The sequence below is a fragment of the Mastigoproctus giganteus genome, chromosome 10, assembly GCF_048544385.1.
Source record: "Mastigoproctus giganteus isolate SK-2022 chromosome 10, ASM4854438v1, whole genome shotgun sequence".
Classification (NCBI taxonomy): domain Eukaryota; kingdom Metazoa; phylum Arthropoda; class Arachnida; order Uropygi; family Thelyphonidae; genus Mastigoproctus; species Mastigoproctus giganteus.
In genome coordinates, this window is record NC_143584.1 from 155338227 (window position 1) to 155482405 (window position 144179).

The 144179-nt window shown below is 35.8% G+C and overlaps 1 protein-coding gene across 1 annotated transcript; it reads left to right on the plus strand.

The window, feature by feature from the left end:
* The first annotated feature begins 28431 nt into the window (after positions 1-28431).
* Positions 28432-98818, plus strand: LOC150079400 (SH3 domain-binding protein 5 homolog). Its single transcript, XM_090383406.1, has 9 exons — positions 28432-28546; positions 62613-62675; positions 69595-69723; positions 73216-73383; positions 79359-79489; positions 81642-81684; positions 84467-84647; positions 91052-91150; positions 98533-98818. Exons 1-9 carry the CDS (start codon positions 28472-28474, stop codon positions 98805-98807), a joined length of 1164 nt encoding a protein of 387 aa, XP_090239532.1. The 5' UTR covers positions 28432-28471; the 3' UTR covers positions 98808-98818.
* The last annotated feature ends 45361 nt before the right edge of the window (positions 98819-144179 follow it).

The window sequence follows — 144179 nt, forward strand, 5'->3', positions numbered from 1 at the left end:
TCGAAATATACTGTATTGCAAGAACAGTAATGCTGTACTTGCTTAACTTTTAGCTCAATAAACAAAATAAACAATTCAAACAGTAATGATATCTTTGTACAGAATCCAGTTATCTATCTATATCTACCTTAAAACTGAGACGAGATAGGAAATTTTTATGATTGATTTTAAAATCAATACATAAAACTTGACCAGAAACAACTATTGATTTGCTGCAGGTAAAAATCATGTTGGGTAGTGTTATTAGAGTTTTAAAAAAAAATCTTATTATGGGTGCACCTTTAGTAGAACCACGATTCAAGAAACAAAAGAAATAACTGGTTCTTCAAAGTATCCATCTGAAAGGTTTCTAATGACTGGAAAGCAAGTGGTTCTCAAAGGCAGAAATGTGGCAGAAAAACATTACTTAAAGACCGAAGAAGCCGTCATACTCTGAGGTGGACTGTACGGAAAAATAGGACATCCAGTGTGTAGCAAATAACATCTGAATTCAACCAAGTTCTCTACCCTATTTCAACTGTACCATGAGAATTGAAGAAATTTGGTATTGGCAGTCGCCTACCTATTTGGAAGCCACTTGTTTCAGAGAAAAACAGAAAAATCGCTAGCAGTGGTCCCGAAAATGTCGTGATTGGACAGTGGAACAATGGAAGAAAGTCATATAGTCCAATGAATCACGATACACTTAGTTTTGCATAGATGGTAGACAGAGCATGTGGTGAGAACTTCACAAAACCATGGACTCTGCTTACCTCATTCAGACAACCCAAGCATCTGTTATTGGTATCATGGTATGGGAAATGTTTTATTGGCAAGGACTGGGTACGTTGATACCGAAGGAAGGTCGAATGTAATCTAGGGAGTACCTGAATTTTGTATCAGATCTACTGCACCTTGCAATGTTACTTTTATTCTGAAGGCGATGGCTACTGTTGCATTGTCATCCATAAATATTTCCTGCCCACCCATTCACCTGATCTCAATGTTATTGACAATGTGTGGGAGATGCTGGAGAGAGCTATTAGGGAACGAAGTCCGCCTCCTCCTTCTCCTTCAAAACTATCGCAGTTGCGTGATATTTTGAAAGAATTGTTATAAATAAACAAAAACGCGCTGAAGCACCTTATAGAAACCGTGCCGTGCCCCATACTTGCTGTTATTCGAAAAACAAAGGCGGCGCGATTCGATACAGAAAAAAAAAAAAAAAAAAAAACTGTTTATTAGGTTCACTCGAAAAGTTATTTCATCTACCCATGTGTATTGTGTCTGTAAATTTTTAGGTCAATTTGCCTACTTTGCTGGAAGAAAAACCTTGCTGTCTCCGCCTGAGACCGACAAACTCAACCACGTAGTGAAAAATGCCCATAAAATACCCGATTTGATACAACAAAAAAAATTATTATATTAGGGTTACCCGTAATTTAATACATAAACCCGTTTTTGTGTCTGTAACTTGCATGTGGTCTCTGTTGATTTGCCTGTTTTACTGGACGTAAAAACCCCTGCGGAAAAAACCTTGCTATCTACGGCTGAGACCGACTAACTCAGCTACGGAGTGAAAAAAAAGCCCATTAAAGTTCCTCGCCTTTTCCACCCGGGGTGGGTAGAACGGTGATGATACCACTGTGCTATCTCGCAGACACCCGATTCGATACAGGATAAAGGTTCGTATTATTGGCAAAAGTGTGTAATATGTCTGTAAATTGCATGTGTTCTGTGGTTGATTTGCTGGGCCCTCGCATTTTGCACAGTTAATAGAATCGTCGTCGTCTCTACATCAAGTGGAAATGACCTGAGTGTGAATCCTGTGAATGATGCAAGGAACGCTTATAGGCCTCTTTCACGACATGGCTGAATTAATCAGGCGAAGGTAGCATGCCTTTTATTTCCGGTAAATCGGGTTTTTCGTCCATCAAACAGCAAATTGACTAGAGAACCACACAATTTACAGACATATTATACTGGTGTGCAAAATTTAAGGACCAGTCAGGTTTTCACCTGTAGCTTCTCATAGGAGTGGCCTGATATGGGGATAGCATACCAACGGAACCTCATGAGGTAAAGAAATGATGAAGGAAACAACACCGACACAACAACGGAAACAAAACGGTACAGAGGGACTTTATTCAAAAATAGCAACATAGCACTGGCTGCCATGATACAGATGCATCACTGCCAAAGATGGAACAAAGGAAAGAGGTGGTCCTCAGTAGGAGATATGGCCACCCCTAATGTCGATGCAGGCGTTGCAACCCCTGTCCATACTTAGAACAATGTTGTTGATAAGTTCTTGCGGTAACATTGTCCATTCCTCTGTCAGCGCCATCTTCAGCTGGTGAACATTTTCTGGTGGGTGTGGACATGCCGCTAGGCGTCTCCCCAGAGCGTCCCATATGTGTTCGATGGAATTTAAATCGGTAGAAATAGCAGGCCAATCCATACGAACAATGTCCTCACTTTTGCAAAAGCATATCACAACAGCAGTTCGATGGGATGTGGGGTTATCATCCATAAACACGAACTCGGGGCCAATGGCACCTCGGAACAGACACGCATGGGGAAGGATTAGCTCAGTACAATAGCATGCACCGGTTAGAGTACCGCCTTCCAGTATCTGGAGTTGTGTACGTCCATCCAAGATAACGCCTCTCCAGACGAGAACATCTCAACCGCCATATCGATCCATTTCAGTGATGTTTGCGGGGTAATACCGTGTGCCAACCTCTCGCCAGATTAGCTGACGTCCAGAATCGCTGCTGAGACTGAATCTACTCTCATCAGTAAAGAGTACCTTAAGTAAAGATTTTGTGGTTGTGACCTTTAGAAATAGTGTTGGTCCTGAAGTTTTGCACACCAGTGTATATACGGTGCAATATGGCTTAAGTTACTGAATACTCTAAACCCTACAACAACAGCTGTTTGCCTGACGAAAAATGCGAGTTATATATATGTTTGTTATAAAGAATCCTACAGATACATATGTTACTGGCAAAGTGTAGAATCCAGGCATTGTATAGAATTCCTAGGCAACGTATGAAATAAACTTTTCTTTATTATGTTTTGATACCATTATTAAGTGAATCACGGTTCCGACTTTCATACAAAGGCATACTGGGGGAAATACTGCTCATATCTTGCTGTTAAAATTAATATTTACCTGTCATAAGTACTAATTATAATATAAAAAAGTTTATAACATGAAAACTTTGGGGACTTTTCATCTGCTTTAAGTTTAAATGTATTTCCCACTGCTAACATTACATATAGAATTTTTCGGAACTTTTTCTTTTTATCTGTTTGCATATTTATACTGTATATTAATTTTGTGCTTTATTGTATTTTGTATAAAAATATTACAATAAATACTGTATATGTAATAAAGATAAGTTTATTTCATACGTTGCCTAGGCATTCTATACAATGCCTGGATTCTACACTTTGCCGGTAACATATGTATATATATATATATTTTTGGTCGGTACCGCAAAAGCCTATGGCTTCCTTGAACTGCATCGCTAATACAAACGTTAATGCTATACTGATTTTTCATCAAGAATATCCTCCTCTAAATTTTATCACTGCCATACACAGACGTGGTATTCTGACAATTAATTTTATAATAGTGTCTTGACTAATATTATTCCGAGCGATCTGCAAGGTTTCCCATAAATTTTGCGAAGATGGAAAGACTTCACGGATATGACAGTTTAAATGATCCCATAAAAGATCTACTGAAGTCAGGCGATTGGGGCGGCCGCACCCTCCTGTTGTTTAGTTGTTAGAAAGTCAGAAAGTCCCCTCCACAGCGTAGAACTGTGCTTCAGGTCATTCTCTTGTAATATAAAAATTCTTCTACAAAGTCTAAGTCCAGAGGACATTACATTATGTTGAATGCTTTTTATAGCCTTATTTCCTCAAAATTCCTTCAAATCTGACGGCGTCACCCACTCCAGAAAAAATGGAAGAAACTCCAGATCATGATGGAATCACCATCGCGTTTGACTGTAGGCAGTATTAGTATTTAGTATTAGTATTAGTAACGGCCGTATGGTGCAAGAAAGCCTATGGCTTATGCTGCACCAGCCAAAAAAAAAAAAAAAAAATCCGAACAAAACAATGATAAAAACAAAAATTAAATAAATAATAATAATTAATAAATAAATAAAAATAATAAAATGAAATTAAAAATTAAATAAAAAGGAAATTAATCCTATCATCCTATGCGCTTCCCTTACCCGAAAGTACTATCCAGATGACCTTTGAATTTCCCCAAACTGTCGGCCTCTACCACCCATGGAGGCAACTTATTCCAGTAATTTATAACTCGCTGGCTAAAATAAAACTTCCTGCAGTCCAATCTAAACATTTCCCCGCGTAACTTGAATTTATGTCCCCTAGTTCTAGCATCATTTATAATCTTGAAAATTTTGTCCTCATTCATTTTACTGATGCCTCTCAGAGCCTTAAACACCTCAATCAAATCTCCTCTACGGTGTCTAGTTTCCAAACTCTGCAACCCACATATTCGAAGTCTTTCTTCATACGGACGCCCTTTTGCCGATCTCACCAGGCGAGTTACCCTTCTTTACACCCTTTCAAGAAGCTCGATGTCTTTCTTTAGGTGCGGTCTCCATACTTGAACACAGTATTCCAAGTGTGGTCTAACATAGGCCTTATATAATGGGATTATCACGTCCCTATCTCTACTTGCAAAAGTTCGATAGATCATCGATAGGACACCATGGGCCTTCCTTGCAACCTGTTTACAATGCTCAGAGAATTTCATGTCTGACCGTATCGTAACACCCAAGTCCGTTTCCTCCAGTACTGGGTTTAGTTGAACTCCACCAAGTGAATAAGTTATTTTGGGATTACTGTTTCCCAGGTGTAATACCTTACACTTTGTTGGATTAAAGCACAGCTGCCATTTTTCTGACCATTCTTGAAGTCTATCTAGGTCTCGCTGAAGAAGCTCAGCTTGACAGTGATCATTAACTACTCTACCAATTTTAACATCATCTGCAAATTTAGACATCACGCCCTCTATCCCTTCATCAATGTCGTTTATGAAAATTAAAAACAACAGTGGTCCTAATACTGATCCTTGGAAAACTCCACTGCTTACATCAACCCAATCTGAGGAATAGCCATTTATCACAACCCTCTGCCCTGAAGCCATCCTTCTATCCATCTAAGGATTTTTCCAGTGATTCCAACCTGTTCCCGCTTATAAAGCAACCGCTCATGTGGGACTGAGTCAAAAGCTTTGCTGAAATCTAAATAAACAATGTCGAAATTATTCCCTAAATCCAGCTCGTGAGTGACCCTTTCGAAATAGCGAACCAGATTTGTTAAACATGATTTTCCCTTTACAAAACCATGCTGAGTATCCTTGAGAATTTCAATTCGATCCAAATGATCCTGAATTCCACCCTTGATCAATGCCTCCATGATTTTCCCTACTACTGAAGTCAGACTGACAGGTCGATAATTTCCCACTTCACTTTTAGAGCCACCCTTATGTATGGGAGATACATTTGCACTTTTCCAATCCAAGGGAATCTCCCCAGAGTCTAGTGATGCTCGCATAACCAGCCTCAGTGGTTCAATGCACTCGCTTGCCGCCTCTCTCAAGATTATAGGGTATATTCCATCAACTCCAGGAGCCTTACTAGTCTGTAGGCTTGAAAGTTTTTTCATTAAATAATCTTGCGAAATTTCAATATCATTAATTACATATTTTTTAACTTCGCTCCCACAATTTCCCATTGCCACAAAAGGCTTTTCATTTGTAAATATCGATGCAAAATAACTGTTGAGTTCATCTGCAACGGCAGCTGGTGTATTTATTACTATCCCCTTTCCCTTACGTAAAGGTCCGATCTGGTTTGTCCTGCTCTTCTTGGCATTTATATATGTGAAGAATTCTTTATCCCCCCTCTTTGCTCTGTAAACAATGTGGTACCTTTTTTTTTTTTTTTTTTTTTTTCTGTTGGTCGTCCCGCATAAACTCTATGCTTGCATTAAAAATATTCAAATTTGGATTCATCCAACCACAATACGTTTTTCCACTCTTCAATTGTCCAATGTTGACGGCTCTTAGCGCAAGCCAACAATTTCTTTCGATTTTCCGGCTTTAATAAAGGTTTTTGGAGAGCTGCACGACAATCAAGTCCTGCTTATTTAAGAGGAAATTTCACACTAGATGTAGATACTGCAGCTCTCTGTTCCTATTGAATCGAGCTCAGATTTCAGGTGCAATAAGTCGTCGATACCAGCCACCTTGCCTCATATCTGCGTTACTCTGTGAACTTACTATCTCTTTAGCATCAGTAGAGGCATACGATGCAAGAAAGCAAGCTTATACAGCATCAGCCAAAAAAAATAAACCTTCCCATTTCACCTATCCATTCATTCATTCGAAATGCTTGTCTAGTTCTGCCTTGAATTTATATAAGCTATCAACTTCCACAACGACAGATGGAAGTTTGTAGGTTTGTAATCTGAGCAAAACGAATAATCCTATCAGCATTGAGCCTGCTCAATCCATTCAAGCCCTTATACAACTCGATCAGATCGCCTCGCAGGTGCTTAGTCTCCAGACACTGCAATTTGGAAAACGTAAGCCTTTCTTCGTAAGAGCACCCCATTATTCCCATCACCAGTCTTGTTACCCTTCTCTGTACTCGTTCTAGCAACTCTCCATCCTTCCTAAAATGAGGCTTCTAGACCCGTACGCAATACTCAAGGTGCAGCCTGACAATTCCCTTATACAAGGGTATATCACCTCCTTATCCCTCCTCGCAAAATTCCTGTATATAATTGACAAAAACCCCATGACCTACTCTGACAGACAGGCTGCCAGAGTAGGTCATGGGGGTTTTGTCATTTATGCACTGCTCAGAAAACTTCTTATCTGACTGCACAATTACCCTCAGGTCTCTTTCATTCTCCACTACCCTGAGTGTAACACCACACAGTTGTTATGTTACTCTGGGGTTACTGCTACCCATATGCAGTACTTTGCATTTGTTAATGTTAAACTTCAGTTGCCACTTCTCAGCCCAACTGCCCAACTTTTCCCGATCATGTTGCAGCAGCATACTGCCATTACTGTTATTAACAACTTTGCCAACCTTTGTACCATCTGCAAACTTTGACATTAAACTAGATATACCTTCATCAATATCATTGATGAAGGTATATGCAAAACAAAAATGGGCCCAAAACTGAATCCTGGGGCACTCCATAATAACATTAGTCCACAAAGAGCTGTGTCCATTGATTACCATTCTCTGTCTTCTCCCACTCAACCATCCTTTTATCCATTATAGCAACTTGCCTTTAATGTCATACTGTTCCAATTTCTACATCAGTATTCCATATCCAATAGTATCAAAAGTTTTCCTGAAACCCAAGTATATGATATCAAAATTATTTTTTGCATCAGCTCATTTGTGACCACGTCATAATATTCAATCAAATTGATGAAACAAGACTTCTCCTTAACAAACCCATGCTGTGTCTGAATGGTTACTGTAGTCTTGTCTAGATGATCCTGTAATGCTTCTTTTACCAATGATTCAATTGTTTATCCTGGAACAGAAAGTCAAACTAACTGATCTGTAATTACTCGTGTCACCCTTTGACTCCCTTTGTGAATTGGAGATACATTTGTCCATCTCCAGTCCCAGTAAACTTCTCCTGAGTCCAAGGATGTTCTCATAATTATGGCTAAGGGTTTTCTTACTTCTTTTGCCACCTCCTTTAATATAACTAGATAGATCCTATCCACCCCAGATTCCTTTCTTATGTTTAAGTTCAACAATTTCTCCCCCACTTTGCTCTCAGTTATTACAAAATCATTTAACTTCCTGTAGAGTTTGATAAACATCTGACCCCTCTCCTCCTTGAACAACTCCTCGTGTGTGAATGTAGATACAAAATACTAATTTAGTTTGGCAGCTATCTGAGAATGATCATCTACAGTCCAACCATTGATATCAAGTGGACCAATCTGATTCGTCCCTTTCCTTTTATTGTTTATATAAGTAAAGAAATCCTTGCTGTTTTTCTTTGCATCCTTGGCTAAGGAGTTCTCATAATTTGCCTTCGCTTGTCTAACCTCCTTTGTGACTTGATTACAGACTAGCTTATATCTACCAAAGGCGTTTGTGTCACCTGATAATTTATATGCATCCCATGCATTTTGCTTTTCTGCCACAAGTCTCATTAGTTCATCTGACATCCATTTGGGTGTAAACCTAGAACGGTATTTCTTAGTTGGAACAAAAAGCCTAATAGTTTCCAAGGTTACTTCCTTGAATATTTCCCATTTAGAATTTGGTGTTGGTAACATCATCAGTTGGTCTCACTGTGTATGTCTTTTGTATTCATTGTTCGTGTACACGTTTAAAATGAAACGGGGTTGATTGCTGTTCACTCTTTTAGATTAAAATAATTGCATATTTCCTAGTCATCCTCAGTTCCTACAATGTGTGGTTTCCCATTCCTTTTGGTAGGATATATATATATATATATATTTTTTTTTTTTTTATATTGTGAAAAATACTACTGATTCAGAGAAAAGTTAATGAAATGAATTTTGCATTATATCAGGTTCAACTCAGAGTAACCACATTTGAATGAAATGTTGGCCAGGTGGCGGTGATGTAGCTAATTTTGGATATTGATCTTGTACTTGCATTAGTAAATAACATTTCGATGATGGGTTTAATTTATCAAGGCGAATATGTTACTTAATGTAAACAGCCTATTTAGTTTGCTTCTCTGTATTTGGAACACAAAATTTATAGAGTGTGCATTTGCGGACAAAAGTAACAATTCAGGAACGAAGGTCATAAAGAGCGTGCACTGCTTTTCATGTGTTTTCCTTCACTGAGAAACCGGTTTCTGTTTTATAGTACATGTATTTATTAACCTCTGGAACGGTAGGGTCACCTCATACTGGTGTATTGCAATCATCATCACGGTCTTCATTCAAGAAGAGAAATACTATGAGACATCATCGATAAGTATTTTGTCACTGGTTAGTTCTCCGTACCGTTTAGAAATTGTATTGTGAATAACCTTAATACTTATTTCTTTATTAATATTTAATGTTTTATTAAAAAAAAAAAAAAAACAAATTCCTCATTATTAATGATTGGCCACTTTATTAACGCATATTTCTACTTAACCATCGTTATTTATGTCATCAGACTAGCGGAGCGGATGAGCAGTTCGATGCTGATTCCCTTCCAGACATTGTTGAATCCAGAGAGTTTACACTGGGGGGACGGAGAATGTAAACTTAGGGGGTACGTGTAGTATATGTGTATATATTTTTATTATTTAATATTTACAACATATGTATATGTTACAGACAAATCTGTATATTTAAGAATGTTATAAGAGAATATGAGAAAAGAAAATACAAAACAAAAGGAAATATTTATTATTTAACATCTGAATACTAATAGTCAGTTCACAAAAGCCACATTAATGACAATAATCACAGTTTGGTAATATGAAAATCACAGATTAAATTTGCAAAAAAAATCATACAAATTATAATCAAACATGCATGTATTATAATAATCTTATTCTTCTTTGCATATGTATCAATCACTTCATTTATTAATTTTTATAACTCATTCCTACCTTCTATGCTTATCTTCATGCAATCTTGCAATGTTTTCTGTCCCTTTTGGTTTCTTAATTTTGTCATCAGTTGATTCATTGTGCTGAAAGAATGTTGAGCACCAGCAGTTGAAACAAGAATACAGCATAACTTGATATATAATGTTATTATTATCTGTTTATTGCTCTGCTCAAGTGCCACCCCCCCTGGACAGCATTAAGACCAGGGGGGTGATATTTACATTCAAAAGTTAAGGCAGGGACATGTCCTGGGTTACGCAGAGCAACATGTGCTTAACCAGAAAGCTACAGTATTTACAGAGTTTTTATTTACATATTTGAAATTCCATTTTGTGGGATTCCAAAGTATCCCAAATTAAGAGAGAGATTATTTTATCAAAAATGTGCTGTACAATAATATGAAATATATGTAAAATAATATAGAGGATTTCATTGGTTGTGGCAGTTCATCACCAGTTGTCCATAATATCTCTTCTTTCCTGACTATCTCAGCATTCACAGCCAGGCCATCTTTTGTGTAATAGATACCAAGAGAAGAGATCAGTAATGTCTTTACTTTTATTTAATTTTATATTAATCTTATCATGGGAAGCATTATCATGGCATGTTGTTTTCCTTCTGGTGTTGTTCTTGAAAGTCATAATGATAGATTTGTGTAGGCATCCATTAGCTTTTGGTGTCTACGTATTCTGCTGGCAGAATTTATCATGATCGATGGCCAGATTATTGTTGATCAAATCCACAGTGTTTCCTGGAAACATGCATCTCAGGTCATTGAGGTTGTTGAAACTGAATCTGAGTGGAAGCCTTGGGTCTACTTGACTTCTTCCAGCAATTCAGGGAGTTTTATCAGGTCTGTGATATCAGGTGCATCAAGGCATCCTGTGATTAGTCTGACAAGTGCAAGCAGGTTCACTGCCACAATCTGTTGTTTCCATGGGGTGACTTTAAGATTGATGTAGAGTTGAGGCCTGGAAATAGTGTACTGGTTTCCAGTCTGCTAGTTTAGCCATTTCAGGAGCCAATATTCCAGGCTGAGGAACTTGTTGAAATGTGTTGTAGGGGCAGAGGACCAAATAGTTGCTGCATAAAAAGATATGGGATAGAGACATCGAAGGACATAATTCTTTACCAATTCAGTGTCATGAATCCCCGTTAGCTCCTGGTGGATGGCCCACTTAGCAAAGTACAATTTTGTTTTTGTGTTCAGGAGGTGAGCCTGGAATGTCAGCCCTTCATCCTGTACTAACTCGAGATCCTTGTGTGCTTTAACTTTTTGAATGGGTGATCTATTGATGATAACATTGATATCATTGCATGACTTCTTCCAGGCGAAAGACATTTGAGCTGTCTTTGCTTGATTAATCTGTAATCCAGTTGAGGTCAGATATTGTTCAAGTTGATGGATCTTTTTATTTGTGTGCAAGATCAGAGCGCTAAGAACCTGATTTTGGTCGGAAGACGTAGTGTAAAGTTTCAGGTCATCAGCATACGACTGGATGTCAATTTGGGATGCCAGGAAGGGCCCTTTTCCTGGCTTTTGCTCAAAGTATCCAATATTTGATTCCAAAACTGAATGTATAAGATTGTTATTGAATTGGTTTTCTGTTTTTGTCATATTTAAATGAGCAAAATCATTCCAAAGGATCAAAGTTCATGTTTAGACAAGGTGAGATTATCTTTATGTCATCATCTGTTAGTTTGCAGAAAGATTTTGATTAAAATTTTACAGTAACATTGGTGATTGACATTGCTTTGCCATTAAAACAATTCTTCCTTTGACTGACCATGGTATCAACAATTTTTTTTGCCATTTTGTGACTGGTACTGTACTGATATCTTCATTTAGAACAACTGGTCAAATATAATAAATAGTTTGAATCATTTTATGATAATTTTTACAAATTGTACTTTCTGGGTTTTGTTCAATACAGTCTGATGATATATTTTCTAAACAATGTATTGTTGAATTATTATTATTGTTGTTAGTCATATGGTGCAAGGAAGCCTGAGGTTTATGCTGCACCAGCCAAAAAAATATATTTGAGTACCCTGAGAGATGAGAGAGAGAGAGAGAGAGAATCACCAAAAGAGAGAAGAATTATGATATCCAGCTCAGGACGCTGGGTGTGCCAAGCCCATACTCACAAGACGTGAGCCCCTGGGGTAGTTGATAAGCATCGGCAGTTAAGACAAATGAAGCTCTTCCTTTTGTAAAACTGTATTCGAATTTGAAACAGTGAATAAAGCTTTATGCAATATGCAGAGATTAATTAAAAAGTTTTAATTAATTAATTTTTATTTAAATTTTAATTAATTAATTAAAATTACTATTTTTGCTTGGGGGGATTTTATTCTACCAGTGCAACCCCCCACCCCCAATTCAACACTGCTTCCAGAACACAAAGTATTGCATCAGGCAGAATGACTTATATCTGAGAAAATGAATATATGATGAGGTTAAGACCTTTGATTTATTTTCATCAAAATGACTAAAGCATCATCATCATCATCAGCCATTTTCAATCCACTGCAGGATGAAGGCCTCTCCAGCAACTTTCCAGTTCCTTCTGTTTTGAGCACTGGCCATCCATTTACTACCAACAAACTCATGAATTTCATCTATCCATCTCTGCCTTTGTCTTCCAGATTTTCTTCTAGCTCCTCTTGGATACCATTCTGTTATTTTCTTAGTCCATCTGTCATCACGTCTTCGAGCTATATGTCCTGCCCAAGACCATTTTAGTTCTTTAGTTTTGATAAGAATGTCCTTTACTTGAGTTTGTGTTTCTCTTCTTATCTAACAGTCTGATTCCCAATATGATTTGTTCCATTCTTGGCTGTGTAGTTCTCAGCTTCTCTTCCATTCTTTTGGTGAGTGCCCAAGTTTCACTTCCATAAGTCATAGTGGGGAGTATACATTGGTTCATTATTTTACGTTTCAGACAAACTGGGATATTGCTCTTCAGTATGTGACTATATTTCCTGAATGCTATCCATCCAAAATTTATTCTTCTCTTGACTTCCAGCCATTTATCATTATTACAGCTAATAACTTGTACCAGATAAGTATATGACTCCACCTTTTCAATTACTGCTCCTTCAATCATTATTTCCCTTTCTGTGGCATACTTGTTCATCATTACTTTTGTTTTAGCCATATTCATCTTTAGTCCAAAATCCTTACTAGCTGTGCATAACTGATTAAGATTTTCCTCTAATTCTTTGGGATCGTGGCTTATGACCACAATGTCATCTGCAAATAGTAAATGGTTTAGGTATTCTCCATTCACATTGACTCCTTTCTGCGACCAGTCTAATCTTCTGAAAGCTTCCTCAAGGGCAGCAGTAAACAGCTTCGGAGATATTGTATTTCCTTGTCAAACTCCTTTCCCAATTTTAAATTTCCTACTGTCTTTGTCTAGTCTAATAAAGGAGGTAACACTCGCATATATTTTCTTCAAAATCATAATATATGGGGTATCAGTGCCTTGTCTTTCCAGTGCCCGAAATATTGCCTTATGCTGTATGGAGTCAAATGCCTTTTCATAATCCACAAATGCCAGGCATAATGGTGTTTTATATTCATTTGCTTTCTCCATTAGCTGTGATATTACGTGAAGGTGATCCATAGTTGAGAATCCTGTCCTAAAGCCAGCTTGCTCTTTCGGTTGATTCTCATCAAGTATTCTTTCTAATCTGTTAGTAATAACCCTTGTGAACAACTTGTAGATGTGGGATAACAAGCTAATTGGTCTATAATTTCCAATTTCTGATTTATCTCCTTTCTTATGCAGCAAAACTATGATGACTAAAGCAACTACTACTAACATCAATAAACAGTGTCAAAATAAAAAATAATAATAATAAATAAATAAATGATTTACAATAAAATACTCACAGGTGCTGTGGACCATTGGTGTATATTGAAGAATAGGTAACGGTTAGGCTGCATCATTACTGCAGTTTTGGAAGCCTCATTTTATGAAAGATGTGGACTTGTTGGAAAAAGTGCAGTGAAGAACAAGATTGGTCAGGGGCACAAAAGGATACTCTCAACAAGAAAGACTTGTTCTGTAAATTGTGGCATCTGGAAATTAGGCACTTTTGAAGTGATATGATTGAAGTGTTTGAGGCTTAAATAGATTGAGTAGAATAAATACCAGTGGCATCTTGAATTCTTCTTGGACATATAAGTGGGCATAAATCTGAATTGAAACAGCATAGTTTCAGAATAGATGTGTGATAATTTTCTTTTAGTCGGAGAGTTAGTGCTTGTTGAAATAAACTTCCTTGAAATAAACCTGTTGAAATGTAGTCCTGTCTGGTGTTGTGGAAGTGAGTGGTTTGAATAAATTTAAGGGAGGGATGGACAGGTGATATCGGATTTTTTTTTTTCCCCTTTTTTTGGCTAATGGTGTATAAGCATGCTTTCTTGCATCATTTGGCCACTACTAATAAATTCATATTAATCAAATTTTTTGGGAAATATTGCACAGTAAACTCTAAGAAATTGTCATGTAACCTGTACTTTTGTGAATAAATGAATTTAGCATGCCCTTCCCATATATAAATGTCTCTGAGCATCAGGCCCATTAACCCACTGAATTCGAACATATGTACCTCAACCATAGGTTGCAAATCAATGTTATACATACTATTATGTTAATGACCTTGTTATATTTAATAAAATATTATTTACAAGTTAGTGCAAATGCAGCAGATCTGCTGCATATTGTGGAGGTATACTTTGCAACTACCTTGCCATCATTGCAACACCAGGGCGCCTGCCCTGTCACTGAAGAGGAGTGAATCGGCTCCGAAACAGTGCCATCTGGGTGGTGGCATCCGCTGAGATTAAGTAACAATAGTCTTCTCCTATGGTGAAGAGTTACTTATTCGAGGTAGTGCAATATATCATGGCAACTCATTGTGAAAGTATTCACAATATGAGATATACAGGGTGGCCACAATTAAAGTATCCCTATTCAGAGCTCTCTGTAGCTCTAAGTAATGAGCGTAATGCCACCAAAATTAGTAAGCAAACTATTCAGGGTGTGGAAAGAAGGATTCCATGAAAAAAAATTAGTTCAAAACCTGCCAATAGGAGAAAACATGGTGTTGTACAAGAGGAAAGACATGAAAAAGTACCAACAAATAAATAAGACAACCCTTAATGAAATTACAAATTTTTATTTGTGCTTTTTGCAAAAAAAACTGAAAGAAACTGAATTGCACTAAAGTTTTAAATCCAAACTAAAAAATAAGACACCCTATGAGAGCAGAAAATTTGCATAAATCCGAGTTAATTTAATTTTCTCAGCAGCAGAGAGCTATAAAGGCACAATGCGAACATTGCAAGTGTATTCTGTAAGTTTACGGTTAACAATGCGTCTCACTCTGCCTGATTGCGCTTTAATTGCAAAGTTCTATGTTAATGGACGCAATGCAGCAGCCACTCTGCGTGAATTTAGATGTAAGAACTTACATCAAGGTCCTTTATCAGCTGCGACAGTTAGAAGGATGATTAACAAAATTGATTAAACTGGGTCCTTTGTTGTTAAGCCTGGAAGAGGAAGGAAGCCTGTTTCTCCTCAGGTAGCAGAGGAACTTGCAACGGCTATCGTCGACCAATCCACGGATACAGCTGCTGGAACTAGTAGCAGCACATGGGGAGTAGCGAGGCAATTGGATGTCCCATATTCCACTGTGTAGAAAATTCTTCAGAAACTAATTCACTATTATCCATACAAGATCAATCGCCTGCACCTTGTAAGATGTAAAATCTTACAAATATAATATTTTGTGGAGGAGGGAGATTTATTTAAAGTAAAACTTATAATATGGCAATATGGGGGAGCGAACCTTACAAGCCAAGGGATTAAATTAGACGTCTATACAAGGGGAGCGGTAAGTGAAAAGCTATTAGCAACCTAGGGACACTTCGACTCTCAGCTCACACAGGCAAACCAGAACAATAGAAACCAGTAGCAACGCTATTAGTAGGTGTCAACTCTGGTAAACAATAGCGCGGTGGACCATGTGCTGTCGGGACATTTCTTTAATCGGTTACACCTGGACAGTAAAAACGGAACAAATGCTGGGAATTAGATTTAAGTCTGGCTCTGGCTGTCAGTGATGGCAAGTTTTTAGATCGTGGGAAATTAGTCTGCTACAGTATAACTATAAGCGGCTGACTTCAAAGGTACTGACAGCCTGAGAAAGTTTACTAAATTTCTTAAAATAAGAAGTTAGATCGAGCAACAAGGAATCAGCTTGAGAAAATAAAATGGGCAAATAAGAAGAGAGAGAGAAAGTTGCTAAAATGAGTAAGATTGGTTAAACAGAAAACTAGGGCGGATTTGACATATGTAGGCGGTACAGAAATTGAGATGAACAAAAAGTGAGTGAACGGGGAGAGAGGGGACACACAGTTGAGAATTTGGGAAGATGAGTTAGAGACAGATCCCCGAGTTGAGTTATGTGGGTGTTTATGGAAATGAGTTAGGGGAGACACAGTTGAAGTTTTAATTTTTTTGTGTTAGAAAATGGGAGAAGGACACAGAGTTGAGAATTTGGGAGTGTTTTGCGAAGATGAGTTAGACACAGATCCCCGAGTTGAGTTATGTGGGTGTTTAGGAAAATAAGTTAGTGGGATTCTAAGTTGAGTTTTTGTTGGTGCTAGGGAAAATGAAATAGTCAGTGGACACAGCAGTCGAGATTTTCGTCGAGATAGGTAAAATGAGTTAGTAACATGGACAGTTGAGGGTTCTGTTGTGGTAGGAAATATGTGTCAGTTAACAGTTGAGTGTTTGGTCGTAGTGGGAAAAGAGAAGGGTAGCGCCCTGGGAAGTTTTCTTCTTAAAAAAGTTCTTAATAGGTGGAGCGGAAAAACGAGGGTAGCACCCTATGAGTTTTTCCTTGTGATAAGTTTTAATAAAGTGGAGTGGAGAAGGAGTTAGAGTGAGATGACCTATGAGTTTTCCTTGTGATAGGTTTTAATAAGGTGGAGAGAAAGGGAGCGAAATCCGCAGAATCAGTAGCTCGAGAGAAAGGAGTGAAAATGCGAAATTAGTAGCTCAACGAGAAGGAAGGAAGCAGTGAACGGATGGTAACCCGAATAAGGTGGAGAAAGAACGCCAGTCCCATGCAGCCAAGAGTTCCTAAAAAAACTATCTGTAGCAAATTCAGGTGAAAGCAGATGAAGGAGATCCTCAGTGAGCCAAAAATGGAAGTTTGAAACTGCCCCGGAAAGCAAAGGAAAGAAAAAAGATAATAGTAAGTACTGTAAGTTAACAAGGACTGTGAGTGAAACAGTATAGTGATTAATTAATGAAAAACAGAGATAGCACTAGAAGTAAATTGATAGCTAAATTATCTCTTAAGTAAATTATATATATACTAACAGAGTTTAATTAATTCAAAAAGGTTATTGTAAAATGCAAGAGAAACGAAAGATAAGTAATAGATTAAATTGTTCTTCAGATGATTATAATATGTTAGAAGGATAATTAAATATAGTGAAAAACTTTGAATGTTTTAAGGACAGATAATTGAACCCTATGAGAAGTTTTGATTATGTTTTAAGGATAGGTAATTGAATATAGTGTTTGTATTAATGAAGAATTGTTGGTCCAACTGAAAGACTAATAACAAATAGAGACTTTAGGAAAGTTAAGATTGGTCTTCAGTGTATTGTAACAGAATGGCGAGAACACAGAGCATAATAATGATGAAAATAGCATTTGATTGTTAATATAAGAATAATATATGCAAGGTATCCTTGACTTAACCTTGTATGCATATTACATGTTTTTTTTTATTCAATTGTATGTTTTGTTGAATATACATATGTAAATAAACTTTGTTGTTTATTAATTTGTGAGTTTGTTATTCCTGAACACTCAGCCTTTCCGAAGGGAATTATACACAATTGAGAAGTTCCCACGAATCTGGAATTCTCCTGTAAAGCAAAGTCAGATGTGTACGTGGGGGTGTAAGAAATAGAAGTCTATAGTTATGAGGGAACAGAACAAATAAGGAATATTTAATAAAGCATAATTATTATAATACATATTCAAAATAAAATTTAAAGAAGAGTAAAGACGTGTGTATATAATGTAAAGACTTCATTTCCACCCCCCACAACCTGCTGCAAAGAGATGATCCTGAAAAATGAATGGCATTTGCTCTAACGTTTTTGGCAAGAATGGAAGTGGACGATGCCTGGCCATGGAACATTCTCTGGGAAGATGGGGCCCATTTTTATCTCGATGGGACTGTCAACACTCAAAACTGCCGAATATGGGCTTCAGAAGCACCGCATATTATTCAGCAAATCCCATTGCACTCGCAAAAAATCGCTGTCTGGTGTGGTGTGACTTCAAATTTCATCCTAGAGCCATAATTTTTCGAGGAATTGCACTCAGTAGGAGCAGCTACTTGTTACAGCACAAAAATATCATCACATGCTGAGTAGTTTCATTATTCCTCAACTGCAGCAAAGAGGATGGCTGGATGACACAATTTTTATGCAAGACTGGGTGCCTCTTCATATCGCATGACCAGTACAACAGCTTCTCTGGCATAACTTTACTGCAGAAAGAGTCATTAGACGTTTGTTTCCCATTGCATGGCCACCACATTCGCCTGACCTTACCCCATGATATTTCTGGGTGTGGGGTCACCTCAAAGCCAATGTCTATCGAGGAAAGTGTCCCTAACCTGGCTGTCTTAAAGGATATTGTAATGCAGTATGTGTGGAACATTACTCCAGAGATGTTGCATTCTGCAGTCAAGCACACTGTGCATCGAATGCAATTTCTGGTCCAGAACAATGGTAATCACATTGAAAACCAACTCCACCATCAGCAACATCATCAACCATCTGGAGTAAACTGTGAGTCAGTTTGGAACTGTGAAACCATTTCCACTGAACAAAGCATTTCCTTTGTTCAGTTTCTTTCTGGTTTTTTGCTTTAACAAAGAGCACAAATAAAAATTTGTAATTTCATTAAGGTTTGTCTTAGTTATTTATTTGTTGGTACTTTGTCATGTCTTTCCTCTTGTACAGCACCATATTATCCCCTATCGGCAGATTTTGGAATTTTTTTTTTTTCATGGGATCCTTCTCCTTGCCTTGAATAGATTACTTACTAATTTTGGTGGCATTCCGCTCATTACTTAGAGCTACAGAGAGCTCTGAATAGGGATACTTTAATTATGGCCACCTTGTACATAATGATGGCAATCTTATAACTATTTAGTAGTTAGCTGCAAGCAGATCTGATGCATTTGCACTAACTTGTAAGCATGTTAACTCATTATGCAACTTGAGGCATTTTGCCCTAAAATGCGACTTAATTAAAATATTACTTTTAATATACCCTGCACCAAACCTTTGTTACTTATTGCCACTCACATGTCCAACTTTCCTTTTTGTTAGCTAAATTATGTTTTGTATTGCACAATTGTAATTATGAGTGTTTCTTTGTGCAGTCTTACTTATATGTGTTTTTGTTTGTACAGCAATAAATTGTAAATTTTATTTTGCCCTTTGTTTTAAAATTACTTTCAACAGAAAGGTGTATTGACAAATACATCAAGTACAGATTTACTTCAATAATTACACTAGGAGGAGTGGAAAAGCCATAATGCATTGTATTTATAAAGTTATTTCCCTGTAATATTGAAACAAAATAAATTGCATTTAAAAATTGCTGTACTAAATGCTGTCAAAGAAGAACAATGTGCATTTTTTCTTTGGTGTAACATTAAAATATTGGTTTCATTTCATGTCATAATTTTCAATAACTTTTCTGTTGGAGGAACAAGGGGGTTCCTCCAACAGAAACATATCTGGTGAGTATGGGCTTGGCAGACCTAGGGTCCTGAGCTGGATATTATCATTCTTCTCTTTCTTGGTGATTCCCTTCTACTTTTGACTTGCTCTCTCTCTCTCTCTCTCTCTCTCTCTCTCAGGGCAACGTGGGAAATTTTTTTTTGGTTGGTGCAGCATATATGGTCCTTAAGGTTATCTCAGATATGCCAGACAAGCTGTACTTGCTGATATTCGGGTGACACTCAAGTCAAGTGGACCCAATTTCGGCGAAGTCCGGACAGTCTGTGACATCCAAATCCTTTGCTTGCACCTACATGATGGTGGGACTGGTAGCAATCCTGGGTATAACCTCCATGCACAAGTATATGGTGGGTGACCACCCAGGTGTGAACCAACATAAGCAGGGGTCAAGATGTGGTGCCCACACCACATGGAGGAATGCTGCCCCTCTATGTTACCAGGCAGGACTAGGTGGTAGATGACTCGCATCAACCGGTGCAATACCACCACTTTGCTTATTGGAGGCTTGAAGTGGTGAACCATGTTCAGTCTCTAGACCTAAGTTCCGGTCAACCCTTCCCTATCTCTTCCATCATGCAGTATGATTGATGACTTTTGAGGTTATGATGAACATCGCGGCGAGATCCAATATTACTTACATTTCGAGGGTACAGCTCTAAAACGGTGTTTGCAGGCCGGCCGCTAGTTAGAACACCAGACCGAACCTATTGGTAACTCTCTAGGAGGCTTCCGGATCAGCTAGTGTATAATCTTGCTACCTCTACTCTGCCAGATAGTGACTGCGGGAGGCATTGTCGAGGCCACGTTATGTCAAGGATCTGGGTATATTATTACAATGTGTACGCCATAACCAAAAATTTCATTACTTCATACAGCATGTCCCACCCACTTTTTCTTACTATTAAATACACCATGAATTGTCAAACTAATAGAGCAAGCTTATCTGCAAAAAGATCTAAACCTCCCAAGCACTTCCTAATTCATTTCACAAATATGCGTGGTCTCAATTATAATTTTTAACAATGTCCATTTCCACTTGCAGTCTGCCAAACCCCATGTACTTTTTCTGACAGAATCTCAGTTATCGGTTGATTCAACTACTGCTCATCTCAGATTCCCAAATTATTCGCTTTTTGATTCCTTTCGCTTCAAAGGTGGTACTTGTGCATATGTCCGTTCTGATATTCCCTGTCAGACTTGGCAATTTGGAATCTCCTCTCTTTGATCTTCTCTGACTTAAAATCTCTCTACCTCATTGTGTCAAATTCATCTGTTGTCTCTACCGTTCTCCCAACTCCACTAATCACTTGGAGCTCTTTGACTTCCTCTCTTTGCAACTTGACTTTCTCCAGTCCAACTTTCCTAACAGTGAGGTAATTTTCCTTGGTGATTTTAATGTTCACAACTCCAGCTGGCTTCCGTTTTCTAGTCACACTGACACAGCAGGTCAAGATGCTGAGGCTTATGCAATTACTAATGACCTAGCAGAGATTGTTCATTTACCTACAAGAATACCGGACAATCCTAATCATACAGCCAATACGCTTGATCTTTTTCTCACAAACAACCCTTCTAAGTACACGGTCGAAGTGACAGGTCCTTTAGGCACTTCAGATCACAACTTGGTGATTGTCTCTTCTCTAATGGAGCCTTCTTCTCATGGCTATTCCCAACCTCGTGTTGTTTGACATTACAAGAATGCAAAATGGGATGACCTGCGAGATTTCTTTTTCATGGTCGGATTACTGTTTCAAAACTTCCGATGCTCAGATCGTGTCAGTGAAATTATTCTTGCAGGAATGGAATCCTTTATCTCACACTCCACCTTAAAATCTCTTCCTTTATCTAAACCTTGGTTTTCCAATAAATGTGCTAAGGCTGTTCAAGAGAAGAATGTTGCATATTGTAATTGGCTTGTTTCTAATTCTTCAGTTTCATTTTCCACCTACACCAAAGCTCGCAACAATTGTAAAGCAGTCATTAATCAGTCCAAACTAGAGTTTGAACAGGTTAAGAGTAGAAAACTTGCTTCTTGCCGTAATGGTAGCTGAGTATTTTGGTCTCTTGCCAAAGCTATTGGCCGCAACTTTTTTCCCATCTCTGCTCCCACCTCTGTCCAAACCAGATGGATGTTTTTCACTTCATCCAAGGATGAAGCTGATCTACTAGCATCCCATTTTTCTTCCAACTCCTGTATTAATGATCTTGGTAAAACACCTCCCACTATTCCCAACACAGTCCATTCAATGCCTCATGTGGTCTTCAGTCAAAAGGATGTCAGAAGGATTTTGAAGAATCTTGATGCTAAGAAAGCTCCAGGTCCTAATGATATTTCTCCACTTGTTCTCAAAACCTGTGCTCCTGAACTTACTCCTATTTTTGCCCCCTTTTTTTCAATTTCTTATTCCAAAGGTGTTTTTCCTTCTGCTTGGAAATTTACTCATATCCGCCAGTTCCTAAAAAGGGCAACAAATCCTTCCCATCCAATTATCGTCCCATTGCAATTACTTCTACTCTTTCTAAAGTAATGGAGAAATCGATTAACCGCCAACTCTTAAACTACCTAGAAACCTTCCGTCTGATCAGCAATCTCCAGAATGGATTCCGTCAGTGTCGATACACTGGTGATATTCTGGCTTATGTTACCCATTTATGGACTAATTCAATGGAAAGGTTCAGTGAAACACAAGTAGTTGCTCTTGACATCTCAAAGGCTTTTGATTGTGTTTGACATAAAGGTCTTCTAAACAAGCTTCCATCTTATGGTTTGCCAACTGCTTTTAGTAATTGGTTATCCAGTTTTCTCTCTGATCGCTCACTGAGGGTGATGGTAGATGGCTCTCTGTCTTCTAACTTTCCCACTAATGCCGGCGTCCCCCAAGGTTCAGTTCTTTCCCCCACTCTTTTCCTCTTGTATATTAATGACCTTCTTCCATTGACTGGAAATCCTATCCCTAGTTTTGCTGATGATAGCACATTGCATTCTACTTTCCATTTTGAGAAACCTTGCCCTGCTCAATCAACTTCAACTTCTCGAAAATCTGCTACCAATTCCTTAAATGCCGATCTTCAGGTAATTCTCCAGTGGGGCAAATACAACTTAGTTGATTTCAACCCTTCTAAAACTCAATCTTGTCTTATATCTCACAAAAAGGATTCTTCTGCTCCTATGCTTATCTTCAGTGACACTCCGATTTCTAGGCAAAATGATATATCTCTTTTGGGGATTACCCTGACTTCTAATCTCTCTTGGCACAAGCACATTACAAATATTGCTTCCTCTGCATCTAAAGAACTTGATTTTCTCTTTCGCTCTTGGCGTTACTTTTCTTCCAAACAGCTGCTCACTCTGTATAAATCACAAATCTGCCCTGCCTTGGAATATTGTTCCCACATCTGAGGTGGTGCCCCCAAAACCTCTCTCAGGCTTCTTGATTCCATTCAGAAGAGGGCAGTTAGGTTAACTAATGATTTATCTCTAACAGAGTCTCTCCACTCGCTGTCTCATAGATGTACTGTTTCTGCTGCATGCTTCTTCTACAGATACTTCTATGGGCACTGTTCTTCTGAATTGGCTTCTATAATTCCCGCTCTCTCTTTCAAAACAGTTCGAACACATGCCGCCACCAGCCAAGGTCCATTTACTGTCCAACTTCAAACTCACAGAACCAACTTTTCATCTTCCTCGTTTATTCATTCAACTGCCGTTTTCTGGAACAACCTTCCTTCATACGTATTTGCTGAAAATTACAGTCTACAGAAGTTCTAGTCCAATGTCAACAAATATCTTCTTTCGTCTTCTCAACCTCCAACCCAAGCACGGTACTATGTGCTATAGGTTCTAATACCTCTCATGTTTGGGGTTTACATAAAAAATAAATAAATAAATAAAAAATAAGCCTCAGGCTTCCTTGCACCATATAGCTAATTATAATAATAATAATAATAATAATAATAACCTTTTCCGGAATGCATTTTCCAATATTGTGGCCCTCTCCCTCCCAGTGTTTTTGTTTTTTTAAGAATTTATAAGTTTTGCAAAAAATGCTTTTATATGTTAATTTATTATAAAGAATTTAGGGCATAAGCGTCAAGCTATGGTCTAGACTATGAATAAGTATAGTGCGAAGGCATCAATAATACATAACCAAATCTGAATGAACAGAATATTAGCAAAGCGGCATCGTTTTAAGTTATATCTCATATTGTGAATACCTTCACAATATGAGATATAACTGTGTGGTGGTGCTGGTATCCATCTGAGAATAAGTAACATTAGTCTTCTCCTCGGGTGAAGCGTTACTTGTTCGAAGTAGTGCAATATCATGGCAACTCATTGTGAAGGTATTCACAATATGAGGTATAACTTAAAACGATGCCACTTTGCTAATATTCTGTTCATTCAGATTTGGCTATGTATTATTGATGCCTTCGCACTATACTTATACATGTTAATTTATTTTATAATTAATATGTAAATTTATAACAGTCTCTAGCTGCAGCACCATAGCATTTGTACAGCCTTTGATTTATCATGAACCTTATTCCCACTTGTTCAATTTTGAAAATACTGATTGGTTTCTGCAGATGCAAAGGTTCAAATTCCCCCTCCCCCCACACCATGCTCTTTAACAGCTATATAATATTATGACTGTCAGATTCCCTGACTCTTTGCTTCCTCCCTTGGTGGCAGGCCTATCAGTGTGGTAGTTTTGCTGCTAAGATTTTGCAGCAATACAAGCAACTTCTCATAAAATATGCTTAAAAACTTTAGTCTTTGCAGATTGACTTAATAGTCCAAAATTAGCTAGTGTCACTAAATTTATTATAATTAACAAAATGAAAAAAAAAAAAAAAAGAAATTTACATTCTTTGAATGTTGTTGCCACCCTTGTTTTTTCCTCCCTTTAATAATTTGCTATTATCTAACTTTTCACTTTTCTGATACATCTCTTTCCATATCGCTTGATTCAGTTTCAACAATTTCTGGATTTGAACTGTGGGGAAGTGTTTCAGTTTGGGCTTGCCATTCTCAAAGTCTCTGTGAGGAAAATGAGGGCATCAAGTGTGTACTTGGCTTCAACTGGAAATTTACAACAGTTCTGTTCTCTTTTAAAAAGAGAACTGTTGCAAATTTTATAAAATATTTTAAAATTTAAAAATTTGTGCATGGGCTCATGGATTTTTATCCCTATAATTTTGAAGGGCTAGAGCAGGGGTGACGAACCTTTTTAAGGGTGCATGCCAAAATTGGCTAAATATTTTAAAAAACTAACCTCGCATTTCAGAACACAAAATGCATATTGTTTTATTATCCTTCTTAATCATACCAAATCTTTCACTCCAAGATTCTTGAAATTCTCTGCTACTCCACTCTTCATTTGAATGTTTTTGTTTCTTTGCTGGTTGAGCTTGACATTCTAAACAGTCTGTAAAGGGCAAATAACAATTAAAATATTTATGGAAATTAATGAAGAATAATCTCCAATCTCCACACCACATACAAACTGTAATTGACAATGAAGGAGGCTACACTAAATACTGAACATGGATAATAAATCTCACATGACTTTACCAATAACTTATGTTCTAAATAAATGTGTGAAATATACAAATTTTTTTTCTTAATTTTGTTCCACAATTTTGTCAGTACTTCTCACCACACCAATGTCAAACAAATCACTGTATGAAGTTTGAAATTTTTTTGGAATGCTCTGAATTTCATGTGCCCAAAAAATTTGTATGTGTGCCACTTTGGGCATGCATGCCATGGGTTTGTGACCTCTGGGCTAGAGTATCTCTCTCAAAGACAGTCTGAGAATTGTATTCATTATGCCTCCTCAGACTGTTGCGATGAAAACTTTCCTTTGCATGATGCTAGACAGATAGGGATATGTTCCACACTTCTCTCCAGATAAGAACATGTTAAGAATTAGTTTCATGGCTGAATTTCTACTCATCTGCAAAGAGAATGTTGGTTTTGCTGCAGAAGATGGTGGTTGTCTGTATCGTGTCAGCACTCATACCCTGTAAGTGGCGGTCAAAGCAAAAACTATAAGCATACTTGCATGTAATCCCTTTCTTGAAACTATCTATATACAGTCTGTCTTGAAATTATCATTCCTGTAGTTACTGAGAGCTCAAGAGAGAAAGGACTGCTTGGCTGTCATCTGCGTGGCATCTCACAGCTAGGGCCAGATAGCAGCCATCTGCTCTAGCAGTGCTTTTTGCGGCACCCTAGGGTACCACAACAACATTCCAGGGATACCACATAATTTGAGTTTAAGTTACTTAAATCTGTTTTTAAATATTTATTTCATTATAAAAAGGTACATCCTTATATTATTATAATAACTATCATATAACTTTTTTTTAAATATTAGATATATATATATATATTTATATACACACACACAGAGAATCAGATCTAACAGGCAAAAAATTGAGTAGGGGGTGCCACAAAATAAAATAAATTACTTAAGGGTGCCATTATTAAAAAAAAGGTCAAAAACCACTGTTCTAGAGTGTTGTAACCAAATAATAAATCATTTCATTGTTCTTACAAGAACAAGAGGAATTTATATCTTTGTTGTAATATGAGGACAAGATTATTGCAGCTGATATACCAACAGAGTAATTAAAAGGGCTCATGTTCTTTTTTTTTGTTTCGTGTGTGACATAGCACCTACTCAGTCTTACTAGGTGTGTGTACTTACGTTCCTGTATACCATCTCAGGACCACACTTTGCCAACCTTAAATTTATCTTTGAGCCGCATCTTCGGTTTCCTGATATTGTTGCTATAAATTTGAAATTAACATTTAATTTAAGGCTCTGACTACCTCAGCTTGTAACTCTTCTGCTTGACACAATAGTGTATGTCCAATTTAAGTGGCTGTGATGTCCTATCTAAACTAGCTACACTTTTTATATATATAAAAATAGTGGCCTATTTTGGAATTTGTAGAGCCCATTTTATAATCTTCCAATAACCTAGTCCACCAATGTACCAGTAATATATATTTATTTATTTATTTATTGCCCTCGTGGGTAACGCAGTTGGAAGGCATCCTCCTCACATCGGGTGGAAAAGATCTGAGTTTGTGTCCCATTAATAATGGGAGGAATTATTATACTCCAAAGGGTTTGTGGTTTCATTAACAGTTTTTTTGCAGCTAATGTGCTGGCATCACGGTTATTAGTGGGTTGTACACTTTTTTCTGGAAGCATATAAGCTCAGTCTTGCAACATGTGAATTTGCATGTGTGTATGCTATCTCACAGCCTCAGCCAACCCCTTAGTTGCTTTCCCTCTCTTGTGTTTTTGTGGCCAGCAGAATTTAAATTGCCTATACTTCTTTCAACTAAAGATGAACTTTTCAAGGTCCGATTGTGAGAGTTTATTAGTTCTGGCTTGAACAGTGAAGGATGTGTCACCCAGCCACAGTAAGCTGTAAACAATTTTTGGATCTGAATTCTAGAATTTCTTCAATTTTAGCCTGCTGCTTTCAAAGTCTCTGTGAGTAAAATGAGGTCAGCAGGTGTGCTCACCTGTTGTTCTGGACGAGATAAATCATTTGTCACAAAAAATCTCAGAAGGTTTTTTATCATAAGAGGTATATAAGAGGAAAGAGGTAGTAAATGTAATGTACCTAATATTTTCAGCAGGACAAATTTTGTGTTATTATGAGTTGCACTACTTAAGGTTTGCTAAAGTCACTTTTGTTTCTGATTTTCTTCAAGTGATATTGATAAAGGAATAAAAGGTACAGTGTTGGAATTTGCAAAAGATGTGAAGGCCAGAGGGTGGTTAACAGTGAAAGTTGTGCAGAGCAGATTTCATGGAAGGTTGGAGAAATGGCAATTATGTTTTAAACTCAAAATGGTAAGATTCTACATTTTGGAAATAATAACCCAGGAATAAATTGTATGCTAATTAAGATAGCTAAAAAAAAAAAAAAGACAGCTTCTTGAAAGGGTCAAAATGCCGGTTGATTGTGACTTGTTTGATGAGCATAGCTTGAAAACTAGGGGGAATGAGCGATTTGGCTGAGGTGCACTAGGGAGGGGGTGTTAAAATGAATTATGCAGAATTTTCACATTGATAATAGACTGGACCCCAAGAAGTTTGTTCGGACAGCATATTGTCAACCACTAGAATGAACTGCTTTTCTGGATAATCGAGGTTGACTAAAATTTATGGGGCACCTGGATCAATACACTCTGGTGGTGATGTAGATTGTATAGACAAGGTTTTTTTTTGCTGATACAGCAAAATTCTCTTGTATCCTTTAGTTTACTAAAACAATGTAATAGAATCCTGATTTCTCTAAGCCTGCCCCCCCCCCCCCCATCTTTTGAAAACAATTTCTTGTACTATATCTGATATACTTCCAGTGAAATCACTAAGTATTATATACCATAATTAATAAATTTCACTCATGTAAAGAACAAAACTTTTACAAAAGATATTGGATAAGGAAATTACTATTCCAGAAAATGTTAATATTTTATTTAGCATGGTAAATTTATTAATAGCATTAATATTTGTGTCATTCTTTTATATAAAATCCATTTGAACATAAGATGGTATTGTGTACAATAGTTTCTTTTTATTTTGTTCTTTTATTGTATTGGATAATCACTATGTACTTTTACATGACAAAAGTGGCTGCTGCACCAAAAGCCTCCAAAACAATCAGCCTTATCTTATTGATTCTATAAGCTGTTGAATTTAATTTTTGTTGATCTTGTTATGATAAGATTTCTTTCATATTTAAAGAGTGGCTAATAGTTTATCATGTAGTCATGAGTGAATCTTACTCTTTTCTGTTAAGATGAAAAACTTGGAATTACTTATGTATTTTGATATTGACCCTATTTGTATAACTTTTGCAGGTCACCAGATGTTAAAGATTTCGTGAAGTGTGGGTGGGGTGGATAACTTTATGACTTTCAATTGCCCTAGTGATTATCTGATGGATGAGTCTCATAATGAAGAAACACTAGATCCTCGTGTTCAGGTTAGTTTTTCTCACTAATTTATTATTATCTAGAAATATATATATTATAGTTTGTAAGCATGCTTCTAGCTCACATTCTTCAGAGTGGACTAATGTAGTGAATTGCATCTGCTGAGGTGATACCGCTATTTTGGCTTCTCTTGTTTCTGATTTTCCAATGTGATATTAGTAAGGGTACAACAGGGAAAGTTGTCAAGCTTACTGATGATTTTAAGGTAGGTAGTTAGAGTGGTTCACAGTTGGGAGCTGGCCATGCTGCTTCAGATTAGATTGACTAAGCATATGGTCTGAAAGACGGCAAGAAAATTTCAGCCCTGCTAATTATAAGGTTTTGCATTTGGTGAAAAAGAAATCCAAGGGATGAAAGGAATTATCTATCCAGACTACAGGGCACAACACTAAACAACAAATTTTGGGTCATATCTTGTTACTTTATAGATTTTGTGGTACTAAACATGGAAATAGTGCTTAAAATGGCAGATTGGCTCTTGTTTTCGAAAAAAAGTAGTTTTTTATATTTATATAAGGTAATTTTTTATTTATATGGCAGTAAGAGGTAGGAACATACCTGTATCAAACACACAACTTTTTCATCTTTTGCTTTGTATTCAGCTTTGGGAGCATCCCTTTTCACCATCCAACAATAATTGGCTAACATGGTGGCACTCCATTTGCTTTTGTATCTTTGTCTTGATAGAAGTGCTCACCATGTCCATTGCTGATGGCACCACAGTTTGGCGGGAAGAAATCCAGGTGTGAGTGCAAGAAACGCATCTTCAATGACCTTGCACCCTAGTTTTTTGTAAGAAGTAATGAGATCTTCCAGAAGCTGCCTATAATTTCCAGCTTTAACGTTTCCTAGAAAACCAGTCGAAGCATTTTGAAAGTCTTTCCACGCTTATTTCTCGCTATCACTAAGAACACTTTTGAACTGTTCGTCTCTGAAAAGTTGCCTTATTTGGGGACCAATGAAAACTCTTGCCTTAATCTTCTCTGTACTAAGTCTTGGGAATGTCTCTTGTAAGTTTAGAATGAATGCAAGTAAGAATGCAAGTTTAGAATGAATCTTGTAAGTTAAATGTGAATGCAGGACTGTTCACTTCCAAGCCTTCACAAAATTTTTCATGAATCTCAGTTTGATGTGAAGTGGTGGAAGCAAAACTTTATTGGATCTACCAGAGATTCAAATGTTATGTTCTTCATTCCAAGTGTTAATGATTTTCATTGAGGCCAACTCCTCTTCTCGTAGTGCATAATCTTTGACACGATTATCCCAGTCGCAGAGAAAGCAACAATACTTAATGTAACCCTTTTGTAGTCCTAATAAAATGGTGATTTCTTTTAAATCGCCACATATCTACCACTCATACTTCTGATAATGTACACCTAAGAGGATGTTCTCCGTGTTTGCATATGTTTCTTTTTTGTGGACGGCATACGCAAGAGGTATTGAAGGCAGCATATTTCCATTGTTTAATAACACAGCCTTAAGGCTGATCTTAGGACCGTCTATAAATAGTCGCCATTCTTCCGGAACATGCCTCATGTTCATTGCTGCAATTAGGCCATCCACATCTTTACAAACAGTGTTCACTTTCTGTTTGATAGGATTTATCATTGTCTTTATTTCGAGTACAAAATGTTGTCATCTAGAAGATTCCACTGTTGTAGCCTCTAGGCCAAAAGCTCTGCCTTATTCTTTGGCAGTTTGAGATCCCTGATGAGGTCATTAAGCTCACTTTCTGTGATCTTATGTGGTTCAGAAGGATAAAGGTTTGGACAAAATGGTAGATCCCTTGACATAGATGGCTTCTGTATTTCTTTGTGTATATCAAGTTGATGTTCATCAGAGTGTACAGAAAAATGGTTGAATGTTCAGGAATAGTAGTACTTAACCGTGAGGCACGGGATGAATTGCAGATGGTATATTTGGGTATGTCACTGTCCACTTTTTCTTCATTGTCATCCCTTTTCTAATAGGAGGCATCATACAGAAGAAACAGTCTGTGACATGATTTGTTGGCTCCCTCCATATTATGGGCACTGCGAAAGGCATAAACATCCCTTTCGATTTACCCACACATTGAGTTTTGATGAACAGGTAGTGCAGCATATGTGTGGAGCCAAATTCTTGTCCTGACTGCCTACTTTATACCCAAAGTACAAGAAATAGGCCTGTTTTATGTTTCAAGTTAAGGGATGCTTTCTCGAAGCTAACGTGACTTCTCCACATACGTAACAGAAGTCATCTGGACTATTCACACAATTGTGGAGCATATTATTCTTACACAACACATACTGTGCAAAAAGTAGAAAACTCACAGAGAACAACCATTAACTGAGAAAAAATCATCCAATACGTGAAGATTGCTGCAACAGAGTTAAAGATGCATTTGAGGCAACAACAGCTTATCACGTGATGCAGAGTGAGGCAACAGTTGCCGATCATGTGATAAAAGAGTGGTAATACTGAAACTGCAGCGTTGCCATGCTTTTTGCTGAGAGTTCTAGTTGATAATGTAGATAACTCGCTAATGAGGCTCCCAACTGTAATTCAAAAACAAGAGCCAATCGACAAATTTTAATGTGATTTGAGTTTAGCAGCATGAAATTAGCCAAGATTGGGTATTTTCATTTTCGTAATATTTTACATGTCGACCAGTGTAATTAATTAAAAATGGTCCAGGATGAGAAAGATTTAAGTGTTAGGATACAGGCATGTAGCCAGGATAGTTTGGGGTGTATTATCAATGATTAATAAGACCTTTGCCAGTAGGAAGGCTGTTATTATTTCTCTTTATAAAATGATGGTGAGACCTCATATGGAATACTGTATTCAGGTCTAGTGACATCACTTAAAAAAAAGGATGTAGAACTTCTCAAGTGGGTCCAAAGAAGGATAACCAGATTGGTATCCTATGGGTGGTTCCTATGAGGAACATCTTAGAAGTAAACAGAAAGAACGAGGGAAGTATTTTCACTTTGAGTGAGGTGAGACAGGAACAAGGGAACATATATATAATTTTGGGAAGTAATAGAAGATTAGATCTCGTGGAGTACACCTTTGTGCATCACATTGTTGATCATTGGAAAAAGTTACCTCCCAAGGTAGTTGAGGTAGAAAATCTGACAGGGTTCAAGCCAAAATTGGGTCATTAATTACTTTTTAGAAATGGGTAAATAGTAATTGACACCTTTTTTTTTTTTTTTTTGGCTCCTGTAGAATGCTTGCTTTCTTGTCTTGCTGCTAAAATTGATGGCATTCTTCCTTCTGCTGAATATTTATCTGTTTATTTTAAGTGAGATGAAAAAAGTTAAAGAATAACAATTTATAGCATTGAATTGCACACTAAGTTAAAGGGGCACCTCTGTAGCCAAGTGGGTTGGAGCAGCAGTGCGTAGCACACGTTTCTTGATTAGACCAGGGTTCAAACCCGTGACCACCAAATACGGAGGACGCGGAAAGGTCAGGGAATGACCACCGCATATTCCCGGAGCAATATGGCCTTAGTTGCTAATGCTCCTAAAAATCAAATGAAAACAAACAACAACAAACTAAGTTAAAATTGCTAAAATTTATATTTCTTATGCATTTACATTAATCAGTATATTTTAGTTACATATACCACTGGTTTTTTTTTTTTTTTTTTTAAATAATTATTTTATTGGCATTGCCCATCTGATTTTTTTTAAGCTTCTAGGAAGAACAGAATCGTACAGCGATTGGGAACCTTTCAAAATAGAGGAGCTCATTTTCTTTGAATCATTTCAGCATTATGAGAGTTTTTTTTTTTTTTTTTTTTTTGGCTCCTGTAGAATGCTTGCTTTCTTGTCTTGCTGCTAAAATTGATGGCATTCTTCCTTCTGCTGAATATTTATCTGTTTATTTTAAGTGAGATGAAAAAAGTTAAAGAATAACAATTTATAGCATTGAATTGCACACTAAGTTAAAGGGGCACCTCTGTAGCCAAGTGGGTTGGAGCAGCAGTGCGTAGCACACGTTTCTTGATTAGACTAGGGTTCAAACCCGTGACCACCAAATACGGAGGACGCGGAAAGGTCAGGGAATGACCACCGCATATTCCCGGAGCAATATGGCCTTAGTTGCTAATGCTCCTAAAAATCAAATGAAAACAAACAACAACAAACTAAGTTAAAATTGCTAAAATTTATATTTCTTATGCATTTACATTAATCAGTATATTTTAGTTACATATACCACTGGTTTTTTTTTTTTTTTTTTTTTAAATAATTATTTTATTGGCATTGCCCATCTGATTTTTTTTAAGCTTCTAGGAAGAACAGAATCGTACAGCGATTGGGAACCTTTCAAAATAGAGGAGCTCATTTTCTTTGAATCATTTCAGCATTATGAGAGGTTTTTTTTTTTTTTTTTTTTTTAATTTCATTAATCTTTATACTTGCTATTGCATAGGCCTATATTGAAATCAGATTTTGTGCACTTGAAAAAATACAAACCAGGTATTTTGACCAGAAATAAAAATCAAAAATTCAGAGCTTATTATAGGTGATACAGCAAAACAGTTCAAGAATGGAACCATTTTTTCACAACTCAAGAATCTTTTTTTTTTTTTTTTCATAATAGCATTTATAAATTATAAATTCAGGTTGCTTAAGTTCCTTAGATTCACATAATAATAATAAATTTTCTGTTTATACTCCAGGACGACCAAACGGTCAGAGGAGTTTACAAGATACACAGAATACAAGAAACAGCACCGTATTCAGCAGTCACGAGCTTGAACCCCGGTCACTCAAGGCACATGCACTTATGCACCCGCGCACCTGACCACTAGGCTACGGCGGCCATTTGACATGATGATGTCGAAAGGAGATTATTCTACTTAAAAGACCTGTGTCACATTAGATTAGAGATCTTAAGAGAACCAGTGGGAATAATTTTGTTTATGAAAATATGTATCCAGAATAAAGCTATGGAAATGCTTCTTTCCGTTAAATGTGTGTTTTTCCCATAGGGTGAATGAAATGCATAGTAGGGCTAAAAAAAGTTTCAGAACTTTGAAATGGTCATCAGAAGAATACAATGCCTGTATGCATTTTCTGTCTACTCATGCAGCAATATGTGCAAATACACGTAGTTAGTCGCACTCTGTGTGTGTGTGTGTGTGTGTGTGTGTGTGTGTGTGTGTGTGTGTGTGTGTGTGTGTGTGCCACACAGTTGGTATATTACTCTGGGGTTACTGCTACCAACATGCAGTATGTTGCGTTTATCAATATTAAACTTCTCAGCCCATCTGCCTAACTTTTTTAGATCTGATTGCAGTAGTGTTGGCAGGATTGTTAATAATAATCCTGCCAACCTTCATATCGTCTGCAAACTTGGGCATTAATCCTGATATACCTTCATCAATATCATTAATAAATACAGAAAACAAGGGTCCAACACCGAACTCTGGGGGTCTCCACTAATAACATTAGTCCACGAAGAGCAGTGTCCATTGATTACCACTCGGTCTTCTCCCACTCTACCATCACTTTATCCATAACAGCAACTTGCCCTTAGTGCCACACTGCTCCAATTTGTACAGTAGATGTGCAACAGTATCAAAAGCTTTCCTAAAATCCAAGTATATTAAAACAAAATTATATTTTGCATCCAGTTACTTTGTGAGCATATCATAGTATCCAATCAAATTGGACAGACAAGACTTCCTATTAACAAACCTATGCTGTGTCTAAACTATAACTGAAGTCTTGTCTAGATGATCCTGCAGTGCTTCTTTAACCAGTGCCTCCACTAATTTCCCAGGAACAGAAGTTAAACTAATTGGTCTGTAATTGTTTGTGTCATCCTTTGATCCCACTTTGTGAATTGGGGACACATTTGCATATCTCCAGTCCATGGGGACTTCCCCTGAGTCCATGGAAGCCTTCATAATTATGGCTAAAGGTTTGCTTACTTCCTTTGCTGCCTCCTTTAATATAACTGGATAGATCCCATCCACTCCAGATGCTTTTCTTATGTTCAACTTCAACAATATCTCCTCCACTTTGCTCTCAGTTATTACAAAATCATTAGCTCCCTGCTAGAGTTTGATAAGCTTCTGGCCTCCACTTCTCTACAGACAATTCTCATGTGTGAATGTATATTCAAAATACTCATTCAGGTTGTCAACTATCTTAGTAGGATCATCAACAATCGAACCATCTATATCTAGTGGACCAATCTGATTTATCTTCCCTTCCTTCTAGAGTTTATGTAAATAAAGAAACCTTTGTTGTTTTTCTTTGCATCCTTTGCAAAAGATTTCTCATAGCGTTTGCTTGCCTAACCTCCTTTGTGACTTGATTACTGACTAGCTTATATCTACCATAGTCTTCTGTGTCATCTGATAATTTATATGTATCCCATGCATTTTTTTTCTCTGCCACGAGTCTCTTTAATTCATCTACCGTCCATTTAGTCCTAAACTTTGAAATGTATTTCTTAGTTGGGACAATTAGCACACCAGCACCGAACCGTGGGGAACTCCACTAATAACATTAGTCCACATAATAAATGGACACTGCTCTATGTGAACTAATGTTATTAGTGGAGTCCCCCAGGATTCGGTGCTGGGCCTATTGTTGTTTTGTGCATTTATGAATGATATCGATGAAGATACATATGAGGCATAATTTCCAAGTTTGCAGATGATACAAAGGTTGGCAAGGCTGTTATTGACAGTAACAGTAAAGACAGTATGCTACCGCAACAGGATCTAGAAAAGTTAAGTAGATAGGCTGAAAAGTGGCAATTAAAGGTTAACATTGACAAATGCAAAGTACTGTAACTTTCACTAGAGCCTTTGTGGGGATTCTTAAAGGTTAAAGTATTTCACAATAAACAGGTCTCCAGAGCACCAACTGTGTGGTACTACACTCGGGAAGGTGGAGAATGAAAAAGACATGGGTGGTAATTATGCAGTCAGATATGAAGTTCTCTGAGCAGTGCAGAAAGGCTGCCAGAGCACATCATGGAGTTTTGTCAATGATATATAGGAATTTTGCTAGCAGAGACATGGAAATGATTATCCTATTGTATAAGGCATATGGGTAGCAGTAACTTAAGAGAAACATACCAACTGTGTGGTACTACACTTGGGAAGGTGGAGAATGAAAAAGACATGGGTGGTAATTATGCAGTCAGATATGAAGTTCTCTGAGCAGTGCAGAAAGGCTGCCAGAGCACATCATGGAGTTTTGTCAATGATATATAGGAATTTTGCTAGCGGAGACACTGAAATGATTATCCTATTGTATAAGGCAATGTTCCAGCCACACCTTGAGTACTGCGTACAGGTCTGGAGGCCTCATTTTAGGAAAGATGTTGAGTTGCTAGAATGAGTACAGAGAAGGGCAACAAGATTGGTGAGAGGAACAAAGGGATACTCTTACCAAGAGAGGCTTAAGTTCTGCAAGTTACATCATCTGGAGACTAGGCACCTGCGAGGTGATATAATTGAGGTGTATAAGGCCTTGAATGGTTTGAGCAGGCTCAATGCTGATGGGATACTTCTGCTTGCTCAGATTACAAACCTGAGGGGGCATAGATTCAAATTGAGGAAAGACAGTCATAAAATAGATGTGCAGAAGTTTGCCTTTTGCCAGCAGGTAGTTGATTGCTGGAACAGACTCCCATCTGTTGTTGTGAAAGTTGATAGCTTAAATAAACTTAAGGCAGTAGACAAACATTTGGAGTGACCAGATGGCTGAAATGAGAAGGGTTTTTTTTTTTTTTGCTGTTGCTATATAAGCTTGTTTTCTTGCATCATATACCTCAATTAATTAATTGGTCCCATTGTATAGAATTTGAAAACTGTCTGGGACCACTGTAGTTACCTTTACGAAAGCAAAAACCCTTCTCTTTATGATGGTAGTTACATCTTTAAGTAAATCCCACATCGACACACTGTGATCAATGCCACCTAGTTCTTCCTTTATTTGCAGATACTTAATGCATGAAGAATCACTGCTGATAATCAAATCAAGACTATTACTCCCTCTAGTTGCCTCTTGAACATGCTGCCGTTGAAAACAATCATCCAATCAATCAATCCACAAAAGCCTTACTAGTGTGTGAGTGACCAATTGAAAAGTTCCAGTCAATATCTGGGAAGTTAAAATCCCTTATTATAAGACAATCTGATTTACTGGCCAAATATTTCTCTGTATAGTTGTTCATTGTACTCAGAACCCCCAGGGGCTCTCATCTGGTGAGTATGGACTTGGCACACACCCAGGGTCCCGAGCTGGATATCATCATTTTTCTCTTTCTTGGTGATTCCCTTCTACTTCTTTGTCTCTCTCTCTCAGGTTAACTCTGAAATTTTTTTTGGCTGGTGCAGCATAAGCCTCAAGCTTCCTTGAACTATGTGGCTAGTAATAATAATAATAATAAATAATAATAACGCACTCCTGCTAAAAATATTTCACTTCAACTTAAATATAATTGTATTTAGAGCACCAATTCATTATCCAGTGAAGCTGGTCAGAGAATTTTTGAACCAACTCAAAATGAATTGATTTCATAAAAAAAAAAAAAAAAAAAACTTCCATTTTAGCATCATTGAAGGCAAATTTCAGTGTAATATACAAGTGGTTCTTGGTTGGAGATTTGACAAAATACACAAGGAAGCATGAGATGTTGTTTCGAAATCATTCTTGGCACTTTAATTCCTCAGGGCAGTGTTGAATGTCAGAATATTCAACAAGGTGAAAAAAAAAATTAATGGTGATTTATTTCTGGTGCCTTTTTGGAAATGCTTTTGAGAGCCAAATCTGAACAGCAGTGCCATTGTTATAAACAAAACTTTGACACAACATTTCTGAAGAGATGAGAAGTCTGCTACACTATTTTTCTTTAAAGTGTTATGACCAGTGTATGTATAAAATACAATACAAACAGAAATCCACATAGAAAAGAATTTTAGGTAAGCTAATGTTTAAAAGCATACTATGCTGGTAAACAGTCCTGTGGCTGTATTTTAATATGAAATGTATATTTTGTCAGTGAAATTAAGTTTCCAGTGCATTGTGGCCTTAAATGTTTTAACCAAAAAATTTCCTGTTTTCCTCTTTTCTACAAATACCTAATCTTCATCTTTTCAAAAGCGAAACGTTATCAGCTATGCTTTTAAAATCATCTGCCCATGAAACGGACCCAAAGTATACAAAGGAGACACAAGAGGTGTGAGCCAGGAAAAACTCCCTAAAACCATGTTTAAGGAGTTTATCCTGGTGATAATATTTCCACAAATGCAGGAACATTGTCACCAGACAAACCCCTCTAAGATTGGTATGTTGATGAACTTCTTGGCAAAACTCTTTTACTGCCTGAATGAGGACATCAAGTGGCTATAGAGTGCAAGTGTATTTAGGAGGAAACAGTTTCACAGATTCCACTGGAACAAATTTTTTTTTAAAAATTTAAAAACAATTTTTTTTTTTTTTTTTGTTATGGATTTTATATAACATTTAACGAAAAATTAAGTGTCATTTTGCATAATTTTCATTTTTATATTAAATTACCTATCATCTGAATTTTACCTTGTATTAATAAGATAAAATACTTTATAAAATTGGTATAGAATAAATAAGGCATTCCATTGTTCTTCCCAGGACCTATTGAATGGGTGCACCGCCCAGTGAATTATAACTGACTGCCCGGCTAAAGTTTAAGCGATTCACACTGTACCGTATGATACTGCTCACTGATCTCGATCATTATTAATTCGAACATACTATGCAATTGAGGTCATTGCAACAGGAGCGCATAATGTTAAATTATGCAATTAATTTTTGCTCTGGATTGCTTAAGTCACATTTATAAATAACAGAAAATTTTATAATGTTGCAAAGTATTACACTTCCCCACCCAGCTACTTCATTATTCCACCCAACTGGCAAAATTTTCTGGGGAGAACACTGCATTCTCACTGCACTCTTATACTGTAAATAAGGACCAAAGTATTAGTTTTTATATTGTCATCAGATCTGTTTAATAAAGTTTTTAAAACATTGTTGCTGTAATTTTTAATCATTAATATTTAAAATCTGAATAAGAAATAATCTTATTGGCTGTATAAGAATGCTCATTTACTGTCCATTTGAAAAGATCTTGGTTCACTTCCCACTGTTAATTGGAGGAACTCAAACTACAGTTTATATTTTATTGAGTTCCTCCAAGGACTACAGTTTTCCATTCTCAGATAGAGGGGTTTCATATTGCAAACCAGCCTGTGAACACTTAATAAGTATAATGATATACATCAGAAATCATCACAAGCTTCATTTTTTGTCAGGGATTTCTGTAAAAATTGATGAAGGTCTAAGTGTATGCAATTTTCTTATTGTACTTATTATTAAAATGTTTGTTTTGTTACCTCACTTTCCAAAAAAAAGAAAAAAATGTAAAGGGTTATATAAGAAACATTACCATACAGGTAGTTCCCGACTTTACGAGTTAATTCGTTCCTAGTGCATGCTCATAAAGCAAACTCTTAAAGCAGGAATTTATTTCCCATACACCGATGAGCCCAAAACATTATGACCAGCAAGTCATTATGCAAATCGAAGCAACTGCAGGTGAGCTACGGCATGTGAGCAAGTAGGGACATGGTATAAAAAACACCTGATACTGAGCTCTGTTAATCAATGTTACTCTTGTTCTTCAGATGGGAAAGGCAGCAGACTTAAACGAGTTTGACAAAGGCCAAATTATAATGGCCAGGTGACCGGGTCAGAGCATATCCGAAACAGCACAGCTGGTGGGATGCTCGCAGTCAGCCATGGTTAGTGCCTTCTGAAAGTGGTCCGAGGAGGGGGAAACCCACGAACCGTCGGCGAGATGTTGGACAACCACGGCTCATCAATGCTTGAGTTGAGAAGGCTCTCCCAGATGGTATGTGGCAACTGTGGTGCAACTTGCCGGTAATTGGAATGCTGGTGACAGGAGTAATGTGTCACAACACACAATACATCGAACCCTGCTTAAAATGGAGCTGCATAGCCGCAGGCCACTCCAAGTGCTCATGCTAACCACGGTTCACCGGCGACAGCACCTACAATGGGCACACGAGCATCGAAACTGGACCTTGAGTAATTGGAAGAAGGTCGTCTGGTCCAATGAATCACGTTTCCTGTTGCATCATGTGGATGGCCGAGTACGTGTGCATCGTTTACCTGGGGAAGTGATGGCGCTTGGATGCACTGTGGAACAAAAACAAGCTGGGTCCCAGTCATCCATGTGCCAGGCACTCTGACGTCTACCACCTACCTAAACATCATTGCTAATCAGGTACACCCTTTCATGGCAACGGTTTTCTCCTCTGGCAGTGCCAGCTTTCAGCAGGATAAGGCGCCATGCCACACTGCCCAAATTGTTTGAGCCTGGTTCACAGAACATGAGGAAGATTTCCAGGTATTTCCCTGGCCTCCAAATTCCCCAGATGTCAATCCCATCGAGCATCTGTGGTTTGTGTTGGAACAGCAACTCCGATCTGCAGCATCTCAACCACGAACCTTACCGGATTTAAAGGATCTGCTGGTTACATGTTGGTACCAGATACCACAAGACACATTTAGAAATCTTGTAGCATCCATGCCTCGCCAGGTACGAGTTGTTTTGGCTGCACGTGGAGGACAAACATCATGTTAGGTAGGTGGTCATAATGTTTTGGCATCATTTAGATGTAATGTTTAAAACAGGGATTACGTTCTCAGCAATGAAATTTAACCATAGTAATGTTAAATAAAGATCAACAAAACAATAGTTTAAGCAGTGTTTTTTTTTTTTTTATCCAAAGAAATGAAAACATAGCCTTTAAAATCAAGCAAATTACAATAATAAAAAAATTATTTAAGTCATACAAATATAATTTTCATACTATATAATTTTCATTTCAGTGAACTTGTCTGAACTAATATTATTTTTATGACAATGTATGCAGTTATGCTATATTAAAGAATTTTCATTTCAGTGATCTCTACCTGAACTAAAAACTTGAATTTATGGCTCATTCGGATAAGAATAGTTTGAATGATTTTAGCCTTCATTTAGTACCATAAGGTACTGAAATTAATTTGTTTGGTTACGTTACATAACTGAATTTTCTAGTTTATACATTCCTGAGTGTTAGTAGTCAGCTTTTTTAGTAAACATTAGTAGTCGTTTCAAAAGCTTTCTGCTATAAGCTCAGTAAGGCAGTTGGGCGATAGCTTTCTGGTTTATCGCTCAATTTACCCGACTTTAAAATAGCAATGATTTTTGTCTGCTTAAAGGATCGAGGCAGCTTACCAGTCCTAAGAATATCTGAGAAAAATCTCAAAAGCCACATCTTAGCATGTTTGCCACAGTTTATCAGACAGGATGGATTCCATCAAATCCTGGCGCCTTGCCTGATTTAACACTGCCTATGGCCATCGTGATTTCTTCATTTTTAAATGGTTGAGAATATTCCGATTCAGCAAGACATGTAGTCTTCAGAGTTTTTAAGTTTTTCTTTATATGAATAGTATGCTTTTTATCTCTTGGTACTCTAGAGAGTGTAACTATGTGCTCAGCAATCTTAATTAAAGGAGTAATTAAAGAATTGTCTCGTATTAATGGATTTCCACCACTCAGTTTCCTTAACAAGGACCATGCCTGCCTGCTTGATGTTTAAAATTTAAAGTCTCAACAGTATTAATCCATTTCTCTTGATGAGCCATATCAAGGCTACGTAGTAATTCATCAGCTATTTCCTGCTTATTATTCTTCAAATATTCATTATATAAATTTTCGGTATTTTCATTCCAGCCAGGAATGTATTGTTTCCTATAACCTCTAGGGATATGTTTTTTGGCTATGGCTTTAACAATTCCTGTAAATCTATCGTAATTTTTATAGGTTGGAGGGATTCATCTGAGACATTTATCGGAAAATTCCTTCCATCTGGCTCTCTTAAAGTTCCATCGTGGTAGAGGCACAGATGTCTCTGATAGTATCTGGACATCAATTTGAAGAATCACTGGTCGATGTTGACTATGAGGGAAGTCGTCAAGAACTCTGCATGTTACCATCAAAGGTTGGTCCATCTTATCCTTGGATACAAAACAGATTTCTGGGTTATAATCGCTTTCCCAGACTGCTGATTTGAAAGTGCCTTTATCTTTTGCGTCATAGACAAGGTAGTTATTATTAGAATCGATCAGAAAATTATAGAACATGTTCCTGTTGAGCCAGCAGGATTCAGACCAGGGCGCAGCTGCACTGATCAGGTCCTCTCGATGACAACCTATATAGAAGCCGGATATCAACAAGGTTTAAAAACCTCTGCTGCCTTTATAGATTTAACATCTGCATATGATAGTCTGGAGAGAGAGGGGTTAATTTATAAACTCCTTCAGGTGATACCATGTAGGATACCCTGGGTCCAGTCATCCTGTTCACCCCTCTTCTGTTCAGTCTGTATATAGCAGATATGCCTAAAACAAGATCAAGGAAATTTGGTTATGTTGATGACTGGGTTGTGGCTACAAGACATGAAACTTTGAGAAAGACTGAACAGACACAAGTGATCTTTCGATCTTAGGAGAATATTTCCGTATATGGAGACTTCAACTAAATAATAATAAAACTGAAGTAATATGTTTCCACCTTAATAACAAAATGGGAAATCATGATATTGAAGTGTACCTTGATGGTATTTTATTACATCATAATAGATGTCCAAAATATCTGGGTGTCACTCTTGACAGAACTTTATCCTATAAATGTTGTTTTCTACATCAGCATGTTCGGGAGGCAACTAGAGGGAGTAATACTCTTGATTTGATTATCAGCAGTGATTCTTCATGCATTAAGAATCTGCAGATAAATGAACCACTAGGTGGCAGTGATCACAGTGTTCTGAAGTGGGAGTTACTCAAAGAGGTAACTACCATTAGGGGTAAAGGGAAGGGGTATTGCTTTCGTAAAGGCGACTACGATGGACTGAGACAGTATTTAAGTTCTATACAGTGGGACCAACTGATGCTGTTACCAACAGCAAATTCAAAATGGGAAGCATTCAAAGAACTTATCTTGGAAGCTACTAGGCTTTACATTACCAACTAAGAAATATTGTTCAAGGTTTAGGCCTAAATGGTTGTCAGATGAACTAATGAGGCATATGGCAGAGAAGAAAAATGCATGGGATACATACAAATTAACACGTGACACAGAAGCCTGTGATAGATACAAGTTGATCTGTAACCAAGTTACAAAGGAGGTTAGGCAGGCGAAGGCAGATTACGAGAAATCCTTGGCAAGGGATGCAAAGAAAAACAGCAAAGAGTTCTTTACTTATGTAAACTCTAGAAGGAAGGGGATGAATCAGATTGGTCCACTTGATATCGATGGGTCAACTGTTGATGGATCCTGCTCAGGTAGCTAACAAACTAAATAAATATTTTGCATCGACATTCACACACGAGGAGTTATTCAGCGAGGGGAATGCCAGAGGTGTATTCAACTCTGGCAGTAAGCTAGAGAATCTTGTAATAACTGAGAGTAAAGTGGAGGAGAAATTGTTGAAGATAAACACAAGAAAGGCACCTGGGGTGGATGGGATCTATCCAGTTATATTAAAGGAGGCAGCAAAGGAAGTAATCAAACCCTTAGCCATAATTATGAGAGCTTCCTTGGACTCAGAGGAGGTACCCATAGACTGGAAATGTGCAAATGTGGCCCCAATTCACAAAGGAGGATCAAAGGCTGACACAAGTAATTATAGACCTGTGAGTTTAACTTCTGTGCCTGGAAAATTAATGGAGGCACTGGTTAAAGAAGCACTGCAGGATCATCTAGACAAGACTTCAGTTATAGCTCGGACACAGCATGGTTTTGTTAAGGGGAAGTCTTGCCTGACCAATTTGATTGGATACTATGATGCAGTCACAAAAGAACTGGATGCAGGGAATAACTTTGATATTATATACTTGGATCTTAGAAAGGCTTTTGATACTGTTGCACATGGACGACTGCTGCACAAATTGGAGCAGTGTGGCATTGGAGGCAAATTGCTGCTATGGATAAAGGGGTGGTTGAGGGGGAGAAGACAGAGAGTGGTAATCAATGGACACTGCTCATCGTGGACTAATGTTATTAGTGGAGTCCCTCAGGGTTCAGTATTGGGTCCTTTATTGTTTTCTGTATTTATAAATGATATTGATGATGGTATATCAAGCTTAATGTCCAAGTTTGCAGACGATACGAAGGTTGGCAGGGTTGTCAAGGACACTGCTGACACTATGCTGCTGCTGCAACAGGATCTGGAAAGGTTGAGCAAATGGGCTGAGAGGTGGTAAATGAAGTTTAACATTGACAAATGTAAAGTACTACACATGGGAAACAGCAACCCCAGAGCAATGTATCCACTCTGTGGTACTACACTGGCAGTGGTAGAGAATGAAAGGGACGTGGGGGTGGTTGTGCAGGCAGATATGAAGTTCTCTGAGCAGTGCAGACAGGCTGCAAGAGTAGCTCATGGTGTATTGTCAATGATATATAGGAATTTTTCTAGCAGGGATAAGGAGGTGATTATTCCCTTGTATAAGGCAATGGTTAGGCTACACCTAGAATACTGTATACAGGCCTGGAGGCCTCATTTCAAGAAGGATGTAGAGCTGCTGGAACGAGTACAGAGAAGGGCAACAAGATTAGTGAATAGAACAAAGGGGTGCGCTTATGAAGAAAGGCTTAAGTTTTGCAAATTACAGTGTCTGGAGACTAGGCACCAGCGAGGTGATTTGATAGAGGTGTATAAAGCCTTGAATGGTTTGAGCATGCTCAGTGCCAATGGGATTCTTCCTCTTGCTCAGAACAATCACCTGAGAGGGCATAAATTCAAATTGAGGAAAGACAGATGTAGGATAGATGTGCGGAAATTTGCCTTTAGCCAGAGGGTGGTTGGTAAGTGGAACAGACTTCCATCCCTTGCCGTGGAAGTTGATAGCCTAAATAAGTTTAAGGCTCAGCTGGACAGGTATTTCGAACGAACAGAGGGGTGAAGTGGAAGTGGTTATTTTTTATTTATTTATTTTACTTTATTTATTTATTTTTTTTTTTTTGTCTGATGCTGCATAAGCTTGCTTTCTTGCATCAAATGCCTCTACTAATGCTAATGCTAATATCACTTAACTAAGACTGTAGCTAAGTTAAAATCCTGGAACAATATTTTGCAGGAACTCTTCGATGCTTAGCTATGGGTCTTGTTTATTCCATGGCTGAGTACTGTGCCTGTAAAAAAAAAAAAAAAAAAAGCTATCAATGGAAGTTTGAATTTACAGTCTCCCTAGTCGGTATAAACTAAACTGTCAGAATACCCCAACATATGCTGATCTCCCATGCAGCTCTAATAATCTTTCATCTCCTTCTATCAATTTATAGGCGCCTCCGTAGCCAGGTGGGAAGGAGCAGCAGTGCGTAGCACACGCTTCTTGATTAGACTGAGGTTCGAGCCCGTCACCACCAAATACAGAGGATGCAGAAAGGTCAGGGAATGACCACTGCATATCCTGGAGCAATATGGCCTTAGTTGCTAATGCTCCTAAAAACCAAATAACAAACAAACTATCAATTTATTACCATCTCCTAAGCCCTCACATCATACAAGGAAATCAACTTTAGATGCCTCCACACACTGAGGACATTTGTTACCCATCATCCCTGCCTACAACATCCCCGAACAATGATATCTCATTTGTTACCCTGGAACAAATGTTGCGAAAACATTTTAGAGAGAATGATGATATTAAACAGCATCTTTTTTGAATAGAAGATCAACAATGTAAATTCTACCACATGCTTCTTGACCTAAAGGCAATGGTTGAGAGCCCTCCAATACCTCGCCCTTCTTATGTTCATCAGGTTGCTGCAGATCCAGCGCTCGGTTCAGATGCTGAAGAATTGTTCCAGAAACAACATCAGCGTCATCTATAAAATCTAGTTCCATCTCTCATTCTCTTCGAGAGCAGAATCGTGAATCCTCGCAACGTATTGTTGACACAAGCATACAAATGATACCCACCACAATTAGCAATCAATAGAAACCTGGAAGTATGTACATGCACTGTAAAAATCATCCGTCTGATCCTAATTCTGAAGTGCCTACCCATAATAGCTTGCCTTCAAACTACCCAAGTTTCAAGGTTCTCCGTGGAAAAAGCAGATATGATAGCATAATAGGAACAAGAAATATTCAGTCTTGTATTAAAATTAGAAATAGAAATTGTCCGATGTTTAGAAGTAATGATATTTTTGTTAGCAGACTAGATCCCAATACTACCTCCCAGCAGATGGATCAGCTGCTATTAGAGCTGGAAATTCCAGGCAGTGCTTTCAAGATAAAAACCAAACATCCCACATATGCATCCTTCAGAATTGAGCTAAAGGATTGTAACCTTCAAAAGTATCTAAATCCTGATATCTGGCCACATTGTCTACTCGTCATGCCATTTTATGGAACTATTCTAGGTTCTGTCAACAACTCTAGTGAGAAGTTAACGTCTAACTCTCAATCTGTTGAACTGTCTGCATAGCTAGAGAATACCAGTCTGTGTTTGCATCATAGTCCATCATTTATCCTTCCTCCTAATACTTGCAAACATCCTTCTGACACCTATATTCATCTTAGCATTTTTCTTCAGAATGTAAGAAGTGTAAAAAATAAACTATGCTTATAGAACTTTTGGTTCAAGAATCTCATGACATAATTTTAGTTGAAACATGGATGCAGGATGTTTTCCTACTGCTGAAAAATCTCAACTACACACCATACATGACATCTAGGATTAATCAAAGAGGTGGAGGGTCAGCAATTCTTTTAAAATCCAAAATTGAAGTTATTAACATCTACAACTTTGAAGGAATTTCTCTTCTGATCCAAGTTAAAGATTCACTGCTTCAAATATATAATATTTATATTCCACCTGGACCTACCGATGATATTATTAATGAAGTAACCTGGATCACCACTGTTCATAAGTCAAAATCTAACATAATTATAATGGGTGATTTTAATTTCCCCCTGCCCAAATATAATTTACAAATGAAGTTGCTGTCCAACTCATTTTTAGTTCAAGCGCTAAATCAACGTCCCTGTTACAAGAGGTAATCAAGCACTTGATCTTGTTTACTATAATCTTCAACTTCAAGAAAAACGTAGCAGCAACATTACATTTAGATCTGACCACAAAAGTATAGAACTGCAAACAGTAATTTTCTGTGGGAATCCTCGCCCCCCCCCCCCCTCTGGAAATCACCAGAAGAATATCATCAATTAAATTCCTTCAAAAAGAAAAGTTTTTACGGCTCTTGAAATATTACCCATGGGATTCTCTCAAAAATATACCTATTCAGGATGCCACTTTTCTACTAATAAAATGGTTGAATCGATTAAAAACAGAGTTGGCATCAGAACTCGTAAGACTTTCTTTTCAATCCAAACCGTGGTTCAAATCCCATCTAAAACCATACTTTAAAAGGAAACAAAAATGCCACAGGCAGTGGAAAAAGTATGGCACTTCATCAACATACATAAAGTATAAAAAGAGCAGAGCATTGTTTCAGCTCAAAAACATTCAGGCGTACAAAAATCATTTAATGTTCAGGCTCAAGCATAATAAAAAGTCATGCTGCAAGGTAGTTCTTCAAAAACAAGAACTACCTTACAGCATGACCAGGCTTTGGAATGGATAAAATACAATATGGAAACATGCAATTTTGACATCTGCACTGAAGATATGCAAAACAAATTTAAAGAATTCAATTCTTATAAACACACAAATAGCATGCAACATAAAATGCTTCCTAGTCAGCCCTGCTAATCAACCAACATGTAAACAAGAATGCAGTTCAGAAAATTATTAACCAATTACGAATTGATAGTAGTGAAGGCCCTGACGGCATCCTTGTTTTATTATTAAATGTCCAGTGCATTCATCATTGATTCTTTAGTTCATATTATTTCCAGGTGCATTTCCCAGCCATTCCTTCCAAGACTATGGGAGACTTTTAGAATTACCCTGATTCCAAAACAGGCTAGTAGTAATAACCATATTAGCTATCGTCCAATTGCTGTATCATCAGTAATTGCTAAAATTATTGATAAGATCATGCTGCCATATCTTCAGGATGCGATCTTCGCTAATGGACATGTCAACATGCATTTTGGTCCTAGAGGGTGCTCCACAACAACAAGCCTAGCTGACACCATTGTACGCATCCAAACTGCGTTTCAGGATAAAGCACAATGTGATGTCTTTTATTTAGACATCAAAGGTGCTTTCGAAAACATTGATCACAAGAAAGCCATTGAAATACTAAAAAATCATTTCCTCATTGACACAAGGGCTATATCCTATCTACAGTACAGCCTAAATCACAGAAATCTCATCTTCCCGCTAATACTGATAATATTCTCGGCACAACCACAACAGGCATTCCTCAAGGAGGTGTTCTCTCCGGTACTATATTTTCAGCATCTCTACAGCCACTTCTACAAGAAAATCCAAATCTGCTGGTTTATGCCAATGATTTAAAGTTGTTTATGGATTTCCAAATCCTGTGATGACATATCCAAGGTTAGCCGTGATGCGAATTTACAGATGTGTGGAATCATCAAGTGTCTGAAGAATCTCAATCTGACTATAAATGCAAACAAATCTGCTCAATTAACTTATTCCTCACAGAAACAACCAAACCACATAGAAATTAAAATTGCAAATGTTTCAGTTCCAAATGTATATGCTCACAAAGACCTAGGAGTTGTTTTTGACAAAAATCTCTTCTCACCATGTATATGTTGCTAAAAAAATTCAAAAATCAAAATAGCTAATCAAGCAAGAGACAGAAGCGATTCAAGATAGAAAAACAGTCATAAACCATGTCCAGAGATGCATTTTTCCCATTCTATCTTATGCCTCCAAAATCTGGTCTGGTGCTCCTCAAGTTACCGTCAAGAAATTCCTTGCCCTTGAGTATTGGGTTCTTAGATGGCTCAACAGTAAACTTCGTTTTCCCCATACAATATCCAGGCAACAGCTTTATGAAAACTTAAAAACAAAGCCTCTGCAACAGATGATCAAGGAGTCTGGAGTCATGCTTCTTGCAAAGTTAATTACCTCTGTAAGCGATTCACCAAACTTAGCCAACATAATAGTTCCCACCAACAGAGAAAATTCAAGAAACCAACAACAATTCAAATCCAAACTCTCCAGACTAAAACAAATGAACAGGATGTTCCCCAGTGCATCCCTTCACCTCATAAATTATCACAACATTGATTGCAAGAGGTTGCTTAATTCTGAAGCCTGCAGGAGTCTCATTTCCAATCAAATGATGAGAAATAAAAACAGCTGCCTGCCTGCAGCCCAGTAACTGCATCCGAGAGCCAAATGTGATGTTCTCCAATATATATATATATATTTGTTTTTATATTTGTCTCCTTTGTACTGAATTTATGCCCCTAGTCTAGTGCTGTGATGGGCTTGCTGTATTTGCAATAAATGAATATTTATTTATTTAATTAATTAATTTTACTACTTTGGTAGATGGCTATGTTAAAGTGATGCTTTTGCACAACCTATATGTTAGTCATTCTACCTTCTAGCATAAGGCCTTTGCCCTTAAATATTTTATAGTATATCTTTTAGTAATTTGTATATGCTGAGTTCAAAATTGACGTACATTTTTCTTCACAGAGATTTTTCACAGAATATCATACTCTTCAAAGGAGTAGTCTTATCAAGAACCTTCTGTAAGTTATATTATTTTGAAACCAGGCATCTGCAGAGTAGCCTGATTGAAATGTTTAAGGCTTTAAAAGATTGAAAAAACTAAATGCCAAAGATGATGTCTTTATACTTAGTCTTGTGGGCATACATGGGGGACAATAAATTTAAATTAAGATGAGAATTGTTGTAATAGATTAAAATTGTGGAATAGAATAGTCGGGAAATTTTCTTTTAGAGTTAATCAACTGATGGACTAAACTACTTACTTTTGCAAAGGCTGGAAGTTTATTTAAATTGAAAGGGGATTGTAAGTTAAGTGAGGAGAAGTGAAGTTGACTTTTTTTTTCTTCTTTTTTTTTTTTTGCTAATTTTACATAATCTTGTTTCCTTACATAATTTTGCCAGTACTAAATATGAAAGGTGTGTAATAGTTGCTACCTTGTGGAGACTTGAGGGTTCTATATATGTTATTAGGTTGGCAATCATGTTTCACCAAAATTCCGTTTCAAACTATAGGGTAGTAGAGCACAAAGTTGACTTTGACAAAGAAGCATTAGCCACACAGAGAGACAGCTCTGTACTAGATTCAGGAAATGTGGAAGAAAAACTCCTGTTAATTTTACTTTACGTTGAAGCTCAAAGAAGCTCTTTACTTTATGCTGAAGCTCAAAGAAGGCATTTTTATTGGGCCATAGAAAGTTAACCTCAGATGAACAATTTGAAGGAATGATGACACAGTTGAAAAAGAAGCAATGGATGGACTTGGCTTCGGAAATGTTGTTCACAAATTCTAAGGGAACAAGAAAAATGCCATTTATGAAAGTACCATTGAAATATGTTCAGTAAATTTCAAAAATTGGATGCAAGATGAGCCAGACTATTCATTTTTTGCATTCTTAGACTGTTTTCTCGAAAATTTTGGTTCCATCAGCAGGGAACGGGGATGAGCTATTCCACCAAGATATATGGAGCGGGAAAGACGATATTGGGGAAGGTGTCTTTTCTAGTATCTTCTTTCCATCTTGATTATTATTTGGATAAATTAAATAAAATTTAATATGAAAACAAGATTTAATAAAATATAAGGAAAAATGTTTTTTTTTTTTTTTTTTTCACAGTTGCTTGATTTAAAAAAAATGGAGGCCAATTTTGAAATCAGCATAGGTTAGAATAGAAACTCCATTCAAAAAGTATAATTGCAGGCCTGTGATATTTTTTAATTTGTTATTTGTTACTCAATGCATGTACCAAATTATGAGAAAGGTAGCTTTCTGTATAGTCTGTATAGTGCTTTATAAATTAAATCATTGTGTATTATAGTATAAAATAAAACAGTATACAGTGGGGCCTCAACATCCGATGGTAATTCGTTCCACAAAACCCATTGTATGTTGAAAATATTGTAAGTTAAAACCAATAATACATTGATTTCCTGTAATTTGTTCCTTGAAAACACATAAATTAGGTATTTCTTGCATGTTATATTTCATTTTTACATTAGAAATTAGTTTATTTTTTTTATAAAGATTACTTAATAAATAGTCATAAAACATCTTAAAATAAAAAAAAACAGATTTGAAGTGCAGAGCTGAAGAAACCAATGGTGGCGTAGTGGTAGTGGGACTATATCAAGCATCACGCATCTTTTTAGTCTTATGGTTGCTACTGGCAAAGAAACTGTCCAAATGGACTGATTCCGATGACTTTTTTGTAGCTTCCTGAAGTCCAGTGTCACACTCTATAATTTTCTCCAACTCTTGTAGCTCCTCTGTTGTTAGCTCACACCCATGAGTGTCAGTGAGGTCCTCCACATCCTCTTTGCCAACCTCCAGACCCATTGATTTACCAAGAGTGACGATGTCACTTGTCAAAGCACCATCATCTTCAAATCCGTCAACATTATGAATAACTAGATCGTATGTATAGCTTAGCTTAATTTTCAGCACTCACCTCTGGTGAGTGCTGAAAATTAAGCTAAGCTATACATACGATCTAGTTATTACATTACAGCACATAAGGACTCCTTAAAAAATCAAGAGTCATTATGAATAATTAAAGGCCAAATCTTTTTCCAGGCTGAATTTAAGCATCTGGTGGAAACATCATTCCAAGAACTTACAATCAGCCTCACACAGTCCAGCATGTTGAACTTCAACCTCCAAAAATCTTTGAGGGTGAGAGCATTTTCATCAGAGGCCGCTGCAAAGCAACTTGCAAACATTTTCGTGGTGTAGATTTTCTTGAAGTTTGGAACCACTTGCTGGTTTAGTTGAAGAAGAAGAGGATTTGTGTTGGGTGGCAAAAATTTGACTTGAACAAAGTCAAACTGTACCTGAAGAGATTGAACAAGGTTGGGATCATGGCCTGGTGCATTATCCAGCAGGAGCAGTAAGCTTATTTTTCTCAAGATAACTTTTCACTGAAGGACAGAAAACTCCAATCTCCCATTCACTAAAGACATATCCTGTAACCCAGGCCTTCTTGTTACTGTGCCAAAACACTCCCAGCATGCATTTGTTGACCTTTTGTTGTTTAAATACTATGGGGGTATTAGAGTGATACGCATGCAAAGGCTTCAGCTTAAAATCTCAAGAGGCACTGGCACCCAACAGAAGAGTGAGCCTATCTTTCATAGGCTTATGCTCAGGTAAACTAGCCTCATCCTTAGTGATGTACGTGTTCCTGGGCATTCGCTTCCAGAAGAAGCCGATTTCATAAATGTTAAAAACCTGCTGGGGAAGATAACCCTCCTGATCACCTAACTCTTGGAATTCAATTTTATATAAGGTCTCAGCTGCTTTATTATCAGCACAGGATACCTCTCCCCATGCCTTTTAACACTTTTGATATTCACTCCTGTTTTTTTTTCTTTTTTTTTTTTGAAGCACTTGAACCAGCCTCTGCTGGCTTTAAAGTCTTCAAAGCACACAGCACATGAACATTGTTTCCATATTTGATATTTCCATGAATGGCAAGAGTAAGGGGCTGTGGATAAAGGGAAGTTAAATTATATGGATGATTAAGCACAAGAAGGTGCTTGCACCTTCACGATGGTGGGACTGTTAGTAACCCTGGGTATAACCTCCATGCACATGCACATTGTGGGTGTCCACACCACATGGAGGAAGGCCACCCCTCTGTGTTACCAGGCAATACTAGGTGGTAGATGACTCTCATCAACCGGTGCAATACCACCACTTTGCTTATTGGAGGCTTGAAGTAGTGGAACCCATATTTAGTCTCCAGAGCTAAGTTCCGGTCAACCCTTCCCCATCTCTTCCATCATGCAGTATGACTGATGACTTTTGAGGTTATGATGAACATCATGGTTGAGATCCAAACTTCCTTACATTAGTATTAGTAACGGCCGCATGGTGCAAGAAAGCCTATGGCTTATGCTGCACCAGCCAAAAAAATAAAAAAATAAAATAAAATAAAAAATAATAATAAATAAATAACTAAGTAATAATAATTAATAAAAAAAAAAAGGAAATTAAACCTATCATCCTATGCGCTTCCCTTACCCGAAAGTACTATCCAGATGACCTTTGAATTTCCCCAAACTGTCGGCCTCTACCATCCATGAGGGCAACTTATTCCAGTAATTTATAACTCGCTGGCTAAAATAAAACTTCCTGCAGTCAAATCTAAACATTTCCCCCCGTAACTTGAATTTATGTGCCCTAGTTCTAGCATCATTTATAATCTTGAAAATTTCGTCCTCATTCATTTTACTGATGCCTCTCAGAGCCTTAAACACCTCAATCAAATCTCCTCTACGGTGTCTAGTTTCCAAACTCTGCAACCCACATATTCGAAGTCTTTCTTCATAAGGACGCCCTTTTGCCGATCTCACCAGGCAAGTTACCCGTCTTTGTACCCTTTCAAGAAGCTCGATGTCTTTCTTTAGGTGCGGTCTCCATACTTGAACACAGTATTCCAAATGTGGTCTAACATAAGCCTTATATAATGGGATTATCACGTCCCTATCTCTACTTGCAAAAGTTCGATAGATCATCGATAGGACACCATGGGCCTTCCTTGCAACCTGTTTACAATGCTCAGAATTTCATGTCTGACCGTATCGTAACACCTAAGTCCCTTTCCTCCAGTACTGGGTTTAGTTGAACTCCACCAAGTGAATAAGTTATTTTGGGATTACTGTTTCCCAGGTGTAATACCTTACACTTTGTTGGATTAAAGCATAGCTGCCATTTTTCTGACCATTCCTGAAGTCTATCTAGGTCTCTCTGAAGAAGCTCAGCTTTGACAGTGATCATTAACTACTCTACCAATTTTAACATCATCTGCAAATTTAGACATCACGCCCTCTATCCCTTCATCGATATCGTTTATGAAAATTAAAAACAACAGTGGTCCTAATACTGATCCTTGGAAAACTCCACTGCTTACATCAACCCAATCTGAGGAATAGCCATTTATCACAACCCTCTGCCCTGAAGCCATCCTTCTATCCATCTAAGGATTTTCCCAGTGATTCCAACCTATTCCAGCTTATAAAGCAACCGCTCATGTGGGACTGAGTCAAAAGCTTTGCTGAAATCTAAATAAACAATGTCGAAATTATTCCCTAAATCCAGCTCGTGAGTGACCCTTTCGAAATAGCGAACCAGATTTGTTAAACATGATTTTCCCTTTACAAAACCATGCTGAGTATCCTTAAGAATTTCAATTCGATCCAAATGATCCTGAATTCCACCCTTGATCATTGCCTCCATGATTTTCCCTACTACTGAAGTCAGACTGACAGGTCGATAATTTCCAACTTCACTTTTAGAGCCACCCTTATGTATGGGAGATACATTTGCACTTTTCCAATCTAAGGGAATCTCCCCAGAGTCTAGTGATGCTCGCATAATTAGCCTCAATGGTTCAATGCACTCGCTTGCCGCCTCCCTTAAGATTATAGGGTATATTCCATCAACTCCAGGAGCCTTACTGGTCTGTAGGCTCGAAAGTTTTTTCATTAAACAATCTTGCGAAATTTAAATATCATTAATTACATATTTTTTAACTTCGCTCCCACAATTTCCCATTGCCACAAAAGGCTTTTCGTTTGTAAATATCGATGCAAAATAACTGTTGAGTTCATCTGCAACGGCAGCTGGTGTATTTATTACTATCCCCTTTCCCTTACGTAAAGGTCCAATCTGGTTTGTCCTGCTCTTCTTGGCATTTATATATGTGAAGAATTCTTTACCCCCCCCCCCCCCTTTGCTCTGTTTGCTAGTGATTTCTCATAAACTGCCTTTGCCTGTCGAACCTTTTCTGTGGCTAGACATCACCTTGTAGCTGTTATAGGCTTCAGTACTTTTTATTGCTCTGTAACCTTTCCATACCACCTTTTTCTGCTCAAGTAATGTGGCAACTTCACTATTCATCCAACTTGAAACCCTTCTCGTGGAGTATTTTTTTAATGGTATATACGCATTCAAGGCATCTGTGATTAATGTTTTAAAAGCGTACCACAGTTCAATTGTATTCATTCTCTGCGCGATATCTACCCAGTTAATAGAGGCCATGTAGTACCTTAAGGCATCGTAATTTTCTTTTCTGAAATTAAAACCCATTCCTTTGCCTTTTACTTCTGCTACCTCTCTCGTCATCATCCACCGAAAAACTCCGTGATCACTTCCTGCTACTGGTTCCTCTACTGTCAGCCCTGTTATGTCATCTGATTCATGTGTGATGATGAGGTCTAGGATATTCTTTTCTCTAGTATTTTCCCTGACATGTTGATACAAATAACAGTCATCTAGTTGATTTAAAAATTTTGTTCCCCATGTCAAGTTTCCTTCCCATTTACTCCAATAAATTAGAGGCAAATTGAAATCACCCATAATAAGGCATTGATGCTTACTTGCCCATTCCATTTGCATGTAGAGGCTTTTGTCATAATCATCTCAATCACCTAGTCTGTAGATTACTCCTATTCGCATTATACCTTTGTTTCCAACTATCTCACACCATACAGACTCTATACTAGCATGTGAAATGTCTGAATCCGGAAAAGCTATCGTCGCACTCAGGCTGCTTCTGATAAGAAGCATTACCCCACCACCCCTTCTATCTACTCTATCCTTCCTAAATACATTATACAAGCCGTACTGGAACTCATCATCCCCAATTTCCGGGTGGCACTACGTCTCTGTAAGCCCTATTATGTCCGCGTTACATGTTTTAACCAGCAGTTCGAATTCGCTCATTTTATTGACGACACTTCTAACGTTACTGTATAAACAATTAAGATTTACTGTTCTTGTATATTTAACGACCCTAACACAACCCTTGAAGGTTTTTAGACCCACTTCCCTGATATTAGCTACCCACTCACGTGAAACGTTTCTGCCCCCAAAACATCTAGATAATACGTCCAGTTGGGGTAACAGATAAGAACTCTTAAGGTATGTGCAAGAGTTACTTTGACCAATATTATCAGATAAACGCGTGTCAGTATTACCCACATCCCCCCTAACTAGCAATTTCCCTGAGCCTTTAAGGTATCCTCAATAATACTGGCAAAAACTTGCACCACCTTTGTTTAAGTGTATCCCGTCTCTACAAAACAAATTCCTTCTACCTACGAGTGTGGGCCATGCTGACAGAAATTTACCCCCTTAAGCCTTGCAGATTCCTTCAAGTCTTGAGTTAATCCACAAGGCTCTTAACATATAATCCCTCCTATCGTGTCTGGGCAGAATTGCAGACACGTAGACATTATGGCCTAGCTCGCGACATTTCCTCAGCATGGTCCTATATTTTTCCAACAAATCGTTAGATCGTGTACGTTTAATATCATTTGTCCCCACATGAATAATAATATTTTCTTTACCCCCTTTAAAATCTGACAATCTGTTGGTGACATCATCAATAGTTGCTCCTGGCAGACATACCCTGGTTCTTATTCTTATTCTTATTATTAACCGTATGGTGCAAGGAAGCCTGCGGCTTATGCTGCACCAGTCAAAAAAAAAAAAAAAAAAAAAAATTGTGAATTACCCCGAGAGAGACAGAGAGAAGCCGAAGGATATCATCAAGAAAGAGAAGAATGATGATATCCAGCTGCTCCTCCTATCCTTATTACAAAAAATATTCCCCGTTTCCCTGACAATGGAGTCTCCTAATAAAACAATGTACTTTTTAACCAGAGTAGTTTGCACTTGGTTTTTCTGTTTTGAGGCTCGAATCGGGTGTGCATCACTTGATAGATTGCTGGAGTTTTGAGTCCCTGACGAGCTTCCAGATGCATTATTTTCGAGGGCAAGCACTCATTTCTTCAGGGACTCAAATTGTTCCATCAGTGCACCAAATTGTAATTTAAGATCGGTGTACTCCTTACATCGATCACAAAGAAAAGAATCCCCAGGTGAAGTAGCATTAGTCACCAGGTCGACCTTGGAAAACATTCCACAGGTTCCACAACAGATTAAATCATTACTCACCCGTAAATCGCCATCGGCTATTTCCGTGTGAGTCACGATACCCTGTGACGTGTTTAAGGCAAATCTTGTACCTACCATTATAAAATTAAATAAATATCAATGAAAGTAACTTTAAAAAATTATATCTATAATATTATTAAAATCAAACAGTTACAGGAAAACCTATAACAAAATAATCCAACAATATCTAAATAAATCAAATATTTAAAAGCATTATCCAAAAGTAAACCACTTAACTGAGGAGCCCTGTCTAAGCACGTCCGCTCACCTCGAATGCCAACAGTCTGTCTCCATTTTGAGGGTACAGCTCTAAAAGGTGTTCGCAGGCCGGCACTAGTTAGCACACCGGACCAAACCTATTGGTAACTCTTTAGGAGGCTTCCGGATCAGCTAGTGTATAATCTTGCTATCTCTACTCTGCCAGATAATGACTGGAGGGAGTCTGAGTAGTGTGTATGGGGGGGGCATTGTCGAGGCCACGTTATGTCAAGGATCTGGGTATATTCTTACCACGTGTACACCATATCCAAAAATTTCATTACTTCATACAGACAGCGCCTCCGTAGCCAGGTGGGAAGGAGCAGCAGTGCGTAGCTGTTTGTTGTTTGTTTTTTGGTTTTTAGGAGCATTAGCAACTAAGGCCATATCGCTCCGGGATATGCGGTGGTCATTCCCTGACCTTTCCGCATCCTCCGTATTTGGTGGTGACGGGCTCAAACCCCGGTCTAATCAAGAAGCGTGTACTACGCACTGCTGCTCCTTCCCACCTGGCTACGGAGGCACCACAGTGCGTAGCACACACTTCTTGATTAGAACGGGGTTCGAGCCCGTCACCACCAAATACGGAGGATGCGGAAAGGTCAGGGAATGACCACCGCATATCCCGGAGCAATATGGCCTTAGGTGCTAATGCTCCTAAAAACCAAATAACAACAACTTCATACAGAACTCCCCCCCCCTCCCACTTTTTCTTACTATTGAATACACCATGAATTGTCAAACTAATAGAGTAAGCTTATCTGTAAAAAGATCTAAACCTCCCAAACACTTCCTAGTTCATTTCACAAATATCCATGGTCTCAGTTCTAATCTCAACGATGTCCATTTCCACTTGCCTTTTGCAAAGCCCAATGTACTTTTTCTGACAGAATCTCAGTTATCGGTTGATCCAACTACTGCTCATCTCAGTTGCCCAAATTATTCGCTGTATGATTCCTTTCGCCTCAAAGGTGGTACTTGTGCATATGTCCGTTCCGATATTCCCTGTCAGAGACTTGGTAATTTGGAATCTCCTCTTTTCGATATTCATCTTCTCTGGCTTAAAATCTCTCTACCTCATTGTGTCAAATTCATCAGTTGTCTCTACCATTCTCCCAACTCCACTAATCACTTGGAGCTCTTTGACTTCCTCTCTTTGCAACTTGACTTTCTCCACTCCAACTTTCTTAACAATGAGGTAATTTTCCTTTGTGATTTTAATGTTCACAACTCCAGCTGGCTTCCATTTTCTAGTCACACCGACCCAGCTGGTCGAGATGCTGAGGCTTTTGCAATTACTAATGACCTTGCACAGATTGTTTACTTACCTAAAGAATACCAGACAATCCCAACCATGCAGCCAACACACTGGACAAGGAGGTGATTGTCCCATTGTATAAGGCAGTATAAGGTTAGGCTGCATCTTGATTACTGCATACACATCTGAAAGCCTCTTTTAGGATGGATGTAGATCTACTGGAATGGGTGATAGTTGTAGGATAGATGTGTGAAAATTTGCATTCTGCCAAAAAGTGATTGAATGCCAAAACAAACTTCCATCTGGTGTTGTGGAGGTAGGTACTTTAAATAAATTTAAGGAAGAATTAGACAAATTGTTAAAGGAGATGAACAGATGAGTTGTGTAGTACGTTTTTTGTTTGTTTGTTTGTTCCCCCTTTTGGCTAATGTTGTATAAGCTTGCATAATTTGCAACCACTAATACTTCTGTCACACTTCTGCTGTGCTGTTAGACCCACAAATTTATATCATATGTCTGAATCAGAATGCATACATGGGGACCTTCTGGCATAGTATGCAATGTTTGTGAAGTAGCGTCTGAATACTTTTGGTCATATAGTGCACATCGCCTGTTTTGTAAAAACTCAACTATTTTTACATTTACTCTAAATGTGAAAAACCATTGAAAAAGAGTACTAAACGTGTGCTCTTGTTCTTATGAAAACAAAAGATAATGTATCATTTCTGTATTGAAAGCGAGAAAGGAAAAATAGGGAAAACTGTTATTTTCTTTTCCTCTCCATTATGGTAAAATTGGACAAAATAATGCCACAATAAATTGTTAACCACTTAACAGTTAGCTTCCTTTTTTTTTTTTTCTTTTTTCCCCCCTCTTCTAAACAAGATGGCTGCCACTTGAAATACTCTGACCTGTTTTAAACTCTTCGGTAAACAAAAGAGTTTCAAACAGATCAACCGAAGAGTTTCAAACAGATCAGATTGAAACAAAATTTACGATAGTTATTTACAACAGAAAATTGTTTGGTCATGCTACAATTATCTTTATCATCTTCTTCTTAAACAGTGTTATCCATAAACTGGCAGTACCTGTTGATCCAGAACCTGATTCATTAAGAGAAATTTCAATTTCTGAATTGCTGTTATTTGCTAGTTTTATATCATATGTCTGAATCAGAATTTCTGTATTGAAAGCGAGAAAGGAAAAATAGGGAAAACTGTTATTTTCTTTTCTTTTGTAATGAAAACTACTTTCTTTGAGAAAGTAGTTTTCATTACAAAAATCAGTGTATAAAAATAACTGCTATAACTATTCTCAGAATAAAAGCTAAAGCATATTATTTTTTCTTTATTTATTTTTTTAGAAAAATTAAGTTTTATACTTGGCAGTAACATGCTTTATATTCAGCAGTAATAAAATATAAAAAGCTGACATCCCAGTGCTAGTCAAAGAGATGTTCCTTTATACATTCCTACAAAAACACAGATTCATATTATTGAATTGATGACAGTAGAGCCATTTAGTTGTTGTTGTTGTTGAGTTTTTAGGAGCATTAGCACTAAGGCCATATTGCTCCAGGGATATGCAGTGGTCATTCCCTGACCTTTCCACATCCTCCGTATTTGGTGGTCATGGGCTCGAACCCCGGTCTAATCAAGAAGCGTGTGCTACGCACTGCTGCTCCTGCCCACCTGGCTACGGAGGCACCAGAGCCATTTAGTGTACAGTAGCCAAATTAGAATTATAGAAAAAAGTACATTGTTTTTTAGAAAAATTATATAATGCTGCAACAACAGTTTAGCAAATATTTACATTAAAAATGAAACTATGTTGAAATGTATGCTGCCCATACTTTATAGAGGCAAGTCAGGCAAGTGATTAAAATTGCCACTCAGGTTTAATAACAAAGGAGTAATTCAGGAAAATATCCCAGGGATTCACATCTGGTAAGTTTCGGCTTGGCACACCCAGGATCCTGAGCTGGATATCATCATCATCCTTCTCTTTCTTGGTGATTCCCTTCTATTTCTTCTTCTCTCTCTCTCTCTCTCTCTCTCTCTCTCTCTCTCTCTCTCTCTCTCTCTCTCTCTCTCTCTCTCTCTCTCTCTCTCTCTCTCTCTCTCTCTCTCTCTCAGGGTAACTCGGGAATTTTTTTTTTTTTTTGGCTGGTGCAGCATAAGCCTCAGGCTTCCTTGCACCATATAGCTAAGAATAATAATAATAATAAAAGTTAATTATCATTTGTCATTGTAAATTCTTTGGATGTAATATGTCTTTATGCTTTACATAACCATTGATTGATGTAACTGTTAAAAGTATTGATACACTGAACTGTAGAGTAGAAAAAATGTATAGGTAAGGGAGATCCCTTTCATTTCATGGAGTTATCTCTGTAACTGGAAATAATTTGAGAACAGGAACCAAGAGATCTGAGATCTACACAGATCTATACGTATTGTTAAAAATTTTCATGATAAATATAATTGTTTTAATTATTAAAGGTTATTATTATATTAAAACCACTCTTATACCATGGGAAAATTAATACTATAATTTATTAGGCTGTTCGCCTACATTAATATGATGTTTTAGGTATCTTACTGATACCCATCATCAGACAAAGCTGCTGGGGGAACAGAAAAATAGAAAGAGTAACAAATTTGAATATTTTTGTATATTGCAATTACCAATAATACAGTTACAATATTACTATTACAATTACCAATATTATAATTACAGTTTACAAATTATGATTGTACAGTATTAAATTTTAAGTTACAATAGAAAACAGGAAATCTAAGATGATTACAAGGAGATTAAATCTTACCTGCTGACAGACTCCTCTTGCTGATACTCCCAGAAACCGAGTGTGCATAAAGGCATGAGACCCGCCAGCAGTTAATTTATAGGTGAGGTATTAACTCCATTAGCCAATAGGATAGACTCCATTAGCGCCATTAGCCAACAGCAAGAGGAGTCTGTCAGCAGGTAAGAATTTAATCTCTTTGTAATCATCTTAGATTTCCTGTTTTCTATTGTAATGGTAACTTAAAATTTAACACTTTACAACCATAATTTGTAAATTATAATTATAATATTGGTAATTGTAATATTCTAAAATATTCAAATTTGTAACTCTTTCTATATTTCTGTTCCCCCAACAGCTTTGTCTGATGATGGGTAACAGTAAGATACCGGAAATGTCATATTAATGTATAGTAATGTAGGCAAACAGCCTAATAAACTATTGTATTAATTTTCACGTGGTATAAGAGTAGTTTTAATATAATAATAATCTTAATGGAAAACAATCACATAGTGTCCTTCCCTAACTATATTATTTTAATTATCTTTATCATGAAAATAAAATAATTAGAAATAAATAATTTCCACTCATTGCTAAGAGACGTAAAATGCTAGTGTTATTTTAAAGAGTTATCTGCAATTCCATGAAGTGGTTTTTATCCTACAAAACTGTACATGAGCAGCAAGTACTAGAAAGCTCTGTGATGCATTAAGTGAAAACTTTTTTATAGGTGATGGGTACTATTATAATTATGGAGGTACAGCAAGGTGTGATCTCTTATTAGGCCATACATTTTCTAAACATTTTTATTTGAATATATATATATATATATATACTGTAGTGCACCTTTGCACAGTTCCGAAAATTTCTTCAAAAGACTTTGTAGAAGTAGCCTTGCATTATTAATAATCTAGGCCAGCTGGTGAATAATGTTATAAAGTTCCCCTGTTATTCCCAGAAATAAAATAAGTAAGAAAAGTTCATTTAAACAGATAGGCTTATTTTTATAGTCCTTTAAATATGTATATGCACACAAAATTAAGATTGGCTTCCCCCCACCACCAGGAGATATTAAATACCATTAGAGAATCTGCTCACTTTGAGAGTTTCATTTTGTAGTATAGCATTTGCTTACATTCAATCAATTTAACAGTTACGGTTCAGTAAAGTTTGCTGTTTTATTTTAATACTAAACATAAATATATAGTATTTCACAATTTTACATGTGGGAATTTTGTTACATATATATATATTTGGGGGGGATGTAATCAATTAAATGCTGTGCAGTGATTTTGTTATGATCAGAATTTCATATCAAATATTTATTTCACAGAAATTAATGCAATTCTATGATTGTGCAGATTTGAGAATATAACTACACTAAGATTTTTAAAATTATATTTACACTTTTTGTAAATCAGATTTCTCATTCACTTTTTCTTCCTCCTTGTTTCGTAGTGAATCTGTTTCAAAGAAACTTAAATCTCTTATTAATTTTTTCAGGACCAATTAGAATACTTAAATTCCTGTACAGATGAAATTAACCATCTTGAACTTCAGTATGATGTAAGTTTAAATTAAGTAATTTTCAAGCAAAAAAAAAGTTTCTGCATAGTTTAATTTAAATATTAGTAGCAGTATTGTACATTTCAGTTATATGATCTATGTAAGCAGAAATGAGGATCAGTCCCTAATCTGCCAGAGGCAGATTGATAAAGCAGGCTAATACTGGTTTCAGTGATAAAGTAACTGCATTATTGTTTGCCAGTGAGGACGTCAAATGCAGAATTAAAATATCTTAATGCTGTACTATAATAAAATAAATGGAGGTTAAGTAGTACAACTTATACAAAAATCAAGAGAAGATGAAAACTTATTGCCACAAATAAGAAATAATAACAGTTTAATAAACAAAGTGGTTAATTCAAGACAACAAGGATCTGTTGTCATGCACATACTCTTTATACCTGGCATCAGCTGAGCAAAATTCTGTTATTGATGTCAAGTCTCAGCATGGATCCTGACCTTCCCCTTAATTTTGTTCCTGAGGACAATAAACCACATTCTGTCATATTCTGTCTTTTTGTGTAAATCTGTTTCTTTGACTAAAAATAAATAAATAAAAAATAAAGTTTAATCCATCTGACATTTTTGAACTTGCCACATTCAACGACTTTTGTATTTTTGAATAGCATTTCCTGCTTAGTTTCTGCCCTGCTGGATAGTTTCCACGGTATCATCCCTACCTTATGTACCTTAATTCTTTTAAATAAGGGACCTACAGGAAGCACAGTAACTAACTCCTGTTTTTATTTTAACTAAAAAATTCAGGAACTTCCCCACTTACGTAAGGGATGCATTCCGTGGAACGCTACATAAATCGGAATTTCCCCATGCTTGTGCAGCACTCGCCAACTGGCTCACTGAACTGATTGAATCAAAAATGAAATGTTCGACGAACATGTAAATAGAATTATTTATTGTATTTATTCAATTTTTTATCTCGTGCACAGGAAAAATTACAAAAGCGTGCAATTTAAAAAAATTTAAAAATTATAAAATTACAAAAAAAGGAGGAGACATGCATAACGTCAGTAAGTTTTACCTCTCGAGCATTGTTGCCAGAACTGACGTCTTCAGCTGATAAGTACACCTCTGCGGAGGTTGAGGGCTGTGGAGATTTAGAAGGGGTCAGCCGCTCAAACTTACAAAAGAACATATTAATGAATGACTGGGTGGTGGCTTTTTTCTTTTCATCATAGATTTCTTTGTAGCAAGCAAGCATATCATTCACCCCCTCTGTTAACTTTTAAGAATCATTTACTGTCAGGATCCATCTTCTCAAACCTCACCATTGCCGATGCAATTTCACGAAATTCTATTGCCATCTCTCTGGTGATGAAACATCTCGGCTCTTCATTTGGTTCACCTTGAGCTTCGTCAGTATTTTCTTCTTTCACTATCGCTGCCTGTAAGTCAATAAGTTCTTTGTTAGATAATTCCTTCTTTTCTTCCTCTATTAACTTCTCCACGTCTTTTGCATCAACCTCCAACTAAAGTAGCTCTGCAACCTTTACAATCTTATCTGTAACCTCTTCATATGATTCATCTTTTTCAAATCTTTCGAAGCCTTTTACGTGCCATGGGCATATTTTCTTCCATGCAATTTCTGCAATTTTTTAGCAATTTCTGCCCAGACCTTATTAATGTTTAAGATGGTAAATACTGTAAGATTTCTAAAAGTCTCTTAGTGTAAAATTTTTTTCATCGTCTACTGCAGACAATGCCTGAGAAAATGTTGTGCGTAAATAGTATGCTTTTAAATTCGAAATAACACCCTGATCCATAGGTTGGATGAGTGAAGTCATGTTTGGCGGTAGAAATATGACTCTCATGTTTAAATTGAAATCATCTAGATGCATCAGATGTCCAGGAGCATTATCTAATAGAAGCAAAATCTTGAAAGGAATGTCGTTGTCTTTACAATATTTTTCAACCTCAGGAATGAAGCAGCATTTAAACCAATCTCCAAAGACAGATATTGTTATCCATTCTCTCTGGTTCAATCGGAAATGCACAGGTAGGGTGGCTTTATTGATGCCCTTAAATGCCTGAGGATTTCCAGAATGGTACACAAGCAGTGGTTTTAATCTGTAATCTTCTGCTGCATTAGCCCCAAGCAAGAGCGTGGCCCTATCTTTTGACACCTTGAAACCTCGCAATGTATGTTCGATCCGACATGTTTTTCCAATACAGAGCAGTCTTGTCAGTGTTAAAAATTTGCTGCGTTGAATAACCACGTTCATCAATAATTTTTTCTAACACATCACAAAATTTCTCTGCAGTTGCAGAATCGGCACTGGCAACTTCACCGCATACTTTAACATTGGGGAAACCAGCGCAATGCTTGAACCTATTAAACCACCCATTGCTTGCCACGAACTTTTGTTGGGGTTTGCCATACTTATCCTTATTATCTTTATAAATACTTGTTGCTTTTGCTTGAATGGTTGTTAGACTCAGGAGCACTTGCTTATGAATCTGATTTTCCATCCATATTATTAACAGCTGTTCCATCTTCGATACAGCACCTGAACGCTGTTTTGTGATCACTGTTGATCTTTAGTGCATTGATCCTTTGACATATTCTTTTATACGTGCAGTGTCCTTTAAAATAGTATTCACTGTTGAAGCAGTGAGACCTAATTCCCTTGCAATAGATGACAAACTTTGTCCTGCTTTGTACTTAATCATTTTCATCTTCATTTCTAAATCAATTTTGTTTCATGTCCTGGTGCTACCACCACTTGCACTTTTTGTTGGTCGCTTTCCCTTCATCATTGTAATATGTAAATAGGAATGAAGAAAAGTTTCTGAAAATTTGTTTTTTATATGATTGAAGATTTCAGTGAAAGGGAACATATTTCATCATAATAACATAAAAACCCACACAATTGCAGTTATCGGTATCATTGCAAATGTAATAAGATAACATTTACTACCCATTTATAATTAGGCACACTAACAGAAAAGCCCAATAAACCAGAAAGTGCAAATTGTTTTTGTTTTATGGTCGTGGCCTCCAGAAACATGCTTTAGAAAAATATCACAAAGGCATTCAAAATTGATTCTTATAATGGAAACATATGGTAATGATGAAAGGGTAGTGCAATTTTCATTATAAATGACCTTTTAGAGCGATAAATAGGTTCATAATATAACGAAATTTTCAACTTCCGAGGACTTGGAACGAATTACAAAAAAAAAAAAAAAAAACACAATGTATTATGGGTTCACATTACAATATTTTCACGATACCTCCATTTATTCCTACAGGATTCAAAATATGTTTCCATGATTTTTTTAAGTTTGCACCGGCCAGCAAAAACTTACGTAAAGTCGAATTTCCATAGGTTGAGTATTACGTAAGTCGGGAAGTTTCTCTATAAAGCATTTCTAGGGAAAGTTTGTGCATTGGTTTGTAGTATATTTAATGTCATTATATCCATGAGACAGAGTTTAATGTATGATTCTGAATTGTCAAGCACTTGAAATTGAAGTTGTACGCAGTCCACAGATTTTCACATAATTAGCTGGAACATTGAACAAAATGGGTCAATTTTTTTTTCCCTTCCGTTCATCAAGTTTGTGTTTCTTCCTCTGTTTTGATCCTAAATGAAGTCACAAGGTGTTAGATGTGGACTCTTATTAGGCCACCAGTTGGTCCAGGTCATCCTGATCACTTTAAGGAAGGTGACTTGTCTTAACACATATGGACAGTTAATGCACAATAAAGAGAGAACACCACTGACTACCCCACATTTCCTTCTTCCTGTAGGTAAGTCAAATGCCACCGATCTAGCAGGCTTTTAGATTTCTCCAATCCATTGGGCTCAACTATCCACGGCAGCAGATTATTCCAGTGATTAACAACTTGAAACCTCGAAAAAAAAACCTTGAAACAACAAAAGAAAATTTCCTGCAATCCAGTTTATAATTTCCTCTTAGTTTAAATTTATGTTCCATGCTTGTAGTATAATTGAATACTATGAAAATTTTTCCTTTAATCATTTTACTCTCTCTCTTGCTCTGAACCTTATGAAACTTAGTCCTTTTGAAATATCTGACTGCCAAGCTATGTATTTGTTTTCTGGTTGGTTTGCATGTTTGTGAGATGGAAAACCTAGAATACCTTTTCCAACCTTCTAATGACACTACTTAATTTGCACCCCCCCCCCCCCCAGTTAAAAATGCATTATTGAGATGTAGCCACATTCAACTTTTGCCACCTTGTGTTGCTACCAACACTACATATCACATGATATATGATGATAATAACATAACAGGAGAGACTGCTTCTACAGGGATGGGACACACTTAAATAGAAAAAGTGCCAGAATATTTGCTGATGCTATCGAAGCAGTGTTTGGTAAGTCAAAAAACTGCTAGTTGGTGGAGTTTCACAGACTAAAAGATTAACAGTAGCTGCATGCAGAGTTGAAAGTGATTCTTGCACTGCTTTTATTAGAATGAGCAGCAACCTGGAAAGCAAGGTGCTGGGGTTTTCAAGGACTGGTGCGAGTCATCATGGAACAAGTAAATACATGGGCTGTGTTAAGGTAACTAAGAGTAAGAACTGGTGCATGTATACTTGCATGTACATCAATTCTAGGAGTATAGTAAATAAATTCAATGAATTTGAAGGGCTGGTCAAGACATCAAAGGCAGATATTATTGGGATATCAGAGATGGGGTGTCACACAGATATAAGTAGTGCAGAATTGGAATTTGGGAGTACAATGTGTACAGAAAAGATAGACAGGATAAGAAGGGAGGAGGGGTTATGCTGTTAGTTAAGAAACACACAAAATCTAAGGACGTGCATCCAGTTGACATAGATGGACAGTGCAATGTTGAGTCAATTTATTGTGACATAACCACTGGGAAAGCAAACATGATGGCAGGAGTGTGTTATAGGCCTAATGACTGATGAGTACAATGAACAATTGCACAGAGAAATAGTGGGCCAGTAAATCAGAATGTCTTATAATGAGAGATTTTAACTTCCCAGATATTGTCTGGAACTTGTGGGTTGGTCACTCACAAACTAGCAAGATGTGGATTTATTGGATGATTGTTTTCTACAGCAGCATGTTCGGGAGGCAACCAGAGGGAAAATAATACTCTTGATCTTGATTATCAGCAGTGATTATTCATGCATTAAGAATTTGCATATAAAGGAACCACTCTGTGGCAGTGATCACAGCGTACTGATGTGGGATTTACTTAAAGATGTCACTACCATCAGGGGTAAAAAGAAGGGTTTTTGCTTTTGTAAAGGTGATCTCAGGTAGTTTTTAAATTCTATACAGTGGGACCAACTGATGATATTACCAACAGCAAATTCTAAATAGGAAGCATTCAAGGAATTAATCTTGAATGGTTTGAGCAGGTTCAGTGCTAATTGGATTCTTTTCCTGTTGCTCAGATTACAAACCTGAGGGGGCATAAATTCAAATTGCTGGAACATACTTCCATTTGTCATTGTGGAAGTTGATAGCTTAAATAAATTCAAGGAAGAACTGGAGAAACATTTAGAATGAATGGGTGAAACTGGAATTTTTTTTTTTTTTTTTTTTTTGGCTGTTGCTGTATAAGCTTGCTTTCTTGCATCATATGCCTCTACTAATGCTAATAATATTGGTTATCATTACCTACCCACACGTGCTTAAGATTCAGTAATAGCTGTAAGAATAATGTACTGTTGTTGTAATTAGGAGATATCAAAATAAATAGATCTGCTTATATTACATCATCATATTGGGAAAGCATAGTTATTTCTGGATAAATAATGGTTTAGTATTTGTTCTTTTTAACAGATTAATTTCTGCAGTATGCTTTTATTATGTAAAAACATACCATACCTTAACAACTATAAATTTGTCTTTAGTTACCTTAAATTATATTGTCACACTAATAATCGCAATTTTCTGGTATAAAAATTTAAGGTAACCTAAGATAAGCTAAAATTTACCTTAGATTATATTTTCATATCACTGATTACATTTATAATTTTCTAGTTCCATTGGTTTAACTATTAAAATTGCTTGGTTCAGCTCTGTATACTTTTTTTTTTTTAATTCTGATATAAACTAACATTGAAAGGTTTTGGCCGCTCTCACTGAGAAAATTTTAAAATTGTAGATTCACTATGAATACAGTGTATCATTTGCTGAATGCCTAATTAAAATAATGGTATAATACTCCAATATTACTGAATCTAAGCAGTTATACTAACACATTTTGATGAAAATATGTTCCTTAAAGAGACTAATAGGTATCGTGCTCTTCAATAAACATGTTTGTTAGGATAATTGCTTAGATTCAGTAATGTACTATTATTTTAATACAGTCAGACTAAATACTATCATCACATTTGTCACATGATTTGCCCTGTATTGGCATACAAGAAACAAATATTGATGGAAATTTGAAAGTCTAATGAAAGTCTTTAAGAAATTCCTTAGCCATTGATGCGATTTCAATTCAAGTCTCTCCAAACAACAAAATATGCAAAACTGCTAATACTATCTAGAAGACTTTTTAGCAAAACAAAAGAAAAAAATGTGTGCTCATTCTCTTTCTTCTATTTCTGATAATATAGGAAAATATGTCATTCTTAAGGTTGCAGTTTAACATTAATTTGCACTTATTTTCCAACTTGGCAAAGAAGCCTATTCAACAATGATTTATAACAAAAAAGAAAAACTTCTTTTTTTTTAAAAAGTATTATAACTCGTTCAGTAAAATACATTATTTAAATAGTTAAGTATTATTAGTCATTTAATGAAGCCAGCATTTGTACCATGCATAAACATTTTACTACTAGCAAAATACTCTTAGTAGAAAATGTTTTCAATTAAAATTTTCAGAATGTATGTTTAATTTAAAATTTCATAATCTTAATTGCTTTATTTATTTTTAGGAGGCAAATGCAACATTTAGGAATACACTAAGTGAATATAGTCAGAGATTAAAACAGCTAGGTAAGAAACTTGGACGATGCATTCAGATTGCTAGACCATATTATGAAGCAGAAGAAGCTGCAAAACTGGTAAGTTTTTAAAATTTCCTGTTATCATTGTGGGAGTAATAGTTCTAACTTCAGTTTGTAACTTTCTTTTGACAGGACATGATTAGCTATTAATTGCAGCTATAAATAGAGAAGTATTCACTTCCATTTGTAGTCATCTCCCACTTCACCCCCCCTCAATAAATGTTTAAGTAAACCTAATATGGGTCATGTATCTTCTATCCATATAATATGTATTTTCGCTGGCTGATTTGCATGCTTTGTAAAAACACCTGGAATAATATATGGGGGACCTGCTCCCTCCGTCTGAGATCAGCTAACTACAGCCTTCATTGAAGAGGCCTAAAGAATTCCTCCAGTCAAAGATGACAGTTGAACTCAGACCTCTCCAAATGAGTGGTAGACAGTGATATATTGTGCAAACTAAGCTGCCATGAAGAACAAACTTTCTACTATTACTATCTTATTCTAGTGCCTATAAGCTTTCTGAAGTACGTTGCAACAAATTGCAAAAATGATTCATTGTAACATAAAAACTACAAGTTTTAAACTTGATACAATATTTGAGAAAGAAATTCAGTGTGACCAGTAAGAACAGTAACTGGGTTTAATAAGTAATTGACAGGAGCTTTTGAGATTTAAGTATCTCTTCGTTAGCTGCGTGAATACATACGTAAATATAAAATACAAAACGTTACAAATGGAATGTGCAGAGTGTGGTCATCTTGAGTAAAAAGAGAGAGCGTGCACGAGGATATGAAAATGCCAAAGCATCACAGTGTAGAACTAGGTGATTGTTGTATATGCTGGCTGCATACATGGGGTTGATTGCCAGCGTTTGTCATGCTGTAAATCTAGACTCCATGATTGGATGTAGCCTCTGTTGCGATTAAAAATTTTGGTATACTGAAAGTGCACAATCCAGGCATTCCTTTAAGACGAGTTGTCTCTTGCTGCAATTCTCCAACATACGAACTGTTGAAGTACATCGCCCATCTATTAACATCCCTTGTAGGAAATACCAGTCACACCGTTTCAAACAGTGAAGAATTCCTATGCCTCATCAAACACCTCACTGTTCCTGAAGACAAGATCATGGCATCATTTGACCTTGTCTCTTTATTTACTTCTATTCCTGTACAACAAGCCATTGTATGTACAAAGCACCTTTTGAATAGAGACACCAGCTTATCGGACAGAACATCTCTATCCATGAAGGATATCTGTACTGCCCTCAATTTGTGCTTGTCCTGCAGCGTGGTCACTTTTGGTAACTCTCTTCAGACAAATACACGACACGGCTATGGGCACCCCCGTCAGTTCCGTCGTTGCTAACATTACAATTAAGGAGTTGGAGGAACACATATTCCTGAACCTGCCGAAACCCCATCATCCTCTGGTGTCATTATGTTGATGACATCTTCACTATTATCCCCCGAGGTTCAGAGACACAACTACTACAACATCTCAACTCCCTATATGGCGCCTCCGTAGCCAGGTGGGCAGGAGCAGCAGTGCGTAGCACACGCTTCTTGATTATACCGGGGTTCGAGCCCGTGAGCCACCAAATATGGAGAATGCGGAAAGGTCAGGGAATGACCACCGCATATCCCCGGAGCAATATGGCCTTAGTTGCTAATGCTCCTAAAAAAAAAAAAAAAAAAAAAAAAAAAAACATCAACTCCCTATCTCCCTTCATCCAGTTCACAATAGAATTAGAGTCAAGCAACACCCTGTCCTTCCTGGATGTCCTGGTGAAGGGTATAGGCTCACATCTGGAAACTTCAGTATACCAAAAGCCTATGTGCTCTGGCCAATTTACCAACTACAGGTCAGTGCATGCCCCCTGTTCAGTACTACACGTGCTACTCTCCCGAACCTGGAGTCATTCCAGCTCCATGTACACCAGACGCAATGAAGTTTCTAAGATAAGAGCTGACCTCACCAACTGTGGCTATCCCACCTATGTCTTGGACGAGTGTGACCTACAAGCCCATGAGCTTGCTGCACGTCCAAGCCCTCCTCCCCATAGCAACTAGACAATATCTAGTGCTTACATCCCATATTATTCGGGTGCTTCAGATTGCATTTCTAAGATCTTATGTGGGTACCGGATAAAGTGCCTGCAACTTCCCGGTAGAAGATTGCGATCTCTTGTCTCGAGGGCAAAGACACCCATCCCCCCCTCTTTTACGCAGTGGTGCAATATACCGCATAACGTGCCATGATTCTGCCAGCTGCTATGTAGGGGAAACTGCCAGAAGGGCAAAAATGAAAGGGCCATTCAGTTAGCTTACTCTGCAGTTGCAGAGCATTATTGGTCAATGCGACACTACCACAATTCCAGACATGATACCGAGGTGGTTGACCAATCTTGCCACTGCTATCAATGACTGTGGCTTCAGTCACTGCACATATTTGGTTATCATAGCATTTTTAAGTGCAATAGAGACATGCGGCTACACCCAACCATGGAGCCTGTAGTGTTACAACATGACAAATGCTAGCAATCAGCCCATGTACAATCACTTAGTTCTACACTGTGATGCTTTAGCATTCACATATCCTTGTGCAAGCTCTCTCTTTTTACTCAACATGACCACACCCTGCACATTCCATTTGTAACGTTTCATATTTTATATTTATGTATATATTCTCGCAGCTGACGAAGAGATACTTAAATCTCGAAAGCTCCTGTTAATTACTTATTAAACCCAGTTACTGTTCTTACCGGTTGCACTGAATTTCTTTCTCATCTGGAACCCGCTACCACAGGCCTCTTTAATTTCACTGATACAATGTACATTATGCTTCTTTAAGAACTGAAACATTTTATTTAACTACATATAATAATTTTTGATTTCAGACCATTTATTTAATAATAGAAGAATGTAATTTATCATTTCTTTTAGTCACGTTCTAATTATTTTTTGTATTTTATAGAGAAAAGATTTTTTTATCACACTTACATAATGCATTTACATGCACATAAGTAGTGTAGATTTTTACTGAGCACTTTTTCTTTTTTTTAAGAGTGGCAAGATTTGAATTACAGTTTGCTCTGTTTCTGTATTTCATATTTCCATATATTAGGGGAAAAATATGTGCTAGAAATATTTTCTAATACATACATACTAGTAATATATAATAAAGTACTAGATTTTAAAATCTTGGGTACAATATAGATCATATCCCTTTTACATTGAGAACTGAAACATTTCATATAACTATAATAACAGTTTTGGAATTGAGTGTTTATTTAATAACAGAAGAAGTAGTCATTGATCATCTTCTAATTTTTTCCATATTTAATTTTTTGTATTTTATAGAAAAAATATTTTTATCACTTAATACACTTGTGTAAGCAAAAAACTGACAATTTTTACTGAGCACTTTTTCTTATTATTTCCCCCCCCCCTTTTTTAAAGTTTGTCATGATGTGAATTGCATTCTGCACTGTTTTTGAAGTATGGTGCAACAAATTATTGTTTACTTTATATTTTCATATTTCAGGAGAAAGTGGAATGTGAAAAAGCAGCTGTACAGTACCAGAGAGCTCGCAGTATCCATCGAGAAGCTCGAGAAGCTATAGCCTTAGCAGAACAGAGGTTCCTTAATAAAAATACTGAATGGGAATTTGATGCTGCCTGGCAAGAGATGCTGAATAGAGAGACCATGAAAGTAAGAATAAAAATTATATACAATTACACCCCCCCCCTGTGTGTGTGTGTGTGTGTGTGTGTGTGTGTGTGTGTGTGTGTGTGTGTGTGTGTGTGTGTGTGAGAGAGAGAGAGAGAGAGAGAGAGAGAGAGAGAGAGAGAGAGAGAGAGAGAGAGAGAAAATAGCTTTAGTTTTTCACTTTATAAAAAGGCAGTAAGCCAGGAAGAATTTGAGGATTTACGGTATTAAGTTGACCACATGGAAGCATTGCTTTTATATTTGGACAGTTTTATTATCGAAATTAAAATAGAAATTCAATTAAACTTAGTTGAGGAGACTCATTTTATACATAAAGCAGGCACATTTACAGCATTCAAGATTTTCTTACCCATTTTACCCTATTCCGAAGGAGGATGAAAGCCATTCCAATTATGTCACAAATTTGATATGTTTGCACCGCAAACATGTCAAATTTGAATTGATCAGTAGGTAATTCTTCTTGTTTTGCATATGCCTATAGGCTACACCCAGAATATTTCTTTGAATATTTTTATTCATTCAACTTTCACAGTTACAGTTTTGAGGTCCTCAATTTATGAATTTCCCATCAGTGCTAGCTATAAAATGTAGTCTGATTTGTCAAAATTTGTGAATTATCATTCTTGACAATGTACTAAACAAATATTATCAGTAAATACTAATCAGTAATATTCAGGGTGGTTACTTCCTTTGATAACAATTTTGTGTGCATACTATTAGTAAAAAAAAAAAATTATTTTTATGCTACAGTACAGCTACCCACTAGCAAATGAGTATACAACTTTGTTGTTCATGATAGCCAATATAGGGAAGTTTCAGTACTTCTTTATATTGGATAGTATTGCACAAGCAGTACTTGTACACATCTTCATGTCTGTGCTACAGAGACATGTATGAATATACATATTATGAGCTGTTATGAGCATTTTTACAGTACTTGTTCCAACATGTTTCAACTCAGACAACAAGCAGATATAGTTTTGCATGAGTCTAGGTAAGAATTTCTCCCACTAATTTTTATTGAAATTTTATTGATTTTGATACATGTGATACTTAGAACATGCCACTGCTTTTGCTTTGCTGTTGGTCTTACAATCTTGTGTTTGTACCTCTCAATGACCCATTGAATGTAGTGGTTAATATCTTCACTGATGCCGATCAGTGGACATATACTTCTGTATTTGATATCTGTTTGTACTTCAGTAATATAGTATCTGCAGTTTACTCCATTTTAATGTTTTCCTCTTCTTCTTCAGTGATATCCTCATTCTTTTGTTTTGCAGTTCATCATAATATTTATTCTGTGCTTCTGCAGTTCATCATACTATTTATTCTGTGCTTCTAAAATATCTGCCTATTCTGTTTTAACTCTATCCTTATTGTTGCTGATTAACCTTAGTTAAAATAAATATTTTTCCATCTTCCCGCCACTTGTTATCCATGTCTTTCCAAAGATCTTCCCAAGGTTTTTTTTTTGGCTTCTATCATATACTTCTTATCCCTGTTAAACTTTTTATATTCTAATAAAGATTTTTCAGTTTTCTTTGCCAAATACTTCTTATTTTGTGTCTTATTTTCTATCTGCCTTTCTGATTTTTTGGACTTCACTACAGCATTTTGAATTTCATGCCTTTACTGGCATACTCTTCATCTCTCTCTCTCTCTCTCTCTCTCTCTCTCTCTCTCTCTCTCTCTCTCTCTCTCTCTCTCTCTCTCTCATCTTTTGCTAAAGTTTTGGTAATTTTTTGCTAATTTAAATCTGAAATCTGTTGGTATCAGGAATGCCATATAATTTTTGAGCAAGAAGGCATCTGTATTTAATGGATGATGGCAAATCTGAGGGTTTTCAATTGTTATCTGTTTTAATGCTTTTTTTATACTCTCATTTTTGATGTATGTACTCTTGCATCAGCTGGTTGTTTTAGGTCCTTTTTTTTTTGTGTGTGTGTAATGATATATTCAGTTTCATGTTCCTATCCTGTTACCTTGAATTAAACTTGTGGCTATCTTTGTGCCGAAATACAGTGTTTGTAATTAAGAGTGCAAAATTCCAGTGGTTTTTTTTATTATTAGATTTCTCTCCAAATTTTCTTAAAATATTCTTATAGATGCAATTTCCTACCCTAGTATTTAAATCTCAGAGACCATTATTATTCTTTCTTTGTCACTTCATTCTAATATATTAAAGAATTCTTCATTACATTTTTTTTTTTTTTTTTTGAGCTTTCAGTTGGCCTTTCAACTTTTCAATTTATTTAAAACTCAAGGTGCCATTTTTACTTTGAGTTTTAAATAAAGAGCAGCTTCATCTTTTTGTGATGCTATTTATATTAAAAAAATATTAGCAATTTAGGTTGATTCGTGTATTCTGATGTTTATCTCTAATGTGAGCTTTGATGGCCAAAAATTGGTGTCTATAACTGAAGGAGCCAAAGTGTCTCAGGATTGAATGCAGAAATGTGTACCATTTTCAAATTAATAAGTTATTTTATTTATTTTTAATGCTTCAAATAGGTTTTGTTTCTTCTTCTAGGCTATTTTTTTTATTTTTGCCCCCAAAAACATTTTGAAAAATCTTACATCTAGGAAATTTTAGCAACACAAAACCATATTTCTTTGGTTTTTATATCACTAATAGAAAAAAAAAAAAAAAAAAAAGTTTCTTACTATGTTATTTGAATAAGGAATGAAAAAATAGACTATTTCACTAATCCAGAAATATTACTTCTTACCATTATCATGTGTCAGTTTTCATAGTCAACAAAATGATAGTTTTTAGCTTATGACTTTTCACAACTAGACTTTTGACAGAGGTATTATATCAGTAGGTCTATAATTGAGATTTTGTTTTCTCTGTTTAGGAGATAAATTTTGTAAAGAAGCTCACTTCTGAGACATGCCCACTCCTAACCCTCTAGCATGAAGTGTGCCAAATTCAAATTCATCAGTGGGTACCAGTAAATTTTATACACCAGTTGGTTTTTTCCTGGAGTGGGGGAGTGGCAAGGAATAGTTTAAAATGAGAAACTAAAACATCATTCTTAATTTTTAAATACAATAACAAATTGACCTGACTGCAAGTCTCAGAATAGCGAAGTAGGCAAAAAAAAAAAAAAAAAAAAATATATATATATATATATATAAAGGAAATCAAAAACCCTATGGAAAATCAACATGGGTACACATGGTACATGAACATGGTACCATAATGAATTGTTTTACAGCTATACTTCCTCTGCTAGAACCTGTAACCTGGATCAATCAACAAAACACAACCATTCATTGATATCCTGAATTTTTCCACTCTTATTCTTTTCCACATATAGTTATTAGACAGTCCCACGACTAACAAATTTCTTAGTGGCTTTGGAGCATGATAAATGTTGTGGCTCTGAGGTTCAATTATCTTGCACAGTTATCTCTGATGCACTGATTTGCTGCAAAAAAATTTGAGAACTAAATTTGCCAGTTTCTGTGGTGGTTTGCCAAAATTCTTCCATTTGTGTAAAAATAGCCAGAAAATGATGCTAGATGATGTATTGCTGAATTTAGGAGGTTTATTCTATAAGCATGCTGAGTTACATCCAGATTACCATAGTTATCAACTACTGATAATCCACTCCAGAATCAAAGTTAGTTGCAGCTCTGAGAATAAACTAAACAGATAGCACGAAATGTCTGCAATTTATTACACAGATTGTTTATAAATTCTTTCTTCAGTAAGAAAGAATTTGTAAACAATCTTCAAAAACTATTAAATTAACATACTGGATTGTTATTGCAGTGATTTATAAATCATAAAATCAATTACTATCCCATATTCCTCACTAAACAAACTTAAATTTTGTAAATTACATGAAATGACTATTAAAGAAGAACCAACTATTATTTATTATTGGTACATATATATTGCCCTAACATGAAATATGAATCATTAAATAGCAAACAACATAATATGATATTCTCCCTTTTTTTTAAAGTGCTAATTAATTATTTCAATATTTCCATGCACTCACTTGGTAAAGGTGCACTAATTAGGGTAAGTTACCACATTGTATAATTAAAATTATGATGTACTCATGGTAAACTATTTTAGAAAATAACCAAAACATTCTATTTATTTTTGGCATTACTGTACATAGCAATAAATTAAATACAAAGAACAAATGACCAGAAATGGAATAAATTAATATTTACTGTTTCTAAATATTTGAATTTCTAACCTTCTTTTTCATCTTATTTATGTTAATGATTAGAGGATAATTTTTCTATAAAATTGTTATTATTTAGAATGTTTTACTCTAAAAAAGTCTTTACAGGATGTTTCAAAAGCATCTGAAAAAAATTGAGATATATTCTAAGATCAAAAATAAAAAAGTTCATATAAACATGTCAAAAAAAAAAACTTTATTCCAGAGTTGTATTATGTATGAAAGTGTGACTTCATTAACTATTTACAATAGTCATTGAGGTTATGCTCCTTAACCTGGGATAAAAGGATTAGAGATCTGAATGTGCCAAAACAGTATTAAAAAAAATGCTAATACTGTTTCTTTGTCTGAAAAAGGATGCAGTCTCAAAATGAAGGCGGCGCCTCTGTAGCCAGGTGGGCAGGAGCAGCAGTGCATAGCACACGCTTTTTGATTAGACCAGGATTCAAGCCCGTGACCACCAAATACGGAGGATGCGGAAAGGTCAGGGAATGACCACCGCATATCCCCGGAGCAATATGGCCTTAGTTGCTAATGCTCCTAAAAACCAAATAATAACAACAACAAAACAAAGGGATAGCCTTTGCTTGTGTTATTTCTTCCCTCCCTTCTCCAAGAGCCAGTATGTTAAGGCATGGTTGCTCTGTGTATAATATATGTTATTTGCTAAATCTCGTTCAGTGACAGTGTTCTTAAGTTTCACAATAATGACTTTCTTTTCCGGTATTGAGTATGTAGATATGCACCTTGTGTTTAGTCATACTGGAAGAAAGAAATGTGAATGCACATTCATAGAAAATTTCATGCTTGCATTGTGCATCCCATGGGTTAGAATTTGATTACAATTAAAATTTAAATTTTTCTTTTTAATAAATTCTCCTTAATAAAATGCAGTTTACAATTGAAGCACTTGTGCAGAACAAAGTTCATAATCAAAAATTAATTATTTTTCCACTGGAGTCCCATTGTGTTTTTTTTTTTTTTTTTATGGAGGAGAAAGTTTGTCTTTTAAGCAGCTGAGATGGGAAATGGGGAACAAAAAAGTATCTAGGCTTCTACATGAAAAATATCTATGTAGAATACAAGATAAGGAAGTCAAAGCTTTTATCTTATTACTGTATAATAACTTCTAAGCAAATAATCCCTCATTGCCGTACATTTTTTATCATTATCTTCATACTGATTAAACAATAATAATTCAATAAATTTATGAATTTATCTCATTTAGTTAAAGATTGCTGTGGAATTGAATAATCTGGCTACATTAATACTACTGACAACAGTTCAACTACGATCATAAGTAGTAGAATAACACTGAATGGACTTTTACATTAAAACAAAATCATTAATAATGAAATGCTTAATGTGACTTGGGGTTTCTTTAATTTTGATTTAAGAGATTTTGTTTCAGTTCTTAGCCTCTATTGTAAGAATAGTGAATAATCAGAAAAGGACATTCCTGTCTTTTTCATGAATAATTTGTCAGATTATTCATGTCAGATATTCATGAAGGTTGTAAAATAAAGCACCTGCACTTAATTTCTGATATATTAAATGCAAGAAACTGACTTTTCTTGAACAGACATAAGTCTTTCAAAAGACATTTTGAACCATTGCTTATAAAAATTTTAGTTTATGGCTTAACTATTTGATACTAAGTTGTTTTCTGATAAATAAAAATATATATATGTAACATTTCTTTACTTTCCAAATAAAAAAAAATTAATGATTAATTTCTTCCTTCAGTTAATGAGGGCAGAAGCATTGAAATTAGAGAGTGAAAAAGAACATGAAAAGTGTGCACAACGATTTGCTACTGCAGAAGAGAAGGCCAAAATGTTGGAAAGACAGTTGAAGAAGGATATTTTAAAATCAAGGTATGAAGTAGTTATTGAGAATGAATACTTTTTTTTTTTTTATTTAACATATATAAAAGCCTGCTGAAATTAGAAAAGAAGCAGATTAATGAATAATATAATTTTTGGACTAACGTTTTGTTCTAAATTTCATAATAAATATGGATGATTTGTTTCAAATATTAACACTTCTCTGCCTGAAAAATAATTGGACTGTGCCTTATCACCTATTGCAGACTTTCTCTGAAGGTATGCTGCACTAACAGTAGGAACACAGATAAGCTGCAATCCCAAGAAAGACAAAATAACTTTGTTATATTATGCTTGGACCAGCTGCAGGAAGAGATAAATTGCATAAAACACAATCTCTGCAAATGTATTTCTCCAAGATGGTACTAGACAGGTTTAGCTCCCTCACCCCTCCATCCCACTTGATCCATATTCCCCACCATTAAATACAGCATTCATCCCTTTTTACCTAGGCCTTTCCTGTATTATTGTTACATAGATTCTGTGAGTGGAAAGTGTCAAGTGCATCCAACTTCTGGCCTGTGGTATCTTGTCGGTGGTCTCACAGGTAAAACTACCCTTACCGCTTTTCATGCAGAGCAGGGGTGGTTTACAATATATACTGCCCTGCCCTGACTGACATGTGGGTCAAACCAGGAGATGTCTGTGTGACTCCTGTTTGAGATGGGGATGTGCAAGATTCCCCTCTGGCTGAACATATTTGGAATACAGGACATGCACTTGATCCTAATCAAATTTACATGATAGATTGTGACTGTCGCCATACCATTGCCATTGACTGGAGTCGCTGTACATTTCTACCACCTCTAACTTGCTTTAATTGTAATTCATTCCTGTGCATTAACCCAGTTTTCAAATAGGTAATAACCAAGGGGAACAGCAGATAGTATCGTGGGATGTTGCATGAACAGTTACCAACCACGTGATCCTCCCATCCAGTGGTACTGCTTTTTCAGTCTATTTATTATAACATTGTGCTAAGTACTTCATGGTCAACAAAGACATTCTGAGATGTTGAAAGCTATCATTCCGTATTAACCTATCTTTGGAGACTATTATCTAATCAAAAAAGAAAGAAAGGGAAAGGTGGGAAACCAAAACACAACAAAGAAAATTAATTGAGATGAAGTTCGCCACTATACTACTTAATATTATTTTATTACTTATAGCACTATAAGTTATAATAGTACTACTTAGACTACTACTACTGCAGTATTACACTGCTTAAAATTTGATGCTGTTAACAATGTATAGCATAGCTATACATTGTTAACAGCATCAAATAGCATATGTCATCCTTAATTTTCTCTGTTTCTTGGTTTCTCACCTTTCCATTTCATACTAAACTAGATAACAGCCTCCAAAGTCAGGCTGAAACATTAAGTAATAGGAACTTTGATTATCTGGTTAGGGTGAATCTTTTACAGTGTATCTGTTTTAAGGAAATCAATGAAATATTTAATTTTGTCAAAAAAAACATGGAATTTAAGTCAGACTTTAACAGTTAGAAGATTAATTTTCCATTGGATTTTTGTGATATGGTATATGGCATGCACATGTATGCATAAGTGAACCTTGTAGAATTAATTTCTGTTTTTTTTTTTTTTTTGGAGGGGGGGGGGAAGAGAGATTTGCTGTGAAACGAAGCTTAAAAGAAATAGGAATTCCGAAAAATATAAAATACCTTAACGTTACCGTTATCAATCTTTTAATTATATGAAAAAAATTCTATATTTGACTTCTGAGCTTTTTAGTTATTTAAGCTTTAGCATCATAAATTATAAACACATACATTTTTTTCCCTTTCTATCACAAAACTCTAGTGGTTATTTTACCCTATCCCCCTAACATACACACACGCAAACAAGAAAAGATTGCAACTTGGCTTGTTTTCAAGTAGCTCTCATAATCAAATTTAATTCTACATAATTCTGTGCACAATTTTCATTCGCTGATTTTATTATGGTAAAAAACATAGTACATTTCAGCTATAAATACATAGATAAGATGACTTCTTTTTTTTTTTTTTTTTAAATATCCAATTCTACATATAAAGATACAAATTGATGCTTAATAGTATAACTTAAATCTTGTTTTGAATAGTGACATATATTACCACACTCAAAGGACAAATATTTTGCAGAAGTTACTTTGAACAGAAGAATGTCTTTCAACGAACACTTCAGGTAAGAAGTTTATTCTTCTGTCGCATTGTGATGATGTTTAAATTACTTGTTTAGGATAATTAATATGTGAACAGTTCACACAAAATCAAGTTATGAAATTTAGTTAAAAAATTTTTTTTAAAAGATGTTGCACTACTTTGACACACCTACTTTGTTCATATGTTGTGTGTCTACCACTATATTTTTAATTTCTTATTAATTACACATAATTGCATTATTTAAATTTGTTTTTTTTTATTTAACGTTCTGTGTTTCAGAAGGGAAAGTTATTTTTAATTAATAATTTTTATTAAAATTGTTTTAACTATTCATTCCCTTTTCAGAGATGTTTTTTAAAGTAGGTATATTAAAATGAGAAATATCCTGCTGATCACACACCCTAGTGTTGTTCTCTGTCCCACACAAAACTTTGTCAGCAGCAATAAAATCTCTTTACTTGTGCTAGTAGAGTATACTGCTGAAATCAAAAGTCATAATGAAATTTTTATTCCTTCTAGCAATAATTTCACCTTTCAGAGAATCACAAGATTGCTTAATGGAGCACATTCATGCAAAAAAGCAGAAATTTTTGATTTTTTTTTTTTTTTTTTTTGTATGAAAATCCAAGTAATATTATTAATTGTAAAATAAATAGTTAATATCTGCACAATAGTGTTCTGTACATTATGCAGTTGTATATATAGTCACATTCAGTAATGAAATCATTTGCTTTATACAGGGTTCTCCAATTAAAATGCAGCCCAATTTGCATTACAACATTACAAATATGCTGTAAGTGTCCACTTTGCTCTTGTAGATGTGCATTCACTCTTTTCAATGTATTTCATGCAACTATAAACAGTGTTCTTGAATGGTGAAAAATCATTTCGTAGTGTTTTGCTTCATTCCCAAGAATGAAGCAAAACACTGTGTATTATTATATAGTAATATATAATAATACACTGACTGGATGTTATTACTAAATGTTTCTTGACATTGATAAAATGATTTTGATGCAAGGTAATGTTTCAAAATAAACATGTACTTCTTGAAAAAAACCACATTATGTACCACACCAATAAAGATTGTATTGCTTCTCAAATGTCATTGCTGTCACACTGAAGCCTTCTGTTTAAAAATGCCTCACTCCGTATCCGATGACATTGGGGCCCTATTGTCATAATTACCTAAGTACACCTGTTGATCAATGGGCTGTATGATAAATGAATAAACTTGTATGAATAGGTGCCAAAAATAAGTTTCATCAGTTGGCAAACATATTTCTTCATTGTAAAAAAGTTCCTAAAACATATGCCACAAAAGCTTTATTTCCAAGATATTAAACATTAATTATAAAGGACAAAACTGTGTAAAATGCACTTTAATCAGTATGGAACATATATACCAATATGAATAGTGTGATTCTACTACTGAATCTACCAATACTCAGTTGTGAGTAACCAGTGTGACAGAGTACATATTAGCAGTGTCAGCATGTCTGTTACTTTGGTTTTTTTTCCATAATGACTGCCTGGTTGTTTGCTTTATGGCATTTGTTAAGCTGATCTTATGGGAGACTCTACAGATCTGTTTAATTTTGCTAAGTTAACTGATATGATTTTAATTTTATTGTGAGGTTCATAATAATAGTTCATAATCAAGTAAATGTTGGTAGAGATTTTGGCAAACTGCAAATATTGAAGAGCGAGTACTTTGTACTATAAGTATCTCCTATAAATTCCAGAAGATTGTCAGGTCATGTAAATGTTTCATCTGCAAGCATATGGAGGACATTACAGCAATTATATCCATTTCACAATATGCCCATACAAAAATTATTGGCACAAGATATGAATAAATGCAGAAATTTTGTGAGTGGTTCATTTTATGATCATCATGTGTACATCATTTTAGTACATGATCATCACTTTCTTGGGCATGTTTTACAAGAAATGGAATTTCCAATTCTTGAAATATTTATACCTAGGCCCAAGAAACTCCACTATGATTGTCAGTATTCATTATCAACATTTTTTTTTTCTTTAATATTTTATGTGGTATTCTTTGGGATAAACTTATTGGTCCTTATTTTTTTTTACTAGCAAGGCTTTCAGGAATGGCATAACTATATTTTTGCAGAATGGTTTGTGGGAGCTACTGAAAGGCATATCTCTTAAAAATGAGCAGTGAATGTGGTTTATACATGATGGTTCACCAGCCCACTATTCTGCCATGGTGTTTCTGACTTTTTAAATACAGAGTGTGATAAGCAGGTTGGAATGGCTTTTAACAATGGCCACTATAATTACCTGATCTTAGACCCTTAGATTACTTTGTGTAGAGTCACGAAATCTATCGCTTATTGTGCATGTATAACTGCACAGGGCAAACTGAGAAATCAAATTTGGAGCTACTGAAACTATTAAGAATAGTTCTGAAATGATAAGACATGCCAAGGTAAAGTGGATTTATTATGCTGAATGCTGCTTTGAACAAAACAGAGATTACTCTGAACAGTTGCTATAGATGTTTTCCTTTTAGAGGTTTATTTTGGTTTCTCTCTATGCTTAGTATGTACGATTAATGTTTGATATCCTGGAAATAGATTTTGAGTTTATAGGAACTTTTTTCTTATTTTTAGCTGTGTGCTCCTACAGTGTTCTCTACAATTTTGAAATATCCTAAATAAAGTGAAGGGTTCTTGCTTTCAGTGAGTTGCAAAATAGCTACTTGATTTTACCTATCAATTCAGTCTTTTGTTGCTGACCATTAATATCAGAATGATAGTTATTTTAAATTTTAGGATCTTAAAAGTCGTGTCGACTCTCTTCAGAAAGCTGTAGCTGATGCAAAGATGTCATATGCCAATTGTTTGCATAACCTAGAAAAAATATCAGAAGAGATTCATCATCGACGATTACTTCAGCCTCGTGAACCAGGTGTTGGAGCTGAGTTAGAAACGAGTTTATCTGCCTTAGATTTAAGTAAGATGGTACTCCTTTTATGCCTATTAATTGAAAATCAGTATTACTCATATTCTAAATTTGTCACTAAAATTAAGTACAGTGTAACCCTGATATACTACACCTGTTTATGCTGCAGTTTCAGATATAACATAAGTGTAATTATGTTAAAAAAAAAAACCACAGTTTATGGCAAACATGACTTTAACAATAGACACTAGCAGAAGCTAACTCTGTATCTCATAGAAGAGAACTAGATACTGAATGATTTCCAAACATGGACCAGCCAAAGCTATTGTTTTCTCTTCTGCAGTATATTCTCTCGATTAGACAATTAGATTTTTATAAATATTAGTAGTTATCCAAGAATAATTACTGTAAATGTTCGGTCTCTCTCTCTCTCTCTCTGTCTCCAGGCACCTCCGTAGCCAGGTGGGAAGGAGCAGCAGTGCGTAGCACACGCTTCTTGATTAGACCGGGGTTCGAGCCCGTCACCACCAAATACGGAGGATGCGGAAAGGTCAGGGAATGACGACCGCATATCCCGGAGCAATATGGCCTTAGTTGCTAATGCTCCTAAAAACCAAATAACAACAACAACAACAACAAAATAACAACATCTCTCTGTCTCCTGTCTTGCCTCAATTACAGATGCAATAAAAAAGATTATAAATCAACAGGGATTACCTTTATTTTAGATATAGGAAGCTTCTTTTCCAACCCTCCTAGTCCAACTCGCTAATAATTCCTGAGGATGGCGATATCTATTTTGTAAACCCGGTGGGACATCTTATTTCTTTTGGTCCTATAGCTGGACTTTTGAATTAAATTTAGGGGTCTAATAAAATTGGATATGGGGGAAGGGGGGGATTATTCTCCACATTCCTTAAGTCGGACTAGAACTTCATGTTCACGAGACGCCCGAAAAGTTCTAGTCCGACTTAAGGAATGTAGAGAATGATCCCCCCTTCCCACCATATCCAATTTTATTAGACCCCTAAATTTAACTCAAAAGTCCAGCTATAGGACCAAAAGAAATAAGATGTCCCACCGGGTTTACAAAATAGATATCGCCATCCTCAAGAATTATTAGCGAGTTGGACTAGGAGAGTTTGAAAAGAAGCTTCCTATATCTAAAATAAAGGTAATCCCTCTTGATTTATAATATAATAGAATATAGGAATTATCGAGCACTTAATAGCTCTCAATTATCAAATAAAAAAGATATATCTGAAAATTTAATTACACATGGGACACTTGTACCATTTCAGAGTTAAATCTATGCGTTTAACTCTGAAGTGGAGGGAAGACCCAGGGGGGGAGACTAATGTAAAAGCACTTCTGCCAGCTACTGTATTTGTCAGTTGCAGTATATTCATTTATTTATAAATTTTGGTAGCAGGCATTGCTATTTAATATTTTTATTTTAAACCACAACAGAATAAAAAAAAAATTTTTTAAATTCAGCAGCGGCAAATTCCATTTTAAAATGTTTAACCCATTTCTACCACTGATGGCAAAATAGTAAAATGAAAAATAAAAAAAAAAAAACACATGCAAAATGAAATTTGCTTATATAAAAACACTTCTGCAATAAGTTCTCTTTTGGTAATTATTATTTATTGGAAAAAACATGAGTAAATTTTATTTTCTACTGTAACAGGCTTCACTTATAATGCAGATGTTAAAATTGTTCTCTAACACCATGTTATTTCAAGATTGCACTGTATTTGATGGATATAGAAAATGATTTTACTGTTACCAGATATATCTACAATTATGTTCTTCACAAATGCTGATTTTATTAACAAGTTGCTTTCATAGTTTTGCAAACTAAAAAAAAAAGTTCATATATACATCACCTTTGACACAGATCAGAGAGAGAGAGAGTTGAGCATATCTGTATTGCCTGCTTGCCCTACATCAGTTTTTGGATCAGAAAGCATGGATAGAAAAATACAAGCACAAATATATTCTGGAATAAAATTATTACTTCTATTTACATGATGCCAAAATTAGACTTTACTATATTTGACTCTACTGTACCCTTCAGTTAGCTTTGAAGTTAAACAAGACTGAACAACAGTTGGAACAACACAGGTCACATATGTTTATCATAGCTGTAGTGGTCATGGAAAATAATACAAGATATTTGTATCTTTCATATATGTTCTAATGTAGAACTTGTAATATTGTATTATAGTAGCAAAAAAGAAAACCATTTTCTTAAACTTTTTCAAGTGTGTTAAGATATGATGCAATATCTCGTGATTTTATGAAATTGTGAAAAAATGTGCAACAGAAAATAATTTTTTTTCTTTTCCATTTACAGGTAGCTAGTTTGATTATGAATTAGTTGCCACTTATAAAATACTTTTAATATTTGTAAAATAATAAGAGAAGTTTACCTCAATATAATATGTAGAACACTTCCATATGATACTCTCCAGCAATTAAAATGAAAAAATTGAAAATCTTACATAACAGTAAAAAATAATTAAAAATCAAATGAACACAATTAAAATTCAATCTAACGCAATTAAATATTAAATAGATTAATTAAAAGAAATTTAACAAAAAATGCAAAATGATTTCCCTTCCTCAACGCTTTTCGACCATATGTCGTGATCATAGGAACGAAAATTACCGAATAGGGGTGAGCATGAAACTTAAATAGGGATTATTTGTCCTTGCGCATTCACATAAAAGCCCATGAATCGCAGATTAGAAATGGCTGGCAAACATTAACAGAATTCTCATTTGACAGTTTCTGCAATTAATAGTCTGATATAATTACGTTGCACACTAAGTATTTTGGCCTCGTTAAATAAAAAAGTATGTTTTCGTTAACGGCAAAAAAGGCTAATTCTGACGCTGTTGAATGAGAAGCATGAACTGAGGCTGTGTGTTGATTAACACAGAAATTCAGAGAAAACTGCATAGAACCTTGGTACAGCGAGTTGCAATCACTGCAAGAAATGTAGACCAGGTCATTTATTTGTGTTGCGAACGAGGAAAGGACTGAGTGATTTTTCAGTATAGTGTATAGTTTCCGTATTGGCTTGGCCACAATTTTAAATTCGGTATCTTTAAAGAATCTGTTAAGCTGTTTGTGCCACTGTTCAACATATGGGACAGAAATAAAGTGTTTTTTTAATATTACAATTGTTGGTTGAAGTAGTATTTTGTATCCTATGCCTAGCTTGTACCCTAATTTGGTTTATTGTAGCAAGGGGATAACCCCTGTTTAAGAATCTGCTGTTTAATTTGTATTTCTGAGCCCAAAGCAGATTCCGTCATTGGATATTTATAGGAATTTAGAAATTGATTAAAGATAATAGATCTCTTTTAGGAGAATGGGTGATAGCTGTTATAATGTAGAAACATGCCGGTGTTTGTAGGTTTACAATAGATGGTAAATTGGATTTTATTCGAGTCCCAAGTAAGCTTGAAATTTAGAAAATTTAATGACTTTGTATCCGTACCTTCCTTTCCAGTGTAAATTGGCATCTAGAGTGAATATTATTAAACGAATATAAAATGTCTTGGATAGTACTACTATCAGTAATAACTAGAACATCATCTAAATATTTCCCATAGTATATGATACAGGGTAGAAAAGGTGTCAAATATATATGCTCAATCGTTGAGAGATATACATCCGATATTAAGCTCAATCCCATCAGCAAACCAAAAATTTGTTTGTATACTTTGTCTCAAAAGGTGATATAGTTGGCCTTAATTAAGTGAAAAATTTCTTTAATAGGAAGCTTCGTATAATTAATCAGTATAGAATTATTATTTAACATATCCAAAAATAATAATTCTATACCAATTAATTATATTGAAGCTTCCAATTAAAGAAATTTTTCACTTAATTAAAATCTTAGTTAAGGCCAACACAAATAAATGACTTGGTCTACAACATTTCTTGCGGTGATTGCAACTCGTCGTACCAAGGTTCTACGTGGTTTCCTCTGAATTTTCATGTTAATCAACACCCGGCCTCAGTTCATGCTTCTTGTTCAACAGCGTCAGAATTAGCCTTTTGTGCCATTAATGAAAAACATACTTATTTATTGAACGAGGCCAAAATATTTAGTGTGCAACATAATTATACCAGACTATTAATTGCAGAAACTGTCGAAATTAAATTCCATGAGAATTCTGTTAATGTTTGCCGGCCATTTCTAATCTCCAATTCATGGGCTTTTATGCACATGTGCAAGGACAAATAATCCCTATTTAAGTTTCATGCTCACCCCTATTCGGTAATTTTCATTCCTGTATCACGACATATGGTCGAAAAGCGTTGTTAGCGTCAGGAAAGGAAATCGTTTCGCATTTTTTTGTTAAATTTCTTTTAATTGTGTTCAATTGATTTTTAATTATTTTTTACTGTTATGTAAGATTTTCAATTTTTTCGTTTTAATTGCTGGAGAGTATCAAAGTGTTCTACATATTATATTGAGATAAACGTCTCTTATTATTTTACAAATATTGATATCAACATAGAACATATTGAGCATTACAGCTCTGGTTCATACTATAAAATACTTTTAAATAAACAGTATTTTCCAAAAAGAGTATATCATTTTATTTCAAAGCTTGCCACCATGCTGGCTGTTTTGGTAGTAATTTTTTCTCTTTAATGGTACTGCTTGCTTCCTCATTAGAGGATGGGTGGAGGCCCTATGTCATCATTGACAAAACAATTGATAAACGAAGTAGCTTTATGAGAAATATCATGTAGTGCTCAAAATTCTTTCCCACAAAAATATTTGCTAAAGTGACTGTTATCGAAAGATAAATTCATGAGAAACTAAATCAAGTGTTGGCATTGCACTGGTTGATGAGAGTCATCTACCACCTAGTATTGCGTGGTAACACAGAGGGGCAGCATTTCTCCGTGTAGCTTGCGTGCCATACCTCGACCCCTGCTTATGTTGGTTCCCACTTGGGTGATTACCCACAGTGTGCTAGGTGCTGTATTTCAGGACTTGCACATGGGAATTATACTTAGGGTTACTAACAGTCCCATCATCATGAAGGCAAGCAGAGGATTTGGCTGTCACAGATCGACCAGACTTTGCCAAAATTAGATCCACTTGACTTGAGTGTCACCTGAATATTAGCATTAGCATTAGTAGAGGCATATGATGCAAGAAAGCAAGCTTATGCAGCATCAGCCAAAAAAAAAAAAAAAAAAAAAAAAACCACTTCTACTTCACCCCTATGTTCATTCGAAATACCGGTCCTGCTGAGCCTTAAACTTATTTAGGCTATTAACTTCCATGACAAGGGATGGAAGTCTGTTCCACCAACCAACCACCCGCTGGCTAAAGGCAAATTTTCGCACGTCTATCCTACATCTGTCTTTCCTCAATTTGAATTTATGTCCTCTCAGGTGATTATTCTGAGCAAGAGGAAGAATCCCATCAGCATTGAGCATGCTCAAACCATTCAAGGCTTTATACACCTCTATTAGATCACTTCGCTGGTGCCTCGTCTCCAGACACTGTAATTTGCAAAACTTAAGCCTTTCTTCGTAAGAGTACCCCTTTGTTCCATTTACTAATCTTGCTGCCCTTCTCTGTACTCATTCCAGCAGCTCTACATCCTTCTTGAAATGAGGCCTCCAGACCTGTATACAGTACTCAAGGTATGGCCTGACCATTGCCTTATACAAGGGAATAATCACCTCCTTATCCCTGCTAGAAAAATTCCTGTATATCATTGACAAGACACCATGAGCTACTCTTGCAGCCCGTCTGCACTGCTCAGAGAACTTCATATCTGCCTGCACAATTACCCCCAGGTCCTTTTCATTTTCTACCACTGTCAGTGTAGTACCACAGAGTTGATACATTGCTCTGGGGTTGCTGTTCCCCATATGTAGTACTTTACATTTGTCAATGTTAAACTTCATTTGCCACCTCTCAGCCCATCTGCTCAACCTTTCCAGATCCTGTTGCAGCAGCAGCATAGTGTCAGCAGTGTCCTTGACAACCCTGCCAACCTTCGTATCGTCTGCAAACTTGGACATTAAGCTTGATATACCATCATCAGTATCATTTATAAATACAGAAAACAATAATGGACCCAACACTGAACCCTGAGGGACTCCACTAATAACATTAGTCCACAATGAGCAGTGTCCATTGATTACCTGAATATCAGGTAAGCAGTGTCCATTGATCACCTGAATGTCAGCTATGCTGATATTCAGGTGACACTCAAGTACCATCAATCTCTATGGATTACTGAATCTATACAGATTGATGGTAATCATCATGTTAATATGATGACTTTATTGTTATATAACCCTGGAAATATGCTACCTTTTAATTAATAATAGATGAGTATTAAATATGCATTCAGGTGTTCATATCCTGAATATATATTCTTATTCTGTTTTAATAAAGGTAAATTCCCACTCTCAGATACTGAAAGCCAAACTGATAGTGCATCTTCGGTTAGTGAGGACCAAGGAAAAGAATTAGTAGAAACAGATATTGCTCCAGGTAAGTTTTGTGATGTACAAAGTACATAGTGTCTACTAATTTTAAGCATTGTTTGATGTTGTATAAATTTTCTGCATAATGTAAAACTTCAGTTATTATAAAATGGTGTTAATAATAATAGTTAAGTTATATGGCTAGTGATGATGTCAATGGTCAAGTAGTGAAAGCCTATACTGATTGGAATCATTTCATAATTGCAATCTTTTACTTTCATAAATTTATTAGTGTTAATGTGGTAAAAATTGCCTTTTTATATAAGAAGGCAATTTTGCCGCACTTTAATAACCAAATAATTAAAATTTCTCAATCTCTGTTTATCATTATGAAAGTTTTTGAAAGGATTGGGATATCACCACTAATTTTTTTTTATAATATCCTCTTGATATATGATTGAACCTGCAGAATCTTTTACGTTAAAGAGGAGTGTTTTCAGAAGGCTAATCTCAATAGAATTTATAAGTGACCCATCAGGTGAAAACTGGAATTTTAAATTATACAGTAAACTGAACATCGTTTTGCTTTATTTTTCTCATATTATATGCTGGTTGTGGCTGCTTTAGACGTGCCACCAAATATGGGTGAATTTTTATTTATTGTGTCATTGCTAGTTAGTGTTATGATTTACTTGATGTTCTTAAGACTAGTATTTAGCATTATTTGCAAATTGACAAAATAGCTGTGTTCCCTTAGTAGGAATATGCTGAGAAGCATCAGTGTTTTTTTGCACTACTCTGCCAATCTGGCATTAGTTGACTTCTTTCTCTTTCCCAAGGTGGAAACTATCCTCAAAGGAAAGAGATTTCAAAATGTTGAGGACACTTAAAAAATAAAAAACTGCCTAACTGAATATCATCTCTTTGGGCTCCTTTGCTGACACTTTCAGAAAAATTTAGAATGGTGTAATAAGTGCATTTAATCAGGTGGTGACTACTTTGAATAAAAATAAAATCATTTTTGAGGTCCTTCACTTTGTGTTCTTTTTATTCCATCAGTCCAGGAACTTTATTGCCATACGTATAACTTTAGATGTGGCAACAGTTTTAAAGACCAAATTGTTAAAATTACTTGATCTTAAATTACTTTTTATTTTAGATGTATGCACTTATGCTATCACAAGTGCATGTATCTAAAAAAAGAAAAGAAATCACTTTGATCATGAAATGCCACCAGCTGATTTCACTAAATAATCTTTTAAAGAGATATGAAGTCAATTTTTTTGATAGATATAGCCATTGATGGTTTTGGCAGATTATTTGATTTGAGGAATAAATTCTGCAACACTTTCATATAATTCTAAAATCTCAATGTTTTGAATTTAACCTGCAAACCAAGCAACTTGAAGAAATAAAGGAGAAAATGAAGGTGTCTATGGTGATGACCTTTGTAAGGGATTCAAATAATTGGAACTACAAAACCTTGACTCAGATATGTTAAAATACATAAAAAATAAGGACTTGGTGAAAAATATACTTAATACCATAATCACCTTTAAGACATTGATATTGTCAATTGTTCTTATGTTGGGTGAATCAAGATTTTCCCAAATTACTAAATGTGTATCCAGAGTCCATCAATGTGTCAGGAGAGACATAAATATAGAGAGAGACCTGAGGCCACAAGGATTTTGGCAGTGCTCTTATCCAATTATGGATAGTGAGTCTTGTGCACATTATCTCCTCTTTTTCTTAAAGCATTACAGAATAAAGGAATAAAATAATACCTAAAAGTTAAAGTGCGGCTTAGGCTTCCCTCCCATCCAGTGAGTTAATTTTTTATCTTTACATCTGTAAATATTTTAAGTCATGTAGGTTGACCCTCCCCTCCCAATGTGCTTTCATTACTGTGTGTTTATATCATTTTATCCTTTTCTTCCTAATTTTCGTTATCTTTAAACCAGATAATATAGCTTTGTAATTGCAACTTTCAGCTGTTCACTAGATTGTACATAAACTGTTATGTTATGACATTATTGCTTTATTTCAACTCTGTAGAAAATTACAAATTTTTAGGGCTTGTTGTGGTCCTTTGGTAACATACATGGACCAAAGTATATGCATCCTAAGGTGTATGTACTTGTGTCCAACAAATTTCTCTGAGCAAAGTGCTTCTGCCACTGCTACACATAAAATTGGGTCTAATGAAACAGTCTGAGGCCATAAATTAAAAGGAGGGGGGACGGAGACTCTTTTTGATGCATAATTTTAAGCTTTCCTGAAGTTATGATAAACTTCATTCACACTAGTGTTTCTGATAGACCACAGATCAGAGAACTGCTAACAAGATAATAAATTCACAACTTCTACAACTCAGGAGGAGGTGTAAAGACTTGGTTAGCGTTCAGTTGTGTTGCATTGTAAAAAACTTTTCAGACATTTCTTCTCTTTCTTGGTGATTCCTCTTCTACTTCTCTCTCTCTCTCTCTCTCTCTCTCTCTCTCTCTCTCTCTCTCTCTCTCTCTCTCTTGGTGGTTCAGAAATTGTTTTTTTGGCTGGTGCAGCATAAGCCTTGGGCTTCCTTGCGCCATATGGCTAATAATAATCAGAGGAATATCAACATGCTTGCTACAAATCAGCAAATTTAGTTTCACAACACTGTGTTTCAACACGAGTGTGAAGGTGCATTTTCTGCACTGCCACCTTGAATACTCTCAACAGAAATATACCAGGATAAATGAAATGGGGTAATGGTGACACACTTTTCATGTTTAAAAAAGATTCATATGATAAGCACAAGAATTTCAGAAAAGCACACATTCGTCCATATAACAACAAAACTGTCAAATCATGATTTATCAAAATGACCAAGAGTACCTGTGTATGTTACCATTTGTACTTAATATGCTTCACTGAATGTTCAAAATATATGCCTTGCTACAGGTAATAAATTTTTGATTTTATTTTATTTTACTTTTAAAAAAAAGGAAAATTTTTTTAATAGTGTACTATTGTTACCGATTTCAGTAGTAATTAAATGTTATAAATGACAAAGCCTATTGTAAATGTTGCTTTGCTAACTTATGAAGGTAAGTGAAAGAAAGCTTAAATGTTTCCAGGTATCGATTGATATCATTGTTTATCAGTGAATCAGTTGAATTATGTAAAAGTACAATAAATAGTCATTTCTCAATAAATGAAGCATTTCATGTCTGTAAACAAAATGGAAGCTTTGAAATTGAATTCAGAACATTGCAATATTAATTAGTGTTAATAATATAAATTTAAAAAAAAAGATTTAATTTGGGACAGTTCAGGAGATTCTGTAATTAATATTGCAAATTTGTTAAGGTATATAAATGAAGGCTTTAAACCAGTGTATTGAAAATTTATAGTACTGTGCTGTTTGATGTGATTAACATGTTGAATAAAGTGGTTTTGTAAAGGGAAAATCTTGTTTGAGTAATTCAAAATAGTAGAGGAAGAAAGCAATTTGGGTTCCTCAGTACAGCTGAACATGAAATTCTCTGTTCACTGCAAACAGGTAACAGAGGGAAATCCTATTCTGAAAGAATTAAATTATATAATTCTGTATTAATTATTATTTACATACACGTTGCTAATACCAGTCCTTCCGTGAGTGAAAATCAATATGTGCTGTTAATTGTAGGTCTATATTTGTAAAGCTTAGTGCAGTTGAGGTACATGCTAATTTAAAGTTATGAATGAAAATGAATTGCCATTTTAGTAAATCTTCTTGTTAACTCATGTTTGAATGTTTAAGCAGCAATTATACATGCATTTGTAAATAAAAAAGAAGGTAGTCTCTCTCTTCCCCCCCCACCCCAAAGTTTCCATTAGACATACTGTATTACTTGTTGCAAGCATCACTAGGTGACATCAGACTTGCTTAGAACACTGGTGACTGGTAGGGGACAGAGAGAGAAGCAACAAAAAGAGTCATGAAAATGTAGTAATTTGTACTCAGTTAATACATTTTGGTTTATGTGCATGTGTGTATACACTTGACATTCAAATTGAGCTAATCAGTTTTTGATGTTAAAGAAGTGAATATAATTTTTAGAAGAAATATATACTTGAAGTGAAGATTACTATAGCACACTGAAATACACATGCTTTAATTAAAAGAACACACATACCAATTACATACATTTGTCTTTAAGCCTGGGCTTAAGAAATAAAACAGAAAAGAAAGGCCACTGAAAGCGCAATTGCTTGTAAAAATAGTGGTCATAATTCTATCGAATAAGATGTTGTCTGAGACTGACCTTGGAATGCTGTCCAAGTGTGGAGATCACAGTTAAAAAACAATACATCTGAAAGGATCAAAAGACAGGCAATATGTCTGTAATGATTAGCAAAGGGCATTATGAGAATGTACTGTAAATATGTGGGCTCTAGAACTTGGAGCTAGGTATCTTAGAGGGGACAGTAAAATGAATGAATGAAGGGAATTTTTTCACAGTATTTAGTGACACCAGAACTGGGGGGCATAATTTCATACTAAGACAGAAGAATTATAGACTGATTTATAGAAAATTTTCTTTTAGCCAGCAAGTTGTTAATTGTTGGAATAAGTTTCTTTTTCTTTTTTTGGTTGGTACAACAAAAGCCTGTAGTTTCCTTGCATTGTGTGACTAATACCATTGTTGATACTTAATTTTTTTACACCCTTAATTTTCAGGTAAATCACCCCTATTGAAACATCTATAAAAGGGCAACTTGCTAAAAAATCAACTAGCAAAAGTTGCAGAAAGATCATCTGACACTCCATGACTAAAAGTTGCAATAAAGCAGCAATGATTATAGCCAAGAACCAGCCCTGGAGGTAAAAAAATGAAATCTGTATTCATCCTATAATTCAATATTGGATTAAGGTTCTCATATATTAATTGTAATTGGCTTAACGTCATCTTCTTGCACCCATGTAATGCAATGAGATTGCAAGGAGAAACTTGAGAAAAATGTTTTGACAGTGTGATGGTTCAGCTGCTTTAAACAAATGATCTTCTTTATGTATTGTTTGCAGACAACACTCCAAACACATTTCCAAAATAATGTTTAAAAAATAACTAAAGCTTACATGTGACATCTTTTGACACCACAGACAATATTAAAGAATCTGCCTGCCCACATTTAAACTGCTAGGCCAGGTTTATCAATGGATTTAGCAGCTTGCAGCCACTACCAAACAAAGAATCCAAATTCCTGGTAATGTAAGTGACAGTGCAGTAGTAACTTCGTAGGTGATAATACAAAGCAGACTGAGCAGAATTGTATTAATATATTTCACACTAGGCTGGATATCATGTTCAAATTGCAAGAAATGCTCCAGATGGAAAATAACCACATTCAGAGTTTAAGGTGCCAGCTAACTGAGTTAACCACCCAACCGAACACTTAGAAGAAGATAAGCTGCATCTGGGCTCACATCAAACAGAAGCCTTCAAAAAAAAAAAAAATGGTTGAAGCAGTTTTCTGTTTCTCTCTCTCTTTTTTTTTTTTTTTTTTTTTTTGTCTGCCAAAGTTCTGCAGGAACTCATGATTGCCTTTGTAATGGCATTATCAGGCACTGCTGGCACACCATGAACAGAAGGAAGAACGGCTTGCTCGATTTTCAAATTTACCTTTGAATCTTGCAAGTAAAGATGCAACAATCAACATCATTTTCATGGGTCCCTCGCAAAACAGAGGTCCTTCAGCAATGCTAACCCATTGTCTGGGATGTATATAGTGTCTCAAAGCTGCCTTAGATGTGCCTTGTTGCACCATGCAAGACCTTTGAAATAACAGAATGGGAGAAATAACTATACTGTTGGCTAGCTCCATTCACCAAATTTCTAGGTCATTTTAGGTAGAGCCATATATGATGAACTGCAAGCCTGCCTCAAATTCATACATTTTGGAGAACATTCAGCAATCCTGCCTAATGACAAAACTGCAAGTATCTGACATGTGATGCATTTGCTAGAATTTAAAGCTTTGCTCAAATTGGGAAATAGAGCCATTGCATTTGATAATCAAGATGGAACTATTTCGCAAAACCATTCATCATTAATTTTGGAAAACAGATTCAGTTCATGAAGTGCTGAAGCACTTCGTGAACTGAAAGAAACAGCATTGTCAAGCATTGTATACCACTTCTTGACTTCAGGTGTCTTTTATCAAAGAATCATTCTGGAACCAAAAAAGATACAGTCAATACCACAAAACAAAGTTTCTTTTACAATTGCCTGGCACTGTTGCTATTACTAATTAATAATGAGACAGTTAGCTGTTCCAACAGAATATCTCATTCTCTAGAACTACCAAATGTGCTTCACAATAATCTGGATTCCAAGAATGACATTCCCATTGTACTTAGCAACACTGCAGTGGAATGCCACATTATTGAAACTAACATCATGACTGACCATACAGCAGGGCAAGGTGTATTTATACCATACATTCAAATCAGCCTTCAGAGGGGATGATTGAGTGCCTGAAATAAATAAACTTGAACTGATTTGCCTTTTTAGTTCAAGTGCTACAGTTTCTTGTTCAGCTAAATTTTGTCATAATCATTAACAAGAAAAATATAAGTAAAATAAGACAAATATAAGTAGTCTGCCTCATAAAGCCTTTTTTTTTTTTTTTTTTTCTCTCATGAGAAAACTGTGGGCTTCTCTAGGGTTGGTAATGTCAAAAATATTTTGATTGTAGCCCTAAATGGCAAAACACACAATATCTACACAGAAGCTCTGCAGCAGGGATGCTTAAACTTTTATATCTGTTGGACACACAACAGATATAAAAATTTAATAGTGGAGTTTATACATATAAACTGCCTGTGCACATCTGTTATCCCAAAATCAAAGATACAGTATTCTCTGACAACACCCTTTAAATATATAGGCTAACACATAAACTAAGGAAATTACTATTAACCTACAGATTTTTATTATTGAAACCTGGGCAAGTAACTTTAGAAAAGTGACTTTTCTAAAGTTACTTTGCTATATATGCTAGCTACAGTGCATGGCTAGTTAATGGCTTCATGATCTTTAGAATATCAGTTACTTTGAAAAACAGCATACAGATATTGGCTATAATATACACATATTCATTATTAATGAATAATTGACAAACATTTTAATTATTATTTTAATTTTTAAACAAAATAATTAAATTTTAAATATTTATGAGAATTACATGAAACAGTAAAACTGATGAGTGCTTCTGCACTTTCAATGCGACAAGAGTGACAGTATGATAACAGTGCTACATATGATACCTGCTGTTGACCAGATTATGAAAGCTGCTTATTTTATCAATTTCCATTCTTAGCAATTTTAACCTGTTTTAACTTTTTAACAAGTGACTTCTGCATTTTAAAAATTTTAAGCAGTTTCAAAGAAATTTAGTGTTAATTAACATATTTATCATTAGTGCTTAGCCTCCCTCTTCTTCAAGTGCCAGTAGTAAAAACTCCTACAACCTTGGATGTTGTTTCCAAAAGTGTCTACCCTGAAAGCTCCCTACAGGCAGAGCCTATAGAAGGCGACAAGATCAGTCCTGCTGCTAGCTTAAATATGCCTTCAACTTCACAAAGAAGCTGTAACCCAGGTTCTTTACAGGTTGCACAGTCAGATAAAATAATTAAGTCTTTATCCCAAAACAGACAGTACAGATATGATACACTGGAAGATATTGATCTAAGTTGATCAGCTTAGCAAATGGCAACCAAATAGAGTAATGGCATATTTTTTTTATTTTTAAGCTGAAAAATAAGAACCTCAGTTTGCATTTTAAGTTTATTGTTGAATAATTTGCCAAATTAATTTATGTATGTGGATAAATGCTATTTTGTTATGTGTATATAAATATGTATATAAAACTGTAAAGTATGAATGAGGCAGCTATAATGTGTAGAGAATGATACATAGTTATTCAATTTGTGAGTACATTTACTTTGTATTAATTTTAGCATTTTATTCAGCTGCATGTCTAAAAGTAATTTTATTTGGTTTGTTACATATTTATTCTGAGCACACAATTTTCATATATTGTCTAAAAAATTTGCTTTGATTTTCATTATTGACTGGAAAAAGAACCATTCTACCATTTTTTCTAATAGTTCAAACTGTAGCATTGTTTACTTATTCAAAGATCAAAAGCAATACCAGTTGTTAAATTTTCAGCGTAGTATTTATTGTTTCACTTTTGGTTTATGCCTCATTTCTTAACAAAAATGCTAAGTATGAACTGTGTATTGATGACAGTTAATATACAGGGAGGACTAAAAGTCAGGAAATACATATATTTAAACATAGCACATAAAATAGCTTACACAGAATATAAATCTCAATAAATAAAAGAAGACTAACTGTCAACTTAAAAATAGGTATTGCACATTAGTACATGAGTTCAAAATGTCAATCATTTTGACAACAAACATACATAAGGCCCATGATAATGATTCATATTCTGTGACATTTGCTGCCGATCAGTGCTTGTCCTATACTTAACAAGGTAGGCTATCTTTGATATACCCCCCCACAAAAAAATTTTTGCAGGATGTTAAAGGTTGTTGGCCATTTTGTTGTTGTTGTCCATTAATGCTATTCTAACAACACTTTGGATATAATAGTTAGGCCTACATTATTCTTTATCAAGTTCAGGTAACTTTCACTTATGGCAGTTGTTTCTGGAGCATTAAATTCCTTTGATGTTGTTATATTTTGATTCTGTAAGGCATAATAAGTTCAATTATGTCTATTCTCTTGCCCATTTAGTTTGAATTTAGCCTAATCAATTACATGAATATAATTGCCATCCTCCCCACACTGGGTAGAAAAGATTTGATTTTAAATCCTGTCAATGACATGAGGGTTTTTTCACAAAGTGACTGAGAGTTAGTCATTCTCAGGTGGGAATTGGGTTTTTTATCCAGCAAACAGGCAAATCAAACACAATACAGACACAGACATAATATGCAGATGACTGATAGTGTGTGTTAATGGTGGATGGTAAATCCTGAATTTTAGCTTTGTTAACCCCCCTGACTGTCTTCGAAATTCCTAACTCGAGAGAAAGAAAGAGCATCTTCTTTGTGACTTTTTAGGACTTTCTCCAAACCTTCCTTTATTCTGCTCTTATTAAGTGAAGACACAACTAAACAAGGTCTATCTGACCTTAGAAGTAATGGGCACTTTCGTATTGTATCAAAGTTTTGTGCAGTCATGAGAATAGTCTTTCTTGTGGATGCAGTAACCTCAAAAGTTTTCTTAAATTGATGAGTCTCTCTCTCATTAGTTGTGAAACTAATGGCTGTCAGATTACCTAAAATAAACTAACAGAAGGCCTGACATTATCGAGTAGTCAATCAAGAATGCTGTAGTACATTCAAGTTGACCATGGTTCAAGCCCACATAACTGCTAAGTGCAGTTAACCCTTGGACAGGAGCATCTCACATCTCATAACATATGCCAAAGCTTTTTTTTTTTTTTGTAATCTAAACAAAATCTATACAAATGATATTAATGCCAATTTATGAATTCCTCAAGTATTGTTTTCATTTGATCTGTATCATTAATTGGTTTTTTATTGAAGAAGCTTGACCTTAAAAAAATAAAAAAAACATTTATTTATAATTAATATAAAGTGTTGAAAATCAAAGATTTAAAATTATTAGTGTTTTTCCATGCTCTTACAAAAATGCACCACTCTCATATTTGATCCCTGCCTCTCCCAGAGATATGCTCACTTGTTGCTTCAGACACTGTTTACATCTGAATCAAGCATCTCATTGGCATCCAGGCACCACAGCATGTGGTTTTACCAATTTTGTTTCTTACAAGTTTCTTTCCAACGATGAAGATAACATTCGAATGTGGGTTTTATGTGTGATAAAAACATGTCTAAAGCATGACAAAGGGGATTTTATTTTTAAAAATAATTAAAAATATATATTTTTAATATAAAAAAAAGGATTATTCACAATTATGTACAAAATGAGGGCATCAAAAAGTGAACAATTTTAGATTATTTCATGCTGATCTTAAGGTTATAAAATGACATACTTCACTCCAAGGTGCATATGTAAAAGTAAATTTTGTTGTCCATCAGAGAATTAATAATAATAATCTTATCAAAACAATAATTGGTTGTAAAGTCTGATCGTGCTAGAGTATAAAAAGAACACTTTTTTTTTTTGTTTCCTTTTTTTTTTTTTTTTTTTTTGGCTGACATAGTTAAAAGTTGACATGAATGTAAACTATTACACACATTTGAATTGACCATGATTCAAATCCAAATGACCACTGATTAATGTTTACACTTATTTCAGGAAAGCTTTTGATACTGTTGCACATAAAAGACTGCTGTACAAATTGGAACAGTGTGGCATTAAGGGCAAGTTACTGCTATGGATAAAGGGATGGTTAAATCAGAGAAAACAGAATGGTTATCAGTGGACACTGCTCTTCATGGCCTAATATTAGTGGAGTCCTCTAGGGTTTAGTGCTGGGTCTGTTTTTGTGTTCTGTATGTATTAATGATATTGGTGAAGATACAAAAGTTGGCAGGGTGGTTAATGACGGTATTCTACAGCAACAAGATCTAGAAAAATTAGGCAGACGTGCTGAGAAATGGCAATTGAAGTTTAATATTGACAGATGCAGGGTACTTCATACGAGAAGCATAAATCCCAGATTAACACCAGCTGTGTGGTACCACACTCAGGGTAGCTGAGAGCAAAAAAGACCTGAGGGTAATTGTGCAGTCAGATGAAGTTCTCTGAGCAGTGCAGATAAGCTGCCAGAACACAGTTCATGAGATTTTGTCAATGATATTCAGGAATTTTGTTAGCAGAGATAAGGAGGTGATTATCCCATTGTATAAGGCAATGGTCAGGCCACATCACAAGTACTACATACATGTCTGGAGGAAGGCCTCATTTTAGGAAGGATGTTGAGCTGCTGGAACAGGTATAGAGAAGGGCAGTGAGATTGGTGGTGGGGGAGGGAACAAAGGGGTGCTTCTTACCAAGAAAGGCTTCAGTTCTGCAAATTGCAACATCTGAAGACTAGGCCTGCGAGGTGATCTAATTGAGGTATTTTTAAGGATTTGGATGGATTGAACAAGCTCATTGCTACACACGAGTGGGACATAAATTCAAATTGAGGAAAGATGGTTATAGAATGTCTGTGCGGAAGTTTGCCTTTAGCCATCGGGTGGTTTGATTACTGGAACAAACTTCCATCTTGTTGTGGAAGTAGATAGCTTGAATAAATTCAAGGAAGAACTAGACAAACAATTGGAGGTAATGGATAGATGAAATGGGATTTTTTTTTTTTTTTTTGTTTTGCTCATGCTGTAAAAGCCTGCTTTATTACATCATTTGCCACTACTAATACTGATATGAGTAATGATTGCATTTCTTGTTAAATGATATACAATTTAAAATTACACTTTTTAACCCTTACACATGTTTCCTGACTTTTGGCTCACCTTAGTTGATGATATACTGTGTGTTGACATCACTGAAGCTTTTTAAATCATATTCTGTTTATGATTTTAAGAGCTGTGGAAAGCTCATGCTGGTAGTTTGTGACTTATTTTTTTATAAAAATTAAAAAGTTTTGTTCATTTATAATCCTTAAAATTATTCTCTAAAGAGAATAAATACCCTTCACCTTTATTTACGTAGCTAAGTAAGATTTCATTTTTTTTTTAAATTTATTTCTACATTCTTCCTTCTTGTTCTGTAAGGTTGTCAATTGTATGTTGTGCACTTCTTTAAGAATTAATAATTGTATTTTAAAAATAAAGCAATACACCTAAATAGCACCTAATTTGAATAAAAAATAAATAAATAAAAAAAGAGTATCTGAGATAAGATGGTTTTCAAAGTGTAGCTCCATCCTTTTGTATATATAAGATTGATGGGTTTAAAATTTCACTAAGCATTCTGAAAATTTTCCATGTTAAAACTGAAATTGGTTATGATAAATTGTTTATAAAATTACTATATTAATAATAATTTTTGCACAAGATTAAGTTGCAACCCATATCAGTTATGTTGCTGTTCTGTTCTCTTGTATTTAAAAAAAATAATTCATAATTAATCCCAATTATAATGATGGCATTTTTGCATGTATTATGCAGTTCCTGAGGCATCCAGTTGTAAATTAAAGCAACATCCATTTTCATTTTTTTAACAGCTGCTGTGATATTTACATAGTAACTGTTAAGAAAATAAAAATAGTCTAGCTGTAAATAACATGATTAAAATATCATGTCTGCTAAGATTTTGTTAGTGTGCATAAATAATGATAGTTGTGAGCATTGAAACTGAATTTATTGAAGTCTAAAACCTATACTGCCACACTGAATTTATTTTTAATATAAATGAAATTAAGAAATTATAGTTGTTTAGTAAACATATCAAAATTGAATATGAAGAATTATATATTAGTGTTAATGTATTTGTAACTAATATGTAACCATACTTGCCATTTTAGCATTATTTTCATTCATCATAATTATTTTACGAATTACTGTTATCTTGTCATAAAATTTTTAAAGTGCCATAACAATAAATGGACACCATACCTGTGGTTTCCTAAATGTAAATGAAATTTATAGACAGTGATATATCCTTAAAATTTAGTTTCGTCAAGGCTTTTTGTATCAGTTATTAGTCAGTGTCTCAGGCAAAGCTGTAAGATTTCTGTGATATTTATTTTTACCCTTTTTTTATCCTTTACCCCATAAATTCACTAGTCTTGAGAACACATGCATTTTATAGACTGTACACAAGGCACTAGTTGCTTATTTTGGTTTAAACCATATCAGTAGCATGGGAATTCATTGGGGTTTTTTAAAATATATGGTGTTCTTCCTGGGATTTTCATCTTAACTGGCAGCTGTGGTTTAAATCTTATAACACAAATGGTGGTGTGGCACCTAATTTCTAGTAAATCTTCTGGATGTTTTTGAATTGCCCATGGATTATACTAATATTTCAGCTTAAAAGATTGCAATACTAATTGTATAGATCATTTTATTTTTTAATCACTTATTTTCAAAACATCAGAGGAAAAAAAAATTTTTAATTCTTGGAAATTAAAAAAAACACATCGGTCAAAAAAATATAGACTCAAATCAATTATTCTGATTCATTTTCCAGTTGGAAAGTCCATTAAACACGCAAAAGTTTTAAACCTGCAAATGCACATATATTTCTATTTATTATATGTAAAAATACTTCTTAAAAAATTTTAAAATAGATGGCGCATATTACATATGATTATACATTTCAGTTTCATATTTTTTCAAATTGTTATTTCAAATTTGGCACTTCACAATTTGCAACATCTGATACCTACTCATCTTGCTTCCCATTGAGTTGCATCTATCTTGAATGAATATCTTGTTGCATTTCTGCTTCTTTTCTAAGTAAACAATAAAAAAATCTTTCAAAAACAACTCCTGTATGTTAAATGTTTACTTAAATTGTGGGATAGGCATTTAATCTCTGAAATTCCACAAACAAACATGGACTTTGAAAATTTGTACCAAAGTCAGTTCCAATGGTATTTTTTGCACAAATAGAAAAAGTGCACATATATTTGTTCATTACATGTAAAAATACTTCTTAAAAAATTTAAAAATAGATGGTGCATATTACATATGATTATACATTTCAGTTTCATATTTTTTCAAAATGCTATTTCAAATTTGGCACTTCACAATTTGCAACATCTGATACCTACTCATCTAGCTTCCCATAGAGTTGCATCTACCTTGAATGAATATCTTGTTGCATTTCTGCCTCTTTTCTACATGAAAACAATAAAAAAAAATCTTTCAAAAACAACTCCTGTGTATCAAATGTTTACTTAAATTGTGGGATAGGCATTTAATCTCTAAAGTTCCACAAACATGGACTTTGAAATTATGTACCAAAGTCAGTTCCAATGGTACTTTTTGCACAAATAGAAAAAGTGTTACACAAACTGTGGTGCAGCACCAGACAGGTGCTTGCATTTTCACTCGGTGAAAACTGTAAAAAAAAAAAAAAAAGTTCAGGAACTATTGCAATAAAAATTTGACTATATTTAGGAAGCCAAAAACAATTTCAGATTTTTAATCATTAATTAAAAGCTAACATGGGAGTGTTATTTCTGAAAGGCACCTGTCAGGTGCTGCACTACTACTGCCAGGTTAATAAACAAACTGACTCTCAAAACATGTACAATGTACAGGCAACACGCTGACATCTCATAGCCTCAGTTATACACTGGTGTGCAAAATTTAAGGACCAGTCAGGTTTTCACCTGTAGCTTCTCATAGGAGTGGCCTGGATATGGGAAAAGCATACCAAAGGGACCTCGTGAGGTACAGAAATAAAGGAAACAAAACGGTACAGAGGGACTTTATTCAAAAATGGCAACATAGCACTGGCTGCCATGATATAGATGTATTGCTGCCAAAGATGGAACAAAGGGAAGAGGTGGTCCTCAGTAGGAGATATGGCCACCCCTAATGTCAGTACAGGCTTTGCACCACCTGTCCATACTTAGAACAATGTTGATAAGTTCTTGCAGTAACATCGTCCATTCCTCTGTCAGCGCCATCTTCAGCTGGTGAACATTTTATGGTGGATATGGATGTGTCTCTAGGCATCTCCCCAGAGTGTTCCATATGTGTTCGATGGGATTTAGATCGAGGGGAACGGGCAGGCCAATCCATATGAACAATGTCCTCACTTTCCAAAAGCATATCGACAGCTGCAGTGCAATGGGGTGTGGCATTATCATCCATAAACACGAACTCAGGGCCAATGGCACCTCGGAACTGATGCACATAGGGAAGGATTACTCAGTACAGTAGCGTGCACCAGTTACAGTACCACCGCCTTCCAATATCTGGAGTTGTGTACGTCCATCCAAGATAACGCCTCCCCAGACGAGAACACCTCAATTGCCATATCGATCCCTTTCGGTGATGTTTGCGGGGTGATACCGTGTGCCAATCTCTCACCAGATTAGCTGATGTCCAGAATCACTGCTGAGACTGAATCTACTCTCATCAGTAAGGAAGAGTGTTAAGGAAAGATTTTGTGGTTGTAAACTTTAGAAATAGTGTTGGTCCTTAAGTTTTGCACACCAGTGTATTAAGTTCAAATCAACCCAGATTTTGAACTAATTAAAACAACTTCAGCCCAACTATTTAATTTAGTTATAAAATTCTAAGAAAACTACCAATGCATATTCTGTGACTGGTTGTACTGCAGAGTGGAATCAGTAAAATTGAATTGCCTGAAGTATGATTTTTCTTCTGCCAAACTCTTTCATAGTGTCAGTGAAAGGTAATAAAAGAGACTTGGATAATATTATTTCATAAATCACATTATAATGATTATTAAACCAAATGTAATATTCAAATTATCAAAAACTAATTATCTAATTTTTATAGTAATTCAAAGTGTAAACATAACTCTTTAAAGTTAATATCATATCTGCCAACTTTTCTAGAAATCTTGTCTTTTATGAAAGGTGTATTTTTCTTCTAGATTTCAGAGAAGTTTGAAAATGTGCTTTTAAAATTTGTGTATATTGTTTTTTAAATAGTGACTTGCTGAATATGGGCCTCAAAGCTGTTTGGGCAGCTGTTCTCATCATTATCAGTGTACATAGACTACATGATTACCATGTAATTTTGTTTTTATTTTAGGGACATTAGAGTGTTAATTTTACTGCAGTTTCTTCCTTTGTGTATATATCTAGTTTTTTATAAAATGTTTTTCAATAATTCTATTAATTATTAACACATGAAAAAAAAATATTGGAAACATATCACTTCTCATGACTGCTTATTCTAACTTATCTGAAGATTGACTTGATTGTTCTTGATTTGCTTGATTTTTTTCCAAACGTATTGAGTGTGTCAGGATCCTACTGTGTAAAAAAAAATTCTCTGTCATGTGAGAAGTGTGAAGAATGATATCCTGACTATTACTGCCAGAAGATAATATAGCACAGTATACAAATTGGGCTAGATTAATCAGTGTTTCTGAAGCAGTTTTAGAATTTAAGTATGATTAGAATATCTAAAATTTTGTTTGTCCCCGTTGTTCTTCAAGGGATGCAGAATGTAAGCAGTTTGTCTTGTCAGAAACAACATAATTCACATCATTATGTATCAAACAAAAATATTAGTCTGTTTTGTTTTTAAATGCAGAAAATTAGTCTTGCATTTAACATTTTTTTTTTTTTTTTTTTTTTTTTAGTGATTTTTCTAGAATAAAAAGAACAATAACACATCAAGAACAATAGGTGAAGAAACAATTCTCTTATTTTTTTGTCTTTTGACAGGTATATTACATGTTTAATGTAATATATCTGTCAAATTTCTTTTAATGAAGATTTATATTTTTAATTTCAGTGTTTTTTTTTTATAAATAGCATTAGTTAATATTTTTTTATAACAGAAGTCAAAATTTCAATGGTCAGCACTATGTAATGAAAGAAAAGGGAAAAAAATAACATAAACATTATATTGAAGCAGGAATAGAAATTTTGAACATTGCTGTCTAAACCTTAAGAACATTTCTGTAAACGTAAACCTAAAATTTAAGAGATATGGATATTAGCAAGTGGTTAAATTTATGGCAGAATTTTTAAAACAAACTCTCAACTTCAAAATTATAAAATAGCTAACTCCATTTTTGGGTTTTCAAATTTTTTTTGTGGCAGGATTTAAATTGTAGTTAACGCAGTCTTAATGATAGTGCTGAATGATATTGCCAAAAGGATTTTTGGTGATGCCATTTGTTTAAAAGTAGTGCAGTAACAAAGAAATTTACAATGAAATGAAGCTTGTTCCCTGTGAGCATTAAGACCATTATATTTAGTATTCAGTTTAAATCCTGTCAGCTGTAATCTGCAGGTTTCGAATTCTTCAACAATTGTACACTAATTTGAAGATTTATTTAATGTTATTTGCTCAAAAAAATTATCTGGAAGGATGGAAAAGTATCCATTCCTTAAAATTAGCCAAATTTCGTCTTCACTAACTTCTGTTGTAGTAATCAATCCATTTCTTGTCATGTGCATATTTCCCTGTTGTTTCAAAACTCTTTCTGTGAAGTTGGGAAAAATAATTGCTCCAACATGTTATGGTGATGAACTGCATTCACTGTTAGTGCCAGCCACTTTCAGAAGATTAGGAAAAAAAAAAAAAAAAAAATCTAATTGCCAGAACCACACGGTAATGTGATTTAGATGGCATTTATCATCCTGGAATATTATCAGGATTTTTTTTTGGCCCATGACGGCAGTTTTGTTTTATTTGGATATTCACATTGAAATGCCTCAATAGATGGGAAGAGATGTTATTACACCTTATTGATAGTCTTTTAGGAATCACCTTTATATGGAGAAAGTAAATTTGTTCCCATTATCTGCAAGTTCCAAATTCTGAAAAACAGTTGGAGATCCTGGTATTATGATCTGACATTTGTCTGCTGACAAATTCTCTTGTGCTTAGGATTATGTTGTACTGTAGCACTTATTGCTCAGTTGTTGCTGGTGTTCAAATTGCACACCGATGGTGGTTTTCTTTGTGTATTTAATTCTGCATGGAATCTGTGTATTGCATTGCACTATTGTTCAATGGGTGGTTGAATTAATATGGTGCAATTCTCCCTTAAATTCATTTTGAGAATGAAATAAAGCACTAAAATTTTATTTTTACAGCAGATTCCAGGTATTTGTAATAACTAAAAGTCCAATAAGTGGTCTACAATTTGAAACAAAGATAGAACTAAAGTCGGTCTCAGGCGTTATGTTTGAATATGTTTTTCCTTAAAGATGTTAATTGTTTACTTGTTACCCCATTAGGAGCAACTTTTTGTATATTTACCCATTCTTTTTTGGGGCGCCTCCGTAGCCAGGTGGGAAGGAGCAACAGTGCGTAGCACACGCTTCTTGATTTAGACTGGGGTTCGAGCCCGTCACCACCAAATACAGAGGATGCGGAAAGGTCAGGGAATGACCACCGCATATCCCCGGAGCAATATGGCCTTAGTTGCTAATGCTCCTAAAAACCAAATAACAACAACAACCCATTCTTTTGAAATCTTCAGTCCAATATTCTTTTCAACTCCCAGTGTTCCAATATTCTTAAAAATTGAACAGCCCAAGTTCTTGTTCTGTGTAATCAACCGTAATTTTTCATGCAAAATTCCTGTTTTTGTTCCAGATTCCAGCAATCTGGGCAATCAGTTGATTGATTTGCATTATCTGTTGATTGTGCACAAACATTAACAGTAGAATGAGTCTCATAGCATCTTCACTAGATTAGTTGGAAATAACTTTGTTAGTTTGATCATCTAAATTTAACTTTTTTTTTTCTGTACAGAACTAAAATAACTGGTTATTCTTGTCATTTTTGTAATTAAAAATGCACCAACAAAACCACTCTCTGATGTGAGACTTGCAGCTGTCTTCTAAATAACCTCAGTCAGTAGCAGTGCTTTCAAAATTGAAATAAAACCGCAACTGGTTATTTTTATTTCATTTGCACTTTCTTCTTAATAGCATGCATTAAAATAAAACTTAACAGCTATATTTAATTTTCACACCTGCTACAACACTAGATAGTAGACAAGTGAAGTAAGCATCTTATGCCATTTCGATTCACACCTCAACTTTGTCTGCCATTTTGTAAAGGGTGGCGCAATCACAATGCTTGATTATGCCACGAGTCAATGCAACGTGATAGAATAAACCACTGTGATGGGCAAATGCGACAATAGATGAGTCACTAAGTCAAGCTGCACCAGCAGAATGAAAAGGTGTGTGTGTAGATTTGTTTTATAAATATTTTATTTGTTCTGTGCATAAATCATCCTATGGTATACTGAAATTGCTTCATAAGTAAATTTAATTGAATATGACTTCACATAAATTTGTATCCGTGCAAAGAAAGTCCATTGTTCTTCACTAGATCTAAGCAATTTGTATCCAACATACAAATTTTGGGGCCCACAGAATGAACAATTTTCCATATGGCTTTTAATTCTGGATTTCATTATAAATTACAATAAAATTAAATTTTAAAAGAAATACATTAAAGAAACTCTTTACACTAAGTCAAGCTGATACAAATTTGATAAATTTGCTGCAAGAATAATGTTTTTTGCTTTTGATATCACCTTTCATTGAGTCTTCCTGTGTTCCCCTACCCTTCTCCCAAATGAAATTTTCTAAAGAATTTTAAATTTATTGAAAGCATCCTTAAGGATTCTATCACTCTTCCCCCACCTGATACCTGCTTAAATTTTAAGATACTTAATATGAACATAATTCAGAAATAAGAATAATTTTGGATGGTTAATAGTACACCATCTGCCTTTTCTCATGTATCTTAGGAATAAAATAATGCAAAAATTAATTTCTTGACATGTAATTGTGTAGCATTGGGAGCAAAGATTTTCTGATTTATTTAAAAAAAAATATATATATATATATATTTTTTTTGTTATTACTGTTTTTACTTTATTTATTTTTTTATCTATACGGTATATTCAGTGTTAGCTGATTTTAGACCAAAGTAAGTTTTGGAGTTTTCTGACAAAAAATAATACACAGAATGTTAGGAACAGCTTGTACATTGTGACCTAAAATGCAAATGCACCATTAAGAAATTAGATGGCAGCTCTTATATTTAATAAGTTGTATTTATTAAATATATTATTTAATAAATATTCAAACAGAATATTTTTTAGAATTTCCACAGCAAAGGTCACTGTTAACATGCAGAAGTTTCACATCTAACCTGTATCTTCTTCACGTGTAACGCTATATGAGCAAGTTCTACACTGTTCTGTAGAACTATTTCTTTTTGTAGAGCTATTTCTTTTTGTACCAACTTTTTAAATCAAAGAACGGCCTTTATAAAGTACAAATACATGTAATTAGACTTTAATATACAACATAATAACATATTTTATTATGCTATAGTTGCCTAATTACTTGATAATGAAGATTGTTTAATGTCTCCTCACTTGCACACATGATTTTTCTGATAGCTATGTCAAAGAGGATTGAATCTCTATTTGAAGTTAGTCACTCAAATTTTGTAATTTTGAGGTTATTGTTATGTTACAAATACTGTATATATTTTGTTTATTTATTTGTTCATTTGCCAATAACAAGTCCAGTTTCTGTATAGAAATTGCATACAGAAGTTAGTATTTAGAATCATAAATTTAATTCCAGATGTTTTGTGTATAACCTTAGGGTATGTTGTGTTGAGTATACTTTAATATTATATAGATGATTGCATTGCATTTGTAATCAGTTGCAGATACCAAGTAAATGTGCCTTTGTCACTTTATTGCACATAATTAATATTTTGTCATGAGAGGTTTGTTACTGTTGAAGTTTATCTAGCATGTGCATTTTATGCTGGAATTGTATATTTTATTTGTATTTATGTATGTTTATTGGTATTTCATAGCAATGTTTTTGCACAAGTCTGTCATTTAGAATAACATTCATTACCTTCACGCCTGTTTTGTTACTCAGTTTGTATTGTTGTACAAAGCTCCTCAGTAGATCTAGTCATGATGATTGTAATTTTATTGCTATCCCCATTTTATATTAAATAAGAAGAATGTTCAGTACAGTAAAACCTCAAAAATCCAACGCTTTTTGAATATTTCTTTAGGAGTAGCCAACCATACAAGGGCAGAGGGGAAATAGCCTAACCATGCTTAAAAAAAAAATAAAAAAAACCACTGCAGTTGCTGGATTGATGCATTATGTTCCATTAATAATTTTGAAACACCAATTTCTTTCTGTTTTACATATTTCTTATACTGTATGGCATTGTTTACTTGACATATAAAATCATTAATTCTGCTAGATATTCAATATCAGTTCATAGTACAGTATTCTGTATTTAGTTTTTAGAGCAATTCAATTGCTGAAATCATATGCCGTTTATTCCTCATATTAAAAAAAAATTGGACAATTGCAACACTCATACCAGAAGCAGCATTCAAACCTGCAACCATCATTTCTTAGGAAAGTACATTATCCACCGGACGAATCTGGTAGTACGGGTTAACAGAACTGCTTAGCTAAATGCTGATGACTATAGTTCTGTAGAGATTATAGGGATCAAAGCTACTCTATTATCTAATAAAAATAATGAATTACCCCTGAATACTTAGACTATGCACATAACCTTCAAAAATCGAGAATATGGTGGATCCTGTGCATGCCAGATTTATGAGGTTCTATTGTATTTCTGCTGTACTACATTGTTTGTAAATACTTACTGTATTGTACTAATCTAGCTTAGAATTTGCACAAACATCTAAATATTTGCATAAAGAATGAGTGCAAGTTGTAATAAAGATCATTGCATTTTTATTGCTATAATATATGAATAATATTCCTTTTAGCCTTTCACTTCAGAATTTATACCCATCATTAAACTACATGATTTTCACAATTCTTTTGAATGCAGGCTTTTATCCAAAGTACATTCAGATTAACAAAAAACCTTTGAATTACTTTCTGAATTGACAGCTGCTTTGGATTCTTGTTATTATATTGTAAAAAACTAGCATCTGTTAACCGTTTGAAATAATAAATTTCACAATAAAATTATTTAAGATTGTTGAAATGTCTTCACTTACTGTTGAACATGGAAAACAACGTCAAGATTTTTGTTTTGTTTTTTAATAGTTGCCTTTTCCAGACTAAGCCTTTTTAATAAGAGTATTTTCATATTACATACAGGTATTACGTTAAATAATTGAGCTGACTACTTAATTTAAGAAAAAAAAAATCAAAATTATTTAGCCTATAGATCTCTATTAGATATCTGTTAGCAATGCCACCATTGTCACTGTTCATGCAATAACTAAATGACAATATATCAAATTGTAGAATAGCTTAACATTTTGTATTGATCAACCTGTGGCATTATCCACAAAAAGTTGCAGTACAGTCAAAATGCACTCCCATCTAAAAGTTCATTATTTTTTTTAAAATTAGTTATGAAAATGTAAGATTTAATATTAAAAAAAAAAAAAAAAAAAACTACAAAATACAGTCACCCCTGCTTTATGATTGGTTCGCTATGCGATCAAATCACTTTACGGTGGACTCTCCATAATAAAATACCATTCACTATATGATATGTGGAAAGCACCGATCATTGTGATCATGTCTGCAAATTTGAATTTTAATTCTATTAACAAAATTAAATGATATGTGAAAATCAGAAGAATATTTTTCACAGGTTAGCGAAATAAAAATAAATTTGCACTTATGTACATACTAACTAGTTGATAATATTTCTGTTTACTGACATTTGGGGGGGGGGGGTAGTAAAATTTAAAACAGTAAAAAAGATAAGCGATCAATGACAAAGAACACGGTACGCACAAATTGCAACTAACACGATATGTGCAAGTGAGATACGGAAGTAACAAGTTTATGAAGCTTAAAAAATAGGAATGGAGAGAAAATTCTGAAAATTTATTTGTTTTTTATCTTATTGAAGATTTCATGGAAGGGGAAACACATTTCACCTTAATAACATAAAACCCACAGAATTCCAGCTGTTGGTATTATCACAAATGCAATGAGATTGAGTTTACTACATTGCACTAATATATAATAGATTGCACTAACAGAAAAGCCCAATAAACTGGAAACTGCAAATTGTTTTTATTGTTTATAGTGGTGACCTCCAGAGATGTGCCTTAATTAACATGATCACTAACGAGTGATCATGTTAACTGGCACATACTCATTTTGCAATTGGATGGATTTACAGTTGTCTCTGACCAGAATATGTGGTCCTTCCTCTCAGCCAATAGTAGCATTTGTAAATTTGTTGGCTGCATGTTTTGTTTTTGCATCCTTTAGTTGAAGTGATTTTTTGTGTTGTGCTTTAATCAGTATATTAATTTTAATCAATATATGCAATTTCCAAAAAATCACCTTTTAGAGAGAGAGATGAATAGCTTTCGTATATAGTGAAAATTTCAACTTCCGGGGTCTTCGAACAAATTACCAATAAACAGTGTGTTATTGTGCTCACATTACAATATTTTCACGATATACATGGTGTCTCTGGAACAGTTAATATTGTTAAAGCAGGGGTCCACTGTATTTTAAGATTTTTTATTAAGGATTAAAAAATTTACAGAAAAAAAAAATATTGAAATGATTAATATTAACAACTATACTTATTTTTCATCAAAATATCCTCCATGAGATTTTATCAATACCTTATACAGACATGGCATTCTGGCAATTAATTTTATAATGGTGTCTTGAGTAACATTATTCCAAGCAGTCTGCAAGGTTTCCCATAAATTTTGTGAAGACAAGCAGACTTCATGAACTCAGCGGTCAATATGATCATATGAAAGGTCTAATGAGTTTAAATCAAATGATTGAGTTGTCCTGGCAACAACGTAATTTTAGAAAACAAAAATCAAAATTATTTGGCCTATAGATCTCTGTTAGATGTCTGTTAGCAGTGCCATAGACTTAATTTGCAGTACTCATCCTGTTGTTTAGTTGCCAGAAAGTTCCTGAACGGCTTAGAGCTGTGCTTTGCATCATTGTTATTGCATTTTTCTGGTTTTAATAAGGTTTTTGGACCACTACACAACCATGAAGTCCTGCTTGTTTAAGACAAAGTGTTACAGTAGATGTAGACACAGGAGTTTCTCTGTTCCTGTTGAACTCAGCTTGGATTTCAGATGCAGTGTCATCGATTGCATTTAGAAATCAGTGTTGTGGTCTTATCTGGTGCTTACGTTGTTACACTCAGTCTTCCTGATCGTGGTTTGTCCTTTAAATTATCAGTCTCCTTGAATTGACAAATGCTAATTTGTACTCCTTTAAATGAAACACCTAGTTTTTTTGCCAGTACTTCTGATGGAATAACTTTCTTTATACAGATTTATAATAGCTTCTTTTTTCAACATCAGTTCCTTATTTCTTGCCATGTTTATCACGAAACACACAAAACTTAAACCAGACACTTTCTGAATGACAGCCGTTCGATTCTATAAGTTGCAAATCTTATTCCTCGATTTATATTATTGCAAAATACTCTAGAATCATGTACAACCTTCTATAATATTGAAACATTACTCCCACTTTCTAGCATATTCTGGAATTATCTACAAAGTTCTACATAACATGCAGGAATCTTCTCCAATGTTCAACTACATTCAAGAGTCTTCTACATCTTTCTGGGATATTCCTGAAATTTCTTAAATATTAAGTTTTTTATGATTTTTATATATAATAGAAAATATTTTAATAAAAAGTGATAAACAAGTCAGTGATAAACTGACTTGTTTATCACTGTGATAAACAGTCCTATTTTAATAAAAATTTGAAAATTAAGAAAAATGAAATGTAATTCCAAACTTTTAGGCAGGATTGTACAGGGAGGAAGTTTGATTAACTTAAATTTTTTATTTCTCTCACTAAAGGAAAGAAACCAGGTGACACTACTGTTTGCCTTCATGCCATATGTTTGGCAGACTTTGAAAATGACATGAATAACCCTGTACATGTAGATAAAATATTAGATTTTTTTGAGCTAACAATGTTAAATTTATGGAAATTTATTGCCAGTTGATTGACATTTTTGTTAACACTAGGAGCAAAGCATGAAGTGTATAAGTGGCATGGAATATTTAATGCAGGACAAACATTCTGCCATCGATGAAGGACACTATGACTTTTCCCAAATGTCTGTTAGCAGTGCAGCCTTTGACACTGTTGACAGTAATCAAATGACAATATATCAAACTGCTGAAGAGCTAAACATTTTGTATGGATCAGCTTGTGGCATTGTCCATGAAAAGTTACAGTACAGGAAAGTGTCAGCAAGGTAGATCCCAAAAACAGTAGATAGAGAGAGAGAGATGGGCCAAAAAAGATATGCTTTGATAGTATTCAGCTGTTTTACTGAATGAATTCAAGTCTTGTGACAAGATTTGAAATAAACTTGATAAAATTAACATGTAGAAAATGTATAACTCATGAATATATAAATATTATAAATTTAAATATATTTAAATAATAAATATTTTTTATTTATTTATTTTACTTTAATTTTTTTGGCTGATGCTGCATAAGCTTGCTTTCTTGCATCAAATGCCTCTACTAATGCTAATGCTAACAGTCTTCTCCATAGGTAAAACGTTATTTATTCAAGGTAATACTGAGGTAATTCGAAGTAATCCATGCAACTCCTGAAGGTATTCACAATATGAGATATAACTAAACAATCCATTAAGTGGACAAATCATGGGATACCTATGATCATCCAGATAAGGGCAGTCACACAGCGAGGCATTGAGTCCACTAGTTCACAAAAACATTCCACAGGTATTTCCATCCATGCATGCTGCACCACTGTCCATAATTCCGTCACATTCCTGGGTGGAGGATCCAAAGCTCAAATGGACCTTTCCACAGCACCCAAAGATGCACCACAGGGTTCAAGTCCAATGAACGAGGAGGCCATTCCATGGTGCTAAAATCTGCTTGTATACTTGACAAGCCATGGGTTCGTTCACTAGGGAGAGGTGTGACAGCATCGCATTGCCCTGTGGGGAGGTGCATTGTCCTGCTGGAAGAGTCCATTGCCCTGTGGGGGCAAAATGACCATGAAGGAATGCAGATGGTCTGCAAGGATAGACGCGTAACCTGAACCACTCAGATGCGTCTAGACATACCAGAGGTCCCACCATGTGCCAGTTGAATATGCCCCAGATCATTACCGACCGTCCACCTCCCTAAACAGTTCCTTGTTGACATGATGGCTGCATAACTTCGTGGCTGCATAACTGGAAATGGGACTCTGACCAGGAGACCCGTCTCCAATCATCCAAGGTCCAGTGCAATGTTCTTCCACCCAGTTGAAACATAGAGTCCTGTGTCGTGGTGTTAGCAGTGGGACTCTGGTGGATCGGCAACTCCCATAGCCTATTAGGCCAATGATCACCTGATGGTCTTGGTGGAGACATTTCTGGCACCTCCCCCATTGAAGTCGGTGGTGATTTGTGCCACTGTCACTCTGGTTGGCTGAAACAATGTGAGAAGGACATCAACAGCCACGTTCATCCACCACCTTTCTACATCCACAGCGCTGTCCACGATGAGATGTTATTCCGGAAATGGCGTATTCCTAATATACTCTTGATACTGTCGAACGGGGATAGTGCAATTTCTGTACCACTTCTGCGATAGAGTGACCCATTCGTTGGGCGCCCACTATCATCCCTCTCTCTCAAAGTCGGTTGACTCACGACGTTTATCCATACCGACATCGAATTACCGTCTACGTGAATGCAGTGTACCTACAGACTTGACAAGCCGTGGGTTCATTCACTAGGGAGAGGTGTGACAGCATCGCATTGCCCAGCAACCAAGTATTCCATGAATTCTGTCCTTCCAGCGTACTACTGCACGTGAAAACAACATTCATATCGTACTGTGGCTTGTTTTTTCTTGTACATATCAGTTTTTGTTTCTTTGCATCCGGTTAAGTTTTGATTGCACTGTGCCTCTTTTAGGTGAATCAGTGTTTTAACCCTTCGGCGGAAAAATGAGTGATCGTAATTTAGAGGAAAGGACTATTATTAAATTTTTAGTGAAACTCAGTAAAAATGGTGATGTTCAGGAAATTGTACAGTGATGGAGCCGTGAGTCAGCCACTTGTGTACCAATGGCGCAAACGGATTAGAGAGGAACGGGAAGATGCCCATGACGACAAGAATACAAGAAGACTGTCAACTTCAACGACAGACGAGAATGTTGAAAAAATTCGAGTGATCGTGCGCCGAGACCCTCGGATGAGCATTCGACTAGTCGCAGATCTGTTACACACTGAAAAAGAAACAGTAAGAACAATTTTGATAGAGCGGTTGGGCATATGAAAGGTGCGCGCGCGAATGGTTCGCAGTAAGAGAGTTTTTAACGAAAGGCAAGATCACAATATTAGAGCACCCGCCTTATTCTTCAGATCTGGTGCCTTTGAGGAAATCTCAAAGGAAAGCGATTTGAGAACTTAGCAGACATTCAGAAGAACACTACTCAACAATTAAAGGTGGTATCTTCTGAGGACTTCCTCTGCTGTTTTAGATCCTAGAAATCGCGAATAGGCGATTTCTAGGATCGCTGCAAAGGCGCGGCTGGAGGGTACTTTAAAGGGGATAAACATTGAAATTGTATTTAAAATAATAATTGGTTAAAAATATATTTCTCAATAAATTTCTTTAAAAAATATCAGTAATATTAATTTTCGGTGAATTATTTTACAGTATTCACTGATAATTTCCCGTTCTGAATTTGTACAAGCAAACTCAACATAGGAAGAATGAGAATAAAGTTCCAGGATTTGAATTTTTACTCATCAGATGGCAGCACTGATGGATTTGCTACAAAATATGTTTGCGCAAACCAGTACTATGAGAAAATTCTATATCAGCTGGTTGTGTTTTGTAGCCGAACTGGAAATCGTGGTGGTAATATGGTTTAATCGTGTTCTGAAAACAAACAAAAAATTGTTTTTGAGTGGGCAAACAATTTTACAGAAGAGAGAAATACGGCAACACTTAATATTGTGCTTTTGAGGCAGATCAAAATGGAAGAAAATGTGAAAAGTTTGAAAAAGTTGTTCGGCTGGATTTTTTTTTTTTTTTTTTCAGAAAAATTATTTGTCGAGGACTGTCTTCAGAAATATCTTTTTTATTTATCACAGAATGCATACATCTGAGTTGTTTTCCATGAAGTTGCTTTTCAAAGTGCCCTCGCTGGTATCACAGTGGATATAATCACCGCCCCCCCCCCCCCACACACACACCAGTAGAAAAGGCCTGGGTTCAAATCCCGTCAGTGATGCTGATACGAGGAATACTTGTCTGCTTTATTCACAACGTGGCAGAATTAGTTGGTCTCAGGCGAAGATTGCACTCCCAGTAACTCGAGTTTTTCGTTTAGCAAACAAATCGACACAGAAAACACACAATTTACAGATACGATATATTAACATCTCATAGGCTTAATTACTTTGGCTTAACACGGTTTCCAAAATGGACGTTGCGACACCTTGGAGTGTCACCAAATTCTGGAATCATATCAGCATTCTTTGTAATCTTAGTTTCTTTCACTGCATATGTTGATGTTATTGACTGATTGAAACACGAGTATAGTTGAATAATGCATTAAAAATTTGCGATATTTATTTCTTCACGTGCCTCATACTAGGCGGCCAAGGTGTTCTGTACAGTTTTTTTTTTTTCTTTATTTATTTCTTTTTAAAAGCTAATAACTCACATCATTGATTTTAGATGGCTTTAGTGCTTATTACAGCACATCTTCCCTTCACGCCTTACTCTTGTCTATATGTTTTTGCCTCGAAACAAAGAAAGTTGCACACCGTTTCCTGCAATTACAACATTCGGAGTGTGATGTGATGTTAAATCATTTTTGGAACGTACATACGTACATAATGTATTAGCACTAACAAAGTTTGGAAAACACTGGTACAGATAATGAGATTTAGTATAGTAACTAGAAATAGCAGTATGGTTAGAACTTCTAAATGAAATCTCTGCCCACGAACAGCATCCATATTTAAAGGGGGAAAAAAAAAACTATATATTGAAGTTTGTTGTAGGGTTTTAGGCGCATCAGCGACTTAGACCATATCGCACCGTATTATTATTTATTATTATTATTATTAGCCACATGGTGCAAGGAAGCCTGAGGCTTATGCTTCACCAGCCAAAAAAAAAAAAAAAAAAAAATCCTGCATTACCTTGAGAGAGAGAGAGAGAGAGAGAGAAGGGGATCACCAAGAAAGCAAGAAAGAGAAGAATGATGATATCCAGTTCAGGACCCTGGGCTTACCAAGCCCATACTCACCAGATGTGAGCTCCTGGGAGAGGGTTGGAAAAGGGGGCAAAATGTTTCTTCTGTTTAACACTTTGACTGTGAATTACGTCAATTAATGACTGTTAATGACGTCAATTAATGACTAAAGTTTCAACTATAATAAATGATAAACCACCTCAATTGATGGAGTGACCATCACTTCGATTCTTTTAGTTTCGAGAACAATCGCTAGACAACGTATGTGTATTCGATTGAAGCTCCTAGAATCGATTGCAAATATCACGCGTAGGAATGGCTCTCGAAAACTTTTTTATTTTTATTTTTCCCTTTCTTCGTAGACACTGCGCCTATGGTGCCTAATGGGAAATCCGGCCCTGCCCTGGGGTTGATATATATGATGCCTATAAGTTGCGCACGTTCTCTGCTCAAAACTTTAAAAATTGTAAAAAAGAAATGTATGCATTAAATTTTTTTTCTTTTCATTTATTTTTGCAGTTTTTTTATTTTTATTTTATTGCAATAGTATTGATATCCACTATTTTTCGTTAAAATGTATTTTTAGATATAACCCAATTTAAGGGAAGGCTAGGGGAGAACTGCTCACTGTTCCCTCCCCTTCACCGGTGCGATGGGGGGGGGGGGGTAACAAAATTGTGCCTAGTCCCGTGAGTTCTTAAATGGGGCCTGTTTTTAACTACGTAATCAATGAAATGGCCTTTTGCGGGCTACTTTGAGGGGAAAATATTCGGTTATTGAAAACATTGATTTCAAAGCAATCAGCTTAACGAATGAGACAGAACCTATTCATAATTTGTACTACGTCAAATATAATAAAATGCATATAAATGCAGGAAAATAAATAAAATGTTCTATTTATTCTCTAACCACATAAGATCAGAGTAGTTCACTACCTAGAGAGCGAGAGAGAATGTCACGTATTTAGCAGTCACGTGAGGTTGAACCGCAGTTAACCCAATTGCGTATTCTACTGGCGCTTGATTAGTCGAATATGCACAGGAACTAGCGATGAACAAATTGATTTAAGAATGCACTACGTCAGAGCCATTCCAGCGTTCAGTTGAGAGAATTAATGTCGGAGAAAAAAACAGCAAGGAGGGATTTTCCTGGTATGACTCCTAATAATGATTTAACTACTGAGAAGTGTGAAATATATTTCCAAAAAACATGTCGTTACTCTTGTTATAATATCTTTTTAACGAAAATTTCACTACAACGAAAGTATAGAAGTCTAGGTCCCGGCTGACTTCCCTTATTACTAGTGCTTTTTGAGTGAAATAGTTTTGGCAAAAAATTTAAGTCCACCTGCAGTGTACTTACTAGTTTACAGTTAATTATGAATACCGTTCATATGTATATTGGCTATGGAAGCAGTCGCTTGAATTTTTTGAATAATTATGCCTCCCTCTCCCTCTCTTTCTCTTTTTAACACCCGTTTGGTACCCAAATTTTCGATTGCACTAAAATTGAATTTTCGTATTAATACAAGGAAAAATAAGTTACGTATTAAATAAAACTGAGCTATTAATATGCGAAAAGTAACGATAAAGCTGTATACCATATCTAGTGCACCATTTTGAATGTGTAGGATATTTCTTATAAACGAAAAATGCTTCAGAACAAAATACAGTATTTTTACTTTTGCATTACAGGTAGTTTGCAAGTTTAGTTATTTATTATTGATTTTTAAGTCGACATTTAACTATTTATAGAAAGTAACGCACAGAATTTGTGCATACAAATAATGATTCTTTTGAAGTAATTTTCATAGATATTCATTAGAACAAAATTTCGGTATAACGAAATGATTCGTGTATCCCCATCAGACGTTCATTGTAATGGAATTTTACTGTACTGTAATAATACAATAATAATAATTTCAGCACAATGGCTCTTTCTATTCCTCACTCACAATTTTGCTCCTCTTGGCTACCCCCTCCCCCCGTGAATGGCTCCCTACCATTGCTCCTCCCTAATTCTGCCACTGTAAAGTTATTAAGCACAAATACAAAATACAACGTTAAAGGCGACCTAAACAAGGATGATATGAATACTGCATACTTAACTGTACAGTAATACCAATGTAGTACATGCGATACTTGGGTTATATCGTATGAAAGTCAAATGCTGGTCATGCAATAAGTGTGATACCCTATCAATTTATTAGAGAATATAGAGCCGATATCTGCTAGCCTCCAGTTCTAGGCAAATTAAATAACCCCTAACACGGTGGATCATGCGGTATAACATAGGGTCCCCTTGAATCTTCGAGATTCGGTTCAATTTTAAATCGAAATCGATGATTCATTTTCTAGAAACCAATTCATACTTTCCGGATTAGGCTGAACCACACTCGCATTTTGCATAATTTGCATTTTCAAATTTCAGCACGTGGATAAAAAAGAATAGAAACACTTTAATTTGAATTTATTTTGATACCAGATATTTTCAACGAAGGAAAATCCAATCTTCTCAATTAGCTAGAAATTAAATTTATAAGTTATTTATTGGATAAAATCAGCATTCTTCTCGTATTAAAAGTAGTTTCTGGAAAGTACCCCCTTCTCTCCAATCCTTCTCCAATTTTTATTAGGTCTCCACCTTCATTATTTAAACTTAATTTTTTAGAGGTTCGGGAGTTTCATTTAAAACACAAATGAAATATTAGCATCTTTTATAAATATTAGCAATGATACTGTTAATATCTATATAACCACTGGGTGATAGTGATCACAATGTACTGATATGGGAATTAACTAAAGATGTAACTATCATTAAGGCTAAAGGGAAGGGCTTTTGCTTTCATAAAGGTGACTACAGGGGTCTCAGACAGCTTTTAAATTTTGTACAGTGGGATCAACCGATGATGTTATCAACGTTGAATTCCAAATGGGAAGCTTTAGAGACTTAATCTTGGAGGCTACTAGGCTTTTCATTTCAACTAAGAAATACTGTTCAAGGTTCAAGCCTAAATGGATGTCAGATAAATTAATGGGGCTCGTGGCAGAGAAGGAAAATGTGTGGGATGCATATAAAGTATCAGTGACACAGAAGCCTATAGCAGATATAAGCTAGTTGTAATCAAGTCACAAAGGAGAAGGCAGATTACGAGAAATCTTTGGCAAAGAATGCAAAGAAAAACAGCAAAGAGTTCTTTACTTATGTGAACTCTAGAAGGAAAGGGATGAATAAGATTGGACCACTTAACATAAATGGGTTGACTATTGACGATCATGCTCAGGTAGCTGATAAACTGAATGAGTATTTTGCATCTACATTCACACATGAGGAGTTATTCAATGAGGGGAATGCCAGAAGTTTATCAAACTCTAACAGGGAGCTAAGTGATTTTGTAATAACTGGGAGCAAAGTGGAGTAGAAATTGTTGAAGTTAAACATAAAAAATTCACCTGGGGTGGGCGGGATCTATCTAGTTATATTAAAGGAGGCAGCAAAGGAAGTAAGCAAACCCCTAGGCATAATTATGAGAGCTTCCTTGGACTCAGGGGAGGTCCCCATGGACTGGCGGTGTGCAAATGTATCACCATTTCACAAAAGTGACACAAGTAACTATAGACCTTGTGTTCCGGGGAAAATAATGGAATCACTGGTTAAAGAAGCATTGCAGGATCATCTAGACAAGACTGCAGTAATAGTTAAGACACAGCATGGGTTTATTAAAGGGAGGTCTTGTCTGACCAATTTGATTGGATACTATCAAGTGGTCACAAAGGAACTGAATGCCAAAAATAATTTTGATATCATATTTGGATTTCAGGAAAGCTTTTGATATGTTGCGCCTGTAAGACTGCTGTACAAATTGGAGAGGTATGACATAAATGGTAAGTTGCTACAATGGATAATGGGATGGTTGAGTGGAAGCCGACAGAGAGTGGTAATCAATGGACACTGCTCTTCTTGGTCAAATGTTATTAGTGGAGTTTCCCAGGGTTCGGTGTTTGGCCCATTGTTGTTTTGTATATTTATCAATGATATTGATGTAGGTATATCAGGTTTAATGTCCAAGTTTGCAGATGATACAAGGGTTGGCAGAGTTGTTAACGATAGTAAAGATAGTATGCTACTCCAACTGGATCTAGGTAAGTTGGGCAAATGGGCTGAGAAGTGGCAACTGAAGTTTAACATTGACAAATGCAAAGTACTGCATATGGGTAGCAATAACCCAACTGTGTGTACTACACTCAGGGAAGTGTAAAGTGAAAAAGACCTTGGGGTAATTGTTCAGTCAAATATGAAGTTCTCTGAACAGTGCAGACGGGCTACCGGGCAGGTCATGGATATATAGGAATATCTTGTCAATGATATATAGGAATTTTGCTAGCAGGGACAGGGAGGAGATTATCCCGTTGTACAAGGCAATGGTCAGGTCACACCTAGAGTACTGTGTACATATCTGGAGGCATCATTTTAGGAAGGATGTAGAGTTGCTAGAACGAGTACAAAGAAGGGCAACAAGATTGGTGAGGGGAACAAAGGGGTGCTCTTGCCAAGAAAGGCTTAAGATCTGCAAATTGCAGCGCGTGGAGAATAGGCACCTGCGATGTGATCTGATTGAGGTGTATAGGGCCTTGAATGGGTTGAGCAAGCTGAATGCTGACGGGATTCTTCCTCTTGCTCAGATTAGAAACCTGAGGGGACACAGTTTCAAATTGAGGAAAGACAGTTGTAGAATCGAACTGTCTGGTAGAACAGACTTCCATATTTTGTTGTGGAAGTTGATAGCCTAAATAAATTTAAGGCTGAGCTGGACAGGCTCAGCCTTAAATTAAAGGCATTTGGAACGATTGGAGGGGTAAAATGAGAGAGGTTTTTTTTTTTTTTTTTTTTGACTGATGCTGCATAAGCTTGCTTTCTTGCATTATATGCCTCTACTAATGCTAATGCTAATAACGCGTCTACATAAAATATTTTATTATTTGAAGGTGAGTTTACTATAAAGGTTGTTCAAGAAAATGGCATTTTTCGATGTTTCACGCTCTAAAAAGATTGAATCCCGCTCCGTACATTAAATAGTTTCAGAACCAAGATCTATAACGTAAAATTTTTAAAAATAATAATAAAATAAAAATTACTCTTCTAATTAATTAAATTGAATGAATAATTACATCGAATTTACTTCTGTCAGTTGCGAGTGATTGCCACCTGAAAATGGAACAGTTTACAGGCGTTATCATTGACCGTTTTACGATTTATTTTTTACATTTTCGATTCGAAACTTGAATAAGTACATCCAGCCTTGGAAGCTAATATAAGTTCCATTCTCGATGCATATCAAGAAAAGTAAGCATCACGCTATTAGGCTTAATTTATATTGCAAACCAACTGTATTATACATGCTATCATTAGGCTCGGTTTATACTTTACATTCGAGGTCTTACAAAAAACTTACGTACATAGACACAGCAGCACAAAATGGTAAAAAATAGAAACAAAAGAAGAAATGAAGGAAGTTTTCTTATTTGACAGTGCATACAGCCAATTCGTACCCAGTTGGGGTCACCATGAACAAGTCATTCCACTTTGGTTTTTTCTCTTCTTTTTTTTTTTTTAATGCTCGCCCCTTCCTTATTTTTAACGTAACAGGCTTCTAATACAAGAGTAGAAATAAGCAAATTGATCGTCGCCGCTTCTGCGAATATCACACTTAGCCGTTCAGTACACCATTAAGTTATTGTTTCGATTTTTATTCCCACTCCTAACTACGGAATTGGCTTAATGGTTTTTATTGTATAAGGTTACGCAGAGAAGAAAAGAAAAGAAATTACTGTCGTGATAACCATCGCCACTGATCCAAGAAAAAGGCAGAATCTTTACTGTGGAAATCCATTGTGTAAGAGTCAATCGTTTGTACATTCAAACGTACATCATTACACACCTAATTAGTTCCATTAGATTCACTACGCTCATTAAACAACCATTACGGCTTCTCACCCAGGCATTACGAGGAAGTGTCGTCGATTCACTTGAATCGCACTACTGACAGAAACAAGTTATTTTATGTTGCTGGTTGTCAAAGTCCATAAACAATCCACTGCCTAGCGTGAATATTAGGAAGGTTATCATTTCAAATACCATACTATTGTTACGTGTAATACAAAACACTGCAAAGTATGCCATTTAGGGAGTGTGGTCATAAAGTTCCGGAATGATATTAAAAAAAAAAAAAAAAATTCTTATTACCGGGTGTATTAACTCACCTCAAAACCGATAATCCTTATTACCGAGTTTCAACGATTCTGCCACCGTTGAGCACTTCTGAAGTCCCTGTTTATAAATGCCAAAAGAAAGAAAAAAAAAAGAGATCAAAAAGAAATCAGCTAGATCCAAGACAAATGGAGAGTCGAGGATCACAGCCATGTTTCACTTGGCCATAAATTGTTGCACATTCGGGTTGATTTTGGTTTTTATGACGCATGAGCGATTAAGGCTATGATGCGCCAAGTCCAGCACATTCAAGCTGACGTAAGCAGGTCCACTCGAAGTCAAGAGTAAGTTCATTTTGTTTTTGATGTCGGGACATCAAAAGCAACACATGATAAATTTGTTCCACTGGGCCAAACTGTCAAGGAGAATTTCTACGAAGCAAATCTCTAGCGGAGCCTATAAGATATGCCACCCTGTAAAGTACCATAATGTAGATTTATTATTGCTCAAAATAGTCTGAATGTGCCACATTTTTTGGCCAATAGCTACACGGCTATAGTTACCCAACCTGTTTTCTTCAAATCTGAAATATTCTTGTACCACCGCCAAAAAAAAAAAAAAAATTAATTAAATTAAAAAAAATAATAAAATAATAAATTGCCCTCAAAGAGAGAAGATCTCTTCATGAGTTTTCAGATATGAGTCTAAAATTTCAGGACATACTGAAGGAAATCACAAAATTGGTCTGGAAATTCAGCGTCAAAAACGACTATTAGATAATAACTTGGGATGACAGCATTTTTTAATACAATTCAGAAGCTTTTCGATCGCACTTGGTATGATAAAAATGCCTATAAGTTGCATCGAATTCGATGTTGCGTCCAATTTCCCAACGCGAAAGCTGAGTTACAGAATTATCAGACTGTAGGAGTTTGGTATCCTTGTTAACATACACACAGATGATATTAAAAATATCAGCTGTGTATGTTAAAAACACAGATGATATTAAAAATTTTAATCATGTCTCGTTGTTTTCTTCATCATCTTTTTCTCATTCACTGCAGGGTCATCGGGATATTCATCGTGAACCCCCAAGATGACCGGATTGGTTACAGACTGTACACATATCTTATGTCTGGACAAGTGTTTGTTGAATTTGCATATTGTTCTGTGTGAAAAAATCCGGAAGAACTATGGACCTACTCTGTCTGCTTGAGATCGACTGATTCAATTCTGATTGAGGAGGAACTTAGAAATTCCTTTAGCAAAAGATAGATTCAGAACAAGATCATTTGTCAATTCGTATAGAAAACTCCTCTTCAAACAAATTACATGACGAAACTATTATACTGTTACGACAGATCATACAATGGCTTCGGTGTCTTCAATAGTTACAGATGGCTTAAATGCTTATATATAAGAAAATATGATTTACGGGACTATCAACAACATGGTAGTACAGAGGGTACGAAAAAGGACCTCGGGATATTGTTCTCCGACTCCGAATTCATTAGGGAGCGTATTGTGTGGGAGGAAGGCATCTGAAAAATTGTTTCTCTGTTTTTGAAGAAAAAGAACACTGCATTCTTAGTGACTTTGCAGATTCTTAATAGGGCATATGATGCCCTTGTAAGAAGTCAAAGAGTCAGCGGGGTCGACTTTATGGATTGGTATAGTTGTTAAAGAGGAGCATTCGAAAATCCCACGGGGATGGGGAGAAATTGATAGTTATGTCTTTGTAGATTCAGGTAAATTTTTGCTGCTCCAGATTCTGTTTTTACTATTAATACAGCCTGAAAGCTTCTTGGGGGTACACTGTGCGATCCAATGCGTCTAATTGTGCGATATACGTTTAATTTCAATCAATTATTCACTGGCATGATCTGCTTATTTTCAAAATCCTTACCAGAATCCAAAGGAAGAACGGGCATTGCAGTTATTTTAAGAAACTTTGCAGCAGATTATTACAGACAACTTGCATATTCGGCAATCAAGGGCAGACAATTTCCGTTTTACAGTTTTCCAAATGAAAAGACTGGTGGGCGCTCTGTTATGTTGAAGCTTTGTTTTTATTCAACGAGAAAATAATGATGCTGCAAAGTGATTACCATATTCGAGTAGCCTACTGTTTTCTGTTGATATTCACTCACCTAGACACATTGAGCTATATGCTACACAAGTTTTAAATTGCAGTTTTCATTTTCACAAAATGAATTTTACGTATCTTTAAATAAAAAAGTATTTCCCGACTTTTGGAGCAGGCCAGCTTTCCTAGCCGTTTACCTATTATGTTTTCCTAAATGAAATAACTGTCTTCTATGCATTCCCTTGTTTATAGGTATATTCGCACATATAATTTATTATATAAGTATGAAAATTTTAATAAACTCTAATTTTTGATAGCAAAAAATTAAACTTACTGTTCCTTGTCTTTAGAATGTTAGTGTTTTAAAAAGTGAAATGAATAAAAATTTGTTTTTATTTGAATCTGACAGTTCATGTATTCTTAAATAATTGCTTTCTACAGGTTGGGAAAGGTTTAATTCATTCAAAGACTTTGTCCTTAAGGGGGAAAGTTTCATCGGATGTTACCAAATACCTGCCATTGTTAACAGTCAGGCTAACAGCTTAGATCCGGCTTCAAAGTATGTGAAATAAATTTTCCATTCATATAGATATCTGTCCCATAAATGTTTATTATCTCTAGAGTGTGTCGTGCGAATATTGTTATTACTGTTATTGTTATTGAAAATTGTTATCATTAGAAATATGTAGACCCGGACGCATGGATTTCTGATATCAGCTTTCTTTTACAATCTCAAGCATTTCTTCGCCTCAGTGATCTGCCAAAGAAGGATAGGAGTTGAGGAGATAATTATGGTAGTTTTTGGGATTATAAATTACGGCAAAACTTTGTAAATTGGGAATTCTCGTTCATAACAGGCGGTCTCTGTTATCAACTGAATTAATCTAAGCATGACAGTCGGAAACTAGAAATAGAAAAATGCCTTTAGACTAGCAAAAAAAGAACAGAAACGAAATTGATGCCCAGTTTGTAGAATACTTCTGATTGCCTAATTTTTGCAGCACACTTCGGTCGAATATACTAGTTTATTATTCGAATATTTAGGTGGTAGATGACCCTCATCAACCGGTGCAATATTACAAATTTGCTTATTGGAGGCTTAAAGTGGTGGAACACATGTTTAGTCTCCAGAGCCAAGTTCCTGTCAACCTGTTCCCATCTCTTCCATCATGCAGTATGGTTGATGTCTTTTGAGGTTATGATGAACACAATGGCGAGATCCAAACTTCCTTACATTTCGAGGGTACAGCTCTAAAACGGTGTCCGGCTGCTAGCTAGTACACCGGACCGAACCTATTGGTAACTCTCTAGGAGTCTTCCGGATCAGCTAGTGTATAATCTTACTGCCTCTACTCTGCCAGATAATGACTGGAGGGAGTTGTTGTTATTTGTTTTTTTTAGGAGCATTAGCAACTAAGGCCATATTGCTCCGGGGATATGCGGTGGTCATTCCCTGACCTCTCCGCATCCTCCGGATTTGGTAGTCACGGGCTCAAACCCCGGTCTAATCAAGAAGCGTGTGCTACGCACTGCTGCTCCTGCCCACCTGGCTACGGAGGTGCCACTGGGGGGAGCCCGAGTAGTGTGTATGCAGGGGGTATTGTCGAGGCGACGTTATGTCAAGGATCTGGGTATATTCTTGCCATGTGTACGCCATATCCAAAAATTTCATTATTTCATACAGCATGACCCCCCCCCCCCACACACACACTTTTCTTACTATTGAAAACACCATGAATTGTCAAACTAATAGAGCAAGCAAACTTATCTGCGAAAAGATCTAAACCGCCCAAACATTTCCTAGTTCATTTCACAAATACACGTGGTCTCATTTCTAATCTCAATGATGTGCATTTCCACTTACAGTCTTCCAAACCCCATGTACTTTTTCTGATAGAATCTCAGTTATCGGTTGATTCAACCACTGCTCATCTCAGTCGCCCAAATTCGCTGTACGATTCCTTTCGCCTCATATCACCGTTCTGATATTCCCTGTCGGAGACTTGGTGATTTGGAATCTCCTCTGGCTTAAAATCTCTACACCTCATTGCGTCAAATTCATCTGTTGTCTCTACCGTTCTCCCAACCCCACTAATCACTTGGAACTCTTTGACTTCCTCTCTTTGCAACTTGGCTTTGTCCAGTCTAACTTTCCTAACAGTGAGGAAATTTTCCTTGGTGATTTTAATGTTCACAACTCCAGCTGGCTTCCATTTTCTAGTCACAGAGACTCAGCTGGTGGAGATGCTGAGGCTTTTGCAATTACTAATGACCTCGCACAAATTGTTCATTTATCTACCAGAATACCGAACAATCCTAAACATACTGCCAACACGCTTGATATTTTTCTCACAAACAACCCTTCTAAGTACACAGTCGAAGTGAGAGATCCTTTTGGCACCTCAGATCACAACTTGTTGATTGTCTCATCTCCAATGGAGCTTTTATCTCATGGCTATTCTCAACCTAGTGTTGTTTGGCATTACAAGAATGCAAAATGGGATGACCTACGAGATTTCTTTTCTTATTTTCCTTGGTCGGATTACTGTTTCAAAACTTCTGATGTCAACGTTTGCTCAGATCGTATCAGTGAAGTTATTCTTGTAGGAATGGAATCCTTTATTTCACATTCCACTTTAAAATCTCGTCCTTTATCTAAACCTTGGTTTTCTAATAAATGTGCTTAGGCTGTTCAAGAAAAGAATGTTGCATATCGTAATTGGCTTGTGCAAGTCTTCAGTTTCATTTTCTGCCTACACCAGAACTCGCAACAATTGTAAAGCAGTTATTAATCAGTCCAAACTAGATTTTGAAGGCTAAGAGTAAAAAACTTGCTTCTTGCCCTAATGGTAGCCGAGAATTCTGGTCTCTTGTCAAAACTATTGGCAGCAACTTTTGCCCATCTCTGCTCCCACCTCTGTCAAAACCAGATGGTTCTATTGGCACTTTAACCAAGGATAAAGCTGACATGCTAGCATCCCATTTTTCTTCCAACTCATTTATTAATGATATTGGTAAAACACCTCCCACCATTTCTAGCACGCTCCACTCAATGCTTCTTGTGGTCTTCTGTCAAAAGCATGTCAGAAGGAATTTGACGAATCTTGATGGTAAGAAAGCCCTAGGTCCTGATGGTATTTCTCCACTTGTTCTCAAAATTTGTGCTCCTGAAATTACTCCTGGTCTTTGCCGCTTTTTTTCGCTTTCTTGTTCCAAAGGTGTTTTTCCTTCTGCTTGGAAATTTGCTCATATCCAGCCAGTTCCTAAAAAGGGTGACAAATCCCTCCCATCCAATTATCGTCCCATTGCAATTACTTCTACTCTTTCTAAAGTAATGGAGAAATCAATTAACAGCCAACTCTTAAACTACCTAAAAACCTTCTGTTTGATAAACAATCGCCAGTATGGATTTCCTCGGTGTCGATCCACTGGTGATATTCTGGCTTATGTTACCCATTTATGGACAAATTCAATGGAAAAGTTCGGTGAAACACAAGCAGTTGCTCTTGACATCTCAAACATTTTCCATCGTGTTTGGTATAAAGGTCTTCTAAACAAGCTTCCATCTTATGGTTTGCCAACTGTTTTTTTTTTTTAATTGGTTATCCAGTTTTCTTTCTGATCACTCACTGTCTCTGTCTTCTAACTTCTCCACTAATACTGGTGTCCCCCAGAGTTCAGTTCTTACCCCCACTCTTTTCCTCATGTATATTAGTGGCCTTCTTCCATTGACAGGAAATCATATCCTTAGTTTATTGATGATAGCACACTGCATTCCACTTTCCAATTTGAGAAACCTCGCCCTGCTCAATCAGTGGCGCCTCCGTAGCCAGGTGGGCAGGAGCAGCAATGCATAGCACACGCTTCTTGATTAGACCGGAGTTCGAGCCCGTGACCACCAAATACGGAGGATGCGGAAATGTCAGGGAATGACCACCGCATATCCCCGGAGCAATATGGCCTTAGTTGCTAATGCTCCTAAAAACCAAATAACAACAATAACAACAGCTCAATCAGCTTCAACTTCTCGTATATCCACTACCAATTCCTTAAATGCTGATCTCCAGGTAATTTTCTATTGGGGCAAAGACAACTTAGTTGATTTCAATCCTTCTAAAACTCAGTCCTATCCTATATCTCGCAAAAGGATTCTTCTGCTGCTATTCTTATCTTTGGTGACACTCCGATTTCTAGGCAAGATGATATATCTCTTTTGGAGATTATCCTGACTTCTAATCTCTCTTGCCACAAGCACATTACAAATATTGCTTCCTCTGCATCTAAAAAACTTGGTTTTCTCTTTCGCTCTCAGGCTTCTAGATTCCATTCATAAGAGAGCAATTAGGTTAATTAATGACTCATCTCTAACAGAGTCTCTCCACTCTCTGTCTCATAGACGTTCTGTTTTTGCTGCATGCCTGTTCTACAGATACGTACTTCCATGTCCACTGTTCTTCTGAATTGGCTTCTATCATTTCTCTCTTTCAAAATCTTTATCTTTCTCTCTTTCAAAATAGTCCGAACACTTGCCGCCAGCCAACATCCATTTACTGTCCAACTTCAAATTCACAGAATCAACTTTTCATCTTCTTCGTTTATTCATTCAACTGCCGTTTTCTGGAACTACCTTTCTTCATTCGTATTTCCTGAAAATTACAGTCTACAGGAGTTCAAGTCTAATGTCAACAAATATCTTCTTTCGTCTTCCCAGCCTCCAACCCATGCACTGTACTAAGTATTATAAGTTGTAATACCTCTAGTGTTTGGGGGGTTTATAAAAAAAAAAATGCAAATAATGGTACTGCATTATACATGTACATACAGAAGAATGGCAAAAGTGGCGTTAAGATGGAGTAGAACTTTATCCAAGAGCAAGTTCGCGTACTAGTTTTAATAAACGATTGGCTCTCTCCTTCCTTTGTTTTATTACGTCACATAAATAATGAAGTATTTTAATCTCTCCTTCAACTATCAGTTGAAATTGAGTTTAGAATTGGCGCCTCGGGACGGAAAGAAAATAAATAAAACTAAGTGATGTGTGTACTAACCTAATCACCTTCAAATTACCTTCCTTTTGCGTGCGCGCGAGCACCCGCACATACTTGTTCCGTCGGTCTTCCCAAGCTTTGAAACATGCTGTTCCTGTTTTCCTTCAGCGCACGTAGGGCCTTTCAGCATTTTCTTTGATGTTTTCCACTGTAGTGAAAGACGACCCCGAAGTCCCATTTTCAGTTTAGGGAACAGGATTTTTTTTTTTTTTTTTTTTTTTTTGCAGCCAAGAACTGCTGAACTGCCATCACCACGACAATGCGCCTATTCATGGGGCGCATTGTCGTGATGCAGGATACGGCCATTCTTCCATTTTTTAGGTCGTCTTTGTCTCACATAAACGTGTCAAAACCTCAACCAAGTAAGCAACAGTAATGCTTCTCCCCACAGTCACAAATTCGTGGTGCACTATGCCCTCATCGTCGAAAAAAAGAAAAAAAAAAAAAACCGATCAGCATGACTTTGACGTTGCATTTTATTGCACGAGATTTCTTGGGCTGTGGGGACATTTTTGTATGCCATTCGGATGATTCCACCTTAGTTTCGGGGTCGGCGAACTTTTTGAATGTACAGTACTACGTATATGAAAATATATTATTGTACTCAAAGTCCCCGCTTTCCTGTACGTAAAGTCACCGTACACAAAGTCCTCCACCACTGAGTTAGACATTTCATGCTTTTGAGACCATTCTAATGGCTATGATTTGCATTGATCCGTGATCAAATTTCCTTTCGAAATATTGATCAAAGGCAGAAATATTGCTAGTAACCATTCTGAATTGGTAGTAGTTTTTACTGAGTACGCAATGTCCGATAGCGCTGTTAGGAGTAACATTTAAGTATTCTAATCTGGGTTTTGCAAATTCGTTTGTTGTTTTTAAAATAAATACATACATTTTCTGAGACGACCACACCGTCAAAGGAGTTCACAAGATCGAAAGAATACAAGAAACAGCACCCTATTTAACAGTCACTCAAAGCACGTGTACAGTACTTGCATAAAGGAGGCTACGGCGGCCTCCTTTCGCATCCACTTGTTTTTGGTCGTAGTGTCCCAGGTGATGATGGACAAATGCAAATGCCTGGACAAGGACAAAAGACAGCCAACTTTATTTTATTACTCAAGTGGAATTAAATGGCCTGATTGAGACTTAAATCTTTCTAAGAGTTCATGTAATCTTTCTAAGAATTCTTGTAATCTTTCTAAGAATTCTTGGGTTCCAGATTATCGGGATGGAACTTGCTTGTACAGTCCACAACGATATCTCGATATCGCAGCTGCCAAAATGTTTAATACAGTTTTCCTCTTTGACAGAGAAAATGGATGCTATAGATCACAAGCATAACTCTGAAGCTTTTAGGCTTTTTATAGACTCGTCAACATTTAAAGACCGTTTTGTTGCATAATGGAAATATGTATTCAACTGTACCGGTTTGACATTCCATCCTTTTAGAGATTTTTGAAAATATGGAATTCCTCCTGAAAAACAAAATTAATTACAAGATATAACTAGAAAATTTGTTGTGATCTCAAAGTGGGTGCACTTTTACTTGTCTTTGAAACTTGGTTGCACAAAATGTTGCTGCTCCTTGTGTGAATGGGACAGCAGAGAAAGTTCACATTACGTCAGGAATTGGTCATTTCGAACAGCATATATTCCTGAACAGAATAACGTCCACTGTCCGCCACTAGTTAACAGAGAAAAGATTTTCTTGACAATTTCCTTCATATTAAATTAGGCTTAAATCAAAAACTTCGTAAAATTGTTGTTCAAAGGAAGACGTAGTTCCCCATACTTAAAAAAAAAAATCATGGACTTAATGATGCTATGATAAAAGAGGGAACATTCATTGGCCCAATAAACGGAGAAGAAAATGCAGAAAATTATATTAATAAATATCGCAACCGTTGCTATAATTCTGTAATAAGTATTATTTAAATGGAAGGTTATTTTAATGTATACCCCAAAAGTATACCCCAAAAGTATACCCCTTCTATCTTTTTTTTTTTTTTTTTTATGAAAACCCCAAACACGAAAGGTATCAAAACCTATAGTACTTAGTACCGTGCATGGGTTGAAGGAGAAGTATGGGGAGAGAGGGATGCCGGAAACTTTGCTCTAGAGACTAAACATGGGTTTTACCACTTCAAGCCTCCAATAAGCAAAGTGGTAGTATTTCACCGGTTGATGAAAGTCATCTATCACTAGGTAAAACGTGGAATAAGAACCTCATATTTAAATATCATTTCTATGATCTGAAAAATAAATTACCATACTATTATAAATTACAACACCGCCTGGAAAAATCTGAGTTCTAATCCGTCAATGACGTATGGAATTTGTCTTTTTCACAACGTGGCTTGATTAGTCTGTCTCACGCGAGAGCACCGTGGTTTTTCCTCCAGGAAACTGGGATTTGTCAAAGCAAACAATAAATCGACTACAAAACACACGCAATTTATAGGAATATTATTTATAAGATGCAATATGGCCTAAGTTGCTAATTTGCCTAAAACCCTACAACAATTAATGATTTTAATACCTCCATTCAGGCAATTTACCTTGATGTTCTTCACGGAAAATGTTCATAAAACTGTTCTACAGCTTTTAACATAATAAGCTATTACTATTATTATTGAGCCATTTCTTGTATATTATTTCATAATCTCTATTCGTCTTTTATAGCTATTTCACCAACTTGTTTTCCTTATTTAATTGAGAATATTTTGCAGAAAGATAAATGATAAATTCTAAAACTTCCGCCTTTTCATCCATAATCTTTGTTTTCTTATTCTGATTCATATCATACAGGAAAAGGAAAAAGCATAATCTGCCCTTCAGCTACATTTATGGCCTGTGTGCTTCACCAGAAAATGTTTTCTAGGTGCGCTCGCAAATACTTCAGCTATTCATGTCCATCCAAATGTAATAGCTCGGCTCCCAGGGGATTTCCATTGAATTTTATGATTGGGTCTTTTGAAAGAATTATTGAGCCTTTCCCTAAAACTTGGAATAAGAACCTCATATTTAAATATCATTTCTATGATCTGAAAAATAAATTATGCTCTATACACTAGAGTCTCAAGAAATGGCTAATAGGCATTACAAACTGGAAGCTCCTTGTCCAATATCTCTCAGTCCCGTCATCCTTAATGCATCTGTGGTCTGGACTTCTGCACCTCCTACATACCAAAAGTGTTTATATGTCTTGCAGTATTGGATGATGAGTAGTCGAAATCAACTGTTTGCAACACTTGCCATTACTCTATGAAAATAAATCGTCATCTTTCCGAATTTAAATACATTGCAGTAACTGATCACAAGCCACAGTATTTTGACTGCGGGTGTATCAACGGATGGCTACACCGGCAGTCAAAAATATTGTGTTTCATGAACCAACAAGAAGAGATAAGAATCGCTTTAGAATCAGATTTTCAAACTCCAGATATTTGAATTTATTATACCCAAACGTACTGGAATACTATAATTTTCTTCAAATTTACTCAGAAATTTTTTGTTCTGATAGGGAATTCTTCTACTCTAAAGAAAGTATACATTGCTCTAACTTGCCTGTTGTACTGTATTAGTGACTTATATTTTGAGAATCGGTTGAATGGACTTGCTGTTTGTTTTCTATAAACAGCTCTCCAAATTAATCAATGTCCTCTGAGAAATTAACTATGTTAATTTTAGAATAAGATAGTAATTGTGAAATAACTTATATAATAAGTTAATATGTATTATAATATTTAACTATTGAAAATATTTTAACAGATATTTTGTTTGATTGTTATGCATGTAAGAGCATACCAAGCCTTCAAACAGAATTGCAATCTAGGGATAAGAACCATCCATTAAACTTATAAATGAATCCTGTTTGGCCTGATGTTAGCGAAAAGTTGTCAGACTGCATTTGAATCAGATACATGACAGATGCTAATTCGTTGTAAAGTTGCAAGAACAGGAAATCATTGAAACATTTTTTTTTTTTTTTAACAGATGAACCCGCACATGAACCCACAATATGGGCCGCAGATTTCCGAGCCCTGCAGTATTAAATGGAAATATGTTTCCAGTGTTTGGACATTGCCTGAGAATAAAATCTCGGATCGACACCAAACTTACAGCGTATGTTTCTTTGATCGCTGGGAAGCAGAAGTTTTTAATCCCAATTCAGATTTCATAGCCCACCACCAACAAGAAATCTATATTAATTAGTGATACTGACATACAAAGGTGCCAGATAAAGTTATTGGACACTTTACCCAGTATATGGTACTATGATTTTATTGAAATTTAAACAGGTTATCCCATGATTTTTTTTCTACATTATATGGCTTGAATTTATTGTATAGCACTGTACTGTACATCTCAATTTTTCTGTGGCCCTCAAATGTTCGGTGAGACTTTTCAATATTTAGAAACTGCCATGGCACTTTTGCAGAAGCATGACGAAGCAGAAGCTCCGTCATTCGAGGGAAATCCAACCTCATTGTTTGTACAGGAGAACCTACAGACAGAAAGCTCAACTGTCCAAATTTCTTAAGCTTCTAAAGCACCAAACAAAAGCTACAAACTTCGGTCTTTCTACAGTACCTAATTTCAGAATAAAAAATTAAATGTGTAATTTTAATATGAATAACTATTAATACGAATTAATAATTATTAAATATTAGTATTAATAAGTAGTTTTAATATGAATAACTATTAATACGAATTAATAATTATTAAATATTAGTATTAATATGTAGTTTTAATATGGATATAGTTCTGTTATTCTAAGAATAGTCTTTGATTTTTTATTGGCATCCTTTTCGCTTCTTTATTTGTGGGTGCGTGCTTGTTTCGTTTCCTTCTCGTTCACGTTTTCATTTTAATTCAACAGGCGTCTCGAAATTTCTCTTCAACATTTGTCACGCTTTCAGTCGTTTAATGTGGTATTCAGTGTTTCATCTGCACTATCTGAGAATGATGTTAGCTAATAAGTGTTTGTGTCCAAATTCGGAGCTTTATTATGTTCATCAATCCGAGTCACGAAATGTGTTAACTCTTATTTATTGGATCTGTATCGGAACAGGAAGTTATGTTAGTGCTTTTATAGTTCAATTATTTTTAAAAAGAATAGAATATTTTCATGATATTAGCATTCAAGAAATTATAATATCGTTAATTATTGGGTAGAGGATGGTACTCATGGATTTTGTTTGAAGAATGATTTCTTTCTCATTTTGGTAAGTTTATTACAGTTTACGATCATTATTCAATAACATTATGTGAGTGTTGTGTCAATAACATTATGTAAATACATGTATTTTGTTGGATAAGCTTCAATATTTTATAAATATGCATGGGTGAATGTGGTTTTTTTTTTTTTTTTTTTTTGTCAGTGCAGCCAAAGCCTGTGGCATTATATGGCGAATGCTATTACTGTACTACTATTACGACTTCATTGATGTTTTGAATGTTAACAGGCGACTGTGCTTTCTTCATCGTCAAGGGAAAAATTTCCCTCACAAAGCCTTTGAAATCAATTGAAAACCTTTTTTAAGTCATAGCCCAAAGCATTATTTCTGTAAATCGTAACAAGCATTTCATGTGCTCCTGTGGCTGACTTTTCAAGTCTAAAACAAAATTTAATGTTCGTATGTTGTTCAGTTTTTCAGTACACGCAAATGTATGAAAAACAAGTGTTCACTCAAAGCGACTTTCTGCTAGACGGGAACATAAGTTGAAACTTTGTGTGTGTGCTCAACATGTCATAAGCTCCGCGGTGATCTGATTGAGGTCTATAAGGCCTTGAATGGATTGAGCACGCTGAATTCTGATGGGATCCTTCCACTTGTTCAGATTACGAACCTACGGGGACATAAGTTCAAATTAAGAAAGGACAGATGTAGAATAGATGTGCGGAAATTTGCCTTTAGCCAGCGGGTGGTTAATTGCTGGAACAAACTTCCATCTGTCGTTGTGGAAGTTGATAGGTTAAATAAATTTAAGGAGGAACTGGACAGGCATTTGGAGGGAATGGTGTGATGATTTTTTTTTTTTTTTTTTTTTTTTTGGCTGATGCTGCATAAGCTCCTACACTTGCTTTCTTGCATCATGTGCCACTACTACTACTACTACTACTACAATGTTTTTTAATTCTTACACTCAAGATTTATAAACTCATTCACCGAACTTTTTTGAACAAACCTTATATGAGACTAAGCAATATGAATAAATAGATAAATGATGCACACCGACTCATGTAATTTTTGGCTAATAAGTTTATTGAACCTTAAATTGGAAATAAATTACATTTAGGTAAGGCGTAAAACTTTTAATCAAGTTTGAATATGGTACAGTTTATTTTCACTTGAACTTAATTAATTATACAAAACTTACGTGAATTAATGTACTTCGTTTTTCTGTTTATTTATAAAATAAATTACTTTTAATCACGTCCTTAAATATTGTTTTACATGAAGGTATGAGCAATTGCAAAATATATTATTACAAACATTATTTCAAACTTTATTCCAGGTCCTTGTGCGCATGTACAATAAGTGAAAACAAAGATTATAAATTTGCCTCATTTTCAAATTGGTGACGTCACGTTGCAAAGAGGAGTCCCTAACCAGTGCCTAGCATTATAATCGCCCATTTCTTGACAACTATTTTTAGATTAAAATGTGATTTACCCACTCCCTATTCTTTTCTCTGCTGCTATTTCAAGGCGTACGTGCAGTTGTTAAACATTACATCTACCTCTGGTTGCAAAAGCTTAAAATCACAGCAGGAAAAAATCATTTACGCCTTCTGGCAATGCATTTTCTAGCGAAAGTGTTCCATTTGGCGGAAAAGCTGATGAGAAAGGTGCTGTACATTTTAACCTTAAAAACTATAAAGCTGTTTTTCTGGTTTTGTTAGCACAGTATAATTGTTGTCATGTAGTAAATCCACGTGAATTACCCTGACCTGAAAATGTACGCTGTAATAAGAAAAATCTTAAGAACAGGCGTGCGATACAATCTCTTGATGATTAGTTACAAAAAATAATCCCAAACGTTACAAGCCATAATGAAATTCTATATTTAGCTGTAAACAGGAAAACACGGCTATTTTACTCTGCGACACTCGTCGAATGTAATGTTAGTATTTATTTTTTACCTTAGTTTTCATAATGCTGCCCTTTAAGATACAAAGTAGTTCATACATAGAGCGATAAGGCGCGTATGACCACTTAAGAATTCTAAAAACTTGGGGTTCAGTTGAAACTAGTCCTAAGCAACTCGCATCATTATGTGCCAACGTATTGTCTAAAATCTGCCTTAGAATATCTAAGGACAATTATTGTCCTTAGATATTCTAAGGCAGAGTTTTTTGTTTGCAGGATAAAAAGACTCAACGCCTCACTTAAAACTAGCTAACTCATCCTTCTTGAAGGGACCCCAAGTTCAAGTATATTCGGAGCCAGCTTAGGCTTACGAGCAGCTGCGCGACCTGGCTTGGAATAAATGGTCGCATTAAACTTGTATTACATTGACGTACAATGTTTTCAACAGTCCAGTTTTGGAAATCCTACCTACAGTCACACTCCTGTTTAGGAATCTGTTTTTTTTCTTGTTCCATTCTGTTCCATCTATTTCTTTTTCCATCTATTTGTTTCATCTGTTCCATTGATTGTGCACAATACAGTATCCTGCTTCTAGCTGGTATTTCCATCTTGTCATGTAACCTCTGAAATTAGTGGATAATTCACCCTATTACTTCCGGGGATGGGGAGTATTCTCATATTCGTTGAAGGATAGCGTAAAATAGCAATTTAGGCAAGTAGGAAACATGTCAAATCCTGAAGTACGAGTATACTTGTATAGTGCTTTCCTGTGTATGGTTTATAGGATGTTTTATAGTGTATACAGTGCCGTCGTGAGATATTTTTGCTCCCTAGGCAAATCAAGCATTTAGCGCCCTTTTTAAATTAAAATTAAATAATTCGCACGACGGCGAAGCGCTCCTACCCAAATGGCACCCTATCCATTTGCCTGGATGCCTACCATACCACGACGGCACTGAGTGTATGCTATTACGTTGTACTATGATTGTCCTTTAACATGAATTATAGATTAACAAGAACGATATGTAATAGCTGTACAGCATTGGATTTTACAGAAGAGCTGCAGCACACAAACAAAATCCATTGTAGTTGATAGCCGGAACTTCGGAAAGCTGTTTTATGGCGTGACGAATCACGGTATAGTGTTCGGATATGATGGCCGTGTTTGGATCTGGCGGATGCTTGGAGAACGTTATTTACCAGAGATGACTTAGTTTAAAGACTGACGTGGAAAAGATTCCTGCCTTATCTGGGAAGTTACGGTTGGAGGCTTGGTGTACCAAGCCTCCAACCGTAATCCCGCTTTGACCCAGAGCAGTGTTTCTCAAAGGGTGTGCCGCGTCACATTAGTGTGCCGCAAAATTTTCCAAGTGTGCCGCAAAATTTTCCAAGTGTGCCGCGAAATTTAGAAATTTCTTCTTCTATGACTACGTAGGTGTGCCGCGAAATTTTTCTTCTTTGGAAAATGTGCCACGAGAGTAAAAAGATTTGAGAAACACTGACCTAGAGTGTAAAGCAAATCGTATCCTGTCCGATCCCAACTCCTGGACGGTGCCCAACAAACTACGAATTAATCCGAATAAAACAAAAATGATGCTCTTCAAATCCAAGCTAGATCTTAGATGCCCACCACAAATTAAGATCTCTGGAAAGCAACTCCCGATCGTAACACAGACGAAAGTCCTGGGGTGATTATTGATCACAAGCTGACTTCCGCTAACATCTTATGTAATTAGGGACCAAGGCTAAAAGATTCTCAGTGGCCATCATAAGATTTTACAGATGTGACTGGGGACTCTCAAATAAAACTCTGTCCTTATACTATCGAGCGGTCTTCTTGCCTATTGTGACATATGCGGCTGAAGCTAGTCAAAATGAGAGACAAACTTAACTCCATCCAGCGAAGCATGCTTTTGTCTACTCATATAATTTGCCGGACAGTGTCCACAGCTGCCATTCAAGTGATCAACGGAACATTACCACTGGATTTGTACGTCATCTATCGAGGTCTATCAGGATCAAAGAGAAAATTCCAACTAAAATCCTTGAAATTGAACTGGATCTAAACAGCAACCCCAAAACCTAAAGACTCAGGTGCTACAATGAACTAATAAACATTTGGCAGACCAGATGGGATACCTCTGTAACAGGCACCGTCATTAGACAATTCCTTCCAGAGGTCTCGTTTACTGCAACAAAAACTAAGTCCTGGTGTCGCTGACCTTGGAATCCTCCTTCTTGGCCACTGGACATGGCTCCCTCAACGAGAAGCTTTTTCAGCTAGGACTGTTTACAACAAATAGCTGTTTCTGCGGAAAAGGAGAACTGGAAGCATCTCCTACTTGAATGTCCGCTGTATGAAGACATATTGATATTTATTACATAAAGCGGTCCTAGCCAACCAATGGCAACCCAGCTGTCAGTTACACATAATTTAGCAGTACTGTACTCTTATATACTCCCTCTCCTGTTTGCCCAAGTACAGGGAGGGAAAAAACCTGCCATGACCAAAAAAGATTGATATGAACAAATTGAAAAATAATCAAATTACATTAAAAAAATATATACATATAATTAAATTTCAGACAAAGTCCAAACTTCGTTGGAAAGATCTGTTCAATCTGTTGGAAAGCCAGCAGCGCTAGGAGCTGCCGAGAAGAGAAATACCAGCGCCAGGAGCTGCCGAGAGCAGAAATTCCAGCACAAGGAGCTGGAGTTGCAGTGGATATAGCAGACTCAAGCCTCTACGATTTCACAGAATTCTATGTAATTCGGCATACACCATACCGCATTACAAATCCAAGGCTTCCAGATGCAGAAGAGTCTTCCGCCTAAGAAATATTGCAGTAGCAAAGGCTTGGAAAGCCAAGAAGTTCTCCTGTTTATCACCTAGAATTGTCTCGCAGCCTTCTGCCATGAGATTACTAACCCGAGATATCAATTCAATTCGTAGATCGCAGTACAGCTGTTTTTTTTTTTTTTTTTTCAAACGCACCAAATAATTTTATTTTATTTATTGATTATTATTTTTATTTTTTGCTTAATTCCATTTAGATATGGCCTTATTGAAATTTATTGTCTATTTATTTTTATTAATTACTCTTTTTTTATATTTATCTATTGTATTATTATTATTATCTTTCTTTTCTTATTTTATTATTTTTCTTTTTCCTTTTATTTATTTATTATTATTTTTATTATTTTTTATTTTTTTTCTTCATAACCTGCACCACGAGTGGTTTCTTTTTTTCCTCTCCTTTCCCCCCTCTGGAATGGCCCCCCCCCAGAGGATTCTGGCCCATTTTCTGGCAACACTAGGTGGATCAGCGTCTCTTTTGAGACAGTAAGTGTTTTACTGGGACTGGCCCACCTTCCCGTGGTGTGGACGAGTACCCAGAATCATCTGTCCAGGTGACTGATGCTTCTGGGTAGCCAAGCAGCCAGACACAACAACAGAAAACACACACAAACCTACGTCACACACATATCTGGCCCATTTGTAGTGATACTGTCCTTCACAGAGAAACGAGGCGGAGTTGAACAGACGTTCTAGATGCCGCCCATTACATATAGACAAGTCCACCGTAACTCCACTGAATACCTTCGGGATGAAACTGAAACTTCGACTTCGGGCCATGCCAAAAAGCCGCCTTCAATAGCTGAATTGGCCGCTGTGTTGAAGTAGAAATGGACCAAAATTGCCCCTTTC

What these genes read in the sequence shown, in the direction of transcription:
- LOC150079400 (XM_090383406.1), top strand. Translation starts at nt 28,472, where the DNA reads ATGACTTTCAATTGCCCTAGTGATTATCTGATGGATGAGTCTCATAAT. An exon ending in TGAATAGAGAGACCATGAAA is followed by an intron (nt 73,384 to 79,358) that starts GTAAGAATAAAA and finishes TTCTTCCTTCAG; the next exon opens with TTAATGAGGGCAGAAGCATT. An exon ending in TTTATCTGCCTTAGATTTAA is followed by an intron (nt 84,648 to 91,051) that starts GTAAGATGGTAC and finishes GTTTTAATAAAG; the next exon opens with GTAAATTCCCACTCTCAGAT.